Raw genomic sequence first — 144179 nt, 5'->3', positions numbered from 1 at the left:
CTAGTTGTTACTCTCTTTGTGACCTGACAAAAATGTCAATAATTTTAGCCAACTTGATGCATATCTGAGCAATTCAATCTACTGTTTTCTGATGGGTGTTTTTTTGTGTCATGTGTGTTGATTGTTTCAATTGTTGTGAGCCTAGTGATAGAGAACTATATATTATTTCTGAGCTGTATTGGTTGTACATAAGCTGTTCTGTTGATTGTATTTATGTGATGTGTCTTGGTTTGCACTGTTGGTATCTCTTCCATAGTTATCTATATGCTATACCTGTGATGTGTTCTCTGAGTTCGAAATATTCCTTCTAAGGTTCTCAAATAGATGGTAATGTGTTCTGCGGGATCAAAGAGTGTGCTAAGAGTAACTTCTTACTGAGTTTGACTGGATCTGTATTCTTGTTACAGCATAAGTATAGGGATAAGCTTAAGTCATATTGTACAGCAATAAATTATGGAAATGAAGGAAGGACTTCTCCCCCTGGCTTGAAGTAGATACTCAGCCACTGCTGCAGCTCTTTCAGCACAAGTAGTAAAACAACAACAAAAGTCCCCCACAGTTACTGTTGTATAATGACGGCTGATCATCGACAAAGTGAAGCACATCCATAGGGTCCATGACTTTTTCCTTCAGGTAGTGAGGACATATGTAAAGTTTGCAATGTGAAATAGATTAAACCCTTGAGGCTCTCTAAGGACTGTTCTCTCCCACACCCCAAAAGCACTCGCCTATAGAAGTGACACTCTTGGGCGGTCGCAGCAGCTCAAGAATTGCCAGCCTGCTTCTTACAGTGGCTGTATCTGGAGAGAGGTCAAATGCCTTTTCTTGCCTAGTGCTTTTCCTGTTTCTCTGTTTTTTCAGAAGAGGTTCCACTTCCCGTCTGGAGTATTCTCATGTCCTCCATTCTTCTGTTAAAAGTATCTGTCAAGTCACTGCCATATTCTCACTACTGTAGTTCTTTAATTGTTTGATTTAAAAAGAAACACTTTTGCTGGGCCCTCATGGAGTACACATCAGCCCAAAGACATTTTTCCTGTCTGGGGCTACCAGGCTCAAAGACGCCATCTTGGCTAGTGTTCCAGTGTTTGACACAATGTGCAGGCAGGACCCACCTTATTTAAGGCTACCTGATGCATGGCTGTATGGCTGCACAGCAGACATGTGCAGCAAGAGCTTCAGTGGCACTTCAAAGCGAAGTCCATCTGTGCCCATCTTTGCTCTGTGCCAGTCATGTTGCCTAAAATTCCAACAACGGTAAGCCTATGCAGGCCCAAAGTTTGTCAGGATGCCTTGTATAGTCTAAGGGAGGAGCTTCTGAGAGTGGAGTAATGATTGGCTTGGTCATTCTGTATCTTTAAGTACAGAGGGGTCACTACATGTCTTTTCCAGGAATCCACCCAACACCATTGCTTCCAGGGCCAAGCCTGGTAAATTATTCCTTTTGGGTCCTTTTTCACAAAATGTAGACAGAGAAAATTTGGATTATGTCCTAAGCAATGCCCTGTCCCTAGTAACATATGCTCAAGAAATTAGAACTTGTCCTCTCTGCTTCAGACTCTATAAGGGGCATTTTATGCTATTGCCCTATCTGATGTGACCTAGTGATGGATTTTTTAATGCTACTATTATTATTGATGCTGCATTCCTGCTACTAGGTGATATTAATATTTAAGCTGACATAGATAGTAAAACACAGGATATGCATCTTATCAATTATTTTGCAGTATTACAACTTTAGCAGGGGGTTGCAGGGGCCACACACAAGGATGACCATGTGTTAGATTTAAACTTTGCCTTCCTGAATATGGTGTCTAGCATGAGCACCATTCCCCTGATCTGGAAAGACCATTTCATTATCTATTTTAAGATCAATTGACATAGTAGGATTGATTATAGGAAAACAAAAAAGAGTAAGCCTTTTTTGGTCCAGCCCTGTGCAGTGAAAACTTGACTTCCTTGTGTCCACCTCAGGGCTGATGATTGCCTATCAGAACTATCAGGAGTGAATAAACTATACTCTTGATAAAACTCTTCCTTTTGTGCTCATCCTTGAGTCCAATGGTATAAGGCTGCTTTGAATAATACAAACCCCTGTGAATGAAAAGGTTGCCATGTGACTTATTAGTACACAAAACTTATTGGCATGTTGCAAAAAGTATTTTAGTAAATGTAGCTAAATGTTTCCTGTTTGCACTGTCATGACCTTTGTATAGACATATCGATTGGGCTTTATAGGAAACTGGGTTATTAGTTGAGGAAGTTAAGTACCTACCTCAAGTAATAATCAATCCTTGTCACTGTGAACCATTAACATCAGTATAGAAACATGAGGTCACCCCCTGATCTCTATGGCACAGAGCAGACAGACTTAACTTAGAAGCAATATATAAAGTTTTTATTCAGTACTAAAAGAGTAATGAAGGTGGAATCCAAAACAATAAAAATCTTAAACCGAATGAGAAACTAAAGAGTAAAATATACTAATGACACCAAAATAACAAAAATCCAATTAAGGGAACTAGAGATATGAATTCTAAATGTTTTAAGTAGAAATAGCACAAAGACCCAAAAAAGTGGCATTGATAATCAACCAATCAATTAATCAATCAATCGTCATTTGTAAAGTGCAACACTATCACCACTCTGGCGTATCTGGGCACTGTTTCTTTCTGAACCCCGCAAGGGATGGTGCTATTCAAAGGTGGAGGGGCAGGTCATTCTAGGTCTTGGCGGTGATGTAGGAGAAGCAATGGCCACCACTGTGGCTGTGACAGATTAGGCGGGTGTGTGTTCGAGGGATCGTGATGGAGGATACGGAGGTGTCTGGTGGGTTGATGAAAGTTTAGTTGCCGGTTGACGCAAGCTGGTCCTTGATTGTGTAGGGCTTCATTGGCATGCATGAGGATCTTGAACTGCCAACTCTTCTGGATGGGGAGAATGTGGAGGTTTTTGAGGTGGGGGTGATATGAGTCCATTTGAGGAGATCCAGGATGAGTCTGGCTGGGGTGTTCTGTATGGTCTAGAGTCTTTTGAATAGCTGAGTGGATATGCTGGCATGCAGTGCATTGCCGAAGTTGAGTTGGCTGGTGATGTGAGCCTGGGTGATGGTCTTTCTGATATTGACTGGGATCCATCTGAAGATTCTGCGCATCATGCAAGGGTGTAGAAGCAGGAGAAGACGACAGCACATTGATTTGACATTTCATGTTCACTTCTTTATCTTTATTGAGCATGACACCGAGCTTGCTTGCGTGGTCTGATGGCATAGGGGTGGATTAGAATTTTGAATGACCAACCAGTTGTGGTCACAAATGGATGTGTTTCTCCAGAAAATCAGTACTTCTCTTTTATCAGAGTTGAGTTTGAGGCAGTTGGTTCTCCAGAAAATCAGTACTTCTCTTTTTGCAGAGTTGAGTTTGAGGCAGTTGTGTCCCATCCATTTGTATAAGTTGGTCATGGTGTCGCAGACGTTTGTTCTGATAGGGGGCGATTGGTGAGTCAGAGGATAAGCTGTCTGTCCTCAGTGTAGGATATGATGTTGAGACCGCAGGATCTGAAGATGTTTTCAAGGGGGGTAATCTAGGTGTTGAACAGAGTGAGGCTGAGGGATGATCCTTGTCGTACGCCACATATGTTCTTGGGTTCAGAGGTGAAAGGAGGCAACCGGATGCCCTTTCTGCGGCCCGTAATGAAGGAGGCAATCCATTTGAGGGTGTTCTCTTGTATCCAAATGTTGTGGAGTCTGTTGATGAGGTTGTGGTGGGAAACGGTGGTGGATACTGCAGAGTGGTCGAGGAGGATCCGAGTGGCAGTTTCCCCACAATTGACGTGTGTTCTGACATCACCTGTGGCTGCGATCAATGCAGTCTCCCTGCAGTGGTTGGATAGGAAACCTGATTGTGAGATATAAAACAGGTTGTTGTGTTCCAGGTTTTCGGTGAGCTGCTGGTTGATGGCCTTCTAAAGTACTTTGGTGGGATAAGGAGGCATCAAGACCAGTCAGTAATTTTTGAGTTTGCTGGGGTCAGCAGCAGGTTTCTTTAGGAGGGGTCTGATCTCTGCGTGTTTCCATCTGACCGGGAAGACAACAGTGGTGATGAAGGTGTTGAGGATGCTGGTGAGTTCAGTAATTATGTGACTGGGTTCAAGGTTGAAAACGTGGTGTGGGCATGGGTCTGTGGGTGTTCCAGAGTGGATAGATGACACGATCGCCATGGTAATTTGTGTGGTAAACACTGACCAAGCAGTGAACGTTTGGCTGGTGTGTGCTGGTTGCTTAAGGCCATTGTGGCTGAGGACCATGGGTTGGGGATTGAAGTTGTTGTAAATGGTTGCAATCTTGCTTTGGAAATAGTCTGAGAGGGTGTCACAGAGTTCTTGCAAGAGATGGATGGTGTTCTCTGTGGCAGTCTGGTTGGAGAATTCTGTGACTATTTTGAATAGTTCTTTCATGAGACTGGCTGCTGTGTTGATTCTGGCTATGATGGCTGCTCTCTTGGCTTTCATTATTTGCCAGTAGTAGTTACTGAGGGCTGCTTTGTGGGCAGCTCTGGCAGGTGGTTCCTGGTGGACTCCCATTGCTTCTTGAGTCAATAGCAGTTGCGATTGGTGATTTTGAGATCTGGGGTGTACCAGATGGCTTGTCTTGAGGGTTTGTTGGTTCTTGCTGGTTTCAAGGGGTGACTATGTCAGTTCATTTGGTGATCTAGTATGAAAAGTTTTTGTGCAGCTTGTTCTAGGTCTGATGAGTCTTCGGATTGGGAGGCATCGAGGACTTGGGGTAACTGTGTTTCAGTTACCTTGCCTCAGCTACAATGGGGAAGCCGTGGTGTCTGGTGATGGTGTGCTGTGTGCAGGAGATGGTGAAGTCAATGATGCTGTGGTCGGACCAGGGGAGTTCTGTAATGTGGCTGAATTTGACTCTGTTGCTGGAGGTAAAGATAGGATTGAGTGTGTGTCTTTGTACTTGGGCTCGGCGACCAGTACGGTAAGACTGATGTTGTTCATGTCCTCCACAAGAGTGGTAGAATTGGTGTTGCTGGGGTCGTTGATGTGGAAATTGAGGTTGCTGACTACTATGTAGTGGTTCGAGTGGATGGCTAGCGGTGCAATGATGTTAGGGAGGGCATTGCAGAGGGCTGGTTGGGTTCCTGGGGACCTTTATACAATGGTGCCTCTAAACGTTGCCTTGGCGTTGGTCTGTAGTTGGAAGTTGAGGTGATCCTGGAGCAGAGTAGCATTGTCGTTGGTGGTGGTGAATCAGATGGTTTCTTTGAAGATGATGGCGGTGCCTCCACCTTGTTTGTTGATGTAGTCTCTGTGCATCATCTTGTAGCCATTGGGTGTTGCAGTGGTTATGTCAGAGTTCGAAGAGGGTCTGAGCCAGGTTTGGTGATGAAGGCTACATCAGGTGAGAGGGTGGTGATGGTGGGGTCCCACATTTCCGTGACTTGTTTGCAGAGGGATTGGGCTTTGGGCAGGATAGATTGGAGTAGTTCTGGGTTGTTTATGGTCTTTCTAGAGGGTGTGTCTTAGGGTTCTGGGCTGTTTGTCTGCGTCCAGGTGGGTGTGGCATGGGGTCCTGTGTGGTATGGTGATCCTCCATTGAAGGAGAAGCAGCAGTGACAGCATATGAAGGGTTCTTTGGTTGTTCTAAGGAAGGAGGTGTAGCATCTGTTACATGGTTCAGGATCTGCACCAGGAGCTCCTGAGAGGAGAACCAAGGTTCCTGCCTCTGGGCGGGGTCCAGACATTGATGGGTGAAGACAGGCTTACCATTGGGGTACCTTCATGTGCCAGTGGAGCGGCTGAGCTTCAGCCTCCTTTATGTAGGTCCGGGGAGGTGGGAGGTGCGCTGGGTGGTGGGAGGCAGAAAGCAGCATGGGCCGGAATGGGGAGGGAAGGGAGCAGCAAGGTGAAATGGGCAGAATCAGCAGAAAAGACAAAAAATAAGCAGAAGTGGCAGTAAAGAGAGAAAAGACAAAACTAAGCAGAATTGGCAGAAAAGATAGAAAAGACAATACTAAGCAGAAGTGGCAGAAAACAAAGAAAACAGAAACTAAGGAGAAGTGGCAAAAAAGAGAAAAGACAAATCTAAGCAGAAGTGGATAAAAAGAGATAAAAGACAAAAGTAAGCAGAAGCGGCTGAAAAGAGTGAAAAAATGAAGTTTAGCAGAAGTGTCAGAAAAGGGAGAAAAGACAAAACTAAGCAGAAGTGGAAGAAAAGAGAGAAAAGACAAAACTAAGTAGAAGTGGCAGAACCTGCAGAAAAGACAAAACTAAGCACCAGTCTCAGAAACAGTCAAAAAGACAGTGGCAGGAAACAGAGGAGAAAGGAAGAAACAAGCAGAGGTGGCAGAGAGATGGGAGGCAGCAAAGTGAGCATAATAGGGTGGCAGGGTCAGTAAGCACAGATAGTAGGTGAGAAAATTGTGTTACTGGTCGGGAGATCTGTCGCAGGGAAGCTGGTGTGAGGACCTGCTCGATGGAGTCGCGGTGCAGCTTCCATTCAGTAGGTCTTGATAGGAGCGCTGGGTTGGCGGGAGGAGGGAAACAGCAGGAGAGAATGGCCAAAGAAATCTGAGGGGTTTGGAGCACCCAGCACAACTGTCAAATCCACCTGTTCTCTTAACAGTGGAAGTTCAGTACAGCTTGGTAATAAGTCCAGATCTATAGCTTTGTGGGTATCACAGTGGTACAAGGCAATTCTTTGGAAATTTTAATAGAAGAGAGTTAAATGACATTATCTATCCGATCCAATATTTGAGATTAAAAACCTCATAAGTGGTTTATTGGAGGATATTTGTATGAAGCAGTTTGAAACAATGAAGAAATATTCTCAAAACATGTATCTTGAAACACCTTTTTATGTAGGTTACAGAAAGCGCATAAGGATAGATCAGAGCTTCCACTGTTTTGTTATTTCTTTCTAAAAATATTTTTTTCCATTAACAAATTCAGACAAAACAATATTGCACCTAAAAGCCAAAATAAACACTAGGCAGTAGATATAGGTGAGGACAAAGGTTAATTATATGGTGTAATAAACTCACAAATCCCTTTTTGGTCCAGTCAGGCTTATTTGCAAAACTTTAAAACCATGGGTAGCTGTGGCTTTCAGCATTCAGGCTTTGTCAGAGGAACAAATGTAAAACACTTAGAAGTATCCAGAGAGATTAATTAGAAAGAAACACAACACAAAGAAAATCTGACACCGGTTTATAAAAATAGCTCTTATTTTTACGAATTTTTAGACACTAAAGTAAACAAAATCCACTGGAGGGTTCAAGAGATATAAATTATTAAGCAAATTGTAAATCAATGCTTTTCACTTAAATCACTGCAAATACTGCACTTAGGCCCATATTTATACTTTTTTAGTGCTGCATTTGCGTCATTTTTTGCTGCAAAAGCGGCGCAAACTTACAAAATCTAATTGTATTTTTTAAGTTTGCGCCACATTTGCCTAAAAAAATGATGCAAATGTGGCGCCAAAAAGTTTAAATATGGGCCTAGTGGTTACTTAGAAATCTTTAGGAAGTTTTTGTAAAGCTGTGTTCGGTTACTCCAACTCACTTTGGGTGATCAACTCCAGCAGGGAGCAAATCACAGGGACCAGTAAGGCATGGCAGGGCAGTTACCCTGCAGACACAGCAGTATCCAGTCCAGTTCCAGGGTCTATGGGCAAAGCACAATAGATTTTAATAGTGTGGCCCTGATGCAAGGAATACAAGATGTTGAAGATGCTGAACAATGCTATGTATAGTGATCTGGTGACAGGGCTATCCCTGGGGCCACCACTGTGTCCACGACTCCTGTGTGGTGACTTCGGCCACAGGGATCGATGTCACTCGAAGTACAGTTGAAGGCCAGCCAAAAACCAATTGCCACTAGTCTATGCATTTCCAGTTACAGTGAAACCAGCAGATCCCCTTTAACTGAGACTAGTGTCCACCTTGGGTGACCACATTGCACTCCAATGACTCTCCAGGGTCCAGCAGACTCAAATGCAACTTTTGAGGGCTGGGACTTGGGTCCAGTTTTAAGAAAAGTGGAGCTGCACCCAGTGCAGCACCACTTTTCTTGCGCCCTTAGCGCCTCCCTAACACCTCCATCTGTGTGCCATATATAAGACATGGTGCACCATGGCAGTAGTTAGGGAACTAGCGTCAAAATTTGCAGCTTTGCAGGATTAGGGTAAAAAATGTTGTTGCTAATCCTACAAAGCCCATTGAGGCCCATTGTAAACAATGGTGTGCCTCCTTTCAACACCTGCTCTGATCAGGCATTTAAAATGCTGAAAAAAGAACACAAAAAAATCTTTTAGATTTCTTTGTGCCATTTCCCCCTTCCTCCCCCAATGGGGGAATGCCCTCTTTGCATACATTATGCCTGGTGCAGGCATAATGTAGCGCAAAGGGTTACAAAGTTGTGAAGGCATGCATTGCACTACTTTGTAAATTTGGTGCAGTGATATTGGCCTCGTTGTGCCACATTGGCGTTACAAAAATGATGCTAATGTGGAAAAAGGAGGAGCTAGGGGCTCTTAAATCTGCGCCTTGGTCTCCCAGTCTGCACTTTAGCGGACAGTGGTGGCCAATCAATTGTGGTTACTAACTAGCCAAGGCAGCCTTATTCAGATTTTGTGGCTCTGTGGCTGTAACAGGAAGTCAGCCAGTTAACTTTGGAGATACTTCTTCTGTCTGGGGCTTAGGGACAGCTCTTCCTCTAGCACGGCATCACAGGCACAGTCATCTTTGCTAGTCCATGGATCAGCAGGTGAAGTCTAGTCTTTGGTGCAGCCTCTCTTTTCCAGGTCCAGGGAAAAGCAGGGCAGCCCGTCTTTGTTTCTCTGTCCAGTGCAGATGTGGTCTGATGTTTGGGTGACAAGGGTGCCACTTTTATGCCCAAACTTTGCCCTTGGGGAACCAGCGACTGCTAACCAATGGGCTACCATGCCCCCGTCTTATGACAACTTCCTGCAAGGTGCCTAGAATGCAATACTGCTCACTCCCAAGATTGCAGAACCTTTCTCTTGGTGTGTGGAGCTTGGTATCCCACCCTAAAAGTGTGGCTCCTTGAGGGTAACACACCCACATAAAAAATGGTTTGCCCACTGTTTTCCCCTGTCTGTACCCAATGTCATCCTAACCAGAACAAAAGAATAGCCCCTCTTATGTATGTCCACCATTGAGCCTTCCCAGGTGGCTTCCCCTTTGAAGTACGCTTTTTGGGCCAACACCCTGTTTGGCCTTCCTGCTAGAGAGATCTTTTCCACAGTACAAAAAAACTATTTGGGAGTTTTTACTTTAGGAACATGTCAACCACATGTTACATGTTTTGATTTATGGTATACTGCATTAGGACTCGATAGGCTTGACTTAGAGGGACTTATATATATTATATAAAGGAAGGTCTGAACTTTGCCATTATTTTAAATGCCAAAGTTGAGATAGAAGTTTGAGAACTGCCCTGCCAGACACCAATGGCAGACTAGGAGTCTTGCTTTGTTTTGTGATACTCATGGTGGCACGATAAGTGATCCAGTCTAACAGGAACACTAACTTACAGGTCCTGGGTACCCCTGGTACCATATGCTAGGGACTTGTGAGTAAGTTAACTTATGCCAATGATAGGTGAGCCAATCAGAGATATACCTTTTATGGGTCACAGCATTGGTACTGAGGTCTGTGCAGCAGGCCTACATGCACTTTCAGAGTTGAAAAACCAGCAGCAGTAGTTGAAAACTTTAGAGGTGATCATGCAAAAAGAGGCATTTCCTTACAATATAATATCTCATAGAATACATCACATCATAGGGCCTGATTATGAGTTGCTCATTATATTCCATCCTGTACATAAACTTTTGCATATAGGTGGGTTTGAATTGCGAGGTTGAAGGTATTTAAAACATCTGACGCGTTCAATACCTCAAGCTTTGTTAAATTTCGGAAGTTCAAACCTGCCTAATTTAACAAGAGAAATGTGCACGGAATTTACCATACCATGCGCATGCAGATTTTGGTGTATTAAATACCAAAATCTGCATGTCATTGCTAATAGCTTTTAGTAGGTGCTATTTATCGCACGCTATAAATAACAAATCCCAAGGGTATTGTTATTTACCTGGTGAAATAAATAGCACCTTATCTTGTAATCAGGCCCAAAGTATCACAAATTTTGCCAAATATTGGCTAAGTGACCCTATATATCCCTAAGGTTATATTGTATATGAAGACGCAGTCAGCAAGGTCATTACTAAGCTTCCATTGTTAATGATTGTTTCTGGTACAAACTTCTGTTTTTGTATCTATTGCAAGATTTAATGATTATCATTTACAGAAGCTATTACAATCCACACTTACTTTAATAACAGGCAGCATGAACTTCTTAGTTCAAGAGGAAATAACAGTTTTTACTTGTGATATCAAGGTTTTATATGGATATGCTTTTCATACAAAGAGTATATAGGTAGTTGAATATATGTTACAGTTGGAGTCACTGAAAGAAATAGATGATTGTTTTTAATTAGTTCATTTGTTTTTATACCATGATTATTTAAATTACTGACATTTATTCTTTAAGTATTATTGTTCATCTGGGGTACATGCATCCATTGACCCAACGGAAATCGGTGGGAGTACCTTGCTGATATGCGCATGTGCAGTATGAAACTGAGTTCGATGTTGTACTGGACATGCGCATTGTCTTGGCAGTAGAAACCCAGTATTTTACATTTGCCAGGAGGTGCGAGTACTGCTGAGTAAAGGTAAGCTTTGGAATTATCAGTGCTGTTGAGACCCCTGGCCCATTAGATTCCCTTACTAGGCCTGCACACGTGATTCTTGCAAGGGAATTTCCAGACCTCTAAGCCTACTTCGCCAGTCACCATTCTCATTGTGTGGCCCTGCAAGGGTTACAGGGCAAATGGGATATCACCAGTGCTTAATTTGTAAAGAAATGAATGCCACACCCAAACATTTGATCAGACAACAGCGACTGGTATTATGGAATGTTGGTGGTGCCGAATACGAAGGCTACGTAGTTTTGTTTCCACCAGGCACTCTGTGCCCCTGTTTCAGTTTTCAGGTTTTTCCTGCATTCTTTCTTTGTCAATGTTCTTCCAGAAAAATATGTGCTGGACCCCACAAAAAAGTGCCAGTCCCAACAAATAAGTGCCTGTGGGCCCCACCCACAACTACTGCTCAAAAAAGCACTGCGTATCACCATTGTAGCGCTTCCACCAACTTGCTAATGAGTGCTACTAGTCGCCATGACTCACCCATGGACACACCACCTCGATAATCAAAAGATAATACATTGATTATGATGGAAGTATGGTGTTGTTGATGAGACCTGGGCGGGAGCAGTTACATCCTGAATAGGGCTATTCTTTTGAAAGAACACTTGTATCTAATTTGTGAAGAAGAATGTTTTTGAGGGCCCTCTTGGAGATTTATAAACAGCAGCACAAACAAGAACACACTACAACTCAAGAGCAATAGCTTTGTAAACAGAAATAAAATCAAAGTGTTGATGAATAACATAATTCTACAATACCTTTTGGGGGCACAAATTCCTGTTTAGTAAGATATATCAGTGAAATGAGTCACAGTGTGTCAAAGTTGTTGTATTGTGCAAAGATATGTGTAGAACATGAGGTATCTTAGCAACGTGTTGCTGGCACGTGGGTTTAGAATGTCCAGGTTAAAGGATGCAGAGGAGATGATAAAAGAGACTTGGCAGGATTGGTTACATTCCCATATCTGGAAATAAACTGAAGAAATAAAGACATTTGTGCACTGTTTCTTTCAGTGGCGAGGATGTGGCGAGGATGACGCGTCCCTTTATGTCTCATTTATTCACTTTGGGACTCGTTTTAGGCCAATGAATCATTCGACCCTGATTGAAGACACCTTTTGACGAGATAACTAATCATCATGTCAATAAATATGTCAATAACGTCATCAATATTTACTATGAGACAATTCAGTTTAGTCAAAGATATTAATAAGACTCAAGAACCACCATGACCTTTCAGCCATGAATAACCACACCAGTTTAGTACGATTTTGTGATATTTATTCCCTATTGATTACAATTCTACTAGCAAGTTTATTAATTTCAAAACCAAGAAACACATTAGCATAGTCACAATATGGCAACTCTGATAAGAGTTCATCAAAGCAAGGATCACGAATATTAGAACATAACACAACGTCAACATAGATTATTCTTTAGCAGAGTAACATTAGCACATTCTTCAAAAAAGCATAGATTCAGTCATTTGTCTATTTGCGTCAGATTTATGAACCCCTCAACTAACCTCGAATTAGCATTGGCATGTTGGGCTTCATGCAAAACATTTTAGTAACATTAATTTGGAAAAACCTCTAACTAAGGTCTCTGTCAAAAGAAGCAGTTGGTACGTAGAAAGGAAAAGCAAAGAGACAATCACAATTTCATTGTCATATAGTTACCCTCCATATTGGGTCAGCATACAGGTTCAGTCTTCGTCCTCAGGACATCAGTTGATTCGCCATCAGTCAGGAACTCAGCAAGTCAGGGAAGAAGGGTAAAGGGTTACTTCCCTCATAAGGAGATAAAGTATAAACGGGTAATATAAGGGCAAGGATGGTTTAAAGAACCAAACAGCATAGTCTCTATGCAGAGTGACAAAGTGTCTGGGTCATAGCAATTCGCAATAGCATCTCCCTAACTCCTAGTCTCCTAGTCTCTCCGATCTAAACTACTTCCTTGTGTCAAGGGATTTTATCCCTTTTCTGTTGTACAGTCCCCTAATTTTCCATTGGTTAAGGGTTGGCACCCCACTATCTCCATCCAATAGGTTACCAATTAGCTCATCAAATTTGTCACCCCATAACAGTTCTCACGTAGTTTATTTGTCCTTATGATTGACGTCTTCAGTGGGTAGAATGTCCGGTATGATTTCATACTCTTGTGGTCCTTTGCACATCTTCAGTCAGTGGCTCCATTGTCTGTACGGTCCAGGCGACCTGGTACTCGGGATTACTCTACACTATTGCATTCAGAAAAATGTTTCCTTGAGCAAGTCGAATTTCATGAGAACGGATCTACTACAGTTACATTCAGCTTCTAGCTTTTGGCAAAACACAAGTTCATGTCCTTCAGCAAGTCAGCACACTGCACGTTAGAAAAACACATTTAGGTGGTCATTACAACCCTGGCGGTTGGTGTTAAAGCGGCTGTAACACCGCCAACAGGCCGGCGGGAAAAAAATTAGAATTACGACTGTGGCGGAAACCGCCAACAAAGACAGCCACTTTAACACTCCGACCGCCACGGCGATACAAACAGACAGCACGGCGGTCACCGCCAACAGACAGGCGGAAGACAATGTACCGCCCACACTATTATGACAGGCCAATCCGCCACCTTTTCCGGGGCGGATTCACTGCGGATAAAAACACGGCGGAAACAGGAATCCCGAAGGGAAACGCTCACCTCTACACACTCCACGAGGAACGAGGACGCCATGGAACCAGAGCTCCACATTTTCCCAGCCTTCATCTTCTTGCTCCTCTACCAGGAGCATGAACGCCGGCGGCGATGACCACGGTGAGTACTGCACCTACGACACAGGGGAGTGGGGGGGCAAAAAACAGGGAGACACACATGCAACACCCCCACCATCACCCACAACAACACACAAACAATGCATATCAATACATCACAGTTACACCCTCCAAACCCCCTGGAAGAATGCAAAGACAATAGAAAATGAGTGTAACCATTGTAATATATTAAAAGCAAGTAGGCAGAAATATATATATATACACCATGTACATAATATATACCAAGCATAGTAGTCCAGGTAGTGTTCTAAGAAAGTCTGTGGAACACTGGGACCACATGGTATGGGCGAGGCCCACACAAGATCCGCGACCATGACGGAGATAACACTGCAGGGGCATCAGACAGCAACTATACAGGCACCTCAGGGGGAGGGAAAGGGGGGGCACCTCAGCCGGATGAGTGCACGACGCCAAATCCACGAGGGGGCCACATGCCCACTGTTAGATCCTGGGGAGTGCAAAGCCACAGTCTCTCAAGTCTCTACAGTGGGTGGTTTGCCCACCGTTCCATCCTGGGGAGTGCAAAGCCACAGTCTCTCAAGTCTCTACAGAGGGTGGGTTGCCCACTGTTCCATCTTGGGGAGTGCAAAGCCACAGTCTCTCAAGTCTCTACAGTGGGTGGGTTGACCACTGTTCCATCGTGGGGAGTGCAAAGCCACAGTCTCTCAAGTGGATGCCTTCTCCACTGGTTCTGGAGGGGGCTTTGTGCCCAGAGTGCTTCATCCTGCTGAGGACAGAGGGAGTGGATGCCTTTCTCCACTGGTTTTGGAGGGGGCTTTGTGCCCAGAGTGCTTCATCCTGCTAAGGACAGAGGTAGTGGATGTATCTCTCCACTGGTTCTGGAGGGGGCTTTGTGCCCAGAGTGCTTCATTCACCCCGTGACGGACTCAGTTGCGTCAGTGCCCTTGCCGCTCTTGGGCCAGCGGTGCTTGGGATGGCGGTGCCCTGTGCAGCGGTGCTTGAGATGGTGGTCTCCATTGCAGGGTCTCAGCTGCTGGCTGTCCTTCATGGCCCAAGAGGGCCTTTGCTGGCGGTCCTTCATGCCCCAATGGGGCCTTTGCTGGTGGTCCTTCATGGCCCAACTGGGCTTTTGCTGGCGGTCCTTCATGACCCAACGGGGCCTTTGCTGGCGGTCCTTCATGGCCCAACGGGGCCTTTGCTGGTGGTCCTTCATGGCCCAACGGGGCTTTTGCTGGCGGTCCTTCATGGCCCAACGGGGCTTTTGCTGGCGGTCCTTCATGGGCCAACGGGGCCTTTGCTGGCGATCCTTCATGGTCCAATGGGGCCTTTGCTGGCGGTCCTTCATGGCCCAACTGGGCTTTTGCTGGCGGTCCTTCATGGCCCTATGGGGCTTTTGCTGGTGGTCCTTCATGGCCCAACAGGGCCTTTGCTGGTGGTCCTTCATGGCCCAACGGGGCCTTTGCTGGCGGTCATTCATGGCCCAACGGGGCCTTTGCTGGCGGTCCTTCATGGCCCAACGGGGCTTTTGCTGGCGGTCCTTCATGGCCCAACAGGGCCATTGCTGGCGGTCGGTCATGGCCGAACGGGGCTTGTGCTGGCGGTGGCCTCCTGGGCAACTGGGCTGTGCTGGCGGTGGCCTCCTGGGCAGCTGGGCTGGTGCTGGCGGTGGCCTCCTGGGCAGCTGGGCTGGTGCTGGCCTCCTGGGCAGCGGGATGATGGAGGTCTTCTCCGCCGTGCTGCTCTTCCCAGACTTGCCGGGTTTCTTGGAAGGTGTCACAGCTGACTCCACACTCCCACCGGGACCCCTGGGAGGGGCTTTGGTGGCTGGAGTCTTCCCCCTCTCCCGCCGGGCACTGGCCAACTTCTGATGCTTGACAGGTGGGGGACTGTCTGTGCTGTGGCTCCGTGCCACAGTGGCTGCCCTGGTGGCCGGTGCACTCCAGATTCCGGTGACTACAGGCACCACTGGTCCCGGAGATGTTGTGGCTGAGGTGCTAGTTCGGGACCTATGAGATGGACGGGGTGGGGGAGGTGAGGGAAAAAGGTCAAGGCTGGCCAGGAAAAGTTTCTTAGGAACACTGGGACGGGTAGCTGGAGGGTGTTTGGGAGTGGAGGAAGAGGTGGTTGTAGGAGGTGTACGTTTGGTGACTTTGGGTGAAGGTGCACGCGCTGGAGGCTGTCGTGAGGTGGATGGCTGTTGGGTGGGTGTGTGCCTGCGTTTGTGTATCTTGGGAGGGGGCGTCACAGACACACTGGGAGAGGACACAGGGGATGTGTGAATGGTAGTGGGGGTGGTGACTGCACGTGAGCGGGGTGTGGTGGTGGGTGTGCTGGAGAGAGACATAGTGGCAGTAGATGTAGTGCGTGCTGGTGTGAGTGTAGACATCACTGGGAGGAAGGAGGGAGATGAGGAGGAGGGGGACACAGTGGAGGCAGTGGATGTTGGCGTGTCTGCATGTGTGTGATGCTTGCATGAATGCCTGTGGGATGTGTGGTGCTTATGTTTGCCTGAGCTACCCTTGGGTGTTGAAGTGTGTGCATGTTGGTCTGTAGGTGTGCTTGGGATAGGCTGAGGTACAGGGGATTGGGTCGACGTGGAGGAAGTTGCAGGGGGGAGGCTAGAGATGGGGACAATGGCTGTCATCAGTGCTGAGGCCAGAGTCTGAAAAGCTCGGTGAAGGGCCACCTGACCAGAATGAATGCCCTCCAGGAATGCATTTGTTTGTTGCAACTGCCTCTCTACACCCTGGATGGCATTCAAAATGGTAGACTGCCCAACAGTGAGGGACCTGAGGAGGTCAACAGCCTCCTCACTGAGGGCAGCAGGGGAGACTGGGGCAGGGCCTGAGGTGCCTGGGGCGAAGGAATGGCCACCCTCCTGGGTGAGCGGGCACGGGGCAAAGGCTGAGGGGCTGCTGGGAGGGCGGTGCTGGTAGGGGGGGCGGCGGCTGTACCTGTAGATGCGGGGGCACAGATGTTGCCGCCACCACAAGGGGGCTCCCATCAGAGTACGAGTCAGTGTTGCTAGTGTCAGCTCCTGTCCCCACCGTGGAGCTCCCCTCGCCCTCCATCCCACTGGTGAATTCAGACTCCGTAGTGTCGCCCTCCAGGGCCATGTGGGATGCAGCTCCCTCGTGCTCCGGTGCCACTGCTCCTCCGCCTGATGATGCTAATGCACACAAGAACAGGGAGACCACAAAAAGGGGGGGAAGACAGAAGAAAGACATGTTGAGAGCATGCATTACTGCTACCGTTGGCGGACACAACAGACACAGAAGCCCCCTGCACTACGCTGCGCTCTTGGGTTCCACTGTTCAATTCCTGGGAAATGGCCTACAAGGCTATGGACGGCATCTGCACACATAGATGACACAGGGGCATGACTAGGTGTACTTGGCACTCTACAGAGGTTGGCTGGGGTGCCACATGGCCTGCCTTACCGAGGGGCCTTGCCTACGGAACTTGCCCTGGCCTAGGGAAACCCACAGCCCACCTCCCCCACCCAGACACCTCCACTGCGCGCAAAGTCAGCAGAATGAGAGTGTACTCACCAATGTTCCCTCTAATTTTTTTCCACTGTGTGCGGCAGTGTGCGGTCTCTGTGCGCTGCAGCCAAGGATACATGCGCCAAGAAATTGACCATTCACGTGCGCGCAGCGCGTAACTAGCCAAGATCTTTGGCATTAGCCTCTCCATACCACTAAAGCAAAAAAGGGATATCATTGCTCCATGCAATAGGGCATCAAGGCAGTTTTGTGACCTGGTTGCACACCCCAAGGACATGACCTGTTAGGGGAGCACGTATATTGCTCTAAAATGCTTATTTAGGCTACCACAAAGTATAGGAATGGTGGAACATTTGATAACAGCACATTTTCTACTGTTCTGAAGCATTTCCTAGCTCATGAACCATTGATTTTTAAGACAAATATTACTTGCCCGCTTGTATGCTAAAGCACGCCAAATGATGTTTAAAACACTCCCCGCGGTATTTAAAAGCTGTTTTCATTGACTTTAATCCAGATTCAAATATAAGCATTATCTGCCTTAGGGGAGCACGTATATCGCTCTAAAAGGCTTATTTAAACTCAGAAAGTGATAAAGCATATAAACTACCACAAAGTATAGGAATGGTGGAACATTCGATAACAGCACATTTTCTACTGTTCTGAAGCATTTCCTAGCTCATTAACCATTAATTTCCAAGACAAATATCACTAGCTCGCTTGTATGCTAAAGTACGCCAAATGATGTTTAAAACACTCCCTGCGGCATTTAAACGCTGTTTTCATTGACTTCAATCCAGATTCCAATATGAGCATTATCTGCCTTAGGGAAGCACGTATATTGCTCTAAAAGGCTTATATAGGCTTAGAAAGTGATAAAGCATATAAACTACCACAAAGTATAGGAATGGTGGAACATTTGATAACAGCACAAAGTGCGCGCTTGCCAAAGGGGCCTGCGCGATGGGGGAAGGAAAAGTGCGCGCACGCTCGCGCGCGCGCCTTACAGGGAACATTGGTACTCACCCCCTTATGTCTGCTGTGATGCCCTCAAGCGCCCATCCAACTCTGGGTAGGCCACCCCCAGGATCTGGAAAATCAGGGGGGTCATGGTGCAACGGGCACCCCTCCCACATTGGGAGGCCATCCCCAGCTGAGCCTACGCTGTCTTCTTGCTCCAGCGGCGAATGTCCTCCCATCTTTTACGGCAGTGGGTGCTCCGTCTCTGGTAGACCTCCAGGGTCCGGACGTCCTTGGCGATGCCACGCCAAATATCCTTTTTCTTGTGGGCGCTGACCTACATGAAATGTACAGGGGAAAAAGATAAGTTATTACCAACTGCACCGTCAAAGTGATTGGCCCCCATCCCTACCCTAGCCGTGTGGCACATGCATTCACCGCCTTTCATGCACGCAGCACTCTCCCCCCTTCCTTCTTACATCCAGTCCTCTCCACACAGGCATAACCCATACAACATGCTCCCAGTGTACATACCTGTTTGTCTGGAGGACCGTAGAGTAGCGTGTACTGGGGAGGACCCCATCCACGAGCTTCTCCAACTCCTCCGATGTGAAGGCAGGGGCCCTTTCCCCCAAAACTCGAACCATTGTCTCTTCCAGACTGAGGTCACAGCAGAACTTGCAGTGTAGGTCCTCTCCTGTCGAAGATCAGGTATCGAGTGATTGAACAGATAGAAAATGGCGGTCACGTCCGCAGCGGTGCGTACCATCACCACCGGCGCACATCGTCATTGGCTCCTGGGACCCCTAGGGTCCAATGTTAACCAATGCAGCATTGCGCTGCGGTCTTTGACTGCCTACCGCGACGGTGTACAACGCCAGCGCAGTTACCTCACATCCCTTTGTCCCACTTTACAGGTCAGGCACCCGCCATTTCAGGGGCCCACATGGCTTCATTTCCAACTGCATCACACATACCTAGGCCTAGATTCCACACACATACAGGCCACCTTTTGTGTATGATTGGTGTTCTGTGTAAACTGTGGGTACGTACCTCTGAGTTGTTTGACTCTGTGCTCGCTGTTGTCCTTCATAGGCACCGTCCGCTGGGACATGTGAGGAGATGGCGGCATCCTCAGGTGTACCGACCGTTGGTGGACCTGTCGGCAATGGAGGAGCGACATGTCATAATCACATACAGGCTTGACCTTGCCACAATCCAGGAACTGTGTCCCCAGTTGGAGCCAGATCTGATGTAAGCAATCCGCCATCCCACAGGAATCCCCCTTCAAGTGCAGGTGCTGTCAGTGCTCCATTTCCTTGCAAGTGGGTCATTTCAAACAACAGTGGCCATAGCATCAGGGATGTCCCAGCCTATGTTTTCCAACGTGTTGTCCAGAGTGTTGCCTGCCCTGGGACATATCCCCAACATCATAGGTGCCATTGATGGGACCCATGTGGCTTTGGTCCCCCCTCCCGCAAGAGTGAACAGGTGTACAGAAACCGGAAGAGTTTTCATTCGATGAATGTACAGATGGTATGTTTGGCAGACCAGTACATCTCCCATGTGAATGCTAAGTTCCCTGGCTCAGTGCGTGATGCCTACATCCTGCAGAATAGCAGCATTCCTTATGTGATGGGTCAACTCCAGAGGCACCGTGTGTGGCTATTAGGTGAGCACCTGAAAGCAAGACAGTGGGAATGGTTGTCTGGGTCTGGGGTTACCCTACAGGTTAGTGTGTGTCTAATACTTGTCCAGCAATATTTCCAGTGAGACACAGGTAAGAGTACAGACCTGCCTACTACATGTACTCAAACACTCCTACCTCTCTATTGTCTGTCCTTTTCACCCAGTGTATGGTCACTGAGTTGTCACTTTCCCTTACGATTTCACAGATGTGGGTCCCACTGTGTGACATCTGCTTTGATTCCTCATTGACTTGAGTTGTGTGACATAGGTATGTTGACATTACTATTGAAAGAGCATTTTGTCACTGTAATTGCTAATACACTATTTCAAAATCACAGACAGACTGCAGATTGTTTTGTGTTTTAAGTGTATTTATTTAAGTGCTCAATATTGGAGGGGGTGGTGAAATGGTGAGGATTGATGGCGGGGGAATGTCCATGACAGAGTCCAAGCTATTAGTCTCACAGGTGCATTGCCCAAATGGGCATAGGAAGTGGAGCTGGGGCAGTTTCAGTATGGACAGGGTGACAAAGTGGGACAGTAAGTTGACAATCAGGGTGGTCTCATTTCTTGGCGGGGGTCTTGGCATCGTGCTCTGTCTTTGTCCTGGATCTCAGGGACTGTTTGTGGGGTGGTTCTCCCTCTGCAGGGGGTGGGATGCTGGTGTGGTGGTCCTGTGGTGGGGCGTCCTGTCCACTAGCGCCGGCGGAGGTGGTGGGCAGTTCATTGTCCATGCTAGTGTCAGGGGCCCCTTGGAGTGCCACAGTGTCCCTCCTGGTGTTGGGTACTTCCTTCAGCACCCCTACAATGGTGCCCAGGGTGGAGCTGATGGTTCTGAGTTCCTCCCTGAAGCCCATATACTGTTCCTCCTGCAGGCTCTGGGTCTCCTGAAACTTGGCCAGTACCGTTGCCATTGTCTCCTGGGAGTGGTGGTAGGCTCCCATGATGGAGGAGAGGGCCTCGTGGAGAGTAGGTTCCCTTGGTCTGTCCGCCCCCTGTCGCAGAGCAGCCCTCCAAGTTCCCCTGTGTTCCTGGGCCTCCGTCCCCTGGACCGTTTGCCCACTGCCACTGCCCCCAGGTCCCTGTTGTTGTTGGGGTAGTGGGTTATCCTGGGTTCCCTGTAGTGGTGGACACATGACTGATTGACGTGTCCTAGGGACGGAGGTATGGGCCCGCTGGGTGGGTGCTGTGCTGGTGTTTCCGGAGGGGGGAAGGTCTGTGATGGCCTGTGCCAGTGTGAGGGGAACCGACTGTCCCGAGGTCCCCGATGGGCCGGGCTGGTCATCTAGATCCAGTTGGACAGAGGTGCTGTCATCACTGTGGGCCTCTTCTGTTGGTGGTGTGGACATGTGAGGACCCTCCTGTCCAGTGACGTTGGGTAGGGGTCCTACAGGGGTATAAAAGGATGGTTATTACATCTGTGTGTGTCATGGTGTGCAATGGGTGGGTGAGCGTGTACCCCAGTGCTTGCATTCCTGTGTGGGAGCTTGTGTGATGGTGGTTTAGGGGGATGTATGGGTATGTGCAGTGGGCATGCTTTAGTGATGGGTGTCCATGCTCTGTTGTTGCATGCAGGGCTTGGTGTTGGGATGGGTGTTTTGTGATGTTGGGACATATGTGAGGAGTTGGGTGCTGGGGTGAGGGTGGGGGTGTGTGATAGCATGCAGTTAGTGTGGGGGATGTAATAGTTAAGATTTGACTTACCAGAGTCCATTCCTCCACCTACTCCTGCGAGGCCCTCAGGATGCAGAATCGCCAAGACCTGCTCCTCCCATGTTGTTAGTTGTGGGTGAGGAGGTGGGGGTCCGCCGCCAGTCCGCTGAACCGCCAGGTGATGTCTTGAGACCACGGAACGCACCTTCCCCCATAGGTCGTTCCACCTCTTCCTGATGTCCTCCTGATTTCTTGGGTGCTGTCCCACTGCGTTGACCCTGTCCACTATTCTTCACCATAGCTCCATCTTCCTTGCAATGGAGGTGTGCTGCACCTGTGCTCCGAATAGCTGTGGCTCTACCCGGACGATTTCCTCCACTATGACCCTGAGCTCCTCCTCCGAGACCTGGGCTGTCTTTGCCGTGCCATGGGGTGGTGTAGGTGATGTGTGTGGTGGATTGTGTGGTGATCAGTGTCCTGATATGTAGTGGTGTGTTGTGTGAGGTGCGTGGAAGTTGTGTGGGTGATGGTATTGTGTGCCTGTGGATGCTGTTGTTCTTACTGGTGGTGTCTCTCTCTGGCCTTCTTTCAGAATATTTTGGTCGTAGGGGTTTGTGGGTGATGTGGGTGTGTGTTTTATATTGTATTGGGTATGTGGGAGTGGTGTGTATATGTGTATCAGGTGTGTGTATTTCGAATTGTCCAATGTGGTAGTGTTTTGTAAATGTGTGTGTATTTTGAGCGCGGCGGTGTGTACTGCCAATGGAATACCGCGGTTGAAAGATCGCTGCATAGATTGGTGTGTCGTGATAGTGTGGGTGTATTTCTGTTGGCGTGACGGTGTCGGTTTTGTTTTCGCCAGTTTATCACTGACCTTTGGTGTGGCGGACTTGTGTGGGTGTCTGAATTTTGGCAGATTCCGAAATGTGGGTCATAATAGCTGTGGCGGTTTTCCGCGGCCGCGGTGGTGTGTTGGCGGTCTTCTGCACGGCGGTAAGCGGCTTTTACCGCCAGTGTTTTAATGACCGCCTTAATATGAAACCAGGCATCTAGGCCTCAACTCATGCTAACTAAGGCCTAATGATTTATTAGCAGAACTTTAGCACGTAACCTTCTTACATTAGTGCAAAAACATACTTTAACATAACATTTCATCATTATTAATCAATTTCATTAGTCCCCGTAAATATTGGCGGCCACTCCCCATGGGAACATTTCAAGCACGCGTTTAGCAAAATACATTAATACTTTTTCTATGCGGTCTTATTATGCATTAGTTCATAAACATTTCATGTTAATATTGAACATATATATTACGCTCTCTCAGTCCCTCCTCTGATGACACTTGTCATCACACAAAACCTTTCCCTTCACAACCTTTCATTTTCTTTAGACTATGCATTTCAATTTCTTCTTCTATGTGTGATTTTTCCCAAATTTCTTTAAATATTTTCTCCTTTTCCTTTTCTTCTTTTCTTTTATTACGTTTTGCCAAATTTCTCTTGATTCTTTTACTAATTTTGCATGATAACCAGAGTCCAAATAGACAAGTTAGAACAATCAGTATACCCCCTATTATTTTTACAAGTACCTCATTCCAAATACTACTAAACCAGTTCCCTACTTTGGTAATTCCTTTCCCAACCTTTTCCGACACTCCAGGTTCCTTCAGCTCTTTCAAATCTGCAGTATCTCTTGTTAGGTTAGTAAGCATACCTCTAATCTTATTAATATTATCAGGAATGAATGCACAACTATGGCGCTCATTAAGCATCTTACAGACTCCGCCACTCTTTGCTAAAAGAATGTCTAAAGCAAGCCGGTTTTAAAGAGTCATAGCCCTCTCCGCAGCAAGTTCAGTATCCATCAGGAGTATAGCCCCTGTGAAGTTTGTCAGCATGTTATCCACAATAGTAGACAACTTTCGAATCTTTATGGAGTTTAAAGTAACCCCTACTAAAGGAATTATGGTTCCAAATATGTCACCTACAACAGCAGCTGCTGTCTCTCACTTTCGTCTAGCATGATGTAATTCAGACATTTTTGGAAGTTGCTTCAAGTCATCAGTTTGGTAAATCTTTGGGAAAACTATTCCCAAATAACATGTCCCATACCATCCCTTTGGAAGACGATAATAAGCATTAAGTCCACATATATAATAGATCCCAGGGATCGCTGGATCCTGTCCATTTAACATGAACGTCCATTTACTCTGAAACAAAAACACATGCCTGCAATCACTCGTTCCCACAAATAAGGTGTCATGCTCAGATTTCAGCCTATACTGTATATACACAAAGCCTCCCTACATGGAGTGCGTCTATAGCTAATTTACCCTGTGTCTTTATTGCGGTGTAAGCATAATCATTTGCAAACGTGCGTTTTTCTAATCCCTTTTCTAGCCTTTCTTTTAGCGCTTTTCGCCTATTATCAGTGCGATCTAAGAAGCTTTTCTCTACAGGTGTTAGTAAGCAAGTTAGATTATTGCGGTGCGCATAAGCTGTTCCAAATGTCAGTGTCGGCTCAAAGAAACCCCTAACTAATTTTATGCTGTGTTCTTTAGCTAATTTGTTTTGAAACTCAATCAGAGGCACAAAAGAAAACACTACATTTATATTAGAGTAGAAGTATTGCACATGTTCTTGATTATAGAATCTTGTTAATAGCAAACTACAGCTTATTCCATAAGTGAGCGGCAGACTATGATAAGTAACCCCTTCTTGTACTGACGAAGGAATCTTTGTAGTCCCCCCTTTGAATTAGTCCCCTCATGAAAGTATTTAGTATCCTGCTCAAACTTCTCCCACAGTGTTAGTGTAGCAGTTTCAGGAGTTGAAGCATTGTTAGTCACTTTCTTATCCACCAATGGCATTCCCACAATCACACTTATAATTATTAATGCACACATAATTCCCACACCAACAGCCAAACATGCACAAGTCCTACCCTTACTACTATTATCTCTAGCGTAACTCATGATCTGTAAAGAATCAGAAGGTATATTTATACAAAACAAACAATCAACTTGAGGATGATATAAAAAGCTCTCTTTTTTTTTTTTTTCAATGCAAAGTCTCTCTTTTTCAGCAAGTATTTACAGCGTTTCACTCACTCCAGGAACCTTTTGTCAAATCAGGTTTAGCAGCTTTGTCATAATCGGTTTTTCAAAGTCAATTCAGGTTATCAGTGTCACATCCGGTAATTTATCAGTCTCTTTTTCTCAGCTTTTTTAGCTTTAATTCAATTTAAATTTTTACACAGTCTCTTTCTAATGTTGAATTCAGGTCCTGTAGTATTGACCTGGGATTTCTCGATCAAAACAGAACGCCAAGAATTCTTGTTGCCATTCAGCTGATGTTGCATACGCCCATTCAGGACCTGCGTACCTTCTGTTTTCGACTCTTTTTCTTTTTAGTTTGCGGTCACCCTGTAACTCTCCTTCACTGAGATCTTCTTTTCTGGTTGTATCAACTTATTTCTCTATTGTTTCATTAGGGATCACTTTCTCCCCTGCAGCTTGTGTCTCCGGCCAGTTATCTCCTTTAAGGGCCTCATTCCGACCCTGGCGGTCTATGACCGCCAGGGTGGAGGCCGGCTGAAGCACCGCCAACAGGCTGGCGGTGCTTCAATCAGTATTCCGACCGCGGCTTTGAAGCCGCGGTCGCCCACCTGGGTCCGGCGTTTTTCCGCCGGATTTCCCCCGGCTGGGGGAATCCTCCATGGCGGCGCTGCTTGCAGCGCCGCCATGGGGATTCCGACCCCCTTCCCGCCAGCCTGTTTCTGGCGGTTTTCACCGCCAGAAACAGGATGGCGGGAACGGGTGTCGTGGGGCCCCTGGGGGCCCCCTAACAGGGCCCCACAAGGATTTTCACTGTCTGCATTGCAGACAGTGAAAATCGCGACGGGTGCAACTGCACCCGTCGCACCCCTGCAACTCCGCCGGCTCCATTCGGAGCCGGCTTCAGTGTTGCAGGGCCTTTCCTGCTGGGCCGGCGGCCGATCTTTTGGCGGTCGCCCGCCGGCCCAGCGGGAAAGTCGAAATGACCCCCGCGGTCTTTTGACCGCGGAGCGGTCTTTCGACGGGGTAACTTTGAAGTCAGAATGACCCCCTAAGTGTTTTCCTTTTCCTTGGCCTTTCAGGACGTTGAACAGCGCCCTCCTCTTCTGCTATGGTGTTTTCTCGTGATGGACCTGCAAGCGGCTCAGGAGGAGTCAGAACACCTTGACCTCCCTCTGCCTCACTTCCTTCGCCTTCAGGGTCTGTTATTGGCTCAACTTCAAACCCGTATCCGACTGCTTCTGGGAGAACCTCTCTTTGTCTCGGTTCCCCTGTTGCCCCGGCTGAGATAGGCTCACTGTCACCTCTCTGGAACTCGTTTACTGTTTGAGTGACTAAGCCATCCTCAGCAGGCTCTCCTTCAGTCTCAGTTCCCCTTTGATTTCTCTCCGGCCCTGAGACTTCCTTCTCTGCAGCTGTTGTTTTGTACAATTCAAGTTCCTCATCAGTTGGACACGTCACCTTATTTGTGTGACTGGCATGTATCCAATTCAGAAGGCCTGCACATTTCACAACTGTGGTAGTTGCCAGGATCACCTGATATGGCCCCTTCCAACGTGGCCCCAATCACGACTTCCTCACGTGTTTCTTGCCAACAACCCAGTCACCGGCTCTCAGGGTGTGAGCTGGATCACTTATCGGTGGCAATTTGGTAGCCTCCACCTGGTGAAAGAAAGAGCGCACCACGTCAGCCAGACCCTTGCAGTAGTTCAACACCATATCATCCGTGATATTCACAATGAGCATTTGCAGGCACTGCGGGTAATCTCATAGCTCGACCCATAAGAATTTCATGAGGAGATAGTCCTGTTTTCTTGTCGGGTGTATTTCTTATTGACATCAGCACTAAGGGCAATGCATCTGGCCATTTCAAATTGGTACCTGCGCACATCTTTGCCATTCTCTACTTTAAGGTACCATTCATCTGTTCCAGAAGTCCTGATGGTTCAGGGCGATAGCTACAGTGCAACTTCTGTTCAATTTTCAATGCGGCACACAAGAGCTTAATCACCTTATTGTCGAAGTGTCTGCCCCTATCTGATTCTAAAGAGATCAGAAACCCGAAACGTGGTATTAGTTCCCTAAGTAGCAGTTTCGCTACTGTGAGGCTGTCATTCCTACGTGTAGGGTATGCTTCAATCCAGTGACTGAAAACACACACAATCACCAACACATATCTCAGTCCTCCACACACAGGCATCTCAATAAAATCCATCTGCATTCTGCTAAACGGACCTCCAGCTCTCGCTATGTGGCTCAAATTCACCACAGTCCCTTTCCCCGCATTCATCTGCTGACAGATGACGCACCTGTGACAGATAACCTCTGCAGCTTGTCTGAATTTTGGATTGAACCAATCAATTTTAAACAACCTAATCATTGCATCTATCCCAACATGTGCTTGACCATGGTAAAACCTTGCAAACTGTGACAAAAGACCGTTTGGCAAAACCATTTTCCCCTCCTCTGAGACCCACAAGTCATCAGATCTCTGTACGCATTGCATTCTCTGCCAGGAGCGTTTCTCCTCTTTGCTGGCACGCCCCTGCAAAGATTTTAACTCATCTAATGTGTCAACCTCCCTCAGTGCATACCCTTTGCATGTTTCATTCTCAGTTTCAGGTAACAATTCCCACTGATCTTGAAATGATATACAGTTTAATGCACAAAACCTTGCGACTTGATCTGCATATCCATTTCCCATTGACACAAAGTCTTGTGATTTAACTTGGGCATTGCATTTCACCATGGCAATCTCAAGAGGTAACTGATTTGTGTGCAACAAATCCTTAATTTTCTCGCCATTTTTCGCTGGCGAACCAGAAGAGGTCATGAAACCCCTCTGGGACCATAGTTGGCCAAAATCATGTACAATTACAAATCCTTATCTGCTGTCAGTATAGATAGTGACTTTCAGGTTTTCAGCTGCGTGGCATGCCCTAGTAAGAGCAAATAATTCTTCCACTTGAGCGGAGTATACTCTTTCGAGCCAGGAAGCTTCTAAGATACCAGTGATTGTACACATGGCATATCCAGCCCTCAGTACTCCTACTGCGTCTCTCAGGCATGAACCAGCAACAAACATTATGTAATCATTTTCCTCCAATTGGGTATCTTTAATGTCATGTCTTGGTTTGGTGCACAGATCTGTTACCTCAAGACAATCATGTTCGACTTCCTCAGCATCGTAAATTTTCACATTTTCAATAGGAAGCAAAGTTGCCGGGTTCAATACAGTACATCTTTTAAGGGAAACATTTGGTGACCCCAGTATAATTGTTTCATATTTTGTAAGCCTCGCATTTGTCATGTGCTGCGTCTTGGTTCGGGTCAACAGGATTTCAACTGAATGAGGGACCATTACTGTTAGGGGATGTCCCATCACTATACCTTCACATTGAGTGAGGCTTTGACTAACTGCTGCAACTGCACGCAAACAACCTGGTAAGGCTGCTGCGACTGGGTCCAAAGTAGCTGAAAAATATGCTACTGAGTGGTTTGTACCTCCATGGACCTGTGTAAGGACAGACAAAGAACAAGCATCACGTTCATGACAAAACAGCACAAAAAGCTTTGTGTAATCAGGCATACCTAAAGCTGGTGCCCTGCACATACTTTCCCTCAGTTCCATGAATGCCTTCATCTCTTTCTCGGACATAGTTATGGCACCGGGCCATCCTGAATTTCTTTAACCGTCAACCTCATCAAAGGTTTAGAGATAATCGAGAAGTTGGGAATCCACTGACGACAGTAGCCCACCATTCCAAAAAACATCCTGACATCTCTCTTTGTTGTCGGGGATTCATCTGTAGTATGGCTGTCACTCTCTCTTTGGAAATTCTCCTAGACCCCTTTTCAATCAGGTGACCCAAGTACTTTATCTCTTTCTTACAGTATTGCAACTTCTTTGGGACACTTTATGTCTCTTCTTCCCAAATGATTCAGTAAGGCAATTGTGTCGTACCTGCAGTCATCTTTTGTTCTGGATGCAATCAACAAATCATCAATGTACAGCACTAGAGTCGAACTGAAAGGTAATTCTAGTGACTCCAAATCCTTCTTCAATATCTTATTGAAGATGGAAGGTGACTCAGAAAACCCTTGAGGAATTCTGCACCAACTATAAACCATGTCCAGGTATTTGAAACTGAAGAGAAATTGTCTGTCCTCGTGAAGAGGTACCGAAAAGAATGCTTTTGGCAGGTCCACAACTGTGAACCACTCTGCATCACACGGAACCTGAAACATAATCACTGCTGGATTTGGCACTATGGGGCAACATTTTACCACAATCTCATTTATTTTCTTCAGGTCTTGAACAATTCGAACTTTCCCACAAGGCTTTTTCAGCCCCATTATTGGTGAGTTACATGGGCTGCTTAATACGTCTTTCAGAACTCCTTGCTTCACAAAGTCCGCAATTATCTGCGTCACTTGTATAAGGACATCTTGTGCCATGTGGTATTGCGGTACCTGGGGAAACACTGCATTTGGCTTTACCTCTACTTTGACCGGTTCTACTCCTTTTATTAGTCCCACTTCTTTTCCTGTCAGGTACCACACTTACCCTGTCACTGTTCTCTGCAAATCAGCTGGTAAGTCATTCACTGTGAGCATTAGGAATAAGGTTATCAAAGGGTATTCCTCATTTACCATCTCCGTCTCTAGCTCAGAGATCTGAACGTCGTCCCCTTCATCATCACTGTTTGTCTGCACCTCAATCCCTTCATTGGAACAGGTAATTGAACATCTCGTTTTGCATAGTAAGTCTCTTCCCAGTAGGGATACGGGACTCGAGTCACAGACTACAAATTTGTGTAATCCCTGGAAGTTACCAATCTCAATTTGGACCGGATCTGTAATCGGGTTTGTCAGAAACTGATTTGCTACTCCTACCACCCTTATAGTACGCCCCAAAAGTGCAACTTAGGAACCTCTGCGCATCTGACTGTAGAGCGTGTAGCTCCTGTGTCAATTAGGAACGAAACCTTATGACCTATCACCTTTCCCTCTACATAGGGACCCCTCTGATCTACCTCTAGGGACGCTGCAAGCCTGCACTCCTCACTATCTGAACAATCATCCGACCATTCATCGTTTATTCCATCCTCACCATGCAATGGGAACTGTTGTACTGTGTTATTTTGCCTCATTGTTTGACCTGTGACCTGTTGAGGAAGCATCACCTGTTGCTGTCCGATTGGAGCCAATGGTATCTGCATTTGCTGTCTAGGTAGCATGGGAATCTGCTGTTGTACTTGTTGCACTTGTGCTGGTTGAACACGCAGCATTTGTATCTGCTGCATGGGCTGTAAACCCTGCATCTGAACCATGTTATTCTGGAAGTTCTGAATTTGTCCCCTCACTTTTGGACCCCTCACATTTTGAAATGTACCGACATCATTGCTTTGTTGAACAACACCATCCTGCACCGCCATTGGACATTCCCGCTTCCAGTGCCCCACGCCCCCGCACGCGTGACATGGCAACACCTTTTTCATCCCCTGCACATCATTCTGAACCACAAAAGTATTAATATCCGGACCCCTGTTCACAAAACTTCCTCGACCTTGTCCTCTTGGTTGCGCCTGAAACATTTAATTTCCCTATGGTTGCTGCTGTACAATCTGCTGTACTCCATTTCCCTGCATCCCTGCTTGCGCTGACTTAATCTGCATCACCATCACTTTCTCCTTCAACTTTCTCTGTTTCCATTCAATCTCGTCACTACATTATTTTGCATACTGCAACACCTCATCAATCGGCTTCGCTTGCCAAAAGATCAAATGATTCTTAATCATCTGACTAATCTCCGGTCTCAGTCCTTCAACAAATCTGAACACAAGGTGATTCATGTCTTTCGGTTCTATGACCTCAGTGCCACTATAGTGTTTGAATGCCTTCAACAACCTCTCATAATAAGCATGTATCGACTCCTTTGCTTCCTGCGAGGTTCGATCAATTTTCTGCCAATCAGTAACTTTCGGCGACACTTTCTCCTTCAGAAACTCAATCACTCTATGATAATACTTCATCACTTCTGCAGACGGTGCTCCAGTAACCTTGGGCCAGATGTATTAAAAAGTTTTGAACTCGCAAACTGTAAATTCGCCCGTTTGCGAGTGCAAAACCGTGGTCTGCGATGCATGAAATGCATTCGCAGACCACAGATAAGAAATCGCTAAAATTGAGATTTCTTGCGTTGTGACCTGGAAATTGCGAGTCGCAATTTTCGATTCGCAATTTCCAGGTCACAAGGCTATTCTGGAAAAAATAGCGAATTGCGATTTTTTCAAAAATGGCATTTTGTACTTGCAAAATATCATGCATTGCAACCAGGTGGTAACCTGGTGCAAGATTAAAAAATGCAGTTAAACTTCATTTTTAAATTAAACATGTAAAGCACACATGCCCTTTTGGCATGTGTGTACCTTACATGTTTAAAAAAAAGTTTTTGGGGTGCAGGAGATGGGGCCTTAGGCCCCCAGCACCCTGGCCTTTTGCATTTCCAAAATTGCGATTTCTGATTCCGAAATCACAATTTTGGAAATGCAAAATATTCGCAGCTATGGCCATTGCTGCGAATGGGGCCGGTATCGCAATTTGCGATTCGGTAATAGCACTTGCGATTTTTAAGAAATCGGTATTACCGATTTGCAAACGTGATACATGGCCCTTTGCAAGTCGGTAATAGCGATTTCTTAAAAATCGCTATTACCGAATCGCAATGGGCCGTGATGGTACATCTGGCCCCTTATCCCTTGCCGGCTCCTCTGTTGGCCAGTCCACACCTCTCTTGCACTCAAGCCATAAGTCAGGTGGAACTATAATCTCAAACAAGGTATTCAAGTCTTCCCAGAGACATTTCGCAAGCTTCACAAACCTGTCTGTCTGCTGGTACCACCCTATCGGCTTCTCCCTCAACTGGGGATAATCATTTGTAAATGATAAGATGTCACCTCTAGACCATGGTACATGAACCAAAACCCCTCCAGCTGTTTCTCTCATTGGTAACATCTTTATTGTCCCTGTGTCCGGTGCGGTTTCAGCCTGCTTTGGTTCCGGACCATCACCTTTCTCTTTATCTCTCTTCTTTGCCCATCTGCCTTCCCACTTTTCTAATGCTCCCCAAATCTGAGCACTCTGCAGTATCTCTTTGAGATGTGCTTTCATTCCGGTAGATCTCATGTGTTCGAAATCTTGAGGCTCAAAGTATAACATGTAGCTCCTCCTCAAATGTTTAGTACTTTCTGTGTCTATGCCGTATTTGTCTGCCTGGTTTGCCAACCTCTGATGCACCTTGCTCACTTCTCTGGTTATTTTGGGGCACAGATACCTCAATTCTACCTCTGTATGACTCTAATCTGTTCACCCCCATTGTCCCTTCTACTAGCTCTGCGGCTTCAACACCCAGTCTCACAAAATTCAGGTATTCGTCTCTTTCTGACCTTTACGCCGTCACAGTAGTAGTCTGTGGAGTGTTGAGCTTGTCTAACCACTCATTCAGTTGTTGCGCTGTCAAGCCTTGCAACGAGACATTTCCAGACTGCACCAATGGTGTCTGTGTCGTATTCGTACTCATTACCTGTGGGGTTAGTGCACCTAACCCTGCTTGTCTCTTTGCCTCCAAAGGTACCCCAATCGGACTAAAGTCTAACAAGGATCTTGACCTTTCAGCTGGATGTCCTCCCTGTGTCATTCCCTGCAAGTTTCCGGTAGATCCTCCTCTTATCACCTCTTGGGTCATTACTCCCTGATCACATACGCCAGGCTTCCCTTGCGCATACAGCGGTACTGGTGGACCAACAGTAATTGGCAATGATATAGCAGCTGGTGACTGTCCCAAACCCTATGGAGCATTAACTCCCATAGCTTGATTTATCATGGGTGCTGTAGCTACTGACTGCGGTCCTACAACAGAAGTGTAACTCTGAACCACCTGTTGCTGCGGCTGGGGCAGCAATTGTGGAGTTGGCTCAATCTGCACTAACTTTGATCTCGTATATACTGGATCAGGCGGCATCATTAAACTCGTAGTTGTCTCCAGTACTGGGACAGCTGGATAGAGCCTCTGAATCGGCGGTGGTTGCAACTCTATCTGCGTGTCTGGCGCAGTGGGTACACTGACACCATTCTGTGTCAAAACTGTATCACTTGTCTGCACTGTATTTGTGATTCCCTTATTTTGTGCTGGACCTTCAGGGCCCACACTAGTGCTCTGCGTATTGTCATTTATGGCATATGGTGGCGGGCGATCATGTAACAACTGATTAAGAAACTCTTCATCGTCTGAATCATCTTCATCTACCCAAGACCTCTGCGTCTCCTTTGTTTTACTAGAGCCCTTGTCTGTCTTACAAGTAGCTTTCTTTCCCTGTGTTTCATTTTCTTGAGTTATTTCCGAAAACATCTTGAGTCCGTCAACTATTCCCCTTCTCCACATCCTGGTCTCGTTATCCCATCTAGCCTCAGCTAAAGTCTTTTCTGCTCTTTTCATTCTCCTTTGAAATTTCTGCTGTCTTTGTTGTATGGCCATTAAATCCCAGATTGATAATGCCTCATACTGAGCTGGTCTCGGAGGTGGTTTTTGCACACTTAACATCAACCGCAAATTCTCAAAAATTCTTGTATTAAACATTCTGTGCTCCAGAAACGCTAAACATCCCTCCTTCTCTGTCAGTTTGCACCACTGCTTTAACCAAAGACATGGTGTGACTCCCTTCTCCTCCATTACATTATAAGCTGGAGTACCCTCAGGCGGTGTAGGCTCTCCTACATTCGCTGCAATGAATGTATATCCCCTCAAGGCACACTTTAGAGCCTTGAAAAACGTCATTTTTGCGTCTTTTATTTTGCCTAGAATCTAATCAGGAAGTGACTTTAATTCCCAGAACACTCTTCACCCACTTTTCCCAACCAATTGCCTCTCACGGACGGCTGCCAATCCGTGTGCGACCCCTCTCGGCAACTGACCTATCCCAGCGCGGCTCAAATGACGTCACACTCACACACACTGCGGCTGACAAAGCCTTGCGGCTTGTCCTCCTCACACAAAAACTAATGCAATATATTGCGAGCACCTTTAACAACAAAATCTACCGGTTTACTACAGGAAGGGTACACAATTGCTTCAGAACTTTACAGAGATTTCACTTGAAGCCACGGCCGCTACTCTCTCCTTCTCAGTTCCCACACACGAAAGCAGAATTCAACTCGCAAATCCTACTCTCGACTTGTCAATGGTACATTCTAGTGCACTTTAGAACTTTGCCAAATCTCCATTGAAGGTTTCAATCATACACTTTGACTCAAACTCGACTTGTCAACCACGCCTGATTGACCTATTAAACCGCACAAATTACAACATAAACCCAAGTGTCTCCTACACTTGTCAATATACTCCAGAGTCTTAGACCACGACGGGTCTGTACATCACCAACAACCACGTGGATAATGTTTTAGCACAAAGCGCCACACTCACATGAAGTTCGCCGACTTCCCTACTCTCATACTGCGGAGTATGCCCACTCCTTCTAAAACAACATTACCTGGCCTATAATTCACACAAACTTCACAAATCACCTGCATTATGCATAAGCTGAGCAAGCACAAATTCTATATCACACATGCTAGAACGCCGAGAACATACCCAACTCACTTAGGCAGGCTCTGAGATTCCGGGAAAGTCATGGGGAATTTAGAAACACATCATACCTCCAAATTGCATTATCTCGAAAAACATTTCTAAACAATGGTCCTTCGTCCTAGGGCCCCCAAAGGTCCAAACCGTCGCTCTGCTACCAGAACTGCTAACGCGTCCCTTTATGCCTAATTTATTAACTTTGGGACTCGTTTTAGGCCAATGAATCATTCGACCCTGATTGAAGACACCTTAGGACGAGATAACTAATCATCATGTCAATCAATATGTCAATAACATCATCAATATTTACTATAATAAGACAATTCAGTTTAGTCAAAGACATTTGTAAGACTCAAGAACAACCATGACCTTTCAGCCATGAATAACCACACCAGTTTAGTACGCTTTTGTGATATTTATTCCCTATTGATTACAATTCTACTAGCAAGTTTATTCATTTCAAAACCAAGAAACACATTGGCATAGTCACAATATGGCAACTCTGATAAGACTTCATCAAAGCAAGGATCACGAATATTAGAACATAACACGACGTCAACATAGATTATTCTTTAGCAGAGTAACATTAGTGCATTCTTCAACAAAGCATAGATCCAGTCATTTGTCTATTTGCGTCAGATTTATGAACCCTTCAACTAACCTCGAATTAGCATTGGCATGTTGGGCTTCATGCAAAACATTTTAGTAACATTAATTTGGAAAAACCTCTAACTAAGGTCTCTGTCAAAAGAAGCAGTTGGTACCTAGAAAGGAAAAGCAAACAGACAATCACAATTTCATTGTCATATAGTTACCCTCCGTATTGGGTCAGCATAAAGATTCAGTCTTCATCCTCAGGACATCAATTGATTCGCCATCATTCAGAAACTCAGCAAGTCGGGGAAGAAAGGTAAAGGGTTACTTTCCTCATAAGGAGGTAAAGTATAAACGGGCAATATAAGGGCAAGGATGGTTTAAAGACCCAAACAGCAAAGTCTCTATGCAGAGTGACAAAGTGTCTGGGTCACAGCAATTCGCAATAGCATCTCCCTAACTCCTAGTCTCCTAGTCTCTCCGATCTAAACTACTTCCTTGTGTCAAGTGATTTTATCCCTTTTCTGTTGTACAGTCCCCTAATTTTCCATTGGTTAAGGGTTGGCACCCCACTATCTCCATCCAATAGGTTACCAATTAGCTCATCAAATTTGTCACCCCATAACAGTTCTCACATAGTTTATTGGTCCTTATGATTGCCATCTTCAGTGGGTAGAATGGCCGGTATGATTTCATACTCTCGTGGTCCTTTGCACATCTTCAGTCAGTGGCTCCATTGTCTGTACCAGTCCAGGTATCCTTGTACCTGGGATTAGTCTACACTGTTGCATTCAGCAAAAATGTTTCCTTGAGCAAGTTGAATTTCATGAGAACGGATCTACTACAGTTACATTCAGCTTCTATCTTTTGGAAAAACACAAGTTCATGTACTTCAGCAAGTCAGCACACTGCATGTTAGAAAAACACATTTATTATGAAAACGGGCAGCTAGGCCTCAACTCATGCTAACTAAGGCCTAATGATTTATTAGCAGAACTTTAGCATATAACCTTCTTACATTAGTGCAAAATCATACTTTAACATAACATTTCATCATTATTAATCAATTTCATTAGTCCCCGTATATATTGGCCACTCCCCATGGGCACATTTCAAGCACGCGTTTAGCAAAATACATTAATAAATTTTCTATGCGGCATTATTATGCATTAGTTCAGAAACATTTCATGTTAATATTGAACATATATATTATGCTCTCTCAATGGTATGTGCCCACATATGCCCATACGTGGACCAACCCTGATTTATGTGCAGTTGGGTATATTGACAGAAGATTGGACTTCACCGTAAAAACTGCTGACTTCTAAGGAAGAACTATGGTGACAAGCTGAGAAGCTGTAATATATCATTCGGTAAATGCATGTGAAATATTTAAGTGTGAGGAAGCCTTCTATCCTAGTGACATTGGAAATCGATTAAGGCGTGTTATGTTTACTTCATATTCTCAACAAGACGTGTTGCAAAGAATTGAGGAAGTGTAACATTTTGCTGTGCCTTGTATGACATCTTGGGTGAAAATGGCAAAGATTTAGGATTTCAGTCACGGCACAACATTTCTTTAAACAGCGAGTGCTGTACCCCATATGACATTTTGATGAAACAGGTGAGATTTGGGATAAAAGCGGCGATATTTTATGATTATGACTAAAGCACAATGTTTGTTGTTGTTACTGCGAGTGCTCACTTCGCGCTGCAAGTATGACCTTGGAAAATTGGCGAGAAGCCTTTGAAACATATTTGAAAAGCTCTGGGAGGGGCTTTTTTGTAGCAAATAGAAAATTGGCTTTATTGAAAAATAGTTGAGGGGTGGAAGGAAGGAAAGTACTTAAAAAATTGCCTTGTGTGTACCTAAACATTGACGTGAAGAGGGTTCAAATGAAGAAAGGGAAGAGGAGGATGTTTACAAAATACTAATCAAACAGCTAGAAGAACAGTATGGAAAAAGGTTAGTGTGGTGGTGGAATGACACAAATTCCTTTCAAAGGCACAAGTATCAAATTAATCCATGCACCACTGTGTGAGTGCATTGCGAACACTTGCAATTATATGTAAATTTAAAGAGTTACATGAAGAAATAATAAGCAATCAATAAATTAATTGTACTAGAAACGTAAAAATACAAGAAAAATTGTTACGTATTGTATCCATCATTAGATAAAGCATAAAATGTGGCTAAACGGATTGAGGATACCACACGTTATGTGAAAGAATTCGAAAAAAAGGATATACATGAAACAATGGTTCAAATGGTAAAAAGGGTAGACAAGTATAAGAAGTCAGTAAACACATTTGGGAAAGCAAATAATGAAGAAAAAAATGTATATTATAGTTGCAGTAGTACCAAACACATAGCATCATTAAAGAATTGTCCTGCAATTAAAAGCAAATATTTCAATTGCCATAAAATTGGACACTTTTCACAGGCACACAATCAAAAGAAACCTAATTACAAAGGTAATAAACATCTAGTACAAAGCAAATTAGGAAAAGGATAATAACAGGTCATCAGAGGATGACATTGAAGTATTAATGTTATGTGAGGGAGAAAAGGCAATATATGTTGGGGAATCAGAAAATGATATAAATATGTTAAAACAAGATGAGTACAGGCCTCTTAAATGTACAATATCAATGAATGGTGTCATGATACAAATGTGGGCGGATTCATGTTCACCGTATACATTAATAGACCAAGAAGCATGACACAAATTGGGTAAGGGAGAATTATCCGCAACAAAAGTAGATTTGTTTGGGTGATGGTGGCAATACATTTCAAATTATTGCCTGTTTTTAGGCAGAAGTAGTTTTCAAACAAAGGAGAACTTGGTAGCAACAGAGGACGGTTTTGTCTCAATAGGGGGTTGATTTTGTCTCAATAGGGCAGTTATTTTTTTCTCAATAGGGGGTTGGTTTTGTCTCAATAGGGCGGTTGGTTATGTCTTGATAGGGGGGTTGGTTTTGCCTCAATAGGAGGGGTTAGATGTCATTGAGAAATTTGGAGATTTGGTTTTACCAGTGCTTGATGAAAATTTGAAATGTTGATATTTGGTTTTGCCAGTGTTGTTTGAACATGTTCTCAGTGTTCCTAGTACAATTTGTGATTGAGTTAGGGGTTTGCGCTTTCACTGCTTAAACAAATCGCAGGTGAATTGTGATGTTCGAACGAAATAGGTAGTTTGTGTACTTCAATGTAGTTGTTAGGGAGTGTGCATATTCCAAAGGGTGTTTGTAAGGAAGTTATTGTACTTCAATTGGATGTGGTGCTTTGTGCAGAAAAATTGCCCACATGGTTGTTGGTATACGGACCCTGCATGGTCTAAGACTCCGGAGTGTTTCACAAATGTAGCGAAGACACTTAGGTGGTCATTATGAACATGGCGGTAAACACCGCACCACCGGCGGTGGCGGTAACTACCTCCAACAGGCTGACGGTCCAGTCTGCCAAATAACGAAGCACATGAGAAACAAGCAGCGGGCCCTCCACCCACTGCCATTTTGGTAGTCCCGCCGACGACGGGGGAAGTCACCCTCAGCCCGGCGGAAAGGCCCTACCCGCCCACCAAATTATGAAACACCACACCGCCATCAGTTCCGGGGCGGGAACCACCACCAGGCAAAGCGTGGTGGAAATGACCCATATAAAGGGGAACACTCACTGGAGGCACACAGAACAAGCCGACGCAGACATGGAGTGAGAGTTGAAAATAATGCCAGTGCTTCTCCTCACTTAATTTTTCCAGGACCGTGATCGACAACGAAGATGACGACGGTAAGTACCACAGCCTAGTACACATGTCAAGAAAGGGCACAGTTACACACTCACTCACCCACCCCACCCACACGCAACGCACTCCTGACCCCTCCCACCATTCCAAGCCATATATACCATAACAAGTACTTACCAGACACAAGCCAACAAATACCTTCACCAATACACATACCTGTGCACACCACCCCCCCACAGTGAAACGCTGTACAACAGCTCAATATAGCACCAGCAGCTCTGCTGAGCACTCAAATTTAATAATAAGAAATAGGATAAAATGTCCAATCAAGGCCATTGGCCAGTCCATAAACAAGTACTGTAAGGGCAAATATAGGCTACACTTGACTCCTATGATGGCAAAGGAAACTCCACTGAGAAGGGGCATCAATGGGGCAGCCAGGCACCTCAGGGAACAGGGGCAGGGGGAGGCACAGGTTGTGAGTCAAGTCTTGAAGGGGGGTCTTGGGCTTAGGTTTAGGAGGTGGAGGTGGAGAGGGTTTGGGCTTTCCCTTGGAAGGAGGGGGAGTGGGCCTGGACCAGGGGTTGGCAGAGGGACCTGGGGCAACACAGAGCTTCTTCCTCCCTGGGGAAGGGGCAATGGAATGGGAAGGGCAGACTGGGGAGGACTTTGACGAGGAAGGGGTGGACTGGGCTAGGACATGGGAACGTTTGGTGACAAGACTGGGGTAGGCCAGTGGGTTCAAACAGGTCAACACGGGAGAGGAAAAGCTTCTTAGGTCAGTAGGAGGGGATTTGGAGCCAGGTCTGGGAGTGGAGGTTGAGCGAGTGGTGGTACGAGGTGTAGGTGTGCTGCACGTGAATGCAAGTGCCTGTCTAGTCTGCGTGTGTATGGTGGATTTGTGTAGTCTGGATGAGTGTGTTTTAAGAGGAGGAGGGGTGGACACAGTGGGAGTAGACAGGCTGGCAGTGTATATGGATTTTGTGTGGGTGTCTGCAGGTCTGGTGAGTGTGCTGCAAGTGTCTGTGAATATAGGTGGTGAGTGCAGGTGTGGTGTCTGGGGTGCATGACTGGATGTCCGCTGTTGTGGTGACTGCAAGAATGGGGGCAGCAGCAGTGACTGAGGGTGCAGTGCATGTAGGTGTGCATGGTGAGGTGACAGACAGGGAGGCGGGGAGGCTGAAACATTGGGGATGTTGTTGTGTGTGCTTTGGAATGTTGGGTGCATGCCTGATTGTGGTGGGAAGTGTGGTGCTTGTGTTTCTCAGTGTGCTTCTTGTGTGTTTATCTGTGTGCATGGCTGTCTGTATGTGTGCTTGGGATGGGTGAATGGAGTGGGGTGCTGGAAGGGGTAGAGGTGGTGGGAGGGGGTAGGGAAAGACCAGGGACACTGGCTGCCATGAAAGAGGAGGCCAGAGCCTGAAAATATCTCTGTGGGCCAGACATGGCACCATGAATGCCTTCCAGGTATGAATTGCACTGCTGCATCTGGGATGCTAGCCCCTGGATGACATTCACAATGGTTGTCTGTCCTACAGAGATGGTTCTCAGGAGGACAATAGCCTCCTCTGTGAGGGTAGCAGGGCTGACTGGGGCAGGGGATGAGGTGCCTGGGACAAAGGAGACACCCACCCTCCTGGGTGAGTGGGCATGGGCAACTCAGTGGGTAGCAACTGGGAGGGCGGTGATGATATGGTGTGGCGGAAGATGACAAAGAACGGTCGGGCTCAGTAGGGTCCGCCACCACTAGGGAGCTGCCATCGGAGGAGGTACTGGAGTCACTACCTCCAGATGTAGTTGCATCCCCGGTGGTACTTCCCTCGCCTTCCAACCCACTGGTCCCCTTGGTGTCAGTGGACTCTGCCTCCTGGGAACTGTGGGCTGCAGCATCCCCACTCGCCAGTGCCACAGCTATCTCACCAGATGATGCTAATGTACACAGGGACACAAGAGCACAGGGGTGGGGAAACAAAACAAGAATGAAGTATGTCAATTCCAGGAAATATGTACATGTTGGGAGACATACACTCCCACCCAGCTCAGGCACAAACCCTCAGCAGACACAACACATGTTATGAATGTGCCCCTGACTGGTAGGCATGACTACACAATACACTGCATTCCCATCCTGACCCACTACTCTGGTACACTTTGTGAAGTGAACCAATGAGAGACAATGCCAAGCCAACATATCTACAAGTTCATGAGGCTACATTGAATACAATGGTCCAAACAGGGCACCCCTCACAGGCCTACAGACCCTGCTAAACTAGCTATGGCACTGTTCCACAGATGTGGATGGGGCAGGACTGCAGGGACACACCTGTCTATGTGCCTGGCACGACTATGCATGCACCCCATAGCATCTAACTACACTCATCATAGTGGCATCACAACAGTGTTGGCACTCGCCCCCTTGAGGCTGCTGTGCTGCCTTCAGGGGCCCATCAAAATCCTGATAGACCACTGCCGAAATGCGGGCTATTAGGGGGTTCAGAGTCCGACGGGCACCCCTCCCTCGTTGGGAGGCCTTCCCCAGCTGTGCCTCTCCGGTCTTCCTGGCCCATTGACTCAGGCCCTCCTATCGCTTTCTGAAGTGGGCACTCTGCTGGTTGTAGACCCCCAGGGTCCGCACTTCCTTTGCGATGGCTTGCCACTGTCCCCTCTTCTGATGGGCGCTGACCTGCACGGGACACAGAGAGTAAAGAAACAGACTGTGTGGGTGCCCCATACACAAATGCCATGCCTGTTCAAACTGACATGGCCCATGGAGACATACATATGGACAATTTTCAAGCCAAAAACTGCCAGACACACTACCGGTGAGCATGCACACAGTGAAAAAAAATGCATACAGGCATCCAACACATCCACACACATCTAAGGAGGACAAATAGCAACTCACCTGCTCCTCTCGTCACCCATACAGCTTGCCATACAGGGGTAGGACCCCATCCACCAGCTTCTCCAGCTCCTCCGCAGTGAAGAACAGAGTCAGACACAGCAGCACACGCAGTGGAGTTCTTCCCTTCTCGTAGTGCAGGAGTCAAGTGTCAAGGGCTTGTCAAAATGGCGGTGGATACCGCAGTGGTGTGCACCGTAACCGCCAGCTCAATCATGATTGGCCCAGGTTCCCCATTGACAACCATGTATTCCAATGATCAGGTGCACGCGGTGAACACCGCCTACCGCCATGACGAGTTACGCCAGCAGAATGAAGTCACTTCCACACCACATAACCTGGATGGCAGGAGACTGCCATTTTGCATCCACCACGTCTCAATAGCCTGGCCGGGGGCCTCATCCATGGCCTCCATTCCCTCTCCCCTTCATCGAGTACTGACATGAGTACTGGTCCCCCACATGTAATCATGGTTGGAAGTGTGTCTACACTATGATGCCATTGTGACTGAGACACTTCACCACACATTATCCTGACAGGATTACCTCATTCTTTGTGTTTGTGTGCGTTACATATGTGTTGCATTGAAAACATGAATTGTGCCACTATGTGATGCAAGTGTATGTCCAAACTCAAGATGTGTTCCTTCATCACCCATAAGTACAGACTCATGTGGCAAAGGAGAGCCCCATCTGTTTACAGACTGCGGGCAGATCTGGCCACCATGGAGGAACGTCACATCATCATAACTTACCGACTTAATCGAGCTACAACCCTTGACCTCTGTGAAGAAATGGATCCGGTTCTGAAGCTGGCTAATAGGAATCACCATGCCATACCTACAACTGTGCAGGAACTATCTGTGCTCCATTTTTTGGCCACAGGCTAATTTCAAGTGACAGTGAGCATGGCTGCAGGGGTACCTCAGCAAATGTTCAGCCACATCCTGTCCAATTTCCTGAATGCATTTGTTCAACACTTGCAAAGTTAAGTCCAGTTTCCCCAAAGGGCTGATCTCACCGCTATCAAATCAGGATTCTATGCCTTTGCAAATATCCCCCATGTGATAGGTGCCATTGATGGTACCCACAATAGCCCTCATGCCCCCAAGAGTCAATGAACAGGTGTATCGGAATCGTAAAAACTATCACTCCGTGAATGTCCAATTGGTGTGTACTGCTGATCAGAACATTTCACATGTCAATGCAAGGTTCCCAAAATCAGTCCATGATTCATTTGTCCTGAGAAACAGCAGTGTGCCACACATGATGGGACAACTACAGGGTGAGAGAGCTTGGCTCATAGGTGAGTGTGTCTGACACTGGATCAGTTACAAAGCTGACAGCCAGGCTATATGCAAGTAAATCGTGTGTGTTTCAACCCTCTTTCGCCCACTTTTGCAGGGGATTCTGGCTACCCCAGATGTAATGGCTCCTGACACCTGGGAGGAATCCCAGGACAGATGCAGATAGGAATTATAACGAGGCACATGGTCGTACTAGAAGGCTGATTGAGTGGACCATAGGACTCCTGAAAGGAAGATTTTGTTGCCTCCATCTCTCTGGAGGATACCTGTGCTATGTCTCTGACAAGGTGTGTAAGATAGTGGTGACCAGCTGCATGCTGCACAACTTGGCTGTGAGGAAATCTATACCACTTCTGGAAGAAGAGGATGCTGTCCAACCAGCCATGCCACCTCAGAGGAGGGATGAGAGTGATGGTGAAGAAGAGGGGGAAGACATCACCTCCAGGGCCCAGCTAATCTGGCTATACTTCCAGTGACTCTCAGGTACATTTGCAATGATGCTGATGGCTTCACTGCATTGTTTCAGTATGACTCATGTAGTAAGTACTGTGGCATACTTTACCAGTGATAAGGCAAGATCATGGCTGAAGTGGCAGATGCCAGTACACGCAATGGAATGTACAGTGTGACATACTTCAGACATTACAGCCTGTTAGACCCTCTCCTGCAATAAAAGTGGCATTATGATGGTAACTGGCTGATGCATTCACATTCGCAACTGATAGCTCATATTGATTAAGGACAGATATTTTTAGTGCACAAGTGTATTTATTCCAATTCAAAACATCCATGAATGTTGGGAAAGTGGAAGGGAGTGGGCACATGGTGAAAAACATACTCAGGTACATATGGTCAGCTGTTGGTTGCACAGGGGTATCGTTCATGGGGCCATTGGAAGATGGTAAGATGGCAGTGGCGTGTCAACTAGGTAGCCCAGTGGCACACAAGGGAGACAGTTCAGGGCAGAATCACTTCCTGGCGCTCAGCTTGGTCTTGGCTGGTCTTTCAGTGGGATATCTGGGTCTGAGGGCACGTTGGCGAAGGTGAAGCTGGGCTGCAGGAGTAGGGTTGCTGGCGTCCTGTGAGTCCTCTGGCAGTGCCACCAGTCCAGGAGATGCTGCAGATGTAGATGGCAGGGCAGTGTCCTGGCTAGTGGAAGGGGCCTGCAGGTGGGTGGAAGACTCAGGCTGGATGTTTGTCTCACGCTTCAGCACCCCTGCAATAGAGGCTATGGTGGCATTGAGCTATTTCCATTGATCCATGGCCTCCTAGTGGTGTGCTACCTGCAGCCTCTGATTCTGCTCTAAGGTGGCCAGGATCTGGCCCATCCTGTCCTGGGAATGGTGGTATGATCCCAGGACCTCAGAAGTCACCTCCTGGGCAGCAGCATCCCTCCTTGGGCCACTCCCATGGGCCACTGATGCCCTCCCACTGGCCCTAGCCCCCGTGCCTGTGTCCCCTGCACAGGTCTGGCACTCCAATTTGCAGTTGGCCCTTCATCATCCTGCCTGGTGGTGGGTGGAGACTCTGGCCTCTGTACATGTTGGCAGCCAGTCCGTGGCCTGGTGAGGCTGGTGGGGGGTCGTTTGGCCAGAGCTGATGGTGGGGGCTGAGCGGTAGAGGAGTCAGTGGTGTTCTGGGTGGGGCTTCTGGAGGGTGACTTTCCAGGGCTGTGGGATGGCAGTAATTGGTGGTTGAATTCCCATGTAGTGGCATGCAAGGTCCCTTCGTGTACATTTTGATGCATTTATTGAGGGGGTGGTGGTGTATTGTGGGTGTTGTGGTGCTACTGGGATTACATGCATGGGTTGGTGACTATGCACAGGGGGCTGGATGGTGATTTGTATGGGGGATTGTGGGCATGCAGGTGACTTGGATGTGAGTGTGTGGGTGTTGTGGACCTGGTAGGGGACGGGGTCCTGGTGGTAGTAAGAGGGATGGGATGATACATGCATCATAGGTGTGGTGACTGTTAAGGTATTGTAGTTGACTTACCCGAGTCCAGTCCTCCAGTGAGTTCAGTGATGCCCTCCAGGTGCAGGATAGCCAGGACCTTCTCCTCCCACTTAGGTCGATCCATCTCTTCCTGATGTCATCCTTTGTGCGTGGGTGGTTTCCAATGGCATTGACCTTGTTGACTATCCTCTGGCATAGCTCCATCTTCCTAGCCAAGGGTGTCTGCTGCACCTGTGCACCAAATAGGTGTGGCTCGACCCTGAGTATTTCTTCCACCATGGTCCTTAGCTCCCTGTCTGTGAGGCGAGGGTGCTTAGGGGGTGCCATGGTGTGTCTTGTGGGTGGTGTGTTGTAGGTATATTGGTGAGGGTGTTGTTGTGTGGTTGGGTGTGTGGCTTGTGATGGTGGTTGAGCAATGTATGAGCTTTGGTGGTATATTTGTGTGTGTGACTTGTGTGATGGTGAGTTCAGTGTATGCCTGTTGTGTTGTCAATATCTGTTGTGCTATTGGCATTGCAAATGATTGTGGGGTGTGTATGTGTATGTTTTAAAGTGTTGTGGATGTGTGTCAGGTGTGTGCTTTTTTAACCTGCCAATGTGTTTATTTGTTGTTGGCGGGTCCCATTGCTGGCCGTGGTAGTCCGTATTGCCAACGGTCATTCCAAATTCACTGTCCGCCGAGCTGATGTGTGCATCATTATGAGGTGTACTGGCTTTCCGCAGACGTTGGCCCTGGGGGTGGGTGGTGGTTGCCAAATTTTTGGAGGTTTGTATTTTTGGCATCAATATATGGCGGTATGCTGGTCACCGCCACTGGTGGTCTTTTGTTCACCGTCAGCACGGTGGTCGGCAGTGATTGCCACCAAGTTCATAATGAGGGCCATAGTTTTGTTGTGAAAATTTTCTTTTTTGTGTGGTCAATTGGGCGTGGTTGACAGTTAGGTTTCTTAGTGTGTGTGTAAGCAGTGTTAGTTTGACAATATTGGTGATTTTTGAGCATGCATCAGGTAATTGTCAAGGGTAAAAGCTAAAATTGAATGAGTAGTTATTAAAGCTAAAAGATGTAATCGAAAATTCGTGAAGCTTCTGAAAGTGATTGTATTTCCCTTACCTGTAGAAAGCAGACAAATTAGTGTGATTTTTTTTGTTAGTTGCGTAAATCGAGTTTGGAGAGATCAAGTCCGCAAGACTTTGTTAACCACTGTGTGACGTCATTGGGACCATGCTGGAGTAAGTCCGTAGGTATGAAGGAGCCGCAAATGGATTGGTAGAATTTGTGAAAGGCTAATGGTTAAGAGAAGCAATCCCAAAATCCTTTTCGACATTGAATTACTTCCTGTTTTGAATTGAAATTGTAGTTTGAGCCCAATTTGAGAGAAAATGAAATTTTTCAAAGCGTTAAGGAGTGCACTCAAAGGAGATGTTTTTTCCCAGTTAGAGTAGAAGAAATTGCCCCGCCAGAAGGTATACGGGCATACATTGTAATTGAAGAGAAAGGTACCGCAGCATGTATTTGGCTACAACAATGGTGAAAAATTACAGAGAAGGAAGGGAGTTTAGCGTTTCCTGCCTACGGAACTTTTAAAATGAGAATTCTAGAGAATTTGAGAAGAGTGCAGCACGAGTTAAAAACTCCTCCGAGACCAGCACAATTTGAAGCTATACCCATTTGGGAGTTAGTGGCCAGATAACAAGAGAAATTAAAATTTGAGAGAAGAATGAGAAAAGTTGAGAAGACATTATTTGAGGCAAGATGGGACAATGAGCAAAAATGTTGGAGAACTGAAACTTTACGGAGAATCAGAATGTTTCCTGCAGTTACTCAAGAGAAAGAGAACAATTCTTCTGAAGAGGATGAGATAAAGTCAGATGAGGCTAGCAAATCATTGATTTTTGCTGATGTCTCAGAGGATGATGAATTTATAATGCAGATACTGAGAAGTCGTCCTCCACCATATGCAGCACAAGGGACAACTCCAAGTACTAGTACTTGCCCAAGTGTTCCAGTGTCAGTTGTAGTTACACAGAGTCAAATACAGGTTGCAACCAGTGTTCCTCCTATCACAGTTGCTCAGACATCTATGTCCCAGGTTGAGCTACCTGTAGTCTATCCTACTGTTCCTGTTGTAAGTTCTACATCGAGCATGACAATACCATTGCTACAATCACCACATATATTGCAGATTTATCAGAAAACAATGATGGTTCAGGTGGAGTCTACACCTAATTCAGTGACTCCAGTACAAGTTCAGACTATGCCGAGATACACACCTGTTACAATATCACAGTCAAGTTCTTCAATATTGCCAAGTCAGAATTCAGGAGTAGTTTATTTGAGAAATCAGAATGTTTAATCAAGTCCAGAAGCATTAACAGTACCTCTTACTATTGGTCTTGTTGTACTATTGTTTGGCCAGGGAAATAATGAGAGTAGTGTACAGAGGGGCATATTTATACTCCGTTTGCGCCGGAATTGCGTCGTTTTTTTTGACGCAATTCCGACGCAAAACTAACTCCATATTTATACTTTGGCGTTAGATGGGTCTAGCGCCAAAGTCCATGGAGTTTGCGTCATTTTTTGGCGTGGACACCTACTTTGCGTTAATGATATGCAAGGTAGGCGTTCACGTCTAAAAAATTGACTCCGAGGCATGTGCGCCGTATTTACACTCCCGGGCAAAATTCCCAACCGGGAGTGGGCGGGTCAAAAAAAATGACGTACGGCCGCTTTTGCGCCGTTTTTGAACCGTTTTTTTAGCGCCTGGACAAGGCAGGCGTTAAGGGACCTGTGGGCTCTGAAGGAGCCCAGAGGTGCCCTCCCATGCCCCCAGGGACACCCCCTGTCACCCTTGCCCACCCCAGGAGGACACCCAAGGCTGGAGGGACCCATCCCAGGGACATTAAGGTAAGTTCAGGTAAGTCATTTTTTTTTTTTTTTTGTGGCATAGGGGGGCCTGATTTGTGCCCCCCTACATGCCACTGTGCCCAATGACCATGCCCAGGGGACAGAAGTCCCCTGGGCATGGCCATTGGGCAAGGGGGCATGACTCCTGTCTTTGCTAAGACAGGAGTCATTTCTATGGGGGTTGGGAGTCGAAATAAATGGCGCAAATCGGGTTGAGGCGAAAAATTGGCCTCAACCTGACTTGCCCCATTTTTTGACACCCAAGCCCCATATCCCCCTACGCCGGCGCTGCCTGGTGTACGTCGTTTTTTTCCACGCACACCAGGCAGCGCCGGCGGCTAACGCCGGCTAACGTCATTGATTAAATACGGCGCCCGCATGGTGCTTCAGAATGGCGTTAGCCGGCGCTAATTTTTTTGACGCAAAACTGCGTTAGCGCAGTTTTGCGTCAAAAAGTATAAATATGGCCCAGAATATTTTTTATTCAAATGCACAGATGGAGATTCTCAATGTTGCTACGGGAGTTATGTCTCCAATTAATCAGACTTTTGAAAAGACAGGTCCACTGGTTAACTTAAGTTATTCCAGGACTTCACAGAATTTGGGAAAGTCAGATTTTGATTCAAATTCATTTTTGATGACTCCATAAACTCCATGTGCTACTTAACAGGATGTACCCAATATAAATAATAATGTTTCATTACAAGGTTTGACAGCTCAGCAGTGAACAGATTGGTTAGAAAAAATGAGTGGAGGGAAAACAAATGCTGAAGGGGAAAATTAATTGAACCTGGCTGGACTTAAGTTTGAATTGATTGAGGAAACACTTGATTTAAATAGGATTGACTCATATAATGGAGATGAATTACACTTAAGATATAAAATTGTTATGAATAGGGCAGGTTTGGCACACCAGAAGTTGGCAGATCTTGCAGAGAAATATGAAATAGAGCGTGAGAAATCAAAGCCATTAAGAAGAAGTTACAGATTAGAATTTGATTCAAAAGATATTGAGAACATGAGAGTATGGTAATGAAAATTCATATTAAGGAATTAATTCAGAATATTCAAACATCAGGAGCATTAGATAAATGGGAAGGCAGATGGGTAAGGAAAAGAGATTAGAAGAAAAAGGAGTCTGCGAATTCAAATGTTATTGTGCAGCACACTGATAATGCAGTAAAAATATTACCAATGAGAGAAATTCCTGGAGGGAACTATGTCCATCTCCCTTGGAGCAGAAGTGATATTTTGTCATTTACAAATGACTACCTGAGATTGAGAGAGAAACCAGTGGAATGGTACCAGCAGACACATAGGTTTGTGAAGCTTGCAAAATGCCTGTGGGAGGATTTGAATACCCTGTTAGAAATAGTGGTTCCAGCTGATTTATGGGTTGAATGCAAAAGGAGTGCTGACTGGCCAACAAAAGAGCCTCCACGAGATTCAATTACAGGTACACCGTCTCCTAATGTAATGAAGTACTATTACAAAGTGATTGAATTTTTGAAAATGTGAATTTCACCTAAAAGTACTGATTGGCAGAGAATCAATAGGACAGCACAAGAAGCAAAAGAGTCAATACATGAGTACTGTGAGAGATTTCTGCAACCATTTAAACATTACAGTGGAACAGAAACAAATGGCCCGAAAGACATGATTCATTTTGTGTTCAGATTTGTCAAGGATTGAGACCTGAAATTATTCAGATGATTAAGAGTTATTTGATTTGCTGGCAACCAAAACCGGTTGGTGAAGTATTACAGTTTGCTAAATACTGCAGTGATGAGATTGAAATGAAGCAGAAGAAATTGAAGGAAAAGGTAATGGTAATGCAGAATAAAGCGGCACAATCAGGGATGCAAGGATTGTAGGGAATGCAGAATGGTTTTCCACAGCAGCAGGGAAACATGCAATTATTTCAAAATCAGGGAAGAGGTTGAAGTCGTGGTGGAATTGGAAGAGGAATTGGAGTTTTTGATATGAATACTGGTGTGTATCCAGGTGATATTCAGGTGTGAAAAATATGTTACCTTGTCACACTTGTGGGGGCATTGGGCATTGGAAATAGGAGTGTCCAACATTTGTACAAGAGGGTGTTGTTACACAGATGAATGATAACAATTATTAAATTTAAGTGTCCAGAATAATAGTAATCACATGCAGATTCCTCAGCAAATGCAAAGTCCGCAACTGATGCAACAGATACAGGTGCCACATTTTCAGATGCCACAGTCACAGCAAATACAGTCCCAAGTGCAACTGATACCAAAGAAACAAATGCAGATACCTCAAGCTCCAATGGCATCACAGCAGCAGGTGATGTTTCCTCAGCAGAACCCAAGTCAAAAGTTAAACCAAAGTAATCATGTGGTGCAACAGTTTACACTAAATAGTGAGGATGAGTCGAATGATGAAGTGATGGGTTGAAGTTCAGATGAGGAAGAATGTGTTTTAGCAGCTTCATTAGAAGTGGATCAAAAGGGTCCTTATGTAAAGGGAAAAGTAATGGGTCATAAAGTATAATTTCTAGTTTATACAGGAGCTACACACTCTATTGTAAGAACTGCAGAAGTTCCTAATGTGCCACTTTCTGGCAAAAAAACAACATTTATTAGGAGTTGCAAATCAATTCCTCACAAACCTGGTTACTAAACCGGTTCCTGTTACAATTGGCAATTTTGAAGGATTACATAAATTTGTAGTCTGTGACTCAAGTCCAGGTGCCTTATTAGGAAGAGATTTATTGTGCAAAAAAATGTTCTATTACCTGTCCAAATAATGGAATTGCTATTCAGATGAACAGTGATGATTATGATGATTCATCTGTACAAATTGAAAGTGATTCAGAAAATGTTTCCACTAATCAGTTTCTATCCTGCATTTACAGAACAAGACCTGCCAGCTGACTTTCAGAGTACAGTTACATTAAACATTTGGGATCTTTCTGGGAAAGATATTGGTCTGATCAATGGAGTTGAACCAATCAAAGTCATAGTCAAACGTAATGTAGTTTTTCCGCAAATTCTGCAGTATCATATGGCACCAGATGTAATTGAAGGAGTTACTTTTGTAATTGCAGATTTTTGTGAAGCAGGGAGTTCTAAAAGAAGTGCTAAGCAGTCCATGTCATTCTCCTACTATGGGTTTCCGAAAACTAAGTGGGAAACGTAGGATTGTTCAGGATCTGAGGAAAATTAATGACATATGGGTCAAACGTTATCCAGTGGTACCAAATCCAGCAGTGATTTTGTTTCAGATTCCATGTGAGGCAGAATGGTTCACGGTGACAGATCTATCGCAAGCATTTTTCTCTGTGCCTTTCCATGAGGATAGTCAATTTCTCTTTTATTTTCAATCAAGTATATTGTTGGTGCAGAATCCCACAAGGTTTTTCAGAGTCACCGTTCATATTTAATCAGGTCTTATAAAAGAATCTGGAATCATTGGAAATGCCTTTCCAATCAGCATTAGTTCCGTACATTGATGATATTTTGGTTGCTTCGAAGATGAAGGAAGCATGCAGGCAAGGTACTATTGCCTTACTGAATCATTTGGGAGAGAATGGACATAGAAGGGGTCATTACAACATTGGCGGTAAATGCTCCTTACTGCCGTGCAGAAGACCGCCAACACACCGCCGTGGCCGCGGAATTCCGCCACAGCTATTACGACCCACAGCTCGGAATCTGTCCAAATTCAGACACCCACACAAGTCCGCCACACGAAGGTCAGTGATAAACTGGCGATAACAAAACTGACAACGTCTATCGAACAGGAATACACCCACACTATCACGACCCACAAATCCACGCAGCGGTCTTTCAACTGTGGTAAACCATTGGCGGTACACACCGCAGCACTCAAAATACACACACTTTTACAAAACACTACCACATTGGACAATTTGAAATACACACACCTGATACATATACACACACCAATACCACACACCCAATACAACATAAAACACCTGCCCACATCACCCACAAACCCTTCTTACCAAAAATTTAGATGAAGGCCAGAAAGAGAGACAGCACAGTAAAGACAACACCAGCATACAGAGGCACACAACACCATCACACATACACATCCACGCTCAAAACACCACACACCCCAAACATCACCCCACACATCACAGCACACACCACCTCACACATCACCCACACCACCCCATGGCACCACAAAGACACCCCAGGTTTTCAGAGGAGGAGCTCAGGGTCATGGTGGAGGAAATCCTCCGGGTAGAGCCACAGCTATTCGGATCACAGGTGCAGCACACCACCATAGCTAGGAAGATGGAGCTATGGTGCAGAATCGTGGACAGGGTCAACGAAGTGGGACAGCACCCAAGAACACGGGATGACATCAGGAAGAGGTGGAACGACCTACGGGGGAAGGTGCGTTCCGTAGTCTCAAGACACCACATTGCGGTTCAGAGGACTGGCGGCGGACCCCCACCTCCTCCCCCACAACTAACAACATGAGAGGAGCAGGTCTTGGCTATACTGCATCCAGAGGGCCTTGCAGGAGTTGCTGGAGGAATGGACTCTGGTAAGTCAACTCTTAACTATTACAACCCCCACCCTACCTGCATGCTATCACATACCCCCACCCTCACCCACATCCCATCACTCCAACTCCTCACATATGTCCCACTAGCACAAACCACACATCCCCACACCACCCCTGCATGCAACAACAAAGCATGGACACCCATCACCAATGCATGTCCAATACACATACCCACACAGACTCCTAAACAATTAGCACACAAGGTCCGACACAGGAATGCAAGCACTGGGGTACAGGGTCACCCACACATTGCACACCATGGCACACACAGATGCAATAATCATGCCTTTACATCCCTGCAGGACCCCTACCCACGTCACTGGACAGGAGGTTCCAGACATGTCCACTCCACCCACAGAAGAGGCCCACAGTGATGACAGCATCTCTGTCCAACTGGATCTAGATGACCAGCCCGGCCCATCTGGGACCTCGGGACAGTCGGTTCCCCTCACACTGGCACAAGCCACAACAGAGCCTTCCCCCTCTGGAAACACCAGCACAGCACCCACCCAGCGGGCTCATACCTCTGTCCCCAGGACACGTCAAGCAGCAGCATGTCCACCACTACAGGGAACCCAGGCTAACCCACCACGCCAAGAACAGCAGGGACCTGGGGGCAGTGGTAGTGGGCACACGGTTCAGGAGACAGAGGCCCAGGAACACAGGGGAACTGGGAGGGCTGCTGTGTGACAGGGGGAGGACAGGCCCAGGGAATCCACTCTCCACGAGGCCCTCTCCAACATCATGGGGGCCTACCACCATTCCCAGGAGACGATGGCAACGGTATTGGCCAAGTTTCAGGAGACCCAGCGGCTGCAAGAGGAACAGTATTTGGGGTTGAGGGAGGAACTCAAATCCATCAACACCACCCTGGGCACCATTGTAGGGGTGCTGAAGGAACTCATGAACACCAGGAGGGCCACTGTGGCACAACAAGGGGCCCCTGACACTAGCCTGGACGATGAACTGCCCACCACCTCTGCTGGCGCTAGTGGACAGGAGGCACTGCCACAGGACCACGACACCAGCACCCGACCCCCTGCAGATGGAGAACCACCCCGCAAGCGGTCCCTGAGATCCAGGACAAAGACAGAGAACAATGCCAAGACCCCTGCCAAGAAATGAGACCACCCTGATTGTCATCCTTCTGTCCCACTTTGTCACCCTGTCCATCCTTAAACTGCCTCAGCTCCACTTCCTATGTCCCTTTGGACAATGCACCTGTGAGACTAATAGACTGGACTCTGCCATGAACATTCCTCCACCATCACCCCTGAACATTTTACAACCCCCTCCACTATTAATCACAAACCTATCTGGAGTCAGTCTGTGCTTTCACAAATGTGTATTTGCAATAACTGAGGGAAATAGCAATGTCCATTGTATTGTCAACATACCTATGTCACACAGCTCTAGTCCATGAGGTAACATAGCTGAGGTCACACAGTGGGACCCACATCTGTGAAATTGAAAGGGAAAGTGACAAATCAGGGTCCATTCACTGGGTGAAAGTGACAGACAGATGAGAGGTAGAGCAAGTGTATCAGAAGTAGGAGGCAGTGATGTCTTCTTACCTGTGTCTCACTGGAAGTATTGAGGAATCACAGTGTTTCTGTTGTTGATATCCTCTTCTTCTGTCTCCTCTTCTTCACTGTCCACAGGCTCCACAGCAGCCACAACACCTCCTTCAGGACCATCCTCGTGCAGAAAAGGCACCTGTCATCGCAAAGCCAAGTTGTGCAGCATACAGCAGGCCACGATGATCTGGCACACCTTCTTTGGTGAGTAAAATAGGGAACCACCTGTCATATGGAGGCACCTGAACCTGGCCTTCAGAAGGCCGAAGGTCCTCTCTATAACCCTTATAGTTTGTCCATGTGCTTCATTGTAGCGTTCCTCTACCCTTGTCCTGGGATTCCTCACTGGGGTCAGTAGCCATGACAGGTTGGGGTAGCCAGAGTCACCTACAAATGTCGAGGGACAACTGTTAGACACACATTAACCCTTAGGGACAACCCCAGACCCAGACAAATATTCACACTGTATAGGGTCCATGTCCTCACCTAATAGCCACACACGGTGCCTCTGGAGTTGCCCCATCACATAAGGGATGCTGCTATTCCTCAGAATGTAAGCGTCATGCACTGAGCCAGGAAACTTGGCATTCACATGGGAGATGTACTGGTCAGCCAAACACAGCATCTGCACATTCATCGAATGGTAACTCTTCCGGTTTCTGTACACCTGTTCACTCCTGCGGGGGGACCAAGACCACATGTGTCCCATCAATGGCACCTATTATGTTGGGGATATTTCTTAAAGCATAGAAGTCACCTTTCACTGTAGGCAAATCCTCCATCTGAGGGAAAACGATGTAGCTGTGCATGTGTTTCAGCAGGGCAGACAACACTCTGGACAACACTTTGGAGAACATAGGCTGGGACATACCTGATGCTATGGCCACTGTAGTTTGAAAAGACCCACTTGCCAGGAAATGGAGTACTGACAGGACCTGCACTAGAGGGGGGATACCTGTGGTATGGCGGATAACTGACATCAGGTCTAGCTCCAACTGGGCACACAGTTCATGGATTGTGGCACGGTCAAGTCTGTAGGTGACAATTACATGTCGCTCTTCCATTGTCGACAGGTCCACCAGCGGTCTGTATACCGGAGGATGCTGCCATCTCCTCACCTGCCCCAGCGGACGTGCTCTATGGATGAGAACAATCAGCAGAGGGTGATCCAACACTGAGGTACGAAATAAGCAACTTTATTCTACACATTTGTCAATCCGCTATATGCTTGTCTTAGTGTGTCTGCCAGGCCTAGAGATGGGTGACGCAGTTATTATTAATGCCATGTGGCCCCCTGAAATGGCGGCTGTCTGACCTGTAAGGTGGGACAAGGGGATATGAGGTAACAGCACTGGCATTGTACACCGTCACGGTAGGCGGTCAAAGACCGTGGCGCAATCCTGCAGTGGTTAACATTGAACCCTATGTGTCCCAGGAGCCAATGACGATGTACGCCGGCGGTGACGGTACCCACCGCCGCGGATGTGACCGCCATTTTCTCTCTGCTCACTCACTTGATACCTGATCTTCGACAGGAGAGGACCTACACTGCAAGTGCTGCTGTGACCTCAGTCTGGAAGCGACAATGGCTCAAGTGTCTGGGGAAGGGGCCCCTGCCTTCACATCGGAGGAGTTGGACAAACTAGTGGATGTGGTCCTCCCCCGGTACACGCTACTCTACGGTCCTCCAGACAAACAGGTGAGTATCCTGTGAGCATGCTGTATGGGCAATGCCTGTTTGGAGTGGTGTGGATGGGAGATTGGGGGGGGAATGAGGCATGCATGAAACAACGGTGAGTGTATGTGCGTCCTGGCATGGGTAGGAACGTGGGCCAATGACTGTGACGGTCCGGACGGTTGTATCTTCTCCTTTTCCCCTGTACTATTCCTGTAGGTCAGCGCCCACCAGAAGAAGGATATTTGACGTGCCATCGCCAAGAAAGTCCGGACCATGGGGGTCCACCACTGCCGGAGCACCCACTGCCGGAAAAGATAGGAGGATATTCACCGCTGGAGCAAGAAGACGGCGGAGGCCCAGCTGGGGATGGCCTCCCAACGTGGGAGGGGTGCCCATCGCACCATGACCTCCCTGATGTTCCGGATCCTGGCGGTGGCGTATCCGGAGTTGGATTGGCGCTTGAGGGCATCACAGCAGCCACCAGGGGGTGAGTACAGTCACATTCATCTGATTCAGCGCGCATGGGAGGTGTCTGGGTGGGGGAGGTGGGCTGTGGGTTCCCCTAGGCCAGGGCGAGTTTTTTAGGCAAGGTCCCTTCATAAGGCAGGCCATGTGGCACCCCACCCCACCAGTGTTCAGAGCCATCTACCCCTAGTCAGGCTCCTGTGACTTCCATGTGTGTAGCAATCGGGCAAAGGCCTTGTACCCCATAGCCCTGTGATTAATTAGGGAACTCTAAGTACATGGCGTAGTGCAGAGGGCTGCTGTGTCTGTAGTGTCCGCCAACGGTAGCGGTATTGCATGCACTGAACATGTCTTTCTACTTTCTTTCCCCCCCTTTTTGTGGTCTCCCTGTTCTTGTGTGCATTAGCATCATCAGGTGGAGGAGCAGTGCCACCGGAGCAGGAGGGAGCTGCATCCCACATGGCCCTGGAGGACGACACTACGGACTCCAAATTCACCAGTGGGACGGAGGGCGAGGGGAGCTCCACGGCGGGGACAGGAGCTGAGACCAGCGACACCGACTCCTCCTCTGATGGGAGCTCCCTTGTGGTGGCAGGCCCCTCTGTGCCCCCCGCATCAACAGGTACAGCCGCCACCCACCCTACCAGCACCGCCCTCCCAGCAGCTCCTCAGCGTGTGCCCGTGGCCGCTCACCCAGGAGGGTGGGCATCTCCTTCGCCCCAGGCACCTCAGCCCCTGACAGCCCTGCTGCCCTCAGTGAGGAGGCCATTGACCTCCTCAGATCCCTCACTGTTGGGCAGTCTACCATTCTGACTGGTATCCAGGATGTAGAGAGGCAGTTGCAACAGACGAATGCATACCTGGAGGGCATTCATTCTGGTCAGGCAGCCCAACAGCGAGCTTTTCAGTCTCTGGCCTCAGAACTGATGGCAGCCATTGTCCCTGTGTCCAGCCTCCCCCCTCCAACTTCCTCCACCCAGCCCCAATCCCCAGTACCTCAGCCTATCCCAAGCACACCATCAGACCAGCATGCACACACCTCAACACACAAGGGTAGCTCTGGCAAACATAAGCCCACACATCCCACAGGCACTCACACAAGCATCATACCCATGCACACATACCAACATTCACTGCCTCCACTGTGTTCCCCTCCTCCTCGTCTCCCTCCTCCCTCCCTGTCACGTCTCCACTCACACCTGCATGCACTACATCTTCAGCCACTACGTCCATCACCAGCACGCACATCACCACACACCGCTCACGTGCACTCACCACTCTCACTACCATTCACACATCCCCTGTGTCCTCTACCAGTGTGTCTGTGAGCCCACCTCCCGAACTACACAAACGCAGTCACACAAACGCAGTCACCCAACAGCTATCCACCTCACGACACCTTACAGCCCATGCACCTTCACCCAAAGTCAGCAAACGAACACCTCCTACAACCAGTACCTCTTCCTCCACTCCCAAACCCCCTCCATCTACCCGTCCCAGTGTGTCAAAAAAAAGTTTCCTCTTAAATGTTGACCTCTTTCCTACACCTCCCCCTCCCCTTCCATCCCCTAAGGCCCGCCTTTCCAGGTCCCAACCCAGCACCTCAGCCACCACATCACCGGGAACAGTGGTGCCAGCAGTAACCAGCTTCTGGAGTGCGCCAAGCAGCAGGGCAGCCAGTGTGCCAAGAAGCCAGGCCAAGGACAGTCCCCCACCTCAGAAACATAAGAAGTTGGCTACAGCCCAGAAGGAAAAGGGCAAAACACCTGCCGCCAAGGGCTCTCCCAGGACTACAGTTGGGAATGGCAAGACAGCTGTGCCACCATCCAAGTTGGGGAAGGGGCAGAGAAAGAAAGGGAAGTCGCCGGCAACCTGCATGGCGGACAAGACCACCACCGGCACCGCCACATGCACCGCCACCACCAGCACCACTTCCCAGGACACCGCTGCCACCAGCACCGCTTCCCAGGACACCGCTGCCACCAGCACCGCTTCCCAGGACACTGCCGCCACCAGCACCGCTTCCCAAGACACTGCCACCAGCACCGCTGCCCAGAACACCGCGCCACCAGCACCGCTTCCCAGGACACCGCCGCCACCAGCACCGCTTCTCAGGACACTGCCGCCACCAGCACTGTTTCCCAGGACACCGCCACCACCAGCACCGTTTCCCAGGACACCGCCGCCACCAGCACCGCTGCCCAGGACACCGCCGCCAGCAGCACGCTCACTGAGCCACCCACCAGCACCGCTGGCCAATGAGCGCTGGAAGCACCGCCGCTACTGAGGTCGCCGCAAGCACCGCCAGCGGCCACGCCACATCATGTGCCAGTGGCACAACCGCAAACATGGCTGCCATCCCCAGTGGTCAGTAGTACGAAGCTGGTGGACAGTTCCAGGGGCCTGGACAGCTTCCATGTAGGCCCAGCGTCAGTGGAGTATCACATCCACTACCTCAGTCCTTGGCAGGATGAAGCACTCTGGGCACAAAGCCCCCTCCAGAAGCAGTGGAGAAAGGCATCCACTACCTCAGTCCTTGGCAGGATGAAGCACTCTGGACACAAAGCCCCCTCCAGAACCAGTGAAGTATCACATCCACTACCTCAGTCCTTGGCAGGATGAAGCACTCTGGGCACAAAGTCCCCTCCAGAACAAGTGGAGGACTGTCATCCACTTGAGAGACTGTGGCATTGAACTCCCCAGGATAAAGCAGTGGGCAAACCACCCACTGTAAAGACTTGAGAGACTGTGGCTTTGCGCTCCCCAGGATAAAGCAGTGGGCAAACCACTCACTGGAAAGACTTGTGAGACTGTGGCTTTGCGCTCCCCAGGATAAAGCAGTGGGCAAACCACCACTGGAGAGACTTGTGAGACAGTGGCTTTGCACTCCCCAGGATAAAGCAGTGGGCAAACCACCCACTGGAGAGACTTGAGAGACTGTGGCATTGCGCTCCCTAGGATAAAGCAGTGGGCAAACCACCCACTGGAGAGACTTGAGAGATTGTGGCTTTGCGCTCCCCAGGATAAAGCAGTGGGCAAACCACCACTGGAGAGACTTGTGAGACAGTGGCTTTGCGCTCCCCAGGATAAAGCAGTGGGCAAACCACCCACTGGAGAGACTTGTGAGACTGTGGCTTTGCACTCCCCAGGATGCAGCAGTGGGCAAACCACCCACTGGAGAGACTTGAGAGACTGTGGCTTTGCGCTCCCCAGGATGCAGCAGTGGGCAAACCACCCACTGGAGAGACTTGTGAGACTGTGGCTTTGCGCTCCCCAGGATAAAGCAGTGGGCAAACCACCCACTGGAGAGACTTGTGAGACTGTGGCTTTGCGTTTCCCAGGATAAAGCAGTGGGCAAACCACCACTGGAGAGGCTTGTGAGACTGTGGCTTTGCACTCCCCAGGATGCAGCAGTGGGCAAACCACCCACTGGAGAGACTTGAGAGACTGTGGCTTTGCACTCCCCAGGATGCAGCAGTGGGCAAACCACCCACTGGAGAGACTTGTGAGACTGTGGCTTTGCGCTCCCCAGGATAAAGCAGTGGGCAAACCACCCACTGGAGAGACTTGTGAGACTGTGGCTTTGCACTCCCCAGGATACATCAATGGGCACGGTGCCCCCTCGTGGAGCTGGCGTCGTGCACTCATCCAGCTGTGGTGCCTCCCTTCCCTTCCCCCTGAGGTGCCTGTTTTATTTCGATCTGATGCCCCTGCAGTGTTCTCTCCATTTTGATTGGGTATCTTGTGTGGGCCTCGCCCATGCATTTTGGGCCCAGTGGTCCATGGACTATGTAGGTGCAGTACATGGACTTGAATTCTTGGTGTATATATTTGTTAATAGTGTATATATATTTTTGAGTAATGGATTTCTATTGATTACAATCGTTCAACTCATTTCCTTTTGTCCTTGCATTCTTCCAGGGGGGATTTGGGAGTGTTAATGTCATGTATCAACATGTACTTGTGTGCGTGTTGTAGTGGGTGAGGATGGGGGTGTTGCATGTTGCGTGTGTGTGTCACTCTCTTTTCCCTCCACCCTCCCCTGTGTCATAGGTGCAGTACTCACCGTGGTCATCGCCGCCCGCGTTCGTGCTCCTGGTAGAGGAGCAGGAAGACAGTGGCAGGTAGAATTTGAAGTTCCGGCTCCATGGCGTCCTGGTTCCTCGTGGGGTGTGTAGAGGTGAGCGGTTTCCCTTCCAAGTCCTGTTTCCGCCGTGTTTTTGTTCGCGGTGAATCCGCCCCGGAAAAGGTGGCAGATTGGCCTCTCATGATACTGTGTGCGGTACATTGTCTTCCGCCTGTCTGTTGGCGGTGACCGCCATGCTGTTTGTTTGTACCGCCGTGGCGGTCGGAGTGTTAAAGTGGCTGTCTATGTTGGCGGTTTCCGCCACGGTCGTGATTCCATTTTTTTTACCGCCGGCCTTTTGGCGGTTTTACCGCCGCTTTAACACCGACCGCCAGGGTTGTAATGAGGGCCAAAGTATCTCCTTCGAAATTACAGTACTATCAGAAAGAAGTGAAATATTTGGGACACCGGCTAGAGAAGAGTACTAGGAAGGTTTCCAGAGAAAGAGTTACAGCTATTTTGCAACTGAATACTCCAGTTACACAAAGAGATGCCAGGATGTTTCTGGGAATGGTAAGCTACTATTGCCAATGGATTGCCAATTTTTCTGTTTGTCATTAGCTCAATTTGAGAATATTGTGATGGGACATTTTTTAACTGTCTTGGTACCTCACTCTGTTGACGTTTTGCTCACAAGGACAAAAACCCAATATCAGACAAATGCAAGGCTTACAAAATATGAATTGTTAATTTTGGGTTCTTCAAATGTTACCTTGAAAAGGTGTACAGTGCTTAACCCCACAACTTTGCTTCCTGTAGATAATGTTCAAAATGAGAAATTGAAAGACGTTGAACATGATTGTCTAGAGAATACTGATTTGTGCATGAAGCCCAGACCTGATATTCAGGATTCTCCGTTAAAGGAAAATGATCAAATTGTTTTTGTAGATGGTTCCTGTTTAAGATATAATGTGGGAACATTAAAATCTGGATATGGTGTGTGCACAATTTCTGGTATACTCAAAGTTTCATGGCTTCAAAGAGTAGTTTCTGCACAAGTGGCTGAATTGGTGGCTCTTACTAGAGCATACTATATTTGTACACAGCTTAAAGTTACAATTTTCACGTATAGTCAGTATGGATTTGGAGTAGGCCATGACTTTGGTCAGCTGTGGTCACAGAGAGGTTTTATGACCTCTTCTGGTTCACCCATTAGAAACTGTGACAGAATTTATGTTACAAGCCCTACAATTACCTGAGAGGTTGGTTAAATGCAGTGCACACCAGAAATCAAATGATTTTGTTTCAATGGGAAATGCTTATCTGAATCAAGTTGCAAGGTTTTGTGCATTGAACTGCATTTCTGTTAATGACGAATGTAAAGAACTAAAAGATGATGAAATAAATGCAAATTATGTGTTAACATCAATTGATACATGGGATGAAATTAAGGCCCATATTTATACTTTTTAGCACCGCTTTTTTAAGCAAAAGCAGCGCAAACTCACAAAATACAATTGTATTTTGTAAGTTTGCGCCGTGTTTGTGTAAAAGAATGACGCAAATGCAACACAAAAAAGTATAAATATGGGCCTAAATGTCTACAGAAAAGTGTTACCGAAGATATAAGAAAAAGCTGGGAAAAATTAAAATGTGTTCAAAGAGATGTCGATGACCTATGGGTCACAAACGAAGGGCAGGTAGTATTGCCAAACTGTCTAAAAAAGCAAATGGCGGGGTATTATCAGGGTCAAGCGCACATTGGCAGAGATTCAATTATTCGAACATTTAAACAGTCTTGGTTCAATCTGAAGTTTAGACAGGTTGCTGAAGCAATTTGTCACATATGTGTTACCTGCCAACAAATGAATGTGGGAAAAACAACAGTTGTGAATTTGAGTCACATTGGAAGATCAGGGGGTCCATTCAACAGCATGCAAATGGATTTTATTGAAATGCCTGTGTGTGGTGGTCTGAGATACTTGTTGGTGATTGTCTGCATTTTTAATCACTGGATTGAAGCTTACCCTATTCCTAGAATTGACAGTCTCACAGTAGCAAAGCCTGTACTTAGGGAGTGAATACCACATTTTGGGTTCCCGGCCTCTTTAGAATCAGACACCGGACGACACTTCAATAACAAAGTGATAAAATTGCTATGTTCAGCCTTAAACATTGGGCAGAAGTTGCACTGTAGCAGTAGCCCTGAAGCATCTAGATTAGTAGAACAAATGAATGGTACTCTGAAAGCACGACTTGCAAAGATGTGTGCATCTATGAATCTGAAATGGCCAGATGCGTTGCCTTTGTTTTTGATGAGCATGAGAAACACACCTGATAGAAAGACTGGACTTTCTACCCATGAGACCCTCATGGTAGAGCAATGAGATTGCCAGCTGTTCTTGCAAATGCTCTTGTGAATATAACAGATGATATGGTGCTGGATGATGTGGTACATTCTTTCTCTAACCAAGTGGAAGCTACAAGCGTGCAGCCATCCCAAGACCAGCGTCATAGTCTGTGAGCTGGTGATTGGGTGGTAGTAAAAAGCACTTGAGCAAATGTTGTCTGGAACCTAGGTGGAGAGGGCCATTCCAGGTCGTACTAATTACTATAACTGCTATGAAGTGTGCTGGGGTTCTGGATTGGATTCATGCTATCCTCTAAAAGATGAAGAAGAGTTGTTGAGAGTACCAACAACTATTGTACAGTCTCAAGCAGCAAAAAGAGAGACTGTGGAAACAGAAACAGAAACAGTGCAAACTGGTGACCATATAGGTACTCCTCTAAGCGATAAAGCAAACACAACTCTGAGAGGTGAAATAGAGGTATCTAAGTTGTTCAAGCATCAGCAAATCTAGCAGGAGAGTTATGTTCTCCTAGAAGCAGAGTGGGAAGATCAGTTGAAACAAATAACGTTTCCTAAAGCAGCTGAGGAGGGTGTTGAATTGAGTCAAAGTCATGCAGATTTGACTCCTCCTGAGTTAGCTAGTGGTGCATGTAAATCAAGTCAAAGTCAAAATCCTGCTGAATCAATTTTGCAAACAAAACTGTCAAAGAAAGCTGTAAGAGAAGATAAATAGCCTTATATATAAACAAGTGAAAAAGTTCCAGATGTACTGTCAACCATAAATGAAGAGCCCGACACAACAACAGGAGCAGATACAGATGAAGATCTGAGTGAAAGAGAAATAAGAGTAAATCAGAGATCAAAGAAAAAAGAGTTGAAAGTCGAAGATACTCAGGTCCCGAATGGGTGTATTTGACAACAGATGAATGGCAATGTGAATTTTTGCCCTTTTGTATAGATTGTGAAATTCTAGATCAATATTTTGGAACTTGAAATTGTGTTTTAAATTGAAATTTGAAATTACATTGACAGCTGAACAAGAGAGTCATTGTATGTTACAAGTGATAATCACTGTCCAATAGACTAAGATCCACTGAAAGAGACTTTGAAAACTGATTTTTGACAATCTGACAAACCAATTTTGGCAACATTCTGGAGAAAGGTCAGAAAGCTGCTGTATATAACTGCAAAGAAGACAGAAGAATATTTTGTTTTTAATTTTGGCTGCATAGTCAAACAATTTGTATTTTTCATCCTACTTTCTGATTCTTTACAGGTCCTGGATAACAATCACAATAGGGTTAAAAACAATAGGTGTTGCAAGTGGATATGTATTGGCTAGGCCGTTTGGGTTGTTAGTATGTTTGTGTAAGGAAATGCGTCCTTGGCATGGGGACCCCCTGACTTTTTGCCTTTGCTGATGCTATGTTTTGATTTGAAAGTGTGCTGAGGCCTGCTAACCAGGCCCCAGCACCAGTGTTCTTTCCCTAACCTGTACTTTTGTTTTACACAATTGGCACACCCTGGCATCCAGGTAAGTCCCTTGTAACTGGTACCCCTGGTACCAAGGGCCCTGATGCCAGGGAAGGTCTCTAAGGGCTGCAGCATAGCTTATGCCACCCTGGGGACCGCACAGACACACTGCTTGCCAGCTTGTGTGTGCTGGTGAGGACAAAACGAGTAAGTCGACATGGCACTCCCCTCAGGGTGCCATGCCAACCTCACACTGCCTATGCAGTATAGATAAGTCACCCCTCTAGCAGGCCTTACAGCCCTAAGGCAGGGTGCACTATACCATAGGTGAGGGCACCAGTGCATGAGCACTGTGCCCCTACAGTGTCTAAGCAAAACCTTAGACATTGTAAGTGCAGGGTAGCCATAAGAATATATGGTCTGGGAGTCTGTCAAACACGAACTCCACAGCACCATAATGGCTACACTGAAAACTGGGAAGTTTGGTATCAAACTTCTCAGCACCATAAATGCACAGTGATGCCAGTGTACATTTTATTGTGAAATACACCCCAGAGGGCACCTTAGAGGTGCCCCCTGAAACCTTAACCAACTACCTGTGTAGGCTGACTGGTTTGAGCAGCCTGCCACACTCGAGACATGTTGCTGGCCACATGGGGAAAGTGCCTTTGTCACTCTGTGGCTAGTAACAAAGCCTGCACTGGGTGGAGATGCTCTCACCTCCCCCTTGCAGGAGCTGTAACACCTGGCGGTGAGCCTCAAAGGCTCACCCCCTTTGTTCCAGAGCCACAGGGCATTCCAGCTAGTGGAGTTGCCCGCCCCCTCCGGCCATGGCCCCACTTTTGGCGACAAGGCCGGAGGAGATAATGAGAAAAACAAGGAGGAGTCACTGGCCAGTCAGGACAGCCCCTAAGGTAACCTGAGCTGAAGTGACCCTGACTTTTAGGAATCCTCCATCTTGCAGATGGAGGATCCCCCCAATAGGGATAGGAATGTGACCCCCTCCCCTTGGGAGGAGGCACAAAGAGGGTGTAGCCACCCTCAGGGCTAGTAGCCATTGGCTACTGCCCTCCCTGACCTAAACACACCCCTAAATCTTGTATTTAGGGGCTCCCCTGAACCTAAGAATTTTGATTCCTGCAACTTACCGAAGAAGAGGACTGCTGAGCTGAAAACCCCTGCAGAAGAAGAAAGAAGACACCAACTGCTTTGGCCCCAGTCCTACCGGCCTGTCTCCTGCCTTCCAAAGAAAACTGCTCCAGCGACACTTTTCCTGGGACCAGCGACCTCTGAATCCTCAGAGGACTGCCCTGCTTCCAAGAGACCAAGAAACTCCCGAGAACAGCGGCCCTGTTCAACAAAGACTGCAACTTTGTATCCAGAGGAGCAGATTTAAAGACCCCTGCAATCCCCGCAAGAAGCGTGAGACTTGCAACACTGCACCCGGCGACCCCGACTCGAATGGTGGAGAACCAACACCTCAGGGAGGACCCTACGGCGACTCCGAGACTGTGAGTAACCAAAGTTGTCCCCCCTGAGCCCCCACAGCGACGCCTGCAGAGGGAATCCCCAGGCTCCCTCTGACCGCGACTGCCTGACTCTAAAATCCCGACGGCTGGAAAAGACTCTGCACCCGCAGCCCCCAGCACATAAAGGATCAGAACTCCAGTGCAGGAGTGACCCCCAGGAGGCCCTCTCCCTTGCCCAGGTGGTGGCTACCCCGAGGAGCCCCCCCCCTTGCCTGCCTGCATTGCTGAAGAGACCCCTTGGTCTCCCATTGAAACCTATTGAAAACCCGACGCGTGGTTGCACACTGCACCCGGCCGCCCCAGTGCCGCTGAAGGTGTACTTTTTGTGTGAGCTTGTGTCCCCCCCGGTGCCCTACAAAACCCCCCTGGTCTGCCCTGCGAAGACGCGGGTACTTACCTGCTGGCAGACTGGAACCAGGGCACCCCCTTCTCTCTATTGAAGCCTATGCGTTTTGGGCACCACTTTGAACTCTGCACCTGACCGGCCCTGAGCTGCTGGTGTGGTAACTTTGGGGTTGCTCTGAACCCCCAACGGTGGGCTACCTTGGACCCCAATTTGAACCCCGTAGGTGGTTTACTTACCTGCAAGAACTAACATTACTTTACCTCCCCAGGAACTGTGAAAATTGCACTGTGTCCACTTTTAAAACAGCTAAATGTGTTTTATGTAATAAGTATATATGCTATTGTGATTATTCAAAGTTCCTAAAGTACTTACCTGCAATACCTTTCAAATGAGATATTACATGTAGAATTTGAACCTGTGGTTCTTAAAATAAACTAAGAAAATATATTTTTCTATAACAAAAACCTATTGGCCTGGAATTGTCTCTGAGTGTGTGTTCCTCATTTATTGCCTGTGTGTATGTACAACAAATGCTTAACACTACTCCTTTGATAAGCCTACTGCTCAACCACACTACCACAAAATAGAGCATTGGTATTATCTCGTTTTGCCACTATCTTACCCCTAAGGGGAACCCTTGGACTCTGTGCATACTATTCCTTACTTTGAAATAGTGCATACAGAGCCAACTTCCTACAGTTTGTTACTAATAGTGAGTATGAATATTCATCATGCACCTGAAAACAGTTACATTAATTCTTTAGAGACTAGTACACTCTTGAAGGTAGAAAAGTTTAACAGGGATGAGAAATACACTTCTACCACTCACAAGGAGATCTTTCTTCTAATGTTTTCTATCGCTCGTTGTATGAATATGTTAAGACGATGAATGTGAGAGAATGTTATGTTTGCACGCAAATTCCTTCATCAGTGCAAGAAGGAGTTACTTATCACAGCTTGCCATTAACATATGGAATTACGTGTAGTCTTTTACTAACAAGGCTTTATAACCAAGAGTGCATACAATATGTCCATTCAAATCTTGATCTGGTGTTTCCTTTTGTTCCAAATAATCTACATTTGAGAAACATAGCTAAAGAAAAGACCATTGACATTGTAGGTAGTTTCTTTGAGCATACACTAACACTTGTAACTGCTCATTCACATAAAAACAATCTAACATGCTTGCTTTCACCAGTAGAAAAATCTGTTCTAGATCAAACTTATGACAGGAGAAGAGCATTGAAGGAGAAAATAGAGAAAGGGTTAGTGAAGAGGGCATGTAAAAATGAAAACGCATTTAGTGAAATTAAAACACAGGGAAAGCTAGCTTTAGATTTTGAGCATGTAGTAAATTATGCATTCACAGATCTCAATCTAGAACTGATAATAATTTTGTGGGAATGAGTGAGTGCAGACATGTATTTCTTTTTAGGAGTTCATGGGCCTTTATGTTTAATGGTCAGGATCCTCTTGTTCCAGGGGTATATTACATCTGTGGAAGAAATTCTAATTATCGCCTCTGAAGGGGATCGAATGGGACTTGCAATTTGGGAGTTGTGTTCCCAATGATTTACCAGTTTGACAATATAGATGATACACGATACACACAATTCAGAAGACCAAGATTGAATAGAGAAACTTATCCTGAAATAACTGGGGATGTATTTGTAGCAATTATTCCTTCTATAGGAGTTGTTCTGAATGCTTTGAAAATTTGAAAGTTGTCTACTGTTGTGGATAACATGCTAACTGATTTTTCTGGAGCTGTAATTGTAATGGACACTGAAATGGCTGCAGTCCGTTCCATAGTTATGCAGAACAGACTTGTGTTAGACATCATTTTAGCAAAGGAAGTTGGAGTCTGCCGGATGCTGAAAATGAAACATTGTTGCACATATGTTCCTGACAATAGTAAAGGAATTGGAAATGTTATTAAGAACCTAACAGAATCAAATTCAGACTTAAAAGATCTGAAAGAATTAAGGGTTTAGGAAAATGTTGGCAAAGGTGTTACAAAAGTGAAAAATTGGCTGAGCAATCTTGGCAAGGGTATTGTGGGAAAAATATTGAAACCATTATTAATTGTGGTTGTATGTGTCATTTGTATGATCGGATTTTTACAAATTGTACACACTGATTAAGTGACACAAAGAAAAGAGGAGTGCAGAAATTAAACTAGAGAAAATGAGAACCAGATACTTTGATGATTTGAAACAAACTGAAAAATTGAGAAAATCGAAAAACAATAGACAGAACATACAGACTAATCTTTGAACTGACAAAATTATTAATACAAGTATTAATAAGTATATTTGTGACAACACATTTAGGGGGTCATTACAACCCTGGCGGACGGTGTAAAAGGTGCGTAATACCGCAAACAGGCCGACGGAAAAAAAAAAGGAATTATGACCCTGGCGGAAACCGCCAACAAAGACAGCCACTTTAACACACCTCCCGCCACGGCGGTACAGACAAGCAGCGCGGCGGTCACCGTCAACAGACAGGCGGAAGACAATGTACCGCCCACACTATTACAACCCGCCAATCCGCCACCTTTTCCGGGGTGGATTCACTGTGGATAAAAACATGGCGGAAACAGCTTTTGCTATGGGAAAACGCTCACCTTAACATATCCCACGAGGAACGACGACTCCATGGACCCCGAACTCCAAATACTACCTGCCCTTGTCTTTCTGCTCCTTTACGACCAACAGCGAAGTAGGCGCAGAAGATACCGGTGAGTACTGCATCTACGACACGGGGAGGCAGAAGTTAGGGGGACACCCACCAAACACCCCCACCCCCACCCTCGCATATCACAACATACACACCAATGCAGTCAAAAATATCACATTAACAACCCACAATCCCCCCGGAAGAATGAAAACACAAAGCAAATTTCGGTCAAACATTGTAAAGTGCCAATATACATGTCATATAAAAATATAGAGATATATATCTCTAAATCACTCATAATTATATATACAATACAAGAAGTAGTGCAGATATGTACACAACAATGTCCGTGCACCAACAGTCCAAAAATGCATGGGCGAGGCCCACAATAGATACCTGACCAAAATCGGAGAGAACACTGCCGGGGCATCAGATAGAAACACTACAGGCACCTCAGGGGGAAGGGAAGGGGGACACTTCAGCCACATGAATGCAAAGCCAGATCCACGACGGGGCTACATGCCCATTGATGTATCCTGGGGAGTGCAAAGCCACAGTCTCTCAAGTCTCTACAGTGGGTGGCTTGCCCACTGCGCCATCCTGGGGAGTGCAAAGCCACAGTCTCTCAAGTAGATGCAGGTCTCCACTTGTTCTGGAGGGGGACTGGTGCCCAGACTGGATGAGTTTCCCTGTGAAAGTTCCTGTCCTGTCACTGTCCCAGCTGCACATGGGATAAGGATGCCTGATGTGGCGGTCCATTCATTCCTACACAGTCTTTGCCCTGTTCAGCGGTGCTTTACCATGGCGGTCTTTGCCCTGTTCAGCGGTGCTTTGCCATCTCGGTTCAGGACTGTTCAGCGGTGCTTTGACATGGCGGTCTTTGCCCTGTTCAGCGTTGCTTTGCCATGGCATCCTGTCCCCTCCTGGCCTGTGACCCTGGCGGTGGTCTCTGGACCAGTGACGATACTTGGGCCCTCCTGGGCTGTGACTCCGGCGGTGGTCTCCTGACCAGTGACGATACTTGGGCCCTCCTGGCCTGTGACTCTGGCGGTGGTCTCTGGACCAGTGACGATACTTGGGCCCTCCTGGGCTGTGACTCCGGCAGTGGTCTCCTGACCAGTGATGATACATGGGCCCTCCTGGGCTGTGACTCTGGCGGTGGTCTCTGGACCAGTGATGATACTTGGGCCCTCCTGGGCTGTGACTCTGGCGGTGGTCTCCTGACCAGTGACGATACTTGGGCCCTCCTGGGCTGTGACTCTGGTGGTGGTGTCTGGACCAGTGACGATACTTTGGCCCTCCTGGGCTGTGACTCTGGCGGTGGTCTCTGGACCAGTGACGATACTTGGGCCCTCCTGGGCTGTGACTCTGGCGGTGGTCTCTGGACCAGTGACGACGGAGCTGGCGGTTGTGTCTGGACCGCCGGAAAAGATGGTGCACTTCTCTGCCGTGACACTCACAACAGGCTGGGCAGACTTCCTCTGGACCTTCCCCACCTTTTTTGGAGTTACAGCTGACTCACCAATCGCCTTCGATCCCATTTCACTTGTTGTCCCACCAGGAGTCTTGACACGGTCCCGTCGTCCACTCTCCAATTTCAGAGCCTTTACAGGGGGTGGGCTGCCAGTGCCTTGGCTCCGGGTCCTACTGCCTGCCCTGGTGGACGGTGCACTTCAAAAACCTGGAACACGCACCACTGGTACTGGAGGCTTTTTGGCTGAGGCGCTACGACAGGACTGATGAATTGGAGGGGGGGGTGGGGGCAAAAAGGTCAATTTGACATAGGGACAGTTTCTGACGGACACTGGGATGGGTAGCTGGAGGGGGTCTGGGAGTGGAGGAAGAGGAGGTGGTTGTCGGAGGTGTCACTTTAGGTGTTTTGGGTGCAGGTGCAGGTACTGGAGGCTGTCGTGAGGTGGATGGATGTTGGGTGAGTGATTGGCGGCGTTTGGGTACTTTGTGAGGGGGCGTCACAGACACACTGGGAGAGGACACAGGGGATGTGTAAATGGCAGTGGAGGTGGTGAGTGCAGGTGAGCCGCATGTGGTGCTGGGTGTCCTGGTGCGAGTCCTAGTGCCTGTAGATGTGGTGCATGCAGGTGTGTGTGTAGACGAGACTGGGAGGGAGGAGGGAGAAGAGGAGGAGGGGGACACAGTGGAGACAGTGGATGTTGCTGTATCTGTATGTGTGTGATGCTTGTGTGAGTGCCTGTGGTGTGTGTGGTGCCTATGTTTGCTTGAGCTACTTGTGTGTGTTGACTTGTGTGCATGCTGGTCTGTAGGTGTGCTTGGGATGGGCTGGGATACAGGGGATTGGGTCTGGGTGGAGGAAGTTGGAGGGGGGAGGCTAGACACAGGGACAATGGCTGCCATCAGTGCTGAGGCCAGAGATTGCAGGGTTCGCTGAAGGGCAGCCTGACCAGAATGAATGCCCTCCAGGAATGCATTACCGTGTTGCAACTCTCGTTCTACACCCTGGATGGCATTCACAATGGTAGATTGCCCAACAGTGAGTGACCTGAGGAGGTCAATGGCCTCCTCACTGAGGGCAGCAGGGGTGACTGGGGCAGGGCCTGAGGTGCCTGGGGCGAAGGTGATGCCCACCCTCCTGGGTGAGCAGGCACGGGGCGAACGCTGAGGGGCTGCTGGGAGGGCGGGGCTGGTAGGGAAGGTGGCGGCTGTACCTGTAGAAGTGGGGCGCACAGATGGTGCCGCCACCACAAGGGAGCTCCCATCGTCGGACGAGTCCGTGTCGCTGGTTGCTGATCCGGTGGCCGACGTGAAGCTCCCCTCGTGCTCTGGTGCCACTGTTCCTCCGCCTGATGATGCTGATGTACAAAAGGACAGGGAGAGCAGAAAATGTGGGGGAGACAGAAGTAAGAGAGTTTTAGTGCATGGCATACCGCTACCGTTGGCGGACAAGACAGACGCAGCAGCCCCATGCATTACGCTGTGCTCCTGGCCTCAGCACATTCAATTTCTGGGATATGGCCTACATGGCAATGGTGGAAATCTGCGCACATGGATGTCACACGGGCAACTATACCTCAACTTGTCACTCTTCTGAGGTGGGGTAGAGTGCCACATGGCCTACATTACAGAGGGGCCTTGCCTACCTAACTCGCCCTGGCCTAGGGACACCCACAGCCCACCTCCCCCACCCAGACCCCTCCACTGCACGCAAAGTCCGCAGAATGAGGTTGTACTCACCCCCTTGTATCTGCTGTGATGTCCTCAAGCGCCCATCCAACTCCAGGTAGGCCACCGCCAGGATCCGGAACATCAGGGGGGTCATGGTGCGACGTGCACCCCTCCCACGTTGGGAGGCCATCCCCAGCTGAGCCTCCGCCGTCTTCTTGCTGCAGCGGTGAATGTCCTCCCATCTCTTCCGGCAGTGGGTGCCCCGTCTCTGGTGGGCCCCCAGGATCCAGACCTCCTTGGCAATGGCACGCCAAATGTCCCTCTTCTGGTGGGCGCTGACCTACATGACATGCACAAGGGAAGAGGAACAGTCATTACCAACTGCACCATCAATGTGAGTGGCCCCCTCCCTACTCTGACCATGTGGCCCATTTATTCCCATGCTTTACTGTAGTATGAACTCTGCCCCCTTCCCTCTTCCACCCAGCCCTGTCCACCCAGGCCTAGCCCATACAACGTGCTCCCTGTGTACTAACCTGTTGGTCTGGAGGACCGTAGAGTATCATGTACTGGGGGAGGACCCCATCCACAAGTTTCTCCAACTCCTGTGCAGTGAAGGCAGGGGCCCTTTCCCCAGATGCAGCAGCCATCGTCGCTTCCAGACCGAGGTCACAGCAGCACTAGCAGTGTAGCTCCTCTCCTGTCGAAGGTCAGGTATCTAGTGATTGAACAGATAGAAAATGGCGGTGACGTCCGCGGCGGTGATGTCCGAGGCGGTGCGCATCATCACCGCCAGCGCACCTGTTCATTGGCTCCTGGGACCCATAGGGTCCAATGTTAACCAATGCAGCAGTGCGCCGCGGTCTACGACCGCCTACCGCGACGGTGTGCAACGCCAGCGCTGTTACCCCACAATCCCATTGTCCCAGTTTAGAGGTCAGGCAGCCGCCATTTCAGGGGCCCACATGGATTCTTTTTCAACTGCTTCACACATACCGAGGCCTACACTCAACACACATACAGGAAGGGTTCATTGTCTGGTGTAGTCTTGTGTGTGACTGTGGGTACATACCTGGAGGAATATTGACTGTTTCTTCGCTGTTGTCCTTCTTAGGGACCGTCAGCTGGGACATATGAGAAGATGGCGGAATCCTCTGGTGTACTGACCGCTGGTGGACCTGTTGAAAATGGAAGAGAGACATTTAATCGTCACCTACAGGTTTGACCGTGCCACAATCCAGGAACTATGTAGCCAGTTGGAGCCAGACCTGATGTCACCAATCCGCCATCCGACTGGAATCCCCCCTGATGTGCAGGTGCTGTCAGTGCTCCATTTCCTTGCAAGTGGGTCTTTTCAGACAACAGTGGCCATGGCATCAGGGATGTCCCAGTCTATGTTTTCCAACGTGTTGTCCAGAGTGTTGTCTGCCCTGCTGAAACACGTAAGGAGATACATCATTTTCCCTGAGGTGGAGGATTTGCCTACAGTGAAAGGTGACTTCTATGCCCTTGGACATATCCCCAATGTCATAGGTGCCATTGATGGGACCCATGTAGCTCTGGTTCCCCTCGCAGGAGTGAACAGGTGCACAGGAACTGGAAGAGTTAGCATTCGATGAATGTCCAGATGGTCTCTTTGGCAGACCAGTACATCTCGCAGGTAAATGCTATGTTCCCTGGCTCTGTGCATGACGCCTACATCCTGCGCAATAGCAGCATCCCTGATATGATGGGTCAACTCCAGAGGTACTGTGTATGGCTATTGGGGGACTCTGGTTACCCCAACCTTTCTTGGCTATTGACCCCAGTGAGGAATCCCAGGACCAGGGCAGAGGAACGCTACAATGATGCACATGGGCGGACTAGAAGGGTTATCCAACGCACCTTCGGCCTTCTTAAGGCCAGGTTCAGGTGCCTACATATGACAGGTGGGTCCCTATTCTACTCACCGAAGAAGGTGTGCAACATCATCATCGCCTGCTCCATGCTCCATAATTTAGCATTGCGACGCCAGGTGCCTTTTCTGCAGGAGGATGATCCAGATGACGGTGTTGTTGCAGCTGTGGAGTCTGTGAAGCCTGTGGACAGTGATGAGGATGAAGCTGAGGAAGAAGAAAACGACAACAGGGAGTCAGTCATACAGCAATATTTCCAGTGAAACTCAGGTGAGTAAATTTTCAGGTTTAACATTACATTAACTTTCACACGTCTACCTCTATCATGTACCGACATTTCACTCACTATTTGTTAACTGAGTTGTCTCCTTCCATTTCAGTTTCACAAATGTAGTAACCTACGTGTCAACTGCTTGCATCCTTGAAGGGCTTGTGGTGTGTGACATTGGTATGTTAGCCTTCCAATGGGTAACCCATTATGACACTGTCATTGATAATACAAAATTACAAATCATAGACTGACTCCAGTTTGTTTAGTGTTTCAAGGGTGTTTATTTAAGTGCTAAAAATGAAAGGGGGTTGTAAAATGGTGATGGGTGATGGTGGAGGAATGTCCATGGCAGAGTCCAGTCTATTAGTCTCACAGGTACATTGCACATCTGCCCATTGGAAGTGGAGCTGGGGCAGTTCCGATTTGGACAGGGTAACAAAGTGGGACAGTGGGTGGACAATCAGGATGGTCTTATTTCCTGGCGGGGGTCTTGCCATCTTGCTCTGTCCTGTTCCTGGATCTCAGGGCCCGCTTGCTTGGTGGTTGTCCGTCTGCAGGGGATGGGGTGCTGGTGTGGTGGTCCTGTGGCGGGGTGTCCTGTCTACTAGCGCCGGCGGAGGTGGTAGGCAGTTCATTGTCGTGGCTAGTGTCAGGGGCCCCTTGGAGTGCCACGGTGTCCCTCAAGGTCTTTTGAATGTCCGTCAGCACCCCTACGATGGTGCCCAGGGCGGAGCCGATGGTCCTGAGCTCCTCCCTGAACCCCAAATACTGCTCCTCCTGCAGACGCAGGGTCTCCTGCAACTTGTCCAGGACCGTGGCAATCGTCTCCTGGGAGTGGTGGTATGCTCCCATGATGGAGGAGAGGGCCTCGTGGAGAGTTTGTTCCCTTGGCCTGTCCTCCCTCTGTCGCACAGCAGCCCTCCCAGTTCCCCTATGTTCCTGTGCCTCCGTCCCCTGGACCGTGTGCCCACTACCACTGCCCCCAGGTCCCTGTTGTTGTTGGGGTGGTGGGTTAGCCTGGGTGCCCTGTAGTGGTGGACACACCGCTGATTGACCTGTCCTGGGTAGGGAGGTTTGGGCCCGCTGGGTGGGTGCTGTGCTGGTGTTACCAGAGGGTGGAAGTTCGGTGTTGGGCTGTGGCTGGGCAAGGGGAACCGACTGTCCTGAGGCCCACGATGGTCCGGGCTGGTCATCAAGATCCAGTAGGGCAGAGCTGCTGTCGTCACTGTGGGCCTCTTCTGGGGGTGGAGTGGTCTTGTCTGGACCCTCTGGTGTGGTGACGGTCCTTCGGGTTCCTGCGGGGGTATAAGTACATGATTATTGCATCTTTGTGTGTGTAATGGTGTGCAATGGTTGGGTGTGCGTGAACCCCAGTGCAGGCATTCCTGTGTGTGGGGTTGTGTGCTGATGGTTGGGGGGTGTTCTGGGTATGTGCAGTGGGCATGCTTTAGTGATGGGTGTCCATGGTTAGTTGTGTCATGCAGGTCTTGGGGTTGGGATGTGTAGTTGGTGTTATTAGTACATTAGTGAGGAGTTTGGGTGATAGGGGAGGGTGTGATGGTGGGGGTGTGTGATAGCATGCAGGTAGGGTGGGGGATGTGATAGTTAAGATTTGACTTACCAGTGTCCGTTCCTCCAACGACTCCTCCGAGGCCCTCAGGATGCAAGATGGTCAAGACTTGCTCCTCCCCTGTTGTTAGTTGAGGGGGAGGAGGTTGGGGTCCGCCGCCAGTCCGCTGTACCGCGATGTGGTGCCTGGATACCGTTAAACGCACCTTCCCCCGTAGGTCGTTCCACCTCTTCCTGATGTCCTCCCTATTTCTTGGGTGCTGTCCCACTGCGTTGACCCTGTCCACTATTCTGCGCCATAGCTCCATCTTCCTGGCTATTGATGTGTGCTGTACCTGTGAGCCAAATAGCTGTGGCTCTACCCGTACGATTTCCTCCACCATGACCCTGAGCTCCTCCTCAGAGAAGCGGGGGTGTCTTTGGCGTGACATGGGGTGGTGTGTGTGATGTGTGGGGTGGTGTATGTGGTGATGAGTGTGGTGAGTGTAGTGGTATGTGGTGTTTTGTGCTTGGATGTTGTGTGGGTGATGGTGTTGTGTGCCTCTGTGTGATGGGGTTGTCTTTTCTGTGCTCTCTCTCTCGCCTTCTCTCAGAATTTCTGGTTGTAGGGGTTTGTGGTTGATGTGGGTGGGTGTTTTATATTGTATTGGATGTGTTAGTGTGGTGTGTGTATGTGTGTCAGGTGTGTGTATTTGGAATTGTCCAATGTGGTGGTGTTTTGTATATGTGTGTGTATTTTGAGCACGGCGGTGTGTACCGCCAATGGAATACCGCGGTTGAAAGACCGCTGCGTGGATTCGTGGGTCGTAATAGCATGGGCGTGTTTCTGTTGGCGTGGAGGTGGAGGATTTGTTTCCGCATGTTTATCGCTGACCTTTGGTGTGGCGGTATTATGTGGGTGTCTGAATTTCGGCGGATTCCGTGATGTGTGTCATAATAGCTGTGGCGGTCTACCGCGGTGGCGGCGGTGTATTGGCGGTCTTCTGCACGGCAGTAAGCGCCTTATACCGCCAGGGTCGTAATGACCCCCTTAGTCATCAGAAGAGGGATTGCTAGAGCGTAAACATTATTAATAACATTGTGACAATAAAATTAAATGGAATAAAGTGTGGAATACTGAAAAATGTGTGTTTTGCAATAATGTGTGCTTTGGAAGACATGATCACTCTGGTGGCAGCCATAAATATACTGTAGTTCCACATAATAATAAATAACCGCCTAATGAATTATATTTTATGTATTCATAATTAAATATAATGGGGAAATTAAAATTAATATACTAAATGATTAATAGTTTGAGAATTATGAAATGTTTTATGCTAACTGTTTAACATTTATTTTAAAAATGTCATGTTTAGTGTAAACGACAATGGAAAATTATTAACACAGAAAGAAGTGTTTCTCGAAGCATCCTGTAATTTGTTCTTTGCTTGCAGAGGAAGAGTGATGTTGCAATGGTGTAACATTTATTTGGCTTCCTGAGATAACATGTAACATGAACAATAGCTTACTGATTTTCTGAATAAGTTGATGTGTGAATGCAACATTTGTATTTACCTGCAGAAGCTGGTGACTGTAAGGAGAGAAGATGAACCAATGGGGAACACGGAAAATAAAGGAGGATACTTCCTGGAACTTCAATAAACTATGATCGGTTCTGATATAAAATACCCGTACACTGACCTATAGAATTCTGTCTAGTTGCTTTCTAGGACTTTCATTTAACAGAATTCGATGAAGTAAAGGCAGTGTGGAGTTCAGTTGTGCTTTCTCATGTGTTGTGTTTTTAGCTTATTGCCATTAATAGTTCAGATGCATTAAAGTCAAATATTACTGAACAATTTCCCCTATCCTGAAAGATGACCAGAAGATGCTCTGCTGATGATGACTTTGCTGCTTGATGTTCCAATCCACTAAGGAGAGGTATAAAATGAGCATTTTTCTTTTGCAGGTTTTCTAATGTTTCTTTTCTTTTTGAAACCCAACTGCTACTTTTGATTAGCACCATAGCCAGATGTTTTCCAAATTAATGCTTGTCTAAGTGAGGTTAGTTAGGATATCCGTTCCAAATTGTTTACTAAATTAATTGCTTGTTATTCATCTGTGTTAAACCAAATGTACCTAATTTTGCTAGGCTTATAAATTTACTGGTTATTCTCTATTTGATCTTGGAGTTTGGCATGATTTTCAATTAACTTCGAATTCTAATATAAAGGGCAATAAATTGTTAACTTTTACTAAATTGGTGTGGTGATTCATGGCCACATGGGTCATGGTGTGTATAGGTTACTGACTTCAATGTTGAAAGGTGATGTTTATTGATTTCATTTCACTGTTCTCACTACTGTCTGAGTCCAAAGATCTGTGTCGGCCTCCAAGGGTAATTGATAGTTACCCTATACGTGTCAACTTATAAATAAATTATCAAAAGAAAAAGAAGGCTTGACACGCCCACAACCGCGAAGTCGAAACATTTGTTAGAGGATGTTTGAATTGTGCATGTAGTTACAAGAGGCATGTTGTGAAAGAAACTCCAGTTGTTCCGATACCATTTCCATGTAAACCTTGATAAAACGTGGGAATGGATTTGTGTGGTTCATATGAAATAGAGGAGAGCGGAAGAACTTGCATAATGATGGATTTTTGTGAGGAATTATGGAGAGGAGAAGGGTATCCTGAGGAACTAGTGACAGATAATGGTCCGCGGTTCATTTCAGAGGAGTATGAAAATTATTTGACAAGTTGTGGTGTTAAACATGTAAAAAAAGCAATAGGGCATCCTCGTGAAAATGGTTTAGTGGAACGATTCAATAAAGTTCTTAATGAGAATATACAATAGTGCAAAATGGAAGAACGAGATAAAAGATTTAACATGGAATATCGCATAACTCCACACTCAACTTCATTGGAGTCGCCTTCTGTGTTATTGAAAGTGGGGAAGGAGTGTACAAGAGCTGTACTGGGTTACATGGGAAAAATGGGATGGAAAAAGGTGAATGAGAAATAGTTATTTAGCAGACTGAAGAGAAGGCAATGCGATTATAATAAAGAAGTGAAAAGTGATGAGAGATGATGTGTGTATGAGTGTGGGGAATTTGTTCAGACCAGGGTAATAGAAGGTGTGAGGAAAGGTCTATCTAAATGGTCAGTACCTAAACATGTAATGAAGGTAAATAGATATAGTGTGGAATTAGATGATGGGAAATGGTGGAACAAGAGGAGCATAGTTAAGTGCAGTGAGACTGAGTTGCAAAATTGGAAAAGGTTGGTGGCAAATGGTGTGGGGAAGAAAGGAAATATATGGTTAATGATATTTGGTTTTGTTTGGGAAGGAAGATATGTTGTATTGTGCAAAGTTATGTGTAGAACATGGAGCATCTTAGCAACGTGTTGCTAGGAAGTGAGTTTAGAATGTTGCTTTTTTCTATTCATTATATGATATAGTAGTTCTGACTAAAAGAGTACAGATTCTGAAGCAGGAACAGTGAAGCTGTTAGAGGTCGAATAACATTATTCATTGGAAAGACTATTTGTTTCGATGGAAAAACCTATTGAAAAATAAAAGTGTGAAACCATATGATTAAAAATATGGATATTTTCCGAGTGCACGCCTTCTTTATCTGCTCTATTGAACTTTGATATTTTATGCACGTCTTCTAAGTATATCATAGGCACTAGTGGCCACAGGTAGGTTAATGCTAGATCCTGACATTCTTCTTGGCAAGCGAAACGTCATTAACATTGCGACAGTATGACGGTGAATTACATTTTTTTCTGTAAATCCCAAATGCTAAGTAAATACTTTAAACATTTTGTTGACTAGATGTGCATTTTTCCTCTAATCCAATTTCCGTCCTGAAAAATTCCAACCAATATCTTCATTTTACACTGCTTCCATTAACACACTAAATTGACCATTTGGGATTAACCTTTCTCTCCATGGCCTTCCGTGCTTCACTTGTTATCCATTATAATGTGTCTAAAATGTGAGGAGATTGCAAAAAAAAAAACAATATCAAAGTTTATTTACAGGCTTGGCTGTGAATCTATATTTTTATCTTTATCTCAAGAGGAAAGTGTGAAGCAGCCTGTGAATTTCTGGAGAAAGACAGTTTCAAAGACGGAAGCCTTGTATTCAAATCGTGGTACCCTCTCAGTTATTATACATTACTAAAGAGTACTGTCTGACTAGGCTTATGGAGTTATAAGGATAGCCTGCTTATTTATAGTTTTAAAGTTTTATTAAAACATGCTTGAATTAATTGTAGCTGCTGTTAATTAATATGGATTGCATTTCAGTCCATCGTTTGTGTCCATTCTGCCTCTCCAGACAGAGGCAAACCATATGCCAATCGGACTCGGTGCTACTTTAATAGGAGGAACCCAGCCTGAACCGACAGCCGCCCAGCTAGACAGGGGCCCAAGCAAACCCAGACCGCTTTTAGCTTTTAGGAGCTTCATCGGCATCAGTGAGTTAGAGCTAAAGCTAAAAAACACAGTCAGCACGAGAACCATGTGTAGCACCTAGAGATTCTCACTTAAAAAAACAAAAAAGCATGAGTGGAATGCTTGAATGAATCTCGACCACTGCTATTACCTAGGGCTGCATTCAATTCATTATTTTTTGCTTGCTCTGCCACTGTTCAAAGGGGTCAGCTGTAGGCAAATCATGGCTGGCCCTTTTCCAATAAGCACTATTAGACATTGTGACTAAGAATAGGAGCACCAACAAGTGTAGACTGGTTTCAGCTTTTCTGGTCCTCATCGGTGAGGAGAAGTGTAGATTTAGTCCAGTGCCACAGTCAGCATGGAACCCATGCCTAAGCATTCCCGTCACCATGGGAACTAACACTATTTTTTTCTTTGGGTGTGTCAATAAATTCTCTATGAGCACTGCAGCCAAGACTGTGAGCTCCATAAGAATTCACCATGCAAGTGAACGCAGTGCATGAGCTACCAAAGTCAGCGTTTTTTGCAACTTCGAAGATTTATTTGAAAATAACGCAGAGTGCATTTTAACCCATGTATGTAATAGTCACTTTGAGTCAATTGTAATACAATTATTTCATAAACTAAAAATGTGGAGCAGTACACTTTGGATGACATGAATTGTGTGTTTATGTGCTGGGGTAAGAACGTTCTGAGCACAGGAAATGCTTTCACACCACAGAAAACAGCAGTCACTCATGTCATCCTAATATTTTTCGAGATTTTATCATTCATTTCGCAAGCACAAGAACAGGATGATGGTTTACTTACCTAATGCACACACTACAATAGATGTTTTTCTTCACCGTCCTGTCTTACAAACTTCATAATTCAATAGACTAATGCACTTGTGTAATTCTTGGCATGACAAAGCTAACGAAAGACTGTCATGGAAAACTATTAACCCAAAAAGCTTCCAATGTCTTCTCCATTCTTTCAGATTTCAGGCCCACAGCTTGGAGCCAATCTGGAGAGGTTTTTCAACATGCATCATTTTCATGAGGTAAAGCTTAAGCCTGATGGGATAATGTTCTTCTGGCTATCTCGACCATTGCATTGGTCTATGAAGCTTTCAAGTATTTGCAGTTTATCTGAACTTGTAGCTGTTCCTGCGGCAGTCTTATTGCAAGGTGAAGTAATGAGTGTGAATAAGAAAACATTTTGGCAAATTGCCCTTGTGATGTTGTTTGCGGCAATTAATAATTAAACTTCCAGCAAGAAGAAATTTAATAGGATTAAGGGGTCATCAAGGGTATCCTTACTCAAAATGTATCACACCAATTTATGGTTAAGGTTACCCCTCCATCAACATAAATTGAGTAGAGTCATTCCTCAGCATAGTTGTAATAGTCAAACTTGTCTGCTTGGCCTGAGAATTTATGGAGGTTGTCTTCTGCAGCTAAACAATAAATGACGTGGCTCATAATGGTTTTCAGTCGGTTAATGAGCTCAACTATTAATGCTTTCTCTTAGCCAAAGTGGGGATGGTTGCCACACATCAAGCACCTATGTGAAATGTTGTTGGAAATTGGGTTGTTGGTTTACTTAGGGTTGACTGGTGTGTGAGGGCTGGTCAAGCAACTGCCACAATCCCTTGCAGGGTGAAGCAAAAAAAGTCACTAAATTAACCTGTGCTTAACCCTAGGTAGCTTAGCACGAAAACATTAACTTAGAGACAATGTGTAAAGTTATATATGCAGCACACAAACAGTAGTAAAATGAAAACATAACACAAGAAAAGTCCCATCTCAATTTAGAAAAATAGAATACATTTTAATAAATATTTGACAGCAAAGCAACAAACATTCATCCTGTAGAACTGGAGTTATGATTTTTTAAAAGTTTTTGACAAAAACTAGCATCTAAAACATCAAAGCATCAACTGCAGACATACAATTGCCCAGTATGGTGGTCAAACTAAAAAAATATGGCTGACCGTAATGGAGCGCAGTTCGGATACGAGAAGTTGTTTGGGCCTGGTCAGCACTTACCTTCAGACTTAGAAGAAATTTCTGAGAAAAAGTGCCCGATAAGGTTCAGCTAAGTGAGACAAGGCTGCAGGAAGTGTCCGAGGAGGGAGCTTTGTCATAGGATGGCCTTGGATCAAAGCTTGGGGCCAGATATACTACCCCGAGTTTTGCGACTCGTTTGTGAGTCGCAAATTGCGAGCCGCAAAACCTTATGTACAACAGTGTACTTTACACTGTTTGCGATTCGCAATGGGGTCGCAAATGACCTATCTCATGAATACCCATTGGCAATGGCCGCCTTCACAGGGATGGTGGCCTGTTGGAGACAGCAAACCACTATGTCTGTGACTGCTTTTAAATAAAGCAGTGTTTTTTTTAATGCAGCCCGTTTTCCTTAAAGGAAAATAAGATGCATTTAAAAAAAATGAAAAGATTTCTTTTCATTTTTTCAGAGCAGGAAGTGGTCCCAAAAATATTTTTGCTGCCATTCACAAAGGGGAAGGGGTCCCAGGGGTATCCCTTCCCGTCTGCGAATGGGTTCGCACCAGTTTGAAACTGGTGCTTACTGCGATTGTTTTGTGACCACATTCACGAGTCACAAAACAATGCTACATCGCGCTGTGACTTGCAGTTAGGAAGGGAACACCCTTCCTAATTGCAACTCGCAAACCTATTTTGCGATTCGGTAAATAGAATACCGAATTGCAAAATAGTGTCTGTACAGACCCAAAATGTTTTTTTTACTGTCGCAAACGGTCCGATTCTGCAAATCGGGCCGTTTGCGACAGGAAAAATGGTACATACATGTGCCCCTAGGTCTCTTAAATGGAAGTCACAAATTCCCAGTGGCACGAGGCAGAAGGCTTTAGCCGAAGACAGATCCACGAGGTTGGATACATCTTTGGCGAAAGACCACTGAAATGGATCTGCTGCTGTAGCTCATGACGTAGTGGGAGGAGCCACAAAATCAATAAACCAGTGATGCACCTGGGCGGATAGTCGAGAAGGTAGGTCCCGGTCTCCTCCTGGTTCTTAGAGTAGTTTTTCACCAAACTTCTCCCAATTCTTGTAGACGGTTTGGGAATTGGCAATCTGGGCATCTTTATCGGTACAATCAAGGGTTCAGGGCTGGTGGTACACATCATGGGGTTTCAGGACTTACTCACCTGGGTCCAGGTGTGCGATCAAGATGGTGGGAGCCTTTTATGTCCCTGTTACTCTGATTAGGAGGCCAGCAAACTAACCCTTGGAGTCGCTTCAGGTAATCCTGGATGCAGGTGAAAATGTACAGCTCAACAGCAGGACTGGCCCCAACGGTTCAAGGCAGGCTCCAGTCAGTAAAGCAGTCCTTCCCGGTACAACAGCAGTATGGCAGACTGCACAGCAGGTCACAACAGCAGTCATTCCTCTGAGTGTCCTTCCGCAGCTTCAGTAGTGAGCTGTAGAGTGAGTCTGAGGGTCCTATTATTATACCTCAGTGCCTTTCTTCTGGAAGGTCGGAGAAGCTTCTGGAAAGCTTCCTTGAAATGTATATAATTTTCTGACTCCCCTACCCTGGTTCCAAGCTGACTGCAGTGACAATGCAGGGTTATTAGGCCTTTTGTGTGTAGGCAGAGCACAGGCTATTCAGTTGCCAGTGGAGCTGTGCTCAGCTCTGCCCCACATCCTGCCAGTGGATGGCCTATTGAGGCACTCCTAATCCCTCTATAGTTTGACTGTCTGGGAGGAATTCGCAGAGTCTGTCACCTGCACCCACTCACAAGACAGACTGGAAGCACAAAAGTGCTAAGGGTAGAAAAATGCCAGTTTTCTAAAAGTGGCATTTTCACAAAATTGCAACGAAAAATCCAACTTTACCAATAATGAGGGTTTATTGTTATAATTTCATAGATACAAAACATGAGATATCTACCTGCTCCCAATTAGAAACTGCAGCTTATTAAATGTAATAAGGAATCCACAATGTTAGCTTATTTGAGGGGTAGGCCTCACAGTATTGAAAAACACATTTTGGAGTTTTTAGCTACCAGTATATGTAAAACGTAAAAGTACATGTTCAATCTTTTAATTACACAACACCCTGTCTGATGGGCTACCCAGGGTCTACCTTAGAGGTGACTTATATGTAATAAAAGGAGAGTTTAAGGCTTGGCAAGGAGGTTTAAATGCCAAGTTGACATGGCAGTTTAAAACTGCACTCAGAATGAAATGGGGGCCTTGGACATGTTTTAAGGTGCTACTTAAGTGGGTGGCACAATAAGTGCTGCAGGCCCACTGGTAGAATTTAATTTACAGGCTCTGGGTATATGGCATATCACTTTACAAAAGAACTATAAGTAAATTTAATATGCCAATTAGGTATATGCCAATCAAAACATGGTTAGGTAAGTTAGCAGTGGTAAAGTGAAAAGAGTTTGAAGGCTATCAAAAACAAATTCAGCAAAAAGTGGAAGGTAAAAGAGAAAACGTTTTGGAGTGATCTGCAGAGAGCACCAAGTCCAACAGATGGCAATACTCAAGATCTAGGAATGTCTTGGTGTATTTTTTGTTAAGGAAAGATGATGCCTCAGTTCTAATATTAACCTGAAATGTGGAGGTTTGAAGATGTACATATTTTTGTCATATATGAACAGGAGCTGAATAAGAGCTGGATAAAAGTGGAGGAAGTGTCTAGTGTTTTATTCTAAACCTACCCTGAGGTGTGTTTACTAGCCTCGAGCTGGGACTCTGGCACCTGTAAGGTGAGTAGAGCTTGTTGCAGCTGCGTTTAGGTTAAAAGTCTGCCTCCTGAACCAGAAATAACTAATATATTTGGCAATTCTGGAACAGAAAAGTAGTCAGAAGACCATGTACATTGTTCTCAGATTAAGCTTGACATTCATGTAAGTGCTCTGTAGATACTACAATTAAACTGTTGTGAGATATTGGAGTTGGGCTGTGATGTTAAGGGAGCACTCAAAGTGCAGCCTATTTTTGCCACAGGACTACTGCCTTCTCTATTCAGGCTATGAGAGACTACAAGCCTTTTTTCCTGTTACCTCTATGAATGAATGACCTACCTATTTCCCATAAATGGATCCTTTACCTCCATGATGTCTGTAACATGCTTAAGGGCTGCCTGCACATATATGTGTGTGAGTATGTGTGTATGTGTCTACATTTTCGTATGTGGGTGCTGGTTTCATATGTTAACCGACTTAGTGAATTTAGACTCCACATGCATGAGCTGCACAAGTTGATGAGGGCCCCATAAAGGCCCTGGATCTTGTATGAACTATTGGAATGCGAGAACTTCTTTTTTAATTCCCCCTTCATACATACAGGGTCCAAATAGTTATCCCATTAGCCAATGTGCAATAAATGAGAACCAGTTCATTCTTCAAAAGGTAAGAATATCTCCTTGGGAGCTCACGGGCAGATACTATTTCTACGTATGGCTATATTTTTCAATTACTAATGCTGGCTTCTGACTTGCTTCTGTGTGAGCAAAATGCAATTTATCTTGTTTGTAGATGTTTTATTTTTTTTCAGTATATCAACTTTGTATGGTATTATTGTTTAAACCCCAGTTGTTGAACATATTAAAATGTATTTTCACTATATGTGTATCTTTCGATTTTACATCCTGAAATGGTCCAATAAATATACTTCTCTTACAGTTGTGCTATTCATACAGTAAGAGAACCCTTTGGAATAACCTTTCTGCCCTTGGCATTCCACTACCTCTCTTATCTTGCTTCATAGCCTTTTTTCTACAACGTGTGCACAGTGTGATTAAGATAAATAGGCAAACCCTATCTTATTTACAACCATGGCTTAGGAGCCAGGTTATAATCGGTTATGAGAAAAGGAGATGGGAAGAAACACTTGTATTTTTGAGGCATGTCATTTTCAACCTTGAGCTGAAATAGTTCTTTTCGACTTGTATATCTAAGTAAGTTCAAGAGTAGCCTTCAACGTGCGTTATTAAGTGAACAGGAACAGGTTTCTATATATTACTTCAGAGAAAGGTAACTGGCTGAGGGAACCAGTGAGTGAGAATGTGACCGTATTTGAAAGTGTATATGAGTTGTGTCCTTAAGCGAATAAGTGTTCACTTTTATAGGATGTGCTATGGGCTTAAAGCTTCTAGCAGTTTTAAAAATAAGAGTGTGTAAAGTTAAAGAATTTTGGAGCTTAGGGGAAAGGGCTCACTGTCACACTGCCCACCGAAATCTCCGGCTGCCTGCCTCATTTATAGTTGGCCAGACCACCTGGTGTACACGACAGAGTAAAATTGACTCAGTCAGTGTGGACCTTCCTTCAACGAGCTAAGGAGTGGGAGTCAGGATGGCTCTTTATTTCTTTACTGTATGTCATTGGCAAAAATACAAAGAAACAATTCCCATGGTGTTGAGTCCATCAGTTTTTTCTCTTTTCCAACAACAAACTCACACTTTGGGAGTTTATTTTTGGAAAAGAGAAACCATTGAAAACTTTGTTATAAGCGTCTGTCACCAATGACGAACACACACCACACTTTTAAATGGCTTTGAATGAACCGCTGGGACAGTGGTTCAAGCAAACCCATAGAGTTCACTACAGGGTCAATGGAGAACAACATTCGGCGGGTAAGTAGAGGCAGGGTGAGGTATGTAAAGTCCTCCTTTACTGATTTTACCCAATCCAGCAAACTCTAAATGAGCCCCATAGTTAGAAAACGTTGCTCATCTCCACAAAGGGCCACATTTTGTGCATTTGAAGTCATATGTACTTCACATTCTCTCGGTGTGAAATAAAGTATTTGTGAAGGTGGGGAGAACTGAGTTTGGAAATAAAATGTATTCCGTATCAGAAAGGAAGCTATACTCTATTAAATGAGGAAAGAGGGGTGTGAAACAGCAATGTTATTTATACTACATACTCATACTATGGTGGTTACTACTAATCATATTTCTGTCTTTCCTCCAAAGGACCACCAAATGAGCATCAAGCAATTGTCCATTGATGTCATCTCTTTTTTATTATTTCTTCATTACAATAAATGTCCATGTTTGCTGGGTAGAATAATTAGGAAGCATTTGATGGAAAGTGGGAGCAAAGAAATAAGCCCCCTAAAAACATTTAGAATAGAGCACAAAAGTGAGACGTCATGCACTTCTGCCATTATAAAGTATAGTCTGATGAGCTAATTAAAATGGCACAGAACGACGCATGCAAATAGCTACTCAAAAGTGTGTGTGTGTGTGTGTGTGAGAGAGGGAGAGAGCGTGTGTGTGCATGTGTGTGTGAGTGCGCCCCTCACAGAAAGACAAGGTGTTCATATGAAGCAAGATTTGTCAGGACAGACATAGATCTGGAAGTAACTTAATAGGTTCTAGCAGGTGAAAAAGGAGAATTACTGACACTCTTATGGTACATTGCATGATTGATTCATAACCTATGTGCCCGTCTGTTGTGGCCAGCAGGTCTTAAATATGTTGGGGTGCGATGGCGCCAAGCTCCCCATATATGCGGCACCCCGGCGTCCATGAGAAGGAATGGAAGGGCTTTCTTCTTGATCAGTGGAATAGGATTCAAACCAATCCTGGAGCTGCTCTTGTGTTGTTTTTCAGCATGAGAGCAGCTCCAGGATTGGTGGGTGCAGGCTAACTCCGCGCTCATTTTGAGGCTTGGGTATTTGCTGGATCTACAGTGCACATGTCGGGCTGGCTGTAGCTAGACAGCCGGCCAACCCCACATGCGCACTGTAAGGGGCAGCAGTCATTCTGCAATTGCAGGATGAAGCCCCAGCCCAGCCCCTGCATTCACGCTCACGTTGTACACAGCACGAGCGTGATGGCAAAATAAATGCCATTTTATTTGATTGCCTGCAGTACTTGACTCTCCTCCTCTCCTTAGGAGGAACCGCCCCTGGTGACCGTGAGCTCAATCAATTTTGTAAATGTAACCATATAATGTATTTCCTGAAAATGTTGTGGTGTAACATTGCTGAATGTGAGCTCTCAAGTAGGGGCTAATGGGGTTAGGTATTACCCAATGATGGTGTGTGCCTCTTTTTCAGAACAACTCTTCTGAACATTGATTTTTAAAGTTGAGATTTCTGATTTGGAACTTGTTGTTTGCTATAGTCATAAAAAGCAGCAATCCACAGCATACATACTGCTTTCGATCTATGTAGCATGAAACAATTAGAGATACTTCTAAACTGAAACCCATAACAATGGTTTGAAAGGAGACTGCAAAGCTCAGATGGACCTGGTGAATAGCAAACTGGACTTAGTGGGATGTGAAATTGCAAATTTTATTCAATTAAATGTTGTGAAATTTACTGACAACTTCATGAAACTATGGTCCAGATTTAAGAAGCTCTAGCGCACTATTAGCTTCATTTGTTTACGCTAATGTGGGGTTAGGCTTAAAAAAACTCTGTGCGATATTTTCAAAGTTGCTCAATGCATGCGTTGCACCACATTATACCTGTGCCAAGCATAATGAACGCAAGGAGGGCGTTCCCCACTAGGGGGGGCCAGAAAATGGCCCAAAGAAATCTAAAGGATTTCTTTGCACCATTTTTTGTGGCAATTTTAATGCCTGCATAGAGCAGGCTTTACAAAGAGGCACACCATTATTTAAAATGGGCCTCAATGTGCTTTGCAGAATTAGGCCCGTATTTATACTTTTTTTGCGCCACCTATGTGTCGTTTTTGACGCAAAATCGGTGCAAACTTACAAAATACAATTGTATATTGTGTGTAGCGCCATGGTGCACTGTATGTTTAATACAGCGCACTCATGGTGGCTTTAGGGGGTGCTAAGGGGTACCAGGAAAGTGGTGCTGCATTGGATGCAGCGCCACTTTTCTTAAATCTGCCCCTATGTTTTTTGCTCAAAATGCGTTTAACCATAGCTTGTGTGACTAGTAATATGTTTCAAGCACATACATGTGTGGGATACATTTACTGCACAAACCAGTTTCCTATAGGCAAAACATTATACAAAATAGCATAATTTAATTTGTGAAGAAATTTTTCATGAGACGAAATTCAGGAATTTTGTTAATTTCACCAGTGTAATTTTAATTTCACCCGAGCCTAACTGAGTTGTCTTCTATATGTTCAATCCCCTCCTGGACAGAGTCTGTAACTTACAACTGTGGTAGTCAGTTGGCAACATTTTGGCATGTTTAAATAGGACTCACCTATCCTTCATGATAACAATAACTTTGGTTGCTAGACAGCTGAGGTGGACCCACTCCTAATTTATTAAAATATTAAGCAAAGTGGCTAAGAGTCTTTGTCAAGTTATAGTCTGCATCGGATGATTAAAGGCACCCCTTTAACCCTTTGTAAGTATGTGAGGTGGATCCAAAATGTAGTATAAATCTACAGGATTAACTCAGCATTAACAATGCTCCATGTGGTAAACTGAAGGTAAACAAATGGTATGGCACAGGGGAAATGGCCTTTCTAGGGGGCCAGAGCAATGCGTAGAGTAGCCATGCATGCGTTACCAATGCCTGCCTGAACCACACATGTGCCTGAACCACCAAATGCATGGTTAAAGCACCATGCATATGCGTGGTTCAGGCCCACAGCAAGAACAGACGGGAGAGGAATGCAGTGGCCAGGTAAGTGGGGCTGGGGCGGGTGAGATTATTTTTAAGGACAGGGCGTGGTAGGTTTTAGAGTTCAGGGTAGGGCTATGGGGGTCGGGGTAGTTTTTAGGACAGGGTAGGGTACGTTTTAGGGTTCAGGGCTGGGCGGGCTCATTTTTAGGACAGGGTGGGGTAGGTTTTGGGGATCAGTGTGGGGGCAGGGCAGTGGGGGTGTTTAAGAACAGGGCAGGGTAGTTTTCAGGACACGGTTGGGCAGGTTTTAGGGCCCAAGGCAGGGTGGGGGGTCAGGGATGTTTTAGGACAGAGCAAGGAAGGTTTTAGGGTTTAGGGCAGGGCCGGGGGTCGAGGTTGTTTTTAAAACAGAGCTGGGTAGGTTTTAGGGTTCAGGGCGTGGTTGGGGTGGTTTTTAGTGCTGGGTGGGGTAGTTTTGTGGGCAAGGTTAGTTTTAGGGTTCTGGATGGGCGGTTGGGGTAGTTTTTAGGACAGGCTGGGTAGGTTTTAGGGTTCAGGGTAGGGATCAGTGTAGTTTTTAGGAGAGGGTGGGTTGTATCACACTACCATGCATGGTTTTACAACATATACCTTTACTAAGCATGCTTTTACAACAAAATTCATTGTAAAGGCATGCATGGTAAAGGCATGCATGCTAAAGACACAGTCGTGGTTCTGACCACTTTTTTAAGCCATTCGTGATTTTGCCATGCATAGTTCTGTCAAACAACCAGGGCACAGCCTTGAAAAACAGCCAGTAATGTATGTTACCCCTATTTCTAAAACATCAAAAGGACTTGGAGCTACTCCTTACATTTAAATCAAGTAAAATTGTCTTTTGAACCCAGTTTTGCCAGAAAAAAACATTGAAGAGGAAAAGGTTCTGAGTGGAAACCAAGGAAATCCGATTGGGGAAGAATGCCCAACAGATATGGTGATTGATCTCTGAGGTTTCAATGTGTTCTAAATGTAAAATTCTATTCATCTGAATATGAGAGCGATTTAGGTAATCGGTATATCCCCTCCCACCTTAACTGTATCAACAAATCAACCAATCAAAAAATTAAAATAGTTTGTGTTTGGATTGACAACCTATAAAACTGATGGATAACAAAGAATTATCACATAAACAGCTACCTATCAATAACCATTAAAAAGAGCCACATTTGAGTTTGCAATAAGAAAATTGCATTAAAAGTTACAAAGCTGTGGTTTGAGATCTCGTAGTATATGTGGAAAGTCAACCTTTTTTGCCCTGATCACCCCAGTTTCTTGACTGATACTGGTGGTTACTGACACTGATGGTGCCCTGTGCTCTGCTTAGCAGACCTAGGGTCAGTGCTCTGTGTAAAAGAAATATGCAAATTAGGCATAATCATAATTGGCTATGACAGCCTACCTATAAGTCCCTAGTATATATTAGGGCAGGGAGGATAAAAGGTCCAGTGGATTTAATGCACTCTAGTGTGCACTGCTTTAGTGCCTGCTGTCATTTGAAAAGCAGCCTGCTTTGCTGGATGCTCTAAAAAGTAAATTATATGCAAATTTGACTTTGAAATTAAAAGTACTTCCAAAGTCACAAACTACCTTATTTTGATATGTAAGTCACAAATAAGGTCTCCTCTAAGTGCCTCAGGGGGAGGGTGTTTTGTAACTATAAGCAAGGATATGATAAAATAAGCTAGCACAGATTTGCGTCAAAAAGTATAAATATGGGCCTTAGTGAAAAAGGCCAGTCTTTTCTTGGAAGTTATTCTAGGTTGTTATGTTAGCACACTGTTTCTATTCACATTATGTATTCTCTTCTCAGCCTGGTAAAAATAGGCATCAATATAACCTCATAATTACAGCCTATTTTTAATGTCTTGGATTCCCACCCGACTTGTTGCTCTTCAGTGCAGTTGTGACGTATTCTCACCATTTCACTGCCTGGAATAGCTCTAATGACTGATCTAGGATGTGAACAGCCCGCCCTCACAATATTGTTGGAGGCAGTGACTTTCTATATAGTTTGCTGTGGATCTGAAAGAAAAGTCATTTGTGTTAATCCCAGTATATGGTGTTGGCTTTGGCTGGGAGAACAATCTGTGTACTATATGAAGAATAAAGAATAAATGGACTATTTGAACTTCCCATGCATAATGGTCTTTTAAAATCTTCTTTAATCCATTGATGGAATGAACGTGGATGCTTTGTTGCCATCACCACAATAACAAATGAAATTGGAGTATTGGACCAAAATTTGTATAGTCTTTATATTGATACCAAACTTATTTTGGTGCTTCGACTATTTTGATGGTTGGGGAAACCTTATTTAATTTCCATGCCCCACTCCACCATGTCTCACGTGTCGGATTTAGGCAGGGAAATCAGTGGTGGTCAACACATGCTAATTTATGTCTAAGTTATTCTCACTTTGACCCGGTGGCTCTGTGGTAAAAGAGCAGTCAGACCGGTGGTTTCCCATGGAATAGCCAGACGAGTCTCCACTGTTGAAACGTTGTGGTTTCTCCAACTCTACATAGGTGAGTACAGTGTCAATTTGACAGGGTGGGAGCGCTTACAATTTATGGAAAACCTCCTGCTCTGCGGAATCCCCTTTGTGTAATGACAGAATATCATATAATATTTGGGTGTTTTTGAGTGCATTTGAGGTGCTTTTTTCTCCTATATTTCTATCATTGTGATTTATTAATATGATGTACTGTTGGAAAGTGGGTTATTAATAGAGGTAAGTGGAGACCTACCACTAGCAATAAAGCCACAATCACAATATAAGGTTCAGTGAGTCTCAATAAATTGATCCCTTGCACAACTCGTGGTAGCTGACAGCGAGCAGGCAGTCTTAATTTAGGAGACAGGTATGTAGAGCATTTAAAAACATCAATACATTAAACAAGCAAGATAACACACAATAAAATCCAACACCAAATTATAAACATAGGAAATATTTTTATCTTTAAAATGACACCAAAACGAATACAACCCAATGCAGGGAACTGGAGATAAGAATGTTTAAAGAATAATACAAAAATGTGCTTTCTAGTGCCTAAAAAAACAATACCATGAACTGGGGACATCTGGTGGAGCTTGACTGAGACCAAGTCACAATTTGAGGCTCACCATGATGGAGCCCTGTTCGTATATGCAGAGGGGGAGGCCTCAGTCAAAATTTTACCTTCAGATGTAGTCATTTTTCTGGAAACTTTTCTTTCGACGTCGGGCGAGGCTCCTTTTCAGGCTGGGCTTCGACGTAATATTGTCAGTTTGGCTCAACACAAGTTCCCGGTCAATTCCTGGAAGTCTCATTGAACAAAAAGTTCCAGTGCTTTAGCAGGACGAACCTGAAATTCGGGCTGGGTCATGGTTTGACGTCGGCGGCTTGACTCCCATCAGCTGGTCTGGTGGGTTGCCTGATGAAGCCTTTTCCCAAAAGTTCTCCAGTCTTCTTCAAACTTCTGGATCTCCTTCCAAAACTCCTTCACTCGGTCTCCACCAGTGCACAACACCAGTCCAAGGGTCTAGAAGCTCTGGGATGGTCCTTGAGATGTTGGGACTGCGTTTCCCAGAATGCACCTGGTAAATCCTCAAAAGTCCAGCTGAAGGTGGTCAGGTGGGTCTTCCTTGGTGGGGATGTTGCAGGTGAAGCTCTTTTAGCCTGTTGCTGTCAGGGAGTCCACTCCATCTCTCTCCTGAAGCCAGGCAAAGTCCTTGGAGCGGTAGTTCCTCAGTGTGCAGCAGGTGTGGTCATGCAGAGTGCAGTCTTTTGGGGTGCAGACCATGGTTCCACCTGGCAGTCCTTCTTCTTGTTGTGGGTCAGACAGTGATCTGAGTTGCTGGGAAACTCTCCCATATTTATCCTCTGTTCCTGGGCTGGCAAGCAGGTGGGCACTCCTGAGGAATGGAGTGCAGGGTACCACCCTCTGGGGTGACCCCTTCCTGTGAAAAGTGTGGCAATATCCATCAATCCCCAGAAGCACCATTCTTCTAAAATCCAGGAAGGAGAAAATCTCTCCTTGAGGTCAGGATCTGGATAACCCATCCCACTGGTGTGGCTCCATTGCATCTGCTAACCTTATTACTGAGGTTCCCATCTGCCTGGGGTGACAAGAAGAGGGGGTGAGCCTGTGTCCTATTCTCAGTGTCATTTTCCCTTTGAAGACCAGTTTGGCTACCCAACCCTCTTCCTGCCTGTTGCTCTACAGCTTGCAGATCTCCACCTACCAGATGTCCCTTTGTCTCAATGCAGGCCACTTCACATCTCATTAAGGCAGCTTGGCTCAGCCTGGCAGAGGCTGGCCAGTTAGAGAAGAGCAGTTTGAGAGCTGAATTTTGTCTCACCGAAAATAAAATTCTATAACTACTTTTCTGTGATAATTATATTACATCTAACAGTGGCAAATAGTTGGATTTGTTCTAACTGGCATTTTGAGTGCAAGAGTGGAAATTGTAGCCCATTTCTAATGAAAGTTATACATTAATAAAGTTTCCTGATCTTAGCCTATGGTGCTACTGTATTACAATGGGGAAAAACGAAATTGGCAGTGTGCCCTCATCAAAGCATTTACCTACCGGCCTGGTTAGCGTCAAAATAAATCACGGTAACCGGGCAGCGGAGGCAAAGGTATGACTGGGAGTTGTGCACCAAAGAATGGTGCAAGTCAGGTTAGAGTCAAAATTATTGGCTCTAACCTGACTAGCGCCATTTTTTGATGCACAACCCCCATGGAAATGGCTCCTGTCTTAGCAAAGACAAGAGTCATGCTCCCCTGCCAATGGCCATGCCCAGGGGACTTCTATCCCCTGGGCATGGCCATTGGGCACAGTGGCATGTAGGGGGGCCCAAGATAGGCCCCCCTATGCCACTTAAAAAAATACAAAAAAAATACTTACCTTCACTTACCTGTACTCAACGTTGATGGGTCCCCCCATCCATGGGTGTCCTCCAGGGGTGGGCGAGGGTGGCATGGGGTGTCCCTGGGTGCAGGGAAGGGCACCTGTGGACTGCTTCCATGGTCTCCCACCATGGAAATGAGCCCACAGGTCCCCTAACGCCTGTCCTGACCCAGGCATTAAAAAATGACACAAATCCATCTTGGCACCATATTTTAAGGCCCGCCTCCTCCTGTGCCTCATTTTGACGCCAGAGGATAAATAAGGCGCACACGCCTTAGAGTAATTGTTTGCACGGGAACGCCTACCTTGCATGTCATTAGCGCAAGGTAGGTTTTCACAGACAAAAAATGGCGCTTGCTCCATAACTTTGGCGCTAGACAGGTCTAGCGCCAATGTATAAGTATGGAGTTAGGTTTGCGCCGAATTTGCGTCAAAATAAATGACGCAAATCCGGCGCAAACAGACTATAAATATACCCCTAAGTATATTTCAAAGCACAACGAAATGTACAAGATACTAGTTGAGCACTGGTGTCTGTTATCCGGAGAACCATATTTGGAGAAGGTGGTATTTAGGAAGCCATTATTTACGTACAAAAAAGTATTAGATCTGCACTCGAAGTACTCCTATGAACAGGTGCAGATTTACTACTTTTTGCAATTCTGAAACATTCCCAGTAATTGGACTGAAAATCAAATATGCACCAGTAGAAGTCCAGGCAATCTGCATGCAATTTCATATGTCTTTTGAATACACACAGAATTGTATACACATTTCAAATCTACATTGGTGTGCATTGGTGTTTGCCAGTGACTATGTGAATCTGCAGAATTGTTTGCTTTTTTCTTAAACAGAGGAAGCACTTTCCTCTGTGGTGAACCCTCTTTCCCTAACAGCCCGTGTAATTTGAGGGTGCTCTACTCCCTTTACTACCCTGGAATGAGATTTGCTCGAGCCCCCTGCAGGAGCAAACCACCACACATTTCCAGAGTGGGAAAGAGTAGGAGAGGAGTTTGTGAATAGGCAAAAACTCACAAGTTGCCCACTCTCCCTCCTCATAAGGGCATTTCACAAGCGTAAATCTACACAGTTATGGTTTTAAATTAAGCAGGAACAAATGTATTTACATCTGCCATGTATCTTTTTGCAGAAACCTGGAAAACGTAAATCCTGTTACTTTTATGGCTGTACACATAGAACATGGCAGGGGCTAGCACTTCTTGGACCAAAGGCTGTGCAAACCCTCCACTATCACTACCTCATCTTCTTGGTAGTGTTGATAGATATAGCATCAACAGATTCACTACACAACCTCCTTCAAGAGCTGCAGAAAGATGTTCCATGACGGTCCCTCCTGTTAAATTATTTAATGGTGGAAACAGTCAGCATACATGAAAAAGATGGTCATGGGAAAAGATGAGTCTGGGGAAAAACTCAGCACAGACATAAATAAGTGGACAGTGGTGATCCTTATACACAAGATGCTTGGGTTCTGAAGGGAAAAGCGAAACAAAAATATTTGTGTACCGCCCGATAAATCTCACAAGTCAATTGAGCATTAGAGAACCTATTCATAAATTGCATTTTGTAGTGCAATTTGTTGTACTAGAATAGGACTACAAAAGGCTAGTCACAAAGCTAGGTGCATAGTATAGGCCTTTGCCTCTCCTATCTATTTATGCATGGAGAAATCCATCCAAGTGTGCAGTCTCCACATCTAAGTATATTTCAGTGGCGGCTGCCACTTAACAGGGATGGCGAGGCGGGATAGGGTGCGATGGGGGGGCAATAAAAAAAAATACATTTTACAAAAAACAAAAACACTTATCTTCGTGGTGAGACGCATTCATCTCCCCTTCATCCACTTCCTCTGGCAAGCTGCACAAGATTGCAGGCAATCACAACGCTGCTGAGTGGGAGCCTGGGCATGTTCTCCATTCAGCTGTGCAATACAGCTTAGTGGAGAACATGCAAAGTGCGCATGTCTTTTTGGCCAGCCCAACATGGCAGGCCAAACAGATATGCACAATTTGTGTGCACGTGTCCCTCCTCTGATCACCTCGCTCCAGCCCGCACTGTAAGGAAAAATAAAATGATAATAATGTAGTGTATGTCATTATCTATTTAATTTTCCTTTTTGGGAAATCCAGCGGGGCGACACTCCTCTGCCTTAGTGGAGGAGCCGCCCCTGGAATATTTTGTAGTTGTAAATGTGAGAGAGACAAGGGGGTGGCTGGTATATTGGAAATGCCCACAAGTAGAGGGGGTGAGAATAGAGAGGAGTAAGGAGGGAGACAAGCAAGAATTTGGAAGGGGTTTAGGGAGGGACATGTACTCAATACAAATGAGTATGCCGATAGCTATTCACAGGCTGTTTTCCTAAAGTTACTACAGTCAAAAAGTGACCAAAAACAATAGTAAGTTACTTCAGCTCAGAGCTGAAGTAAGTCCAGCACCACTGATGGCCAACCACTGGTACTGAAACACTCTCCCAAAGAAATCAGTGGAGATAGGGACTTAAAATAAAACATTATAGAAAATAATGTAAATTAAATTAAATTATTTTAACCCCTTCGTTGCCAGGCCTTTTTCCCCTTAGGTGGCAGGCCTTTTTTTGGCTATTTGGGGCAGTTCATGCTTAGGTCCTCGTAGTTTTTTTCTAACATCCTACGGATTCTAGAGGTACCCAGAGTTTGTGGGTTCTCCTGAAGGAGACCATTAAATTAGCCAAAATACAGCAAAAATTGTGGGTTTTTTTTAAAACAAAAAGGGGAAAAGGGCTGCAGAAGAAGGCTTGTGTTTTTCTTTCCTGAAAATGGCATCAACAAAGGGTTTGCAGTGCTAAAATTACCATATTCCCAGCTTTCAGGAACAGGCAGACTTGAATCAGAAAACACAATGTTTCAACACAATTTTGTCATTTTACTGGGACATACCCCATTTTTACTATTTTTTGTGTTTTTAGCCTCCTTCCAGTTAGTGACAGAAATGGGTGTGAAACGAAGGCTGGATCCCAGACAGCTAAACTTTTCTGAAAAGTAGACAAAATTCTGAATTCAGCAAGGGGTAATTTGTGTAGATCCTACAAGGGTTTCCTACAGAAAATACCAGCTGAAAAAATATTGAAATTGAGGTGAAAAAAACAGCCATTTGTCTCCACATTTTACTCTGTAACTTTTTCCTGCGTTGTCAGATTTTTTAAAGCAATATAACATTACATCTGCGGGACTCTTCTGGTTGTGGGGATATATAGAGCTTGTAGGTTCATCAAGAACCCTAGGTACCCAGAGCCAATAAATGAGCTGCACCTTGTAATGGGTTTTAATTTGATACCGGGTATACATCAATTCATTTGCTGAAATATAAAGAGTCAAGAAACCCTTTGTATTTCCCAAATGGGCACAAGATAAGGTGTTGAGAAGCAGTGGTTATTTGCACATCTCTGAATACCGGGGTGCCCATACTAGCATGTGAATTACAGGACATTTCTCAAATAGACATCTTTTTTACACACTGTCTTACATTTGGAAGGACAAAATGTAGAGAAAGACAAGGGGCAATAATACTTGTTTTGCTATTCTGTGCTCCCCCAAGTCTCCCGATAGAAATGGTGCCTCACTTGTGTTGGTAGACCTAATGCTTGCGACAGGAAATGCAACATGGACACATCACGTTTTTACATTGAAATCTAAGGTATTTTTTGCAAAGTGCCTAGCTGTGGATTTTGGCCTCTAGCTCAGCCGGCACCTAGGGAAACCTACCAAACCTGTGCATTTTTTAAAACTAGACACCTAGGGGAATCCATGATGTGGTTACTTGTGGGGCTCTCACCAGGCTTCTGTTACCCAGAATCCTTTGAAAACCTCAAAATTTGGCAAAAAAACTTTTTCCTCACATTTCGGTGACAGAAAGTTCTGGAATCTGAGAGGAGCCAGAAATTTCCTTCCACCCAGCATTCCCCCAAGTCTCCCTATAAAAATGGTACCTCACTTGTGTGGGTGGGCATAGCACCCGCGACAGGAAATGCCCCAAAACACAACATGGATACATCACATTTTCAAGAGAAAACAGCTGTTTTTTGCAAAGTGCCTCGCTGTAGATTTTGGCACCTAGCTCAGCCGGCACCTAGGGAAACCTACCAAACCTGTGCATTTTTGTAAAGCTAGACACCTAGGGGAATCCAAGATGGGATGACTTGTGGGGCTTTCACCAGGTTCTGTTACCCAGAATCCTTTGCAAACCTCAAACTTTTGGCTAAAAAAACACTTTATCCTTACATTTCGGTGACAGAAAGTTCTGGAATCTGAGAGAAGCCACAAATCTCCTTCCACCCAGCGTTCCCTAAGTCTCCTGATAAAAATGATACCTCACTTGTGTGGGGGCCCAGGTGCTTGCAACAGAAAAAGGCCAAAAACCTGTAGAGATTGAGGGGATAGCACAGCAAGTTGATAAGCACATATTTTTCTTTTATACATCTTTAGGCTGACTCTGCTTTGGGGACTGTTAGACTTTTTAACCTTGGTGTGGTCTCCCTTAACGTTTTGCCTCTGTTTCCCAGGTTGTTGATGTGTGCTGTTTTTGCTGTTTTTGTTACTCTGAGCACTTTACCACTGCTAACCAGTACTAAAATGCATGTGCTCCTTTACAAAATGTGTATGTAATTGGCTTATCCATGGTTGGCATATTTGATTTACTAGAAAGTCCCTTGTAAGGTGCACTAGAAGTGCCCAGGGCCTGTAAATCAAATGCTACTAGTGGGCCTGCAGCACTGGTTGTGCCACATACAGAAGTAGCTCTGTAATCATGTCTCAGACCTGCCACTGCAGTGTCTGTGCAGTTTTTGACTGTAAGTCGACTTGGCAAGTGTACCCACTTTCCAGGCCTAAACCTTCCCTTCTCTTACATGTAAGGCACCCCTAAGGTAGGCCCTAGGTAGCCCCACGGGCAGGGTGCAGTATATGGTTAAGGTAGGACATATTTCCAGTGAAATATTGCTAAATTTGTTGTTCACTGTTGCAAGGCCTGTCCCTCTCACAGGTTAACATGAGGCTACCTTTAAATATGATTAAAATGTAGTTTCCCTTTGGGAGTTTGGGGTCTCTGAGCTCACAATTTAAAAATACATCTTTTAGTAAAGTTGATTTTAAGATTCTGTGTTTGAAAATGTCACTTTTAGAAAGTGAGCATTTTCTTGCTTATAACATTTCTGTGACTCTACCTGTTTGTGGATTTCCTATCTGGGTCAGTTTGACAGTTGGGCTGGTTGCACCTCACACTAGACAGTGACACAAAGGGAGCTGGGGTGTAGTTTGCATTTCCTGCTGCGGTATCTGTGCTAGAAGGGAGGGGAGGAGTGGTCACTCACACCTGAAAGGGCTGTGCCTGCCCTCACAAAATGCAGTCTCCAACCCCCTGGTGTGTGTCTGGGGCCTGGCCTGGGCAAGGCAGGATTTCACAAAAAGAGAGGCTTTCCTTTGAAGTAGGCCAACTTCAAAGGGCAAAATAGGTATAAGAAGGGCACCCAAAACCACAGACTTTAGAACACTTCTGGAAACCAAGAGGAACCTCTGCCTGGAGAAGAGCTGAAGAGCTTAGAAAGAAGGGCTTCCCTGCCTGTGACTGTGCATTGTGGAGCTATCCTGCAGTTTCTGCTTCTGCCATAGTAGGAGGGCAAAGACTGGACTTTGTGTTGCCTTCCTTCTTGTGAAGATCTCCATGGGCTTGATTTAGAACTTGCCTCCTGTTGTTTGAAGTCTTAGGGCCAGCAAAGAAGTATTCTCTCAGCCAGCACCTGGAGTCTCTGGAGAGACTCCTACTCTGCCAAGTGGTGCCCATCCAGTTCCTGGACCCTGAAAGGAGAAGCTAGCAGCCTAAGAGGAAGAAATCCAGAACGTCGTGCTAGGAAAAGATCAACGTGACTCCAATCTGCGACTGAAAAATTGATTCGCCTCTGGCTTCACGGCTGAAAATTGACGCTCGCCTCAACGTGACCTGAAGATCTACGGCCAGGGCTGGAGAAACGATGCACAGCATCGCTGATGGAGACTGGTGAGATCGGAACCCGCGCTGCGTGGTTTTCGGATCATCGTGCAGCTGGATTTCCAATGCAAGCACTGATGGGCATGTAAAAATGACGCAAGGCCTGCCCTTACCCGAGCGTGCTGACCGGATCGACGCATCGCCCTCCTGCAGAGAGAAGAAACTACGCGCCCGACCCAATGAAAGGAGAAACGAGGCAAGGTCTCGCTCATGAGTGAAATTGATGCCTCACAAGCCCTTTTTGACGCACACTCGCCCGAGCGGGGTTATTTTTGACACGCCCAAGGTACATTTTCATGCTAACAGTGTTAGTGTGTGTTTAAAATTACATGAAGACTCTTTTTGCATTTTAAGTGATAACCTGACTTGTGGATTATGGATTTTTGTCATTTTGGTCTTGTTTTGTTTAAATATTTCCTATTTTTCTAAACCTGTGTTGTGTGATTTTGTTGTGTTTTCACTAAGTTACTGTGTGTGGTGGTACAAATACTTTACACCTAGCACTCTGAAGATAAGCCTACTGCTCGTGCCAAACTACCAAGGGGGTGAGCAGGAGTTAGCTGAGGGTGATTCTCTTTTACCCTGACTAGAGTGTGGGTCCTTGCTTGGATAGGGGGTAACCTGAATGCCAACCAAAGACCTCATTTCTAACAGGGACCCACACAAGTGAGGTATAATTTTACTTGGGAAACTGAGGGGAACGCTGGGGAGTAGGAAATTTGTACCGGAGCGGTGATCCTACAAAGAAAAGTGAGGAAAATAGGCTTTTTTAAGCAAATTTTGAGGTTTGCAGGGAGTCTGGTTAAGAAAATGTTGAGGGATCCATGCAAGCCACACCTCCCTGGGCTCCTTGGGGTGTCTAGTTTTAAAATATGTCTGGGTGTGGTAGGTTTCCCTAGATGAAGGCCATAATGGGACCAAAAACATAGGTGCCCCGTCCCCCCCAAACACAGGTAGTTTTGTAATATATCATTTTGATGGGTCCACGTACTTCTGTGATGTTCCAAACACTAGAATTGTTAAAAGAAACGCACTTAGATTATGTTAAAAAGACCCTTCACCCACCAACCACGTTGGTGGCATGCTTCATCATCGGGGTCCCACCTGAGACACCTAGCGTGTCTCAGGTATGCTGCAACACCTGATAACAGCGGAGCAGGTCTTGTCATTTTTACCACACATATTAGTTGAATTTGGCACGAGGGTGAGTGATGGTTCAGTAGATCAAATTTTATTAATAAGACATTTCACAAAAATGAAATGCACTAATAACTGAAAGGCCAAAAAAACTGAACCAATGACTCACAGCTCGTGAGCTGTAAAGCCGCATCAAGGCACCAACTGCTTTACAGTCCATTCACACACCTTTCATACATGACATGCACAAGACCATTCACGCTGCCAGCCACGGGCCCAGCACACTACAACACTAGCATCGACAGACAGCACCACTCAAGGGCACATCACTTACATATGCCCACATGCCTGATACAGCAATCACACCAGCTGATGGGAGTGTGTGGACTGACGTTTGGCTGGCACCATCAGCCAAGCGCCACCCACACACACCGCCAGCCAAGTGCCACCCCACGCACACCACCAGCCAAGCACCACCCCACGCACACCACTAGCCAAGCGCCATTAGACAGCACACTGCCAGCCAAGCGCTACCCTATATACACCACCAGCCAAGCACCACCCCACGGCCCCTGCCAGCCAAGCACCACCCCATGCACACCACCAGTCAAGCGCCACCCCACGCAAACCACAGCCAAGTGCCACCCCAGACACAACGCCAGCCAAGCGCCACTCCACACAAACTGCCAGCCAAACGCCACTCCACACACACCACCATCACTTTTTTTTTGTTTATCAACAACAAAGAAACCACTAACTAATTATAACAATAGTACAAAACTACAAACACAAAAGCTCTAACTGAAAACATGACAGAAATGTGAAACTGAACATCTGAAAATATAAAAAAGGCAGTTTACGCTCACGGTATTTCCCCAAAATATTTTTTGGTGTGGCCACACACACCCCAGGCTTTGAAGAGCAATCAGGGCAGTACATCCGGCTCTCCCTCCAGATACCTCTTCGGGCACATACCCTACATTTCTTAGTGGGCAAGTCTCTTTTGGGAGTGGGAGGAATGTGATCTGGAAAGTAGCGATCTTTCGATCTAGCCACATCCTCCACCAATGCCACTCTAGGAACTCTTGCCTAAGGCTCTCTTTCACTTACTCCTGAAATTTAACAAATTTCATCCTTGACTCAGGTGAACAATCCTTGAACACAATAAAAGCATTAAAAGTTGCCAAATGAAATAAATATATGGCCAACATTTTATACCACACATAAGACTTACGAAGATCAGTGTAAGGTTCCAACTTCTGATCTACTCTATCAACATCACCCATGTGCTTATTGTAGTCCAAAATGCACGCAGGTTTGCACACTTCAGCAACCTACCCCAAACAGCCAGAGGGGAAGTACTCTCATGATGGATGGTAGTTAGCATGCACACATCCCTCCTGTCTGAAAAGTTCAGCGCTAGCAGTTCATTATTCCACAAGACACTGCACTGTCCCCTCTCAAGTTTTTTTACAGACAAGCCTTTCCAGTTAGAACGGATTGTGCCACAAGCAACAGTGTCCACTCTAAACAACTCCTCAAACAACTGCGCTCCAGTTTAAACATTTTCTACCTACAAATGGTGACTTTTGTTAAACAGTTGTTTACCAAGTTCCCATACAATTTTCTCAGTAACTCCAAAAGTGGGCAGACAACCAGGTGGGTCAATACTCAAATCCCTACCAGTGTAGGCCCAGAAATTATACATGTATTCTGTACTACTTTCTGACAGTATATACAATTTAATTCCATACCGTGCTCTCTTGCTAGGAATGTACTGCTTAAAAACCAAGCGCCCCTTGAACAGGACCAAAGACTCATCTACACTTATCTCTTTGCCTGGAACATACACCTCTGAAAACCGATCTACAAAATGATCAAGGACAGGACTAATCTTAAGAAGACGGTCACAATCAGAGTGATCTCGTGGCAAGGCTAATGCATTGTCAACAAAATGCAGGATCCGAAGTAGATGCAAATAGCGATTTCGGTCATGGTTGCAGGAAATATATCCGTTGCCATCAAGGGACTAGTAGACCAATAAGAAGCCAGTGATGGCTTCTTTATCAACCCATCAAAAAAGTCAAACCTAAAAACTTTTTCATCTCTTCCAGATTTGTGGGAACCCACTGATTAGCTCTGGACTGAGGCCTAAGTCTGGCAGCGTTGTCCCTCAAATATTGCTCCGCATACAAATTAGTCTGCTCAACAATGTCTTCCAAAAATACATCATCCATAAACAAGTGAAAGAAATTGACAGGCAAAATGTTTTCTGTATTGACTCTACACCCTGGGAGACTAGTAAATGCAGGTAACTGTGGCTGCTCCATGTTTGGGGCAATCCAGGTGTCAAGTCTTCCAGTAGGAAACCCTTCTGTCCCAGGCTGCTGTACTCTTGGCACATCAATGTCCTCCTCTAAAACAGGCCCTTCATCTGCACTGAGAGTGGCATCCTCATTAGAAGAATCCTCTCGGACAGAAAACTCACTGCCAGAATCACTCACTTCCTCCTCTGTCTCAGATGCAGAGTCAGTCTCATAATCATGGTCAGAAGACGACTCAAAAATCATGGCAACAACCTGGCAAACCTAGCATCCCTAAGTGGATTCTGCCCCCCTGGGGAGCAGATGGGTCTAAAAAATAGGCTGATCTGCCCCCAAGGGGGGCAGAAATGGCCAACAGCTCTGTGCCTCCATGAATGACGGCGTAAGAAGAAGCACCACTTGAGCTCCTCCCTGGATATAGTGTTGGTCAGTGAGTCTCAATGCTTTACCCCTGGTTTACTGGTCCACTCAATCCCTGGGTCCTGTTAGGCTATAGATATTACAAGCCAAGAGTGGTCCCAAGAAGTTGTGTAAATGTTATGGGTAGGTTATGATTGGAAGGATCGTCAGGGCCTCATTAGGTAATAAGGATTCTGTGTGTTATCTTAATAGCCATGTTCCAAGCAAAATGCCTATGGAGGGTTCGCCATGTATTGGTTCAAAGTCTACCCTTTCTAGACAATGGTCAGAGACCTTCCTGATATTTCCAGCTCTCAATGTACTTTTTTCTCATTTGTGTTTGCAGGTGCATCCTAGTGGGGTCCTCCTCCCCTGCAATGCATTTTATCTACTTGTTGAAGCACTAAGGGTCATTCCCTCAGGACCCATTTGGTTCTCTAAGTCTCATTTTCTCTGTAGGCTGCCACTCCTGTTCAGTCAGTTCAATGCAAGTTGGGTTCACCCCAGGGTACACTGTCTGCACTCCACCCATCTCCAGAGCATGCAGATCTTCTCCTCCATTAGTGCACAGCTATGGCAGCCTTCTTAGCTCTCGGCCAGCTGTGCATCAAACTCTTTCAAAGGCTCCCTGTAGGTTTGCATCTTCAGGCCCTATCGGGTCTCCCTTGATTTTGCTTATATGGGGCTGCCAGTCCACTTAAGTCAGTTTGGTGGAAGTTGAGTTTACTCTCACATGCAGCATCTGCACTCAGCACGTCTCTGTGTGCTAAAACTCACACCTTAAGCTAACTATAACTCACGTCTTCTATGTATGAATTTCTCTGTTTTTGTACGAGTAAATTCAGAACCTAACTATAACTTCCCTGTAACCTTTATATTTTTCTGTGAATTTCGATGGTTTTTGTTTACGTATAATAATTTTAGTTGCTATATGTGAATCACCACAGGGCCTGCCTGTGAATTATCAAGAATATCCTCAAATATTCTTGAATATTCAAGGATATTTGCATATATCACACGTGATGAAGAAAAATAATTTTAATTGGACCCTAAAACACCCCTACATCACATCTCTAGGGACAGGGTACCTCCTCCTTGACCCCTTTATACCACTTATCATTTCTGTTTTCAGCCCTGGGGGCCCTCTCAAGTAACAAAAAATGGCTGTCGCAACTTTCCAGTCAGTTTGTGGCTAGTCAATTTCAGCACTTCTATTTGTGCGTGCATTCATGAAAGTTTATGATTTTTGTGATTCATTTGCGGCCATAGATACGCAAATTTATTTTCCCTTTCATTTCTCAAAAACTACTGAATGGATTTACACCAAATAAGTGAAAGCACAATCTGCTGCCATATTTGGTGTAATTCCATCCAGCAGTTCGGCTGTAGTCGTGTCTAAAGGTCCTATGGAAATTAACATAGGAAACACAACTTTTTTGAACCCCCCCCTTTTTTCTTGGCCCCCGCTTGACGGATCATCCTGAAACTTTCCATGCGCAACAAGAATCACCAGGGCACTTTTTTTGGGAACTTTTAATCAAGGTTCATCAAATAGCGCCAAAGATCTAAGCAAGTCAAAAAATGCTTTTTATATGGAAACATGATCACCACTAGGTAATTATATTTAGGGCCTAGGTTCCATAGTAAAATGCTGTTTTTTACTTGTTTATATCTTTGGCGCCACTTGACGAATCTTCACAAAAATTTCCAAAACATATCGACAGTCACATGAGCTGCTGTCTAGAAAGTTTTGGGGTGATCTGTCGAGCGGAGGCTGAGATAAAAGGGGCTGAAACGTAGAGCATTTCCAATGTTGATTCCCTTAGGAAATATTGAACAGCGATAGCGCAAAAACAACTAGACAGAATTACACCAAATTTGTCAGAAAGGTAGTTGTTAGTCCAGAAAGGGCCCTTTTTGTTATTTGGTGTAAATCCATTCAGTACTTTTTGAGAAATTGAAGAGAATCCAAATTTTATATATAGGGATGCAAAGGATTTGTGACCCATCCCAATCTCGTGCCTATTCTGATTGGCTACCAACAATTCAACAAGGGAGTGTTGGCAGCCATGTTGGGACTCGGCTTGAGCAGAGTCCCAGACAAAATGTAAAAAGAAAAAGAAAAGGGGCCAGGGTACAGATACCCTGACCCGTAAGCTCTTGTGCTGGGGTCCCAGAGGGACCCTGCCTCCCCCTGGGCTAAAAAGCATTTTTGTTTTAATTTACGGCAGGAGTCACGGTGGATCCACAGTAATATTTTTAAATGAAGCGCTTCATCTTTTTTAAGCCCCACATGTGAGCCAAGTCCTGGGGGCATTGTTTAATTGTAATGGGGGGCGACTGCCCCCCATAGCCCAGGGACGACCACCTCCTTGGGGCAATGCCGAAAATATGTATGGGGAGCCGCTAAGCACCTTGCACCCTGGGGACTGCCACCTCCCTGGAGCTTTAAGGAACATTGATGCGGGGAGCCACGTAGCCCCCCTGCAGCCCCAGGGACCACCACCTCCATGGGGTTTCAAGCAATTAAAAGCAAGGGGGGCACCCAGCCCAACCCCTGCAGTCCCATGAACTACCACCTCCCTGGGGCATTAAATACATTTGGTGCGGCCCTGTGACAAACCACCGCTGCCTTGCAAGGCCAAAGGTCATGCACTGCGGTTGTTGGATTAACGTATAGTAATGAAAATTAGTATATGTTAAAATACATACAAATTCACTGAAAAAAAGGTTACAGGGACATTGTAGTTAGGAAATAGATTTTTTAAAAACATAGAAATTCACGGAAAAAAACAAAGGTTACAGTGACGTTATTTAAATGTACAGAACCATAGAAGTTCCCCAGTTATAATAAGCATTTTCTCAAATAACTATAACTCGTGCCTTAAGGCAACTACAACCTTTGCCCTCGCTATGCACTGCTAATTACCCCACAAACTAAGGCACTCATGACATATTTGATAACATCATTAATAATATCAATGTAATATTTGAAGTAACATTTTTGACAAAAAAACGGTGCATGGCGGGGGCATGAGTTACAATTGCCTTAAGGCACGAGTTAAAGTTACTTGAGACAACTCTAACTATAACTGGTGAAATTTGTATGGTTTTGTACATTTAAAGTGTGAGCCTAAGTATAACGTCCCTGTAACCCTTGTTTTTTTCAGTGAATTTTCTCTCTCTCTCTCTCTCTCTATATATATATATATATATATATATATATATATATATATATATATTTATATATATATAGTTAGGTTCTGAGTTTACTCGCACAAAACCAGCAATAACTCTAACTATAACTGCAGAATTTCTTTGGATTTGTGCAAGTAAATTCAGAACCTAACTATAACATCCCTGTAAACTTTGGTTTTTCCTTGCATTTCAATTTTTTAACGTAAAGTAATTTTAATTACTATATGTTAATCCAACCACTGTCATGCACGGCCAAAGGCTATGCATGGTGGGGTTGGCCACAGGGATTGGCCTGTGGCCAGGCCCTGCAGCCAAATCCTTATACCCAATCAAACCCACACTGTGCATGGCCTTTGGTCGGGTGCAGTGGGTGTGGGCCACAGGGTATGTCTCTGTCAGTGTATCTGTGGGTGGGTGGGTACGTGAGTGTCTGAGTGGGTGCATGAGTGTGTGTGTGAGTGGGCACATGAGTCTGTGAGTTCATGTATGAGTGAATTAATTATTGTATGAATGAGCCTGTGGATTTATTTTTTATTTTTTTGGATATTCTTGAATATTCTCAAATATCCTTGAATATCCATGAATATTCATGAATGTAACACATGGTGAAGAAAAATCTTTTCACACCCAGAATTTGACCTTTAAACACCCTTATATCTATATCAAACCCCTGGGATCAGGGTACCTCCACCCTGACCCCTTATACCACTAATCATTTCCATTTTCATCCCCGGGGACACTCTCCCATAACATAAAATGGCGGCCACAATGTTCTTTCAGGTTACGGCCAGCCAATTACAGTGCTTCTATCTGCAAGCGCATGTGCGAATATTTGTGATTTGTTTGCAGCAAGAGATATACAAATTTGGATTTTCCTTAACTTCTTGTAAACTACTGAACAAATTTACCTAAATTGGTAGCTGCATCTTTCTGGTCAAGTTGCGGCCAGCCAATCTCAGCATTCCTGTTGGCGCGTCATTTGTGAAATTGCCACAATCACTGTGAAATCGTCACGATGAATCCATGGCCCTGGATAAACAAATTTATTTTCCCTATAATTTCTCACAAACTAGTGAACTGATTTACACCAAATATGCAGAAGCATAATCTGTGTGCCGAAACCTACCTTTCTGCCAAACTTCATGTAATTCCGTCCAGCCACTTGGGCATTAGTCTTGTTCAAAATTTCTATGGGAAATGCATGTTTGTTTAACTCCCCTTTTTCTCAGTGTGGGAAAGGGCCTCTTTGGACATAGTAGCTCCCTACTTTTTGCCTGGAAAATTATGTGGTTTCAATCAGTAAGTGCCCTGGGCCCCTGCTAAAAAGGTTTTCAGAACCAGTTCTCTTTCCCCAAAACTGTACTAAGTTTGGCACTTCAGCCCTGTGTGTGTAAGTCCTTAGTGAATGGTACCCCTGGTACCTAGGGCATGGGTACTGAACAGGGCCCCACAGAGCTGCAGCACCAATAGTGCACTCTGAGAGGCCCCACACCAGCCTCACACAGAGTGTCATTGCAAGGGCATAACAATGTGTATCCAAAGTTACAAACTTGACATGGCACTCACCAAGAGTGCCGTGCCCACTATCACTGCATGCAATATAGGTAAGTCACCGCTCTGGCATGCCTTGCAGCCTAAAAGAATAGAGTGCACTATACCGCATGTGAAGGCATATGTGTGCATGAGCAAATATGCCCCTACTCTGTCTTTGCTAACTCTTAAACATATTAAGTGTACATGGAAGCCGTAGCAAATGCATGTGCTGGACACTGGTCATTACAAGTTCCCCAGCTACATTATGGCCTCTCTGAATACTGGTTTGTTTGGTATCAAACAACTCAGAATAATAAACCCACACTGATGCCAGTGTTTGATTTATTATCAAATGTACCCAGAGGGCACCTTAGAGGCACCCCCTGCAAAACCTAACAGTCCTGGCATGGTTGGTGACTGGTTCTAAATAGCCTGCCACCACCAGACACGATTCTGGGCTCCTTTGATGAGAGTTTTTTGCTCTCAGAAACTAGAACACAAAGCCTTTCCTAGGTGGAGATGTTCCGCCTTATCCCCCAGGCAGGCACTCTGCACCGGCAGTCAGCTTCAAAGACCTTGCCCTGTTTGAAATCTGACCTCTGCTGCTAGCAGCAGATGGTCAACCAACGGTTTTACCCCCACTTTAGGTGGGAAACCTAGCAAGAGCGGCCATCCTCAGCCTGCACCAGATCTCAGGTTTGAAAGGCAAGATGACCACTCCATTTAATTTTCCTCCATCTTGGATGGCAGGAAAATAGCCAGTCAGAGTTAGGGGTGAGATCCCTTCCCACAGCAAGTGGTCACTTAGTGGGTGTAGTCACCCTAAGGTAGGTGGCCCATTAGCCAATGCCAGGTACTCCCCTTAATGCTCCCTAAATATAGTATTTAGTGGGCATCCCCAGACCAAAACCTCAGATTCGATGGACACAAAGAAGACCATGGCAAAGAGGACCCAAGTCACAAGAACTGAAGCCCTGCTGCAGAAAGAAAAAGATACCAAACCCTGCCTGCTGCTCCAAGAACTCGACCATTGCTGCTGAGGTGTCAGCTGGAAACCTGAAGGACTCTACAAAACCCTAGAACACCTCTCACCTTCTAAAAGTTGCCAAGAACCTCCCTCAGAGTGAAGGTATCACTCTTCTGCACCCTGCAGGAAAGGAGCCTGTGAAGTCCAGTAAAGTGACAAGCTGCTGACAAACGTCCCGGACTCAGCATCCCAACCAAATTCTGTACAACAGCTCTAAAAGACAAGAACTGCCACTATGCCAAGTTTGGTGGTACTGCGAGTCTCCAGGGCCGTGACGTATCACTACCTAGAGTACCGGTCCCCAACTTTGGACACCCAGAAGCAAAATCCACTCCTGACTCCCAAAAGCCCCAAGCACCAATTGAAGGACTTCCGGACACCCAAACACCATTCCCCCAGAGTGACCCTGCTGACCTGCAATCCACTACCAAGAGACATGCTCCTGACTCCAAGGACTCCAAGACACACAACTCCTAGCTGACCCATCTGCACTGCATTGGTTTCACTGGCCCTTGCACTAACCAGCCAGCTGTGCTCTAGGGGTCTCTAACCTATTGCAACCTCCACTCTCCAAGGGGACCCACCGGATATACCTTTAAGTCCATCTTTGCAGTGTGTTTCCAAGTGGTCCCCTTCTCCTTTGGAAGTCAGCTCCAAGACCTTCAGCCGCTGCTCCCACTTGAACTGGGAACTGCCTGATGTCCTTTGGCTGGCCTTCAACTTCACTTCAACGACCTCAGCCAAAAATTAGAAGCTGACATTTGAGATAGCATTGCCTGATTTTGTATGCCTGATTCCTATGGTGTGTAGTTATGCACAGAGAAGCAACATTTTCCAAATTAAAAAAATTATAACAAAAAAACTTCTTACCATATATTGGTGAGCTTGGTCTTAAAAATGTGATAGAAATCTACATTATTTTTTTTAATGGGTCTCAAATTATTCTTCTCAGTGTGTTTCCAAATTTATTGATACTATGAGTACAACAAATGCTTTGCGCATCTCCTGGCTTACCCTAACTGGTCGCCCACACTACCACAAAAACAGAGCATTAGCTGGTCTGCTTTTTACCTCTGGGTACCAAAGTGGGGTTGCTTAGACTCTCTACATCCCACACTCGGCCTCCGTTTGACGTATCACCCCGAAACTGTCTGTGCAAAACAAGAATCGCTTTGGAAAATTTTGTGAAGATTCTTCAAATGTTGCCAAAGATATAGGAAAGTCAAAAAAGTTTTTTCTACAGAACCATGGTCCTGACTTTAACTACCTACTGGCGACTGCCACTAGGTAAAAAGCAGACCACCTAATGCTCTGTTTTTTATATATATATAAATATATATATATATATATATATATATACACACACATATATATATATATGTATGTATATATATATATATGTATATAAAAAATATATATTACCTAATGTCGGTCGCCACTAGGTAGTTATAGTTAGGACCTAGTTTCTATATAAAAAGCGTTTTTTTTTACTTGCCTATATCTTTGGCGCTGCTTGACGAATCTTCACAAAACTTTCCAAAAATCTTTGCCAGTTCCATCACCTGCTGCCTGGATGTTTGGGGGTGATCCATCCAGGGGAGGCTGAGAAAAAAGGGGGAATCCCAAAACACATTTTCCCCATTCAATTTTCCATAGGGATTTTGAACAGTGATTGCGCAAAACCTACTAGACGTAATTAGACCAAATTTGGCAGGAAAGTAGGTCCTGGTCCAGAAAGGGTGATTTGTTTTGTTTTGGTGTAATTCCATTCATTAGTTTGTGAGAAATTAAGGGGAAAATAAATTTGTATATCTAGGGATTTGTGACCCCTAACGATCTTGTGCTGATATCTGATTGGCTGATAACACTTCAACAACAGAAGCTGTTGAAGTGTTGTCAATCATCTTGGGACTCGGCTTCAGCTGAGTCCCAAAATAAAATTAAAAAAAAAACAAAAGGGGCCAGAGTACGAACACCCTGACCCCTTAGCTCTGATGGTGGGGTCTCAAAGGACCCCCCAGGGCTAAAAAGCATTTTTTTGTTAATTTTACAAGCAGAGATGCAGTGGATTTGCGAATCCGCTTGTAAATACATTTTTTAAAACAAGCTTTTTCAATGCAACGGGTCTCGCATTTGCTCGAGTTAGAGCTATTAGCGTTCTAAAGAAAAAAAACGCAGCGTGATCGTGCTATGTAAAATGCAGCGCATTTGCGCTGTGTGGAAAAGAAACAGATAAAGTAGTCTGGACCCCAGGCAGAAAACATCGAGCCTCGCATGTTTTTAGTAGTTTACTGGTGCTGTGTAGGTGGGCTAAACACCGGAAAAGGCATGGCGTATGCATGCCTTTCACAAATGAAAGCAAGCAGATTTTCAAAGGCAAGAGCACAAACCAATGTAATTGACTGACATGACATGGGCGTGGTTTGAAGCCCAAAGAGAGATTACAGAATGGACAGAGAATTTGCGCTCGCCCATAATGAAGCATGGTCTCCCACGATTTGTTAGTTTAATGCCTCTGGATGGGCCAAGTACCAAGGGCTTTTAAAAAAAAAAAGAATGGGGTGGCCTCTTGGCCCCCACCCGATGCCCGAGGTCTGTGACCTCCCAGGGGCTTATTTTTTTAGATGTGGGGGTCCTGTTGCCCCCCCTGCTGCCCTGGGGACCGCCTGCTCCCCAGGGCTTTAATGTAATATGTGGGGGGCCCTCTGGTCCCCTCCCACTGCCCCAGGGACCACCACCCCTGGGGCAACACTGTAGTTGGAGTGGGGGACACGTGACACTCGCACCCCAGGAACCATGCCTCAGGGACCACCACCCCCTGGGGCAAACTGTATTTTATTTGTGGGGGATGTGCCCCCTCTGCTGCCCCCGGAACCACCATCTCCCAGGGCAAATTTTTAAAGAATGAAGGGATTCCCTATGGGAACCCCATGTCCCGGGGACCACCAACCCAGGGACTATCTTCAATCTTCACATTAGAGGGGGGCCTTGCAGCCCCCCTCGTGGAGTCACTGATGCCCTGGGTACCACCAGCCCCCAGGACCGGCTTCTGGGTGCCCACCCCGGGACTTAGCTGTTTGCTGTGGCTTGGCTGCAGCACTGCAGCGGCAGCTAAGCCACAGCAAACACACTGCTGTTTGACAGCGGGACCTTTACAGCAGGTCCTGCTGTCCAACAGCAGAGTTTTCATCTCTGTTCCCTGCATGCATGCAGGGGACAGAGATGAAATGCTTCAGGTAGAATGGAGCTGCTGTCTAAGCAGCTCCGTGCTTGCTGAAGCATTGGCACTGAAAGGGAATCCTTACGGCATCCCCCACAGTGCCAGGTAGGTTGTAATTGGCATTTTCTTTTTTTTAAATTAAATATATATATATATATGTATATATATATATATTTTATTTTTTAAATAAATAAATAAAGAGGGACCGCAAGGGGGTCCTTAAGGGCTCCCTCGTGGTCCCAGATAGCCCATAAAGGGCAAAAACAAAAGTTAATTAAAAAAAAACATAGCTCTGTGTGAAGGTCACAGGGGGTTCGTGTCCAGCTGGACTAATTAACATTTTTTTTAAATAAAATAAATTATTATATTTTTAATAAAAAACAAATACATTTTTTATTTTTTATTGGATAAAAATATCTCAGTCTAAGTATAACAGACATCAAAGCCTAAAAACTCTCTCTCTCTCTTACTTTCTTTCTCTCTGTCTCTCTTTCAATCAATTCTCCCACTTACACTCCCACTCAGACACTTATGCCCCCAATAGCAGTCCCACTGTGACACTCACACACCCACTTACAGACCTACTCAGACCCTCATGCACTCACTCACAGCCCCAGTCAGACCCTCACACAACAACTTAGACCCATGCAGACAGTTATGCACCCACTCACCCACCCTCTCAGACCCTCACACACCCCTTCACAGACCCACTGACACCCTGATGCACCCACTCACAGACCCGCACACACAATGACACATCCAGTAAAACACTGATGTACGCATTTTCACACCCAGACTGACAATCTGACAGCCACTCTCACCCCAGATACACCTTCTCACACCTATTCTCACACACAGAGAAGCCTCAGCCCACTCCTGCTACGTATGGCCAAATCGCTGTGCACATCATGGTTTTGGATTAGGAGGTGTTGTCCCCAGGGTCTGGCTGCATGCAAGGACTTGAGGGCAACCTCTTCTGTGCATGGGTGAAGGCTGTGCATGGTGCAAGGTTGGGTGCTTTTATTGGGTTGGCCTCAGGGCCTGACTGCAGGCCAGGCTCTGTGGCCAACCGCTGCCTCGCGTGGCCTTTGGTTGGGCTAACGCATAGTAATTAAAATTACTATATGTTAAAAAAAACATAGAAATTCACTGAAAAAAACAAAGGTTACAGGGGCATTATAGTTAGGAAATAGAATTTAAAAAATATAGAAATTCACTTAAAAAAACAAAGGTTACAGGGACGTTGTAGTCAGGCTCAGATTTTAACCATACCAACCCATAGAAATTCACCAGTTTTAGTCAGAGTTACCTATAACTTGTGTCCTAAAGTGACTATAACTCACACCCTCGCCATGCACTGCAAATTATCCCACAAATTATGGTAATCATGCCATCCTTCATAACATAATTTATAATATCAATGTAATATTTTCAGTAAACCTTTTGACAAAAAAACTGCATGGCGGGGGTGCCATGAGAACAAGTCTATATCATGTGACTTACACACACTACAGATTGCAAGGCACTGTGTTATCACTGAACCTATTTACACAATTGCATAGTATTGCTACAACTAATGTTGTATATATATATCCACATAACTGTTTGTTCCAAATGGGAAGCCGTGACATTAACAGCAGATATTACACTGCCTGAATATTGAATTTAAACTTGTAATCCTCAATCAGGCTCAAGTGAGCAAAATAGTGTTATTTCAACTACTGATGTAATGGCGATGAACAATTAATGATCTAATTTCTTATGCACAGAAACTGAAGACACGTCTGCTCAAAATAAAAATACAAATAATGGAAGATGCAAAATGCAATAAGAACTCAGTAATGTTAAACACAGTTGCAAATAATAAATACAACAAAACAAAACTGTCACTCTCCAGGTCCTGTAAGGCTAGCAGAGGTGCTACTTGCTATAAATGTGTATGCAGATCTTCTTCACAGTTGAGGCCACTAGGGCTTTTAGGGGCATATTTATACTCTTTCTGTGCGAAATTTGCGTCAAAAATTCTGACGCAAATTTGGCGCAAACCTAACACCATATTTATACTTTGACGCCCGACCCAGCGAAGGTCAAAATTCAGCAGTGTGCATCATTTTCTGGATATGTGAAACCGCCTTGTGTTAATGACATGCAAGGTAGGTGTTCCCGTCCAAAAAATGACTTTAAGGCCTGTGCGCCTTATTTATACTCCTGTGTCATTTTGACGCACAGGAGGGGACGGGCCTTAAAAAATGGCACCCAGCCTGATTTGCGCCGTTTTTTAACGCCTGGGTGAGGGCAGGCGTTAAGGCACCTGTGGGCTCATTTCCATGGTCTCAGACACCCCCTGCCACCCTCGCCCACCCCTGGAGGACACCCATGGATGGGGGGACCCATCCCAGGTAAGTACAGGTAAGTAGAGGTAAGTATTTTTTTTTTTTAATTATGTGGCGTGGTGGGGCCTAACTTGGGCCCCCCTACATGCCACTGTGCCCAATGGCCATGCCCAGGGGACAGAAGTCCCCTGGGCATGGCCTTTGGGCAGGGGGGCATGACCGACAGGAGTCATTTCAATGGGGGTTGTGTGTCAGAAAATGGCGCAAGTACGGTTGGAGCCATGATTTTTTACTCTAACTTGACTTGCACCATTTTTTGATGCACAACCCCCATTCTTCCCTACTCCTGCGCTGCCCGGTTGGAGTCATTTTTTTTACTCGAACCAGCCCGCAGCGCCGGCTTCCGTCAGTTCATAAGTGAGGCGCCGCCTGGCGCGTTGGAATGGCGTTAGCCAGCGGTAAATTTTTTGACGCAAACCAGCTCTGGCGCTGGTTTGCGGCAAAAAGTATAAATATAAAGTAAAGTATAAATAGTAAAATAGTAAAAAGTATAAATATGGCCCTTAGTGGTAAGCTCTACTATGCACCTCGATTCCATTCTTCTAAGAGCCCTTTCTCTGTCTCCTCCTCTTGTTTTCACACTCAAAGCATCAATCACAAAAAAACCAATCCCTTGATGTCACCGTGGTGCCATTGTTCCAAATGTCTGGCAAACCGGATATGACTGGTCTTTGTTTCTGATAGCTCATAAATGCTGAAGTATTCTCTTGTGGACTGTCAATGTTGTACTGCCAATATACATCAAATCACATGGGCATTGCAAGACATATACTGCAAAACTCGTTTTACAGTGATACAAACCTTTAATTTTATTTTTCCTATGGGTAAGTGTTGAGCAGTAGTTTGTAGGTTTTTTTCATGTATACAAGCCTTATACCTCTAGCACTTTCTGAAACCTGGAAATTGGCTCAGCCAGGTTTTGTTTTCCTTTCTATCAAACTAGGGACTACTCTTTATCAAAAAATCTCTCATAGTCCTCGCTTTCTTAAAAGTTATACCCAGTCTACGTGGGACCAAGCTTCCTGTTACAGGATCGCTCCTGATTAGGTGTCAGTGTTTATTTAAGATAAAGCACACTGACCCTTCCTGTTTACTGAAGTTGCCAAACAAGATGGCATCTCATGGCTTCAACTCCACCTTATGGACTGCTTCCTCAACACAACTCTTCGTTTAACCCCCATCCAAGAATCTCAGGGTTAAATCTTGAAAGGGCTGCTCCTCTCCTACCCTCTCAAAGCAGTTGTGTCTCACCTTCAAGGTTTCTCCATGAGGAATGCTGGAAATCAAATTCTTAGGGTGAAAGCTTGTAGCATGTAAGTGTGTGTTACTTGCGGTCAGTTTTCTGTACAATTTTGTATGCAAACTATTCCCTTTAACATATGCTGTTAAATCCCAAAACTGCAAATCATTTTGATGGATGTGACATGTAATTTTCAGATTGAGGTCATTTATGGAGATTTTTCTCGCAAAATTCTCATCACTTTCCCGAGTACCCTTCCTATTATGAACAGGTCATCACTATATCTGCTCTAATGGATGATGTTTTCTTCCCATTCTAACTGGAACTCATTCTGCATTACCTGCTTCTACAACCAGCCCATATGGAAATTCACATAGCTGGTGTCAGAGCATGAACCCATGGCTGTTCCCCTGTCCTGATGGAAGAGTAAATTGTTAAACAAAAAGATTTTACCACATCATTTCATCATGCTCAGAAGCATCTGCATATGTCTCTACAATCTAGCAGTCTACTGCTCAAAAAACATTGTACAGCATGTTTCCCATCAGTGTGTTGAATGCTACTATATAGGGTGGTTACATCTATGGTCATTAACAACAAATCACTTTCCCAATGTAGATTATAAATTTTCTTCAAAGAAATCTGTTGTGCCCTGAATAAAAGATAGTAATTATCTTACAAACTCAGCAAAATAATAATCAACATATTTTGAGGTATTTTCCAAAGTGCTTCCTATAGCTGAAATAATGGGGAGCCCTGGAGGATTGATCTTATCTTTATGTATCTTAGGTATCAGATATAATACTAGTTGGTCTATTCTCAAAAAATGATATTCCTCATTGGAAAGACCATGCTCCCTCGAATTAGACAAATCTGTGATGTACTCAAGATGGATTTTCCTGATCTCTTCCTTAGTGGTCCTACAATAGCAACTCACAATCTTAAGTTTCTTTCCTCCATATACTTGTCTTTGGGCCATAACACTAAAATATCAGTACACTGAGTTGCATTGTTCAAAATTGCCATTTTGAACAATACAATTAGGATGTCAATTCAATTTATGAATCACTGTTACATAAACATGCAGCTCATTTGACATGCCGTGTTTTTCACTGGACTGCCCTGTACATGTAAGTTCTTTAAATATAGTATCATTAAATCATTAAAGATATCAATTGTGTCTCTTGACATATTCAGAATGAAATTAGATTTTTCTTTGAAATTCGTGGGCGCTTCACCAGCAGTATCAATATCTAAAGCCGAACACACAGCCTCCACCGATGTCAGTTCTTCAGTTCCTAGCATCTCATTCTTTAGTTCTTGCAAAGTAATTAAGAGATTCAAGTCTGCAACTTAATATTATTGATCATTTCCTAACCCTCTGTCCTTTCCCCCAGGCTTGACATTGGACTGCATCTTAAAAAACATTTGATGCTTAATTGGTCAAGAGAACTTGAAAGGATCTCTCCTGATTTGTGTATAACTCATATTTTCAATTGGACAGTATGACAGACCCAACTTTAAAATATTTTCTTCTTCCTCACTCAAAAAAATATCTGTGAAGTTAATGAAGGCATTCCCATCATTGCCTATAACTGTCCTCATTTCCAATGCTGTCTCTATGCCCGTCCTCTTGCGTTTTTTTCCTTGCCTTTGTCCTTGTCCTGAATGTCTCCACCTCCTCTTCTCCTTCCTCTGGCTGATTTTCTTATGGTGGATTTCTGGGCTGCAAATTGGAGCCCCGTTGTCTGCGTAAAAAATCTAATTTTTCTACCACAGAAGGAACAGGAAGATCCGGAGTAACAGTGTCCTCGAGATCTGTATCAACCTCTGAGCTCGAAACACTCTCATCCTCACGCTGTGCTGGTACTTGAGGTGCATTATCCTCATTCATTCACTGTCCCCGTTCATAATCTATTTAATCTCTTTGGAACATTTGTGCTTTCATGTGCACAATCGACTGTTCATATTTTTGTAATTTACTTTTTAGTTCAGCCGAGAATTTATTAACTGTTTCCTGTTCTTTATCTTGACACAACTCTGCTTCAAGAGATGTTATCTTGTCTAAGATATTCTTTCTGCCACATTACCGTATTTGATCAATACACGGCATTCACTCCTTCCACCTTAATGACACACAGCCTTACCTTGGGTTTTAGACATTTGCCTGTGGGTCCTCCGACTCACTGGGCAGCAAGCTCCTACCTCCAGTGCTGATATCGCAATCCAGAATAGGTGGGAGGCTCTGCGGCAAAAACCCTTACGTCTTCACAAATCACTGGCAGCCACCGTGCTCCAGAACCAAGTGCACATCGGAACAGATGAAGTGAGCATCCTCCAAAACGTTCTGTGCACAGCAAGAATCTCTGGGGCACTCTTTTTAAAATTTCACAAAGATTTGTCAAATGGCTCCACAGATATGGGCAAGTCTTTTTCTATGGAAACATGGTCCTAACTACAAGTACCTAATGGCGATCGTCAGTAACAAGTTATGGTTGGGACCTAGTTTCCATATAAAATGCACTTTTTGATTGATATTTGGAGAAAATCTGCCCAGTACTTCAGGAGATATTAAGGGGAAAACAAATTTGTGCATCTGGGCTTGTGATGATTTCATGATGATCGTGATGTATTCCCGAATGCACGCAACAACAGAGATACTGTGATTGGTTGGGGTTGAGTTGTCTAGAAAGTTGCGGCTGCCATCTTAGGGAATGGGTTACGGTACACAGGGTTGAAATTTGAGGTGGAAAGTGGCATAAGGGGTCATGGTGGAGTTACCCTGACCCCAGGGCTGTTATATGGGACACTATAGTGGTCTAATTAAGACCTTACAATATTTTTTTCATCAAGTGTTGCGGTAATCGTAAATAAATGCGATGCTCAGCTCTCTGTGTAACATCATGACGCCTTCGCGAATATCAGCAGCAAAAAAAATACAGTCATCCACTCAGACAACCCAAGGTTACAGGTTCATTAGGTTTAGCTATAGTTAAGCTCATATTTTAAACCTGTAAAACCATAGAAATTCAGCAGTTATCGTTACCTAACCTAACTATAATTTATGCCCCTGCAATGCACTGTTTATGACCTCACATAATACATCACTCATGACATGGTCAGTAACATCTCTGATGAATTCACTGATGACATCTCAAATGACATCACTGATGGCATCATCCAGTGACTGTGTTTTGTTAAAGTGTCTGAGTCTTAAACAGTCTTAAAGATATATAAGCTACTGTATAACTTAATTTGCTATTTGTTCTGTACCACTAATAACAAATACTAATTCTATTCTATGTGATCTGAGTGGCTGTGTGACTGTCTGTATGATATTGTGAGTGGGTGCCTGAGTGGTTATATTGGTGTGTGATTGGGTATGTGAGCGGCTGTATGGATGTGTGAATGGGTTTGTGAGTGGCTCTGTAGGTCTGTCGATGTGTGTGTGAGTGAGTGGCTGAATAGGTTTGTGAATGGGTGTGTGAGTGCATGTGTAGGCATGTCAGTGGGTGTGTGAGTGTCTCTATGGATGTGTAGCTAGATGTGTGAGTCTTTGTATGGGTGTATAAATGGTTGTATGAGTGGGTGTGTGAGGAGTTGTATGGGTATGTAAGCAGGTGTGTTAGCGGATGTATGGGTGTTTGAGTGGGTGTGTGAGTTTTTTGTGGGTGTGTGCGTGGGTGTATCAGTTTCTGAATGGGTATATGAGTGGGTGTGTGAGTGCTTGTAAGGGTATATGAATGAGTGAGTGGTTGTGTATGAGTGGGTGGATTACTGGGTATGTGAGTGATTATGTGGGTGTGTGATTGGTTCTGTGGATGATGTCATCAGTGATGCAACTGACCTTGTCATCTGTGATGTAAAATGTGAGGGCATGAGCAGTGCCCTGGCAGGGGTATAAGTTATTGTTAGACGAGGTAACTATAACTGCTGAATTTCTATGTTTTGTACATTTGAAAGGTGAGCCTATACCGTACCTGAACCTTTGTTTTTTCAGTGAATTTCAAAGGATGTTTTTTTAACATTTTTTTTTAATAATATCTATACCTTGTGGTTTTTTTGTGAATTTTTGCTATTTTTTAATTTACTTTTTACTAAGTTTTATCTCAGTGTAATCTATGGTTTGCCTAGACCATTTCTAAAGTTGATTTATAGTGCAAAGTTTAGTACTATGCAATTTTGCTTTATTATTTTTTTAAAGTTTAAAAATCCTTGTTTTATATAAATATAGTTTTTATACATTTTAAATGTTTAAAATAACAAATGTTCTCAATGTAAATTGTCTATTGATTTTGTAAAATGAATAAAGCAACTTTTAATTTTTTTTTGTTTGGAACTGCAGATCCTCCACGCATCCCAAATGTAAGACAAGACTACGAGTACTCTATGATTTCTAATTCCGATCATGTGATCACAACAAATCCGCAAATTTGGATTGGAAGATTCATCATATTTTAAACATATACCCCCCCATAGCCTCATCAATGACCAATGACATAATTGTGGCCATGTATAAATACATATATATATATATAGAGAGAGAGAGAGAGAGAGAGAGAGAGAGAGCCCCTATATCTGTTTGCCAACATAGTTGCTCATTTTTCACACTTTGCAAGTTTGTGAATCTACAGACCGGATCCAGGAATTTGCTTGATGACACAACCAAACCACATCCTACATCACCTCTCTGGAGACAGAATCAAGGCCCAGTGGTGCTCTCTTTTTTCTTCATTTTTGTCTTTTTCCACTGAAAATGGCTGCAGCTTCCTCTGTGCAGGAACCATATCCAGAACCGGGTGTGAATGAGGAATCAGACACCACCTCCAAAAAACGAGAGTGATGTTTGGAAGCACTTCACAATACCTTCAGGGGAGAAGAAGATGACTGAAAGGTATGTGCAGTGCAATATTTGTGGCAAGCTGTTACCAAGGGGCACTTGAAAAAAGGATTCCCATGGAACAATCCATGTGGAAATGCTTAAATTCATGAAAGGGTTTCCAACCCAGTGATGCGGGAGAAGGCAGGTGCAGCAGTACCATCTATATCTACAGCACCACTGGGAGAAGCATCATCACCTGTTTGCTGAGAGTTGAGTGAAATAGTTAATCACTGTGGGAAATGCCAGATGCCCATTGCTCTGAAGGTGTCTTCTGTTGCTGGAATCTTTGATGCAGTGACAAACCATTGCTGTGAGTTTTATTTTTTTCGCTCCCAGTTTCCATTTAATGTTTTTTTCATACGGATGTCATTTGATTCTTTCTATTTCCCCTCCTCCATCCATTTTACTACCAGGTTTACTTTTTGTTTAAAAAGAAAGCAGCAAACACAAAAAGAGAATGTACAAAACCCTTCTACAAAAAAGCAAATGTTTTTTGTTAAAACCATTCTATCTGATCAGAGGGCCTAATTACAATCTCGGCGGCATTGTCGGCAGCTTCACTGCTGTCTAGTATGATGTTTCCATCAGGCTCACCGTTGTAAACATTATATTATGATGTTTCCGCCGGTCAGCCCTGTGAAAACAGCGTGGCAGCATTGGCCTCAGCTCCCTGAGGGTGCTGAGGCTAATGGCACAGCACAGCACACCAACACCCTTGGAATGCACACTGGCTACAATAGCAGACAGTGCACATTCAGAGGGTACTGGGGGGGCCTGCACTGCCCATGACATAGTCGTGGGCAGTGAAATAGCCCCTCGTTGTCCCCAGCACTGGCTTTCTGCCAGCCTTTCCATGGAGTTGCAACTATCATGGAAAGGCTGGTGGACAGTAAAGTTATGATCAACGTGGCAATTTAGCCATGGGCACTTCCACGGCTGACCATGACTTCGACTACAGCCAACGCGAAGGGATCCATGATAAGTTTGGAGGCGGCAGTCTCCTGGCAGTCTGACCGGCAGGATCATAATCTGGTCGTTGGACCACCAGGAGTGCAGTGGTTCAACGGCCACTGAGAGTTTGGCGGTCTGTAGACACCCAAACTCATAATGAGGTCCAAAGAGCTATTGTTATGATTTTATCTTTTATGTTTTTGTACATTAGTCGGTTTATCTGTTTGTGAGTTTTTCTGTCTGTATATGTGATTCATCACATATAAGCGAAATTAAAATAGTGCATGTCACTACTTTAATGTTCACCAAGGGTAATAAACCAATAAAGTATTAAAGAAGACAGTAGCATATATTTTGAAAATGTCATCTGTATTATTTAAATGGAAATGAATGTGCAAGTGAGTGTATTTTCTGTTAGTGAGTATGTGAGTGGCTACATGGGATATTGCTGTTTTTGTAAGTCCAAGTGTCTCTCTGAGTCTCTGGTAAGTCTGTCAGTGGATGTGCCAATATTTGACTGGGTGTGCCAGTGCCTGCATCGGTGTGTGTCTGGGTGTGTCAGTGCCTAAAGTGGTGAGTGAATGGGCATGTCAGTTTCTGTATCAGTGTCTGCCTGGTTGTGTGATAGGTTGAATGGGTGTGTGTGTGGCAGTGGGTATATGAATGTGTGCCTGGGTGTGTCAGGGTCTGTATCATTGTGTATCTGGGTGTGTCACTAGTTGTATCAATGTGGACCTGGGTGTGTAAGTGTCTATTTTGGTGTATACATAGGTGTGTCAGTGGCTGCATCAGTCTGTGCTTGGGTGAGTTAGTAGCTGTGTTAGTGTTTGGATGGGTGTGTCAGTTTCTGCATAGTGTTTGGCTGGATGTGTCAGTGTCTGTATCAGTGTATGTCTGAGTGTGTTAGGAGCAGCATTACTGTTTGGTTGGATGTGCCAGTGTCTATATTGGTATGTGCATTGGTGTGTCAGTGTATGTATCAGTGTGTGCCCGGGTGTGTTACTGGATGCATTCATGTTTGGCTGGGTGTGTTAGTGTCTGCATCGGTGTGTGCCTGGGTGTGTAAGTGTATGCATCAGTGTGTACTTGGGTGTGTTAGTGGATCAACATATAAGGGTGTGCCCTTGTGACCCCACAACACCTGGGCAAATAACAGATTAAACAAAAAAGTACCTGGAATATGAGTATACTTTTACATTATATATCAAAGAACACAAAACAAAAAAAGGGAAGAAGAACAATCGCCGATTTAGTGAATAAAAGAAGACAAATGTGCCAACTGGAATATTGCTTCAGTCTTCCAATTGATTAAGGCAATGTGGTTGCACTCCTTATTACTAGTACAATCCACATGGGAGGTAGTCCATGAAATACTCTGATTCCAGGTAGTAACACAGTGAGTAATGCGCCATTTGATGAACGGAAAAATTATGTTGCCTTAAAAGTATTTAAGAATTCCAGTGATTAATTTAAGTATTCACTGTGGCACTAATGTATGTAAGATCTTTGCCCACAATATACCTGTAGGGGTTCTTTTTCCCCAGGAATGGAAGACAACTACACTCGCTATATGATAGTTTTTTATTCAATGTACACTGTTGGTATATTCACTTGTGCTCAGTTTATGTGTATCTTTCTTGTTTCTTCCCTTCTAGTTTCTCTTCTTCTTTTCCTCTGTCTGGTGGTCAAATATTGTCCTTCTTGTTTTCTCTTTCTCGTTTGTCCGTTGCTGAAGAACCTCACCATCATGGGACCCAAGGGAGAAGCGGGGAAAACCAAAAACAACAGTAAGTGGATTTTCCTTTCCTTTCTTTACAGTTAAAGGGCAGGGAATGCGGGGATACACCACCACATGAGTGTAATCAGAGTCCAGTGTGTACTCTTGCAATAAGAAGGTAAGTGATCTTTATAAATAATGAACATTCTGGTGTATAGTCAGTGCGTGAACCCAGTCCAGAGAAGTGGTACAGGCATTTAACAGATATTTCCCAAAACGTTTGACCGTCTTTTGTGGAGCCCCAGTCTCCGTAAAGGAAACCACAGAGAAAAAACAACAAGAAAATAATGTATCCCAAAAGAAAAAAAGAAAAGAAAAATACCCTTAACAATCCCTCTACCTGCAATATCCCAAGGGATTTACAAAGCAGGCACATACCTGCGTGAGCCACGTCCCTCCAGGGAAGTGGCTGGCTCTGGTGTTCGTCCGGTCTCTCCGCAGTGAAGTTTGTTGTGGAGTTGTCACAGACGACAATGCCTCCATTCTGGCTCTCTCTGGCGTCCCGCATGCGTTCACCTTCCTATTGTCTGCTTCCTCCTTCTCAGTTTCCCAAGATGCGCCATCATCCACACATGCCGGGCCTTTTATTTGGATGTCCGGGTTGACTTCCAATGACGCTACTTCCGGGTGTTGAAAGGCGCCCCCGGGGCACCGTTCTATGTCCCCCGGGGTATCGTATCGAAGCAGGGTAGCGCCGACCCTGCTACAATACCACTTTTTTGTTTAACTTGTGTGTGTTATTGAATGCATTAGTGTTTGGCTGGGTTTGTCAGTGTCTGCATTGGTATGTGCCTGGGTGTGTGAGTGTCTGTATTGGGTGTGTGAGTGTCTGTATTGGGTCTGTGAGTGAGTGTGTGAGCAAACCAGTGGATATCCGACTGGGTGTGTGAGTGTTCACATGGGTCTGTGAGTAGGTGTCGGAGTGGGTCTATGAGTGGGTGTGTGACTGTAGGTGAGGATCTGTGAGTAGTTGTGTGTCTGCCTAGGTCTTTAAGTGGGTGTGTGAGTATATGCATGGGCCTGGGAGTGAGTGTGTAAGTGTGTGTGTCGGTGAGTAGGTGTGTGAGTGTCTGCGTGGGTCTGTGAGTGGGTTTGTGAGTGTATGTGTGGGTCTGTGAGTGAGTGTGTGAGTGTCTGCATGGGTCTGTAAGTGGGTGTGTGAGTGGGTTTGAGAGTGAATACGTGGGTCTGTGAGTGGGTGCATGACTGTCCTCATGGGTCTGTGATTTGATGTGTGAGTGTCTGCATGGGTCTGTGAGTGGGTGTCTGAGTGTATCGGCATGGGTCTGTAAGTGTGTGTGTGAGTTTATGAGTGGGTCTAAGAGTGGGTCTGTGACTCTCAGTGTGGGTCTGTGAGCAGTTGTGTGTCCGCATGGGTCTGTGAGTGGGTGTCTGAGTATTTGCATGGGTCTTTAAGTTGGTGTGTGAGTGTATGTCTGGGCCTGACAGTGAGTGTATGAGTGTCTGTGTGTGCCTGTGAGTAGGTGTGAGAGTGTCTGTGTGGGTCTGTGAGTGGGTGTGAGTGTCTGAAAGGGTCTGTGAGTGGGTGTGTGAATGTCTGAAAGGGTCTGTAAGTGGGTGTGTGAGTGTATGAATGGATCTGCGAGTGTGTAAGTATCTGTATACATCTGTGAGTGGGTGTGTGAGTGTATGTGTAAGTCAGTGAGTGGGTGTGTGTGTCCAAGTGGGTCTGTGAGTGGATGTGTGAGTGTCTGTGAGGGTGTGTCAGTGTTTGCATGTGTTTTTGAGTGGGTGCATGAGTATCTGTGAGTGCGTATTTGAGTGACTGTGTGGGTCTCTGAGTGGGAGTGTCTCAGTGGATGTGACTGGGTATGTGAGTTTCCATGTGGGTCTGTGAGTTGATGTATTTAATATACAAGTGGGTCTGTGAGTGGGTGTATGAGTGTCTGAGTGGGTCTGTGAGTAGGTATGTGAGTGTCGCAGTGGATCTGTGAATGGGGGTGTGAGTGTCTCCATGGGTATGAGAGTGAGTGGGTGTGTATGAGTGGGTCTATGAGTGGGTGTGTGACTGTCCGCATTGATCTGTGAGTGGGTGTTTGAGTGTCTCAATTGATCTGTGAGTGGGTGCCTGAGAGTCCAAGTGGTTCTGTGAGTAAGTGTGTGAGTGGGCCTGTGAGTTGGTGTGTGACTGTCTGTGTGGGTCTGTGAGTAGCTGTGTGAGTGTCTCAGTGGATCTGTAAGTCAGTGTGTGAGTGTCCATGTGGGTCTCAGAGTGTGTGAGTGGGTCTGTTAATGAGTGTATGAGTGTTTGCATGGGTCTGTGAGTGGATGTGTGAGTGTCCGAATGGATGTATGAGTGAGTGTATTTTTTTTTTATTGTGGCGGGATTTGCTGAACTGTTGTGGATTTATGCATAGGGACCGGGCTGAGCGCCACGATCAATCAATCAATCAATCAGGAATTTGTAAAGCGCACTACTCACCCGTGAGGATCTCACGATGCTGAGGGGGGAGGTGCTGCTACTGCTTGAACAGCCAGGCCTTGTGTCAATCCCAGGACAGTACGTGCTCTACGGGCAACATAATGCACAATGAAAAACCTTATGCAATGTAATAATTCATGCATTGTGTGCTGATATTGCATATTAACTTTTTGCATTACAGGTATTTACCTTGAAATGTCATTAATTATGTTTGTAATGTTTTGTTCATTTTCAAGCTTGTTCATTTGCAAGCTTTTCCTGCAGCCTGGCTGGGTGTGGCATGTGGGCGGGGCTTGGGTCTATTTAAGGAACCCAGCCCAGCTCCACATGCTCACTATTCAGAGGTCCTGGTGCAGAGCAGCAGCATTTTCCAAGGCTCCTGTTCCGGAGGCCTACTTGGACATTTCCTGGCCCTGTCCTCATTATCTTGCTGATCTTCAAGCAGGGCGGTAAGGCGGAGTTTGGGATAGTCCTCAACTCCGTTTTCTAGAAACATTTGAGTTTTTGGCTTTGTGATTTACCGTGTATTCGATTTACTCTTGGCACTTAATCCTTGCAGTTCGGATCGCCAGAGTGCGGGATCATTTTCAGGCATTTGAATCTTGATGATTGAATCGGCAACAGTGAGCATGATTCATTCTTGGCAATTAACCCTTGCAGTTCGGATCAGCAGAGTGCGCGATCATTTTCAGGCATTTGAATCTTGATCTTTGAATCGGCAACAGCGTGCGCGATTCATTCTTGCCAATTAATCTTTGCAGCTCGGATCGCCAGAGTGCGCGATCATTTTCAGGCATTTGAATTTTGATGGCTGAATCGGAAACAGTATGCACGATTTATCTTGGCAATTAACCCTTGCAGTTCGGATCGGCAGAGTGCGTGATAATTTTCAGGCATTTGAATCTTGATGGTTGAATCGGCAACAGTTTGCGTGATTCATTCTTGGCAATTAACCTTTGCAGTCCAGATCAGCAGAGTGCATGATCATTTCAAGGTATTGAATCTTGATGGTTGAATCAGCAACAGTGTGCGCGATTCATTCTTGGCAATTAACCCTTTCAGTTCAGATCGGCAGAGCACACGATCATTCCAGGTACTTGAGTCTCGATGCGCAGTCTGGCAATAAGGTGCGCAATGACTTCAGGGCAATTGAATCTTGTAATTTAGATCAAACAGAGTGTGATCTTTCTAGACAGAACAAGTTGAGTCAGTTTGCCAATTCTACAGTATCATTCATGAATCATATAGCAGTTAATTCTTTGGGAACAAATGTACTCATTGACTCTTGTTGTGATGTAATCGCTATTTTAAGGATTAACTTGAGAAAGTTCAATGTTCAGAGTATATGATTATAAAAAGGTCATGGTATTGAAAAGTTCTTGATCTCTCATGTTATTAGAGCATAAAGAGTTAAAACAAAGTTCATGAAGATTAATGTGAATGACCTTGCTATTGTGTTCTTAACTCTTGTTTCCACAGGTCTCCTTCCCCGCTGTTCCCAACCTAAACACCATCCCGCTTGGCCATTCTTTAACTCTGTGCTATAATGGCTAGTAGAGTTTGGAGCTGCCAAGAGGTGGACATATTGGGAACAGGCACAAACTCCGAGGATCCGGTCTCGCTGACAGAAAAGTGAGCCCACTAATTTTTATTCTCCTGGTTTGTGCTAGGTTTTCAATATGGACACATTGGACAAGTTACTTAAGGTAATTACGCAGCTTCAAGTGGATGTAGTCGAATTTAAAAACATAGCAACTAATCTAGCAGAAAGGGTGGATCAGTTACAAGACAGAGTGGGAAAGAAGGAGCAAAGTCCTCTGGGTGCGAATTGGCTTAATCCTCCTCCTCAAAGTTCAGGAAGGAATCCTCCAACTAACATATCGCTCACAGTTCCCACACCCATTCCTTTGGCTCCCATGGAAAGGATTTCAGGTGATCCTCAGAAGGTACAATAATTTTTGACTCAAGTAGAATTGCATTTCACCTGTAGACCAAACACCTTCTGTGATTCCCAATCCAGGGTGGCCTTCTTGATTTCTCATTTGACTGGAGACGCGGCCATCTGGGCAATCCCTCTTGTGCGTCGAGATAATCCTTTGCTTTATAACTGGAGAGACTTTGTCTGAGAATTTGAAGGTGTTTTTGATCGAAGAACAGTTACTCTGTCCGCAGACCGAGAACTGTTAGAATTGCGACAAGGAAATAAGGATCTTGTCTCTTACTTGGCTAACTTTAATCGGCTGGGAGCAGAAACGGCCTGGCCAGAGGAAAAGAGATCAGAACTGTTCTATCAAGGACTCAAAGATGAGTTATAAGACATTCTTGCACAAATTGACCCACAACCCACGGATTGTCAAGGTCTGATAAATCTTGTTTTAAGATTAGACCATCGTCTTGCAGAACGACTGGGAGCACGTAAAAAGACTGAGAAAAATTCCTGGCGTGTTCATGAGCATAGAGAATCACAAGCTCATGGAGACCACAATCATGAACCAATGGAAATAGGAACCATCAAGTGGCCCTTAACGAAAGAAGAGAAAGATCTACGTAGAAAGAACGGACAATGTCTGTATTGTGGTCGAAAGGGCCATTTTGCTAAAGAATGTCCAGCAAAACCAAAAAGTAAACAAACCCCTACCAAGAAAGTTGAAGCAAATACACAGATCAATCAGGAAAATCAGAACACCCAAGATGTAAGGAAGGGTTGCTCCTGGGTGTAACCGTGGACCCTTCACAAGATGCTAAAAAGGTTTTACTCAAGTCAAGACATTTAAAACTAGATCCAGAAGTACTGGTAAAACAAAAGACTTATCTAAAGAAAGGGTTGGTAGATTCCAGGGCTACTGGTAATTTTATCGATGCACAATTGATTCAAACATGGGGGATCCCATGTAAGAAGAAGAAAACACCAGAAATAATACAAGCTGTAGATGGAAAACTCCTAGCTGGAGATCCGGTGACTCTGCAGACCTTCCCCTTGTCTGTGATCTGTAAAGGGGGAAATCAAGACACCAAACATGTAGAAAAGATCATCTTTGATGTAATCCATGCTCCTCAGCATGGAATTATCCTAGGAATGCCGTGGTTAAATTACCATAATCCTTTAATAAATTGGCAAGAAAGGAAAATCACGTTTTCTTCATTTCTGTGTAAAGAAAAATGTCTCCAGACATCAAATGTCACAGATTCCCACAAATCTCACATAGCCACAGCCGCTGAAAAAAATTTAACACTGCCTTTGCAGTATTCATCCTTCCTTGATGTTATTGATGAAAACGAAGCAGGGACCTTGCCACCTCAAAGACCCTATGACTTTCAAATTGATCTGACTCCTGGTGCTATACTCCCTAGTTGTTGTGTGTATACCCTGTCTGAACATGAAAATCAATATCTAAGAAACTATTTAGATCAATTTCTAGCTAATGGATTTTTCCGCCCTTTCAAGTCTCCTGCAGCATCTCCTCTTTTTTTTGTTCCTAAGGCTAATGGGGATCTTAGGGCTTGTATAGACTATAGAGTATTACATAAGATCACAATAAAGAATAAATACCCATTACCCTTGATCCCTGTCCTGTTGGACCAAGTTAAAAAAGCCAACATTTACACCAAGTTAGACCTAAGAGGAGCTTACCACCTAGTCAGGATGAGAGAAGGCGACGAGTGGAAAACCGCCTTTAAAACTAGATATGGTCTATTTAAATATACAGTCATGCCCTTTGGACTTTGTAATGCTCCAGCAGCGTTCCAGTTCTTTCTGAATGATGTCCTTAGAGAATATCTAGATCTATTTGCAATAGTTTATATTGATGATATTCTAGTAGAACATGTACAACATGTCCAAAAGATTCCCACAGCCCTTCAGAAACATCATTTATATTGCAAATTGAGCAAATGTGAATTTCATGTTACCACCGTTGAATTTTTAGTGGTTATCCTTACCCCTCAGGGCATGGTCATGGCAGAAAGAAAGGTGCAAGCAGTATCCGATTGGCCAATCCCAAAAACTGTTCAAGATGTTCAGTGCTTCCTTGGATTTGCACATTTCTATCGCAGGTTCATAGACCACTTTTCACAGACAGTGGCACCAATCAACAAGTTGCTACGGAAGAAAGAACCATATTTATGGTCTCCAGAAGCTGACAAGGCTTTTTCAACCTTAAAGGAAGCCTTCTCCACTGCCCCAGTCTTGACTCACCCAGATACTGAACGTCCATTCATAGTAGAAGCAGATGCTTCAGATGTAGCAATTGGTACATTGTTATCGCAACGCAACAAAGATACTAGTCAGTTACACCCTGTAGCTTACATGTCCCGAAAACTAAACGAAGCGGAACAAAATTATGTAATTACTGAGAAAGAACTTCTAGCAATCTGTGATGCCTTTAAAGAGTGGAAACACTATTTGCTAGGCTCCAAGTACACTATTACAGTATACACAGATCATCGTAATCTCCAGTTCATGAGTTCAGCTCGACTTTTGACTCCTCGACAATTACGATGGATGTTGTTTTTTGCTGAGGTTGATTTTGTGGTAACCTTTCGTCCCGGGAAAGACAATCGTAAAGAGGATGCCTTGTCCAGACAAGACTCTACCATGTTACCCACAATCCAGCCCCCACGAGCTATCATTGCTCCAGACAAAATCCTTTGTTTCCATAAAACAGAAGATTTTTTTGAAAATATTTGTAATTCTTTCACCATCGAAAAGTGGCAGAAATGGGCTCAAGCAGACCCTAAAAAAACAATCAAACAAGGCCTACCTTTTCATGATGCATGTTTATTTGTTCCCACTACCAAGTTGTGCAAATTAGTGTTTCATTGGTTGCACGTTATACCTACGGCAGGTCATCCAGGTATTCCTAAAGCACTTGAACTAATTCAACTATATTTTTGGTGGCCTACTTTGACAAAAGACGTCAAGCAAATGGTAACTGACTGTGAAGTTTGTGCTCGTACCAAGACAAGTCATTCAAAACCAAAAGGACTGTTACATCCTCTCCCAACTCCACTCCGACCTTGGGAACACAAATCAATAGACTTTATTACAGGACTGCCCATTGTTCAACATCACTCAGTAAGCCTTGTAGTGGTAGACAGTCTCACAAAATATGCACATTTCATTGCTTGCAGGAAATTGCCGACCTCCAGTGAATTGGCAACAATACTTTTAAATCGAGTGGTCCGTTATCATGGATTACCAAAAGTAATTATTTCCGATCGAGGATCACAATTTGCCTCTAACCTTTGGAAAACATGGTGCAAAACGCTGCAAGTTACATCTACATTATCTACCAGTCATCATCCTCAAACAGATGGCCAAACTGAGAGACTCAATCAAACATTGAAACAATATTTTTCGCTGAAAAAGCACTCCATTCTTGGGTATCAATGCTTTGGTTAGCTGAACTGGCCTAGAAACTGGCCTTCATGTCATACTTCTACTGGAGCAACGCCCTTTTTTGGTCTATTTGGTCATCACCCAGATACTTTGCCAGTCACAATTCCAAAAGAAAGTTCACTTATACCAGCAGTGTCAGAAACAATACGACAACTCCATAAAGCCCAGAAACAAATCCAACAACATCTGAACAAAGCAAAGCAAAAGTATAAAAAATATTATGACATTAAACATTGTGAGGGACCACAATATAAGCCAGGAGATAGAGTGTGGCTTTCCACATGCCACATTGATTTCAAGAAAAGACATATGTTTAATCCCAAATATATAGGTCCTTACACAGTTCTTCAATAGATCAATCCAGTAACCTACAAACTACAGTTACCAAAATCACTACGTATTCATCCAGTGTTTCATACTTCTCTCCTGAAAAGAGCTTTCCAGAAATCTCGCTCTCTACCAACTCCGGTACTGGTACAAGGAGAACTGGAATACGAAGTAAAATAGGTTCTGGGTTCAAAATTTAGAGGTCGTACTCTCTGGTATCTAATATCTTGGAAAGGGTACAGTTCAGAGAATGACTCATGGGTCTCAGCATCAGACGTTCATGCTCCACGACTAGTGCTGCGTTTTCACCACCTAAACCCAGACAAGCCAGGCCCTAGAGTGCATTCGGGAGGGGAGAGTACTGTCAACACCAGGACAGTACGCGTTCTACGGGCAACATAATGCACAATGACAAACCTTATGCAATGTAATAATTCATGCATTGTGTGCTGATATTGCATATTAATTTTTTGCTTTACAGGTATTTACCTTGAAATGTCATTAATGATGTTTGTAATGTATTGTTCATTTTCAAGCTTGTTCATTTGCAAGCCTTTCCTGCAGCCTGGCTGGGTGTGGCATGTGGGCGGGGCTTGGGTCTATTTACGGAATCTAGCCCAGCTCCACGTGCTCACTATTCAGAAGTCCCGGTGCAGAGCAGCAGCATTTTCCAAGGCTCCTGTTCCGGAGGCCTACTTGGACATTTCCTGGCCCTGTCCTCATTATCTTGCTGATCTTCAAGCAGGGCAGTAAGGCGGAGTTCGGGATAGTCCTCGACTCTGTTTTCTAGAAACATTTGAGTTTTTGGCTTTGTGATTAACTGTGTGTGCGATTTACTCTTGGCACTTAATCCTTGCAGTTCGGATCGGCAGAGTGCGCGATTATTTTCAGGCATTTGAATCTTGATGGTTGAATCGGCAACAGTGAGCGCGATTCATTCTTGGCAATTAACCCTTGAAGTTCAGATCGGCAGAGTGCACAACCATTTTCAGGCATTTGAATCTTGATGGTTGAATCGGCAACAGTGTGCGTGATTCATTCTTGGCAATTAACCTTTGCAGTTCGGATCGGCAGAGGGCGTGATCATTTTCAGGCATTTGAATCTTGATGGTTGAATTGGCAACAGTGTGCGCGATTCATTCTTGGCAATTAACCCTTGCAGTCCAGATCGGCAGAGTCTGCGATCATTTTAAGGCATTTGAATCTTGATGGTTGAATCGGCAACAATGTGCGTGATTCATTCTTGGCAATTGTTAGAAATGGGGTTTCTGGTTGGCTAGGGTATGCACCTCAGCCAGGTAGAACCTACCCACTCTTGTCAGGGCTAGGGAGTTACACGTCCAAGATAACCCCTGCTCACCCCCTTGGTAGCTTGGCACGAGCAGTCAGGCTTAACCTGGATGCAATGTGTAAAGCGTTTGCACAACACACAATACACGTGACGCTAAATGTACACCACAAAGTAAACACAACACTGAGCTATGTAAAAATAATCTGTATTGCACAAAACATAATTAGACCAACATTACACGTGAATAATACCCCGCTACCTTAGCAGTTGTCAGAAGGTTACACAAGTTACTAATACTCTGCAGGAATCTGCTGTTGTCACATTAGAACACGTAAGTCCTATAAATACATATCAGCTAGACATGCCCATAACAGGAACATTAGCACATACATGTAAAAAAAACCATCAAACACAGGTAGGTAATATATGAATCAAAGAACTTTGGATTATCACTATTACTGGTCCCTTGGAAAAAGTACCTGGTTGGATGAAGAGGCACTTCCAGTGCCTAAAAGAGGAGCATATGGGGCACCCGGCGCTCCTGTGCGCAAAGCGGGGGCCACGCGGTGCTCCAGGGGGAAGAGGGGCAGCCGGCGCCCTCTCCTTGCAATAGACGGGCCCCTCCGGAGACCTGTGGTCTTTTTGGGGCCCCCTCCGGGCCTTCAATGGCCCTCTCCTAAGAGGTGGGGGGTCACCCAAAATGCCCAGGTTAAGTTATGGGGGTGGTAGCGCCCCTAAGGCAGTGGCCGGGGGGAAAGGAACTCCCTTTCTGCTCTCCGTGCCCTCGGGCGGCTGTCCAAATGAAGGTAAGGTGGAGCAGGGGCCTCCGATGAGGCTTTCCTCCTGCTCTGGGGCAGCGGCAGCACCCGCACGGTGCACGAGCTGCTCTCTCTGCTTCTACAACACGTTAGGGTGAGCAGGCACCGAGGACGGTGCCTGCTAGTGCCCCGGGGGCGCCTCTGCGAGTGCGCCTTGCCCCGGGGGCACGATAGGAGCGCGCTCGCTCCTTAACTCGAATAAGGGATGCCCCGGGGGTTCCGGGAAGGGCAGTTTTGGTGCCCGGCCGGACAGCAGTCTCCCGGGTCGCGGCGTTTAGTTTTCTCAGCACAGGAGCGCTTCTTAAAGCGCGGAGGCTCTGTGCTTCGGCCCCGGCCGCAGCGGTGATTGAAAACAGCAGGGAAGCGCTTCTCCAGTGCGGGGGCACTTCCATAAGCCCGGGCTGCGGGGGAGATTTCGCATCAGCAGAGGGGCACTTGAAGAAAGCGCTAGGACACCCCACAAAAGCGCTTCTAGTACAATCAGCAGGGATGGTTGCATGGGTCAGGGGCCACAGCACCCTGCCCCTGGGAACAGCAAGAAAACAAGGAAAAGCACAGGGCTGGTGGGCCCAGCTACGGTGCCAGCACAAGGGGTGCAGATGGTGGCAGTTCCTTCTAGTGACCAGGCAGGTCACAAGTCAGCACAGCAGCAGCAGTGCAAGGTGGGTTCCTGGTGAGTCCATTCATCAGCGTTCTGAGTCCAGTTTCCAGTTCCAAGAATGTTCAAATTGTGGGGAAAATTCCCCTGTACTAATAGTCAGTTCTTGCAGTGTTTCACAATGGTAGGGAGAGGAGGTTCCAGCCAGTTACAACTGGTTCTGGGAGTGCCCCCTCTCTCCTTCAGCACAGGCTCCAAACAACAGTGGGGGGTTAACAACCCTATTGTGTGAGGCCAGGGCACAGTCTTTACAAATGCAGATGTGCCCCACCTCTCCCTTCACTCAGGCCAGGAAGGCTTTACAATATGTAGATGCCCCTCTGTGTCACCTCCACCCTCCCTGTGTTCAGGCTGTCTGAGAAGTATGCCCAAAGCCCCAACTGTCAGTCTGCCCAGACGTTGATTGGAGACAAGCTGCAAAACACCCCAAGTCATAAGAACAGATAAATGTGCACTTTCTAGAAGTGGTATTTCTGTGATAGTATTAAAAAGTACACCTACACCAGTAAGCAGCATTTCTTACTACTGTCACAACCATACCAAACATGCCTACGCTACCTCTCATAAATCAGACAATACCCCTTATACCTAAGGCAGGGCGTTTCCAATGCAATCCTATGAGAGGGCAGCACTGACAGCAGTGAGACACCAAGTTAGGCTGTTTGTCAGTACCAGGACAGGCCACGCAACATGGCACATGTCCTTCCTTCTCCATACATGGCACCCTGACCAAAAGGGCTAGCTAGGGCGTACCTTAGGGGTGACTTACATGTAGTAAAAGGGAGTTCTGGGCCTGGCAAGTAAATTTAGATGCCAGGTCCCTGTGGCAGGAAACTGCGCAAACAGACTCTGCACTAGCAGGCCTTAGATAGGTTTGACAGGCTACTTCGGTGGGTGGCACAAGCAGCGCTGCAGGCCCACTAGTAGCATTTAATTTACAGGCCCTGGGTATAGGGATACCACTTTACAAGGGACTTATAGGTAAATTAAATATGCCAATCAGGTTTAATCCAATTGTACCGAATTTGTAAGAGAGAGCACATGCACTTTAGCACTGGTTAGCAGTGAAAAAGTGCTCCGAGTCAAAACGTCAGCCAACAAAGGTCAGGAAAATAAGGAGGCAAAAAGCAAAAAGTCTGGGGAATGACCCTGTAAAAGGGTCAGGTCCAACAGCAATTAACCCTTGCAGTTCAGATCGGCAGAGTGCGCGATCATTTCCAGGTACTTGAGTCTTGATGTGCAGTCTGGCAATAAGGTGTGCAATCACTTCAGGGCAATTGAATCTTGTAGTTTAGATCAAACAGATTGTGATCTTTCTAGACAGAACAAGTTGAGTCAGTTTGCCAATTCTACATTATCATTCATGAATCATATAGCAGTTCATTCTTTGGGACGAATGTACTCATTGACTCTTGTTTTGATGTAATCGCTATTTTAAGGATTAACTTGAAAAAGTTCAATGTTCAGAGTATATGATTATAAAAAGGTCATGGTATTGAAAAGTTCTTGATCTCTCATGTTATTAGAGCATAAAGAGTTAAAACAAAGTTCATGAAGATTAATGTGAATTACCTTGCTATTGTGTTCTTAACTCTTGCTTCCACAGGTCTCCTTCCCCCACTGTTCCCAACCTAAACCCCATCCCCCGCTTGGCCATTCGTTAACTCTGTGCTATAATGGCTTGTAGAGTTTGGAGCTGCCAAGAGTGGACATATTGGGAACAGGCGCAAACCCCGAGGATCCGGTCTAGCTGACATCTTGAGAAGTTTCCTGAAGGTAAGGAGGTCTTTGGTCTGGCGCAGGTGGGTGGGAAGAGTGTTCCTTGTTTTGGCGGCGAGGTGCGAGAATGATATACCGCTGGTTGTATTTCTGGGGATGCATGGGACGGTTGCAAGGGTGAGGTCGGCGGAGAGGAGATGCTGGGTCAGGGTGTAGAAGGAGAGCCGTCTGCTGAGATATTCTGGCCCGGTGTTGTGCAGTGCTTTGGGAGTGTGGGTGAGGGGTTTGAAGGTGATTCTCTTGTTGACTGGGAGCCAGTGTAGGTTTCTCAGGTGGTCTGTGATGTGGCAGTGACCGGGGATGTCCAGGATGAGGCATGCGGAGGCGTTCTGGATGCATTGCAGCCTCTCCTGTAGTTTGGCCATGGTTCCTGCATAGAGGGCATTGCCGTAGTCCAGTTTGCTGCTTACGAGGGCTTGGGTGACTGTTCTGGTTTTGGTGGGTATCCATTTGTAGTTCTTTTGGAGCAAGCAGGAGGAGGAGATGGCGTTGATTTGCTGGGTCATGGATAATGAGGAGTCCAAGATGAATCCTAGGTTGTTTGCGTGGTCGGTGGGAGTCCGGCGGCTTTGAGAGTGTTAGGCCACCATGAGTCATCCCATGCGGAGGGGGTGGAGCCGAAGATGAGGACTTCCGTCTTGACCGGGCTGAGCGCCATGATGGATCAGTGAATCCACGTATGTGGGAAAAAAATAGTTTTAGAGCAATTTCTTGCCAATCAGGGGTTTCTTACAAACCCCTATATTGCACCCATGCAGCCAGGGTGCAGCTACTCTAACCCCTTCCATTAGATTTTATTTCAAATTTCACAGCCCAGGACTGTTCCCCAATATCTAGAATGGCAGCTGCAACTTTACGTTCATGTTAGAGCCAGCCAAACACAGCAGTGCTAGTGCTGCATGGGTCCCCTGATCCACTGCAGTGGATCCGTTTCTCTAGAGATCTATATTTCTTTTCCTTTAATATTTTCAAAAATACTAAATGGATTTACACCAAATTACAAAAAGCACACTTTCTGGACCAGAATTTAGCTTTCTGACAAATTTGGTGTCATTCCATTCAGCTTTACAGGCTGTAGTTGTATCTAAAACTGCATGGAGAAAATTAATTTTACCCCCCTCCTTTTTCTCGGCCATCGCTAGACGAATAGCCCCAACACTTTCAAGACAGCAGCTAAAGTGAGTGATGTACTAGTTTTGAAATTTTTATGAAGATTCATCATACGGCGCCAAACCTATTAGCAAAACAAAAAGGCCCTCATTATGACCCTGGCGGACGGCGGTATTTTGGAGAAGAGTACTGCCAACATTCTGCCGGTACTCTTCCCCAAAATATGACATTGGCGGCTTGGCTTAAGCCAAACTGCCAATGTACCACTCCGTCCGCCAGGGCAGTAACAGCTGCTGGGCTGGAGACTTCAGTCTTCAGCCAGGCAGCCGTCACTGTCGCACCCGCGGGATTATGACCCCGCCTACCACCATGGTGTTCGTGGCTTCCTTACCGGCACGAAAACCATGGTGGTATGGCACTATCAGTGACAGGGAATCCCTTCCCTGTCACTGATGGGGGTCTCCCCCACCCTTCCCCCTCCACAGAGCTCTACCCCACCCTCCCACTCCCACTCCCACTCAAAATAAAAAACACGATATACCCACACATTCATGCACCATCATACACATACATACACACACTCATACCCACATTCACCCACGCATGCATACATCCATTCACACACACATCCACACACACTGACATACATACACGCACCCACGCATTCACACAACACAACATACACGCACACTCACAACCATGCATGCACACAAACACCCACACCCCAACACACACACACAACACCCTCCACCCCCCTCCCCTGTTGGAGCACTGACTTACCTTCTGTGAGTGGGTCCTCTGGCAGAAGACGGGTTGTGGCGCTGCTGCCAGCAGCAGTGTCCGCCAGCAGAACACCACTAGGCCGTATTATGGGTCATGATACGGTCTGCTGCGGTCTACTGGGGTGGTGCTGCTGCTGGCAGCAGCGCCACCTTACCGCCATCCGCCATCATGGCCACAGCCAGAATTCCGCCATCCTTCTGGCGGAGTTCCGACTACGGTCATAATATGGCGTAGGTAGCCGCAGCAACGGTGTTTTGGCGGCCGTCGCCGCAGCGGTAGGCGGTCAATACCATCATTGTTATAATGAGGGCCATTGTCATTTACAATGCTAATAGCTCTAACTCTCACAAATGCAAGACCTATTGCATTGCAAATGCTTGTTTTATGGTAGGCGCAAGGAGAATAAGGGCCAGATTAACAAGACCCTAGCGCCTCTAAGTGCCACACAAGCGTACTTTTTTTTACACTAACGTTAAGGAGGCCATTCTCCTTTGCCATATTTACAAAGCAATGCTTGCATTGCACCAATTTATAACCCCTTACGCCACATTATGCCTGCACCAGGCATAATGTATCCAAGGGAGGAGTTTCTCCGCAGGGAGGCACATAAAAATGACGCAGTGAAATTTACAACATTTCACTGTGCCATTTTTAGCATCATTTTTAATGCCTGCTCACAGCAGGCATAAAAATGAGGTGCCCATTACTTTCAGTGGGCCTCCCTTTACTTTGCAGGATTAGCACCACAATTTATGGCACTAATCCTGCAGAGTACCACAATAGCGTCAGAAATTCTGACGCTATTGTTCTCACATGTGCCATATTGTGCTGTATTGTAAATACGGTGCAAACATGGTGTTAGGGTGGGCGCAAGAAAAATGGTATATCACAGCTGATGCGCCACTTTCTTGTAAATCTGACCCTAAGTGGTTTGCCATGAATCACAAGATGTTGAGCTGAGGTCGAGACTCGAACCTGGTTCACCAGCCCTAAATTCAACAGCTCTGGCCATTACGCCACATCCTCTCCTTTGAGTAGTTGCCAAAGTACTTTACAGGGAAACGTTCAGCACCAAGTATACAACAGAGATGCACTTTATAAACAATTATAATCAAGTCTCCCACCGTAGTCAACCTACTAAGGAGAGGTAAAAGTCATGCGTTACCCATTGTTTAGTGCTATATCACATTTACATATAGCGAATGCTTACTTTTTGTAAACTAGTTTCACGAATAGCAACTCCGTGAATTTGGCCATTTTAGCCTTGCAGCATGAGCTCTTCCCAAGTCAGAAATGGGAAGTGCCACCAGGCAGGGTTCTACCGGGTGGGCCAGGTGGGCCAGACCCACCCCAACATGACCAGTTGCCCTTCCAGTATAAGCAAAGGAGGCCACAGAAAAAGCACCTGTTAAGTGCTTCCTCCATGTCAGCAAATGTCGACGAATGTGATTTTTTTCCGCTTTTGTTTACTTTTTTTATCAGTCAGTGGTCAACAAGAAATCTCTAGCATACATTTTATACATCATTGTTTTAATAATAGCTGTTTTACTTGTGTACTGATAGGGAGAAAAATCCGGTCTTTAGATGATTTTCTCTATTTTTTCTACTGTCTGAGACAAAACTCTGGGCATGCCTGTGAAAAGAAAACAGTCCGGCGACATTTGCTCATGTCTGAGGCAAACTGCTGTGGGGAAGTGTGTTTTGAGAAAGAGGAGACAGGGGTTTACCTGGCAATGATGCAGCAGGTGCAGTGACAACAGAGCCCAGGTTGTAGGCTACCTCCAGAAATGTCGTAAATTGGGCAACATTGTCCCACCCAAACGCACTGAGTTCCACTGACATTGATTTTTGGGGTCCATGCACAGAGGAAACAGGTATCACGGGTTAGGAAGAACAGGAGGACGATTCCGGAACCTCTGGTGTACAGGCTCTGGGTTGAAAGAAAGGACTATAATCTGAGATAATACTGCAATGATGAAGACAGGAATCGCTCAGAAAAGAAAGAGTATGGACGACAAGAAAAATAAGTTAAGTTAAATTAACATTGCGCAACGTATGGTCAAATTCTAACTTTTAATCTAGTTTCTGTCACAAAGTGAGGAACTAGCGCCACCTAGTGGTCAATTACAGAAAATGTGGCAATGCTTCCAAAATATTAGGTAATTTACGCGCCCATTCCCTACCAGTGGCCCGCGACAACAGCATCATCGGTGTATAGTTTACTGTGTGGCTTCAGAAATGATAATCTGAAAGTACCGGGCTGTGCAGTGAATAAGAAAGGCAGAAATAAGGAAGGGTACCTGCAAGAGAAGAAGCAAAATGCCAAAGAAAAGTTAATTATCAAGTACAGTATCTGGTGTGATCCAATTTGTAGTCTAGCTTCAGTCACAATACGTGGAAGTAACTCCACCTCGTGGCCAAGATTAGAAAATGTGCCAAAGCTATATTCCCGGAATGAGATAACTTTAACGAATTCTCTCCTCTGTGAAGTATGTGAAGAGTCCCTCTTATGTCCAAACATACTTACAGGGCGAGGATGAAATGTGGCTCAGGGGCCGAGGACGATAAGCATATAAGAAATGTGATCCTACATGCAATGGGGGCAGGATCACAGAGCGTGAAGGTGAGATCAAAAGAGTGTCTAAAAAAACAAAATATCCTTTAGTCTTTTTGGTCGTGCACCTTCAGGTAACTGCATATGAAATAACACGCACCTTAAATGAAAAATAGATACAAGTTAAGTTAATAATTTGGAAATGCAATACTGTACATCATAAAACCTCTATTAGGTAATGCACTGCAGAGATATGAAGGTGTCGTGGCTCGCGCTGACCAAAAGGGGCTGGGCGGTCCTTGCGGGGGGGGGGGGGGGGGAGGAGAGGAATTAATTTAAATTAAAAATAATAATAATAATAAAAAAACACTTACCTGCGTTCCCATACCAAGCCGCTCCTCTGCCTACCCCCGTCTTGCTACACGCAGGCACAGGCTCCCAGCCTGCCCTGCGCCCAATCCTGACGCTGCTCAAAGCAGCATCAGGATTGGCTGGGAGCACCCGGCCAGGGCGCTCCCAGGCAGACTGGGAGCCTGTGCAGGCTATCCCCAGCCTGGCAAGAGAGCCCTGTGCGCATGAGTGTTTGGCCAGCCTGAGATGGCTGGCCAAACACTAATGCGCTCTGAGGGGGAGTGCTGAGCACTGTCCCTCTTTGTTCGTCACCCCTTGGCCTGACCCCTTTCACAAAAAAAGATCATAAATATAGTTTATGTTTGTTTTTTTGGGAAAAGGGTTGTAGCTGCCTCTGCTGGCAGGGGGGCGACGCTCCTCCGCCCATATGGAGGAGCTGCCCCTATGTAACCAGAGAACCACAGAATTGAATCTTGGTTGGTGCACTGGGAAATAGTGATTTGTATACAGTCCACAAATCAGCTCCCTCTTCTATCACTCATCGTCTTTATGAATGGCTTTGACCTACTACAGCACCCTGCTGTCTCTTGGCTCAGTTCACACTATTGCAAATCTACACACACCCATACATACATACATACAATGAAGCCATGAATCTGAGTGAGGGGATGGGGGTTAATTGTACCACTCTGAATGTTGCATTGCCCACACCATCAGGTGAGTCTCAGGAAATTTTTTTCAAAATGTGTTTTGAGTTAACAAGGATTACAGTGGGAAGGAAAAACTAGAGAAATTCAAAGGAAAACAGCTAATATCATAACACCCTGACTTTCACCACTTCTCCCACTAAAAATGTTGCACCATATGTGTGGGAGGGCATGTGGCAATGGAATGAGAAGGCCTAATATTTTTCTGATAATGTTCGTCTAAACTAGTCCTTGGGTGTGGTGGTTGTCTATTGTGTTTTGCCTTTAGTTCAACTGGCACCCTGGAAAACCTACCAACACCATTTGTTTCTGAAAATCAGAGCATCCATGGTGTTGTGGCGTACATGGATACTAATACTTTATGTTACCCAGACTACTTTGGACATTTTTAACTTTGATTGAAAACATTTGGGCCCAGATTTAAAATACAGCGCACCATGCCAGTAGTCATGGGGACTAGCATCATGATTTTTTAAGCTAATCCAGCGCTTTGCAGGACTAGCGTAAAAAATATTGAAGCTAATCCTGCAAAGCACCCAGAGGCCCATTAAACAAAATGTGAGCCTCTTTTTTAAAAAAAATATTTTTTTTATTTGAATTTTAACAGAAACATAGCATAGCAGTTAGACATTACATGGCAGTCTTGTTGCAATGTATCCAAACTAAAAACGTGTCAAACATCCCCAGCCCTCCCCCTCCCCAAAACCCACATACAGCACCCATCAGCACTTTGAGCAGTCCCTGAGTTCAGTTCTCCCAGCACACTCATCTTTCTCTGAGGTCTCTCCTGTTGCCATGTGCCAAGGAGTATCTCCCTCATCCCCCAAGAGTCTATAATCGCCAGTCGGCTAAATCTCCAGGGAATAATAATACGTCATCCACTCTCCCCATATCCTTTGGAACTTCCACGGGCATCCTCTATTCGTGTATGTCACTTTTTCCCCCATCATGAACCTGTCCATCCCTCTCCTCCTCACCTCCACCGAGGGGCACTTCTCTGAGCCCCAAAGGCGGGCTACATCCTTTTGGCTACAATCAGTCCCAGTCCGCACAGCGTAAGCTTGCTCCAGGGCAAGTCAATATCGTTAGGTATTCCCAATAGAATATATTTGGGATCTAAGGGAACCTGCACCGACAGCACTCCTGCCAGCTCTCCCTTCACCTTACTCCAGAACTCCTTAATCTTTGGACATTCCCATACAACGTGAAAGAAGGATCCAACATTACCACAACCTCTGATGCAGTTTGGGTGTCTCGCCCTCCCCATCAAATGTAGTCATTGTGTATCATAGTATACCCTATGTAGAATTTTAAACTGTATCAGCCTGAGTCGTGACTCAATCACCACTTCTCTGGGGAACGTCAGTGCCGCCTCCCAGTCCATGTCATCCATCGTTCCCAGTTCTGCCTCCCATCTATTACGCAGGTTTACCAGTGTATTTGGCATATTGTTGTTAATAGTCATGTATATTAGGGACGTCGCCTTAGCATCTATCCCACACATTAATAGTCTGTCTTCTAGAGGGGCGCACTCTGGTATTCCCTCTCCTGGGAGACCCTCTGTTCTCCATGCATGTCTCAGGTGAGTATAGTAGAAGTGTTGTGTGCTGCTCAGTTCATATTTAGTTTGAATGGATGCGAAGGACGTAATGTCCCCACCCTCCATCACGTCCCTGACTTTCGAAATGCCAATCCGGTCCCAGCACTCAAAACGTTCCAGTTTCTTAATTCCCCGCAGCCAACCCCCCTCCCATAGAGGGGTCTCTTTAGTGGAACATCTATGCCA

This window comes from Pleurodeles waltl, chromosome 5 (assembly GCF_031143425.1).
Source record: "Pleurodeles waltl isolate 20211129_DDA chromosome 5, aPleWal1.hap1.20221129, whole genome shotgun sequence".
NCBI lineage: Eukaryota > Metazoa > Chordata > Amphibia > Caudata > Salamandridae > Pleurodeles > Pleurodeles waltl.
Note: the sequence above shows the minus strand (reverse complement) of the source record.